This window comes from Diabrotica virgifera, chromosome 10 (genome assembly GCF_917563875.1).
Source record: "Diabrotica virgifera virgifera chromosome 10, PGI_DIABVI_V3a".
Taxonomy (NCBI): Eukaryota; Metazoa; Arthropoda; class Insecta; order Coleoptera; family Chrysomelidae; genus Diabrotica; species Diabrotica virgifera.
The window spans coordinates 95,314,473-95,458,651 of NC_065452.1; the positions used below are offsets into that span (position 1 = coordinate 95,314,473).

The window sequence follows — 144,179 nt, forward strand, 5'->3', positions numbered from 1 at the left end:
TTTTTCGGAATGATATAAATGACTTTTTAATTATTTTTTTAAATACATTGAAAACACAACTACTCTTCTTTCACGTAGTTTCCACAGAATTGCTATATCGTTATTATTTTCTGAACAATAACATGGCAAAAAAAGTTCTTTGTGATAAACAAATTAAATAAAATTCAAACTAATCAACGAATCGTCTTAAAATTTCTTGTGCATTATATGGATTATTTGACTCAACTTTTCATGCAATATGAAAGTCTTATGATCATTTTTGCAAAAGTTATAGCAAATTTTTTATTTTCGAAATTTTAGTTTTATTTTGAAATTTCCGAAGCAACAAATGATCGGACTAAAATTCAAAAACTGCCATTTTAAACCTTTGCTCATCTACTAAAAGAAGGATACTATAAATAAGATATTACACTTATTTGTTAATAACTAAAATTCTCGTTCGAACTGTGACGAATATTTTTGTATTTATAATGTATTAGATATATAGGACCCAAAAAATCCATTTGCATCCTGGCTGCTCAAGTGTCCCGAACATGGTATATTTTTTCCTTATTTCTCTGGCGTATTAGCCGGTTGTCTCCAATAGACGCTGCAGGCTGCGTACAGCGTGCATTGGAGACCATCGATTAACTCCAATTTCTATTAATGCGATAACTTAAGCGGCTTTCTATTACCTTCATTAAATTTACGCACACTTAAACATTAATCAATTATGAAGAACAAACAATATGCAATTTTTAGTTGCAATTTCAATACGTAATAACACATTTTGACAAATTTCTTTTTATCGTTATAAACATCAAATAAACACTTTTCTATGTTCATCGGTTACTACGAATATAATAGACGAGGGCATTTAGCACAAAATAAATAAATTTTTAAATACAGCACATAGAGACTTGCAGTTTTTTGCATTATGTTCAGGCTGACGTCAGCAAAAAAGTCTACTATTCAAAAATGGGTGGAAATGCATAATTGCACTGTAAATTGCATAAAATGCATCCAAAATTGCATAAATATAAAAATAAAGTCAAAATCAGTATACTAAGGAACAAAATTTATTATTTGGGGAGTTTTTAGAATCACTGAATACGATTACGCAATCATGACTGACACCCGGATCACCTGGTGCACAAAGTCAGTGCAAGAGACGTCATCTTCTGGAGTTTCGATGGTTTTAGGCATTAAATAGATGCAAACGGATTAGTCACAGGTTTTAGGTGTCACTAAGTACTAATATGCCATCAGAATTGACCTTCGGAGTACCTGGTGCCCAGGGTCGCTACTAAGGCACGTCATTTTCTGGAGTTTCGAGGAATTTCGGCACTAAATTGATGCAACTGGATTATTAGGGGGTCTTTGAGGTGGTTAAACACGAATATGCAGTCAGAACAGACCTCTGGATAACCTGGTGTCCAAGGTCACTGCAAGGGACAGCATTTTCTGGACTTTCGAGGGCTTTCGGTATTAAATTGGTGCAAACGGATTACTCGGGGGTATTTGAGGTCGCCAAACACGAATATGCCATCAGAATAAACCACCGGATTACCTGGTGCCCAAGGTCACAGCAAGGGACGTCATCTTCTGGAGTTTCGAGTGCTTTCGGTATTAAATTGAAGTAAATGGATTACTTACGGGTTTCTGGGGTCGCTAAACACGAACATGCCATCAGAATTAAATTACGGAGAACCTGGTGCCCAGGATCGCTACTAAGGCATGTAATCTTCTGGAGATTCGAATATTTTCGGCATTAAATTGATGTAAACGGATTACTCACCGGTTTTTTGGGGTCGGTAAACAAGAATATGATATCAGAACTGAACTCCGGGGTACCTGGTACCCAGGGCCGCTACTAGGGCACGTCATCTTCTGGGGTTTCGAGGGTTTTCGGCAATTAATTGATACAAATGGATTACTGAAGAGTTTTTGAGGTCGCTAAACACTAATATGCCATCACAAACAACCCTGTGCACCTGGTGCCCAAGGTGACTACAAGGGACGTCATCCTCTGAAGTTTTAAGGAATTTCGGCATTCAATGGATGAAAATAAATTACTCGGGGTTTTTGAGGTCGGTAAACACTAACATGCCATTAAACCAGACCATCGTAGAACCTGGTGCCCAGGGTCACTGCAAGGGGCGTCATCCGCTAGGCGAGGTTTTCGGTACTATATCGATGCAAACAGATTACTTATAGGTTTTTGGGGATGATGAACACGAATACCCCATCAGAACAAACACCGGAGGACTTGGTGCCTAAGGCACGTCATCTTCTGGAGTTTCGAATTTTTAGGTACTTAATTGATACAAACAGATTACTCACGGGTGTTCGGGGTTGCTAAACACAAATACGCCATCAGAAGAGACACCAGAGCATCTGGGCCTAAGGCACGTTATCCTCTAGAGTTTCGAGGGTTTTCGGCATTAAATAGATTCAAACGGATTACTCATGGGTTTTTTGGAGTTGCTGAAGACAAATACGAAGATACGTCAGAACAAACACCGGAGCACCTGGTGCTTAAGGTATATCATCTTATGGAGTTTAGAAAAATTTTGGTACTAAATTAATGTAAACGAATTGCTCATGGGTATTTGGGTTTACGGAACACGAATTCTACTATGTTGAACCCATGAGTAATCCGTTTTCATCAATTTAGTAGGTACCGAAAACACTCTAAATTCCAGAAGATGACCTGCCTTAAGCACCAGATGCTGCGTGGGTTGGGCCTGATGGCATATTCATATTCAGCAACCCCAAAAACTCAAGAGTAATCCGTTTGCACTAATTTAGTACCGAAAACTATCGAAACTACAGAAGATACAGAAGATTTATGTTCAGAAACCCCAAAAACCCATGACTAATCCACTTGCATCAATTAAGTACCATAAATCCTCGAAACTCCAGAAGATGACGTGCCTAGGTACCAGGTGCTCTGGTGTCTGTTCTAATGACGCAATCGTGTTCAACAACGCCAAAATCCGATTAGTAAGTAATCCGTTTGCATCAATTGAATGCCGAAAATCCTCGGAACTACAGAAGATGACCTGCATTAGGCACCAGGTGCTCCGAGGGTGAGATCTGATGAATCAATCTAGTACCGACTCTCGAAGCTCCAGAAGATGACGCCCCTAGCAATAACCTTGGACACCAGGTTCTCTGGGATTCGGTTCTAATGGCATATTCGTATTTAATGACCTCAAGAACCCCTTAGTAATCCATTTGCATCAATTTAATGCCGAAATTTCTCGAAACTCCAGAAGATGACGTCCCTTGCAGTGACCCTGGGCACCAGGTGCTCGGTGGGTCTGTTCTAATGACATATTCGTGTTTAGCGACCTCAAAAACTCACCGAGTAATCCTTTGGATCCATTTTATGCCGAAAACCCTCGAAACTCCAGAAGATGACGTGCCCTAGTAGCGATCCTGGTCACCAGATACTCCGAAGTTCAATTCTGATGTCATATTCGTGTTTAGCAACCCCAAAAATACGTAAGTAATCCATTCGCATCAATTTAATACTGAAAGCCCTCGAAACTCCAGAAGATGACGTCCCTTGCAGTGACCTTGAGCACCAGGTGATCGAGAGGTCTGTTCTGATAGCATATTCGTGTTTAGCGACTCAAAAACCCCCGAGTAATCCATTTTTATCAAATTAATGCCGAAATCCCTCGAAACTCCAGAGGACGACGTGTCTTAGTAGCGACCCTGGGCACCAGGTACTCCGGAGGTCAATTCTGATATCATATTCGTATTTATCGACCCCTAAAATCCCCGAGTAATCCGTTTGCATCGATTTAATGCTGAAAACCATCGAAACTCCAGAAGATGACGTCTTTTGCCGTGACCTTGGCCACCAGGTGATCCGGGGATCAGTTCTGATGGCGTAATCGTATTCAGTGACCACCAAATAATAAATTTTGTTCCTTAGTATACTGATTTTGACTTTATTTTTATATTTATGCAATTTTGGATGCATTTTATGCACTTTACAGTGCAATTATGCATTTCCACCCATTTTTGAATAGTAGACTTTTTCCCTGAAGTCATCGTGAACATAATGCAAAAAAATTGCAAGTCTCTAGGTGCTGTATTTAAAAATTTATTTATTCGGGTGTTTTTAGTGCTAAACGCCCTGGTCTATAAATGATAAACAAACGATGACAAATTTATACTCATATTAAAGAGTTTTAAATTATCTGTAAAACAGGATGCCAATGGAGACAGCAAAGATAACAATATTTAGAGTGTCAAATTCAAGGAAAAAGGAGGAGTTAGAGTTTAAACTTATTTATTGTTTTTTTTTTGTAACTTCATAAGTTATGTTCTGGTTCTTCTTCTTCTAGTGCCGACTCCACTAATGAAGGTTGGCTATAACCATTGCAAATTCGTCTCCGTCTTCAGATTTTCTTAAAAGCGTCTGTGTGTTTAACCCGGTCCAGTCGCGAATGTTTTTCAGACAGGATATTTGTCGTCTACCAGGACCACTTTTTCCTTCGATTTTACCCTTGATATTGAGCTACAACAACTAGTACTTACGATTTCTAAGTGGGTGCCCAAAATATTCTGTATTTCGCCTTTTAATGGTGGTCAAAATTTCTCTGTCCTTTCCCATTTTATGCAATACCATTTCGTTCGTAATATGATCGGTCAATGGTATTTTCAAAAGTCTCTTAAAAAGCCACATCTCAAAAGCTTCTCCTCCTCCTCTTCTCATTTTTGATTAAATTTAATGAAATTTCTGTGGTATTATTTAAACATTCTGGTATCCTATTTCAATATTTTTTTACTACCTGATATTTACTTACACTATTTATTTAAATTATGCTTTCGTTTCATTTCCTTTTTTTTTACATATTGTCTTCATTTTTCCTTGTCCTCAGCATTTCTTTACATAATGGTTTCCCAATGTTTGGTATTCACACCTTTCTTTTTTAAACACTTGCTTTTTATATATCACTTTCCTTATAGACGGGGAGCTAGAGGCGAGAAATCATCGTCATAAGTAATATGGAGTTTGGCATGTGAAATATGTCTATTGTATATTGATAACTATGACCCCTTTCAGGCTGACACCTCAGTGGATACAGGAAGTAGCAATAAGGGATGAAAGGGGAAAGTTGGTGCAGTCATTAAATGTTTTCACCTTCTATTTTGTTAAACCTCCATCGATTTGCATGAAAATTGGTGAGTAGTTAGAGCATAACTCAAGAAACAAAACTGATATGGTGCCAACGTGCGCTTTTACCCTGGGGGTGGATGCCACGCCTTCTCGGTGGTGAAAACTATTTTATTAAAAATAACCCCACTAATTGATAGAGGAACAAATTTTAAGCAAAATTTGTTACTTCTAATTATTAAAATAAATCAATACTTTTTGAGTTATTAAAGATCAAAGATTTGAATTTTTCGTGAAATAAATGCATGATGTAAAGAGGTTTTTCGTGAATAATTCAAAAACTGTAAGTTTTATCAAAATAGTTATGATTACCAAAATTGAAGATAATAAAAAATAAAAGAGATTTGTTATTCGAAAAACCTTTGAGAATCAATAAAAAGTGAGTTATAGGTGATGGAATGTATATTTTTTTCGGCTAGTACCCAAATCTAAGTATTCAAGCTCAAATAACGGGAAAACGGTGCATTTTATAAAATATATTTACTGAACACTTGTCAAAGTACTCAAGGATACCTATCAAGTGAGCTCCAGATGAAAGTTTATAACATCAAAGCTAAGCAAGTGATGATGAAAATAAGAGAACCCTTTCCGAGTTTTTAGGAAAAAGTGAAAATTAAAACATACGCTATTTATATATTTATTTTGAAATTTGTTAACAGAATAATTTTTAAAGGAATTTCGGGAATGAAGTTAGGATTATAATTTATTATCAAGTTCGTTTTATTACAATTTAAATATAACAAGTTAAAAATGCGAGCATTATTATAACGAAAACTTTGTTTTTTATGTATTTAAATTCCTAATATGGAAAATTGCTACTATGAAAAGTTGTTTAGAATTAAAAATTATGTTTAATGTGCAATTATATCCTACTATTTAAATATTGTTAGCTATAAAGGCACTTTACTGAGCGAATTTCTTGAGCGAAATTCATATTTTATACACATCGACTAAAATCGATACAATTTTATATAATCTTATGTTTATGATTGCATCTTGGATTTTAGACCGTGCAGATCTTTTTATGAAGAATAATTTTTGTTCGTAAAATTAATAATAAAAGAGTTATAAATGAAAATGATGATTGGTAGGTATCTCTAATTTGAGAAAAAAATTAAATATTTTCTTTTTATTAAAAGAATGTAGATAATAGTTACATTATTATAATAATTATTAATTATTTAATTATAATAATAACAACTATTGCATATATTCACAGTTTTTAGTTCCAAACAATTTTTCGTAGTAACAATAATTTACAACAGTGTGAAAAAAAGGTACTTTAATCTTGAGCGAAATTCATATTTTTTAAAATACCTCCTATAATATAGACAAAATTTGCTATCTGATCATTTGATCGTAGGTTTTAGACGATGCAGAACTTTTTATGAATTATAACTTTATTTCGTAAAATTAAAAATAAAAAAGTGTCCCATAATATATGTGTCCAGCTTAAGTAGACACACTGTATATTATACAATATAATATACATAATACATAAATCATTGGGTAGACAGCACCAAAAATTTGTAACCTGCCATTTAACATTACTTACGTTAAAGTTAATAAGTAATATTTATTTATTTGATATTTCAATTCTTTTACATTTTATATGAAGTAATATATTTTTGAAATAATATGAAATTTTCATTAACATTTTTTACGTACAGTGTCTCCATTGTACAATTATCTCGCTATTTAAAATTGCTAAAAATCATAAATTGCTGTCCCGAGATGCAACTTGTCTTTGAGGTCGGTTATCTCGAAGATGGTTTGATATATCGAAATGCCGTTTAAATATTTGGATTCAGGAGACAAAACTACATTGAAATCGGTACATAAACTCCAGATATTGCAGGGGTGGCAACGCAGGAACGAACGAACGGACTTTGCGAATTTATAAACGAAATCAAAATTTTCGTTGAAAATACTATTTATTTTTCACTTTCGCTGTCACATTCACTAAAATCGCTATCATAATTATTTTCATCACTTTCGCTATTATGAATGTCATCATCAGCTTGCTCATCATCCATCTCATCGTCTGTTTCATTCTCAAAAATAATATCTCTAACAATCTCTGGTATTTAAGACCCTTCAAACCATTTGAATTTATATGTGTTATCTTCAGCAAGTTCCCAACGATTTGGTTCAATAACCAGATCTGTTGGATTTTCTTTATAGGCGTTCAACCAAATACTTGTAATGTATCGTGCTCCTAAAAGATGTTGATATAGCTCAGATTGAGATGGATATATTCAATACAAACGCCGACTCCGAAATGACAGTAACAAGTACCTATATAATAGCGTCAATTTAAGAGCACATGCGTAAAGTTACGAATGATAAAAAGAACATATTATTAATTAAATGTATGTTACTAAAATATTATTTTTATATTATTTCGATATTTAATTGAATTTTTTCTATCGATATTAACTTAGTGGCGGTTCTAGCCAGGGGCAGGGGGCAGCTTCCCCCCTTCAGTTTTTACAGTACTTTTGTACTACAATTTTCGTTAAAAAGGCACGTTATCTTGTTTATTCAGCGGTTGTGTTCCCTTGCCCCCCACTTTTTTTGGTCTAGAACCGCCCCTGTATAAACTGAATATGTACAGAAACTGAGGGTGTCCAATAATGGGCACATTTGACAAAATATTCAAATACATTTTTGCTATATTTTAAAAAAATGTCTTAAAACCATTTTAAAAATTTATATAAATAATATAATAATTAAGCTCCAAATTTTTGGAGCCTAAATTTTGAAAAATGTTTGTAACATAATGTTTAATGGTATCAACTTTTCCGGGAGCTCATTGATACATATTTCTAAGTACTTTGACAAGTGTTCAGTAAATATATTTTATAAAATGCACCGTTTTCCCGTTATTTGAGCTTGAATACATAGATTTGGGTACTAGCCGAAAAAAAATATACATTCCATCACCTATAACTCACTTTTTATTAATTCTCAAAGGTTTTTCGAATAAGAAATATCTTTTATTTTTTATTATCTTCAATTTTGGTAATCATCACTATTTGGTAAAACTTACAGTTTTTGAATTATTTACGAAAAACCGCTTTAGATCATGCATTTATTTCACGAAAAATTCAAATCTTTGATCTTTAATAACTCAAAAAGTATTGATTTATTTTAATAATTAGAGGTAATAAATTGTGCTTAAAATTTGTCCCTCTATCGATTAGTGGGGTTATTTTTAATAAAATAGTTTTCACCTCTGAGAAGGGGTGGCATCCACCCCCAGGGTAAAAGCGCACGTTGGCACCATATCAGTTTTATTTCTTGAGGTATGCTCTAACTACTCACCAATTTTCATGTAAATCGATGGAGGTTTAACAAAATAGGAGGTGAAAACCTTTAATGACTGCGTTAACTTTCCCCTTTCATCCCTTATTGCTACTCCCTGTATCCACTGAGGTGTCAGCCTGAAAGGGGTCATAATTATCAACATACAATAGACACATTTCACATGCCAAACTCCATATTACTTATGACGATGATTTTTCGGCTCTAGCTCTTAGACTATTACATTGCAATTGGACACTACCTAATAGTAGTTACATTTTTTTACACAGGTTTGCCAATGGCATGATTGTCTTATGTCATATGTCATGACATGTAATCTGTAGTTGTACTTTGACCTTGTAGAGCAATAAACACGATGATTTCTCGCCTGTAGCTCTTAGACTATTAGAGCAGGGGGTCACCAATTAGCGGACCGCGGTCCGCATCCGGACCGTGAGCTACTTTTGTGCGGACGGTCATTAAATTCAGAATATAGCGTTTGGCAATTTTGAAAATGTTTGGCCATAAAGTTGTATATTATATTTGACTCAACTTATGTGTGCGAAGCCGCTTTATTAAGAATAAACTTTATTAAAAATCGGTACAGATCTCAGCTAACAGATGTACATAATAAAAAATGTCATTTGTCTCACTGATAATTTAATTTTGTAAACAATGGCAAATTTTCTGATTAGGTTTTTTTTTTGTGGATTCTTGTTCAAAAATGTCCCCTTAAACAAATCAGACGGGGCCCGGGATCCCGGGCAAATCAATCTTTTTATACAAAATCAAAATTACCTTTTAGCCCCAAAAATTTTATTTAAAAAAAAAGGTCTCTTGTCATTTTTTCTAAAGTTGATGGTTTTCGAGTTCTAAGCGATTTAAAATCTGAAAATGTGAAAATACCTAGGTACGTATTTTCGAGGTTTGAAAACTCATATGTAAATTATTAGTTTTCAGGTTGCCAAGTGCCTAAATTGAAGTTTATAAATTCAAGTTCAAGATTCTAACGAGTAATCGGGACTTACTTCAATATAGACCGTTATTTTTAATTGTTAATTATGTGAGTCCACTCGACTTTTAAGTCGCCGCACATCGCAATTTATGGTGCGTCTCTGTCGCTCTTATTATACATATTATACATATTTATGCAAAAAATGCCCAACAAATACATTTATTAAAATTTATTATTAACATATTTTTTTCTTAATGATTTTTAAGTATTCAATTAATTATTGCCAATGTGCTAATTAAATGCGCCAATAAAAACAAACGGTCGAAATTGAAAAAGACCCCAATACCAATAACTCATCAGAATCTTGAAATTGAATGTTTATGTAGGTACATATGAATTTTCAAGCTTCGAAAATGCTTATTTTCGCATTTTCCACTTTATAAATCGCTTTAAACTTGAAATCTATCAAGTTTTGAGAAAAATGCCAGAAAATCTTTTTTGTTTAAGATAACCCAAAAATGCTAAAGATATATTTTCGGGAGCAAAAAAGGTGATGTTTTTGATTTATTAAAAAACTTTTAGAAACAATTTCTGCCTAAAACTTTCGCACTGCTCCCTTCTGATTTGTTTACCGAATTGGAACAACCAGACAGGTAGTGTTAACTCCGGACCCCGGAAGTGTCATAGGTTTTCGAAACGGACCCTCAGGAAATATAATTGGTGACCCCTGCCTTAGAGCACTGCCCATTGCTTTTCCTAAGACAATAAATAGGCTTCGTATAACTCAGTGCTTGAGTTTCATGCATTTTGTATTAATTTTTTGATAGTAAAAATGTGGTCTTGGATATTTGTGTTTTCTGAATCCACTCTTGTGATTGTTCCATTTTAGAATCAACTTCTTGTAAAAGATGTTTCTCTAATATTCTTTCGTATACTTTGGGTGGGCTGCTCATTAGTATTATACGTTTGTAGTTGCTATATTATCGCCTATCTCCCCTTTTGAAAATGGGTAGAATAACCCCCACTTCCCAGACTTTTGGTATTCTGCTCTCACTCCATATCGTATTACAAACTTTAGTTTGCAATTTAATGCTCTTATCGCCCATGTTTTTAGCATTTCCGCTGTGATTTTATCAAATCCAGCCGCGTTACCTTTCTTAAGTTTTTGTATAATTTCTTTTATTTCTGCTATAGCTATTTTGCCTGGACTTTGGTCTTTTTGTTCTGCCTCTTCTAGTTCTTCTTGTTTGCTATCTGCATCGATTTAAGTGTTCAGTAGATCCTCGAAATATTGCTTCCATCTATCTATGATGTGATCATTGTCATGCAGTAGGTGCCGTTTGTCTCTTATAGACTTTGGTGTTTGTGGACACTTTTCGGTACTTAGATTCTTTAGGGTTTTGAAGAATTACTTTAAGTTAAGGAGATAATCTTCTTCCATCTTGTTTCGAAATTCGTCCCAACTTTTCCGTTTCGATACTAGTACCATATCTTTCACTTTGGTTCTCCGTTGTTTGTATTTTTGGTGGTTGTCTGTGGCTTCCTTTCTTAGATAATTATTCCAAACTATGTTCTTGAACATTACTTCTTTGTTTATTTCGTTGTTTCACCAGTTCTTGTTAATGCGCATCCTTGTTTACCATTGTTTAGGAGTGCTTCTTTCACTTTTTGCCAAGCTTGGTGTAAATCAGTCATATTCAGCGTGCTCTGTTATTAGGTAGTAATCCACTTAGTTTTCAAACTTATTTGCTGTATTCTAGTCTGCTGGCTGACACTACTTAATGACTTCTATAGTGGGTTTAGTTCTATAGGTCACTTATTTATCCTTTTATTCTCTCTTTTTAATAATAACAGCACTTCTTTCATGTGTTACTAGTAATATGATCTATCGGGAATATAAGTTTATGGTCAAAGACTATAAAACTAAAAGATTGGGCATTAAATTAAGAAGTAAAACATAGAAAAAAATTGTAACATTTTTTTATTACGAACAAAATTATTAACATTAACATCAAAATAATTAATAAATACCATGTATTTGTAATTTTAAATATATACAATTTTACACATATTATACAACAATAATTTTACAAATATACTTACACTAATGTATTATAGTATTTTTACTACAAAAACGTTATTACGTAGGTCAAAATTTTTTACGTAAGAGAACTGTCAAAACATTAGAATGTGACTTTTCATTATTACCATATATATAATAAACATGGCAATAATGAAAAGTCACATTCTAATGTTTTGACAGTTCTCTTACGTCAAAAATTTTGACCTACGTAATAACGTTTTTGTAGTAAAAATACTATATATACAGATACAATCAAATTAATATTTAAATATTAAAGTTTCTATGAAACAGTATACAGTGTGTCAATTTTGAAAAGTTGCCACCCTCTATAATTTGGTCCCTATTTATAGAGAATCATAAAAATATGCAAAAACACGTCAAATTTATTTGTGAGGGGGACAATTTGTAGACCAGTTTTCAACTAAATTACATCAAACCTCTAGCTGGGGCGGACACAACCCCCAAAATCTTTAATAGAAGGAGAGTTAAGTGATACCTCATTTTAAAGATCGTTCAACTGTCTTGTCAACAATACCACATATTATGTTATATTTCTTTTCAGTACTTCTGAAAAAATCTTATACTCAATACTCCAAAAAAATTTTGGAGTTCTGAACTCTATACTTAGAATCTTTACAGTTTTAATTGATTATTCCAAATGTACTGAACTGAATGTACTGTATTTGAACGACCTTTAAAAGGGGTATCACTTTCCCCCTTTCCATTAAAGATTTTGGTGGTTGTGTCCGCCCCCGCTAGAGGTTTGATGTAATTTAGTTAAAAGCTGGTCTACAAAATTCCCCCCTACAAATAAATTTGAAGTGTTTTTGCATATTTTTATGATTCTCTATAGGGACCAAATTATAGAGGGTGGCGCCTTTTCAAAGTGACACTGTCCATTATATAAAAGTTATTCCAGAGCTCATCGAACAACCAATACAAAAGATCCAATTCCAAAGAATTCCAATCCTATAGAATGTTGGATGAGAGGATATACCAGACATATCACATGAGGAAATTCAACATGTTTTCAAAAATATGAAAAATACACTGGGGTGCAAAATTAACCGGACACCTTAAAAATGCGTCATTTTTGAGGTCTGGAATTTCCTAAACCTGTTGTCCGATTTAAGTGATTTTTTAATATAATATAGCCTTATTCTTTAACAATATCGCTGTAATAGTATTGTTGCTAAACAGGTAAATTTTCATTGTATACCGGGTGTATAAATCAAACTATGTTTTTTTTTATAAAATTTGCATCACCCTGTGGAACATTCTAGCATTTATAAAATACTGAAATTAAATTTCAACTATAGCCTCATGTTTTCTCAACATTTTGCTTTTTGATTCATTCGATTACATTGTACCATAAAAAGTTAGGTACTTTAAAAACTAGCCATGTTTTTCATCAATACAGGGTGTTTTAAATGGGTATTGCCAACTTTAAGGGAAAGTTTTGCATAAAAAAATAATGAGAGTTTGCTTTGTAAACGGTATGTCCGAAAATGCTTCGTTTCCGAGATAGGGAGAGTTGAAATTTTTATTACAAAATGACGATTTATTTATTGCTTTAAAACCGGTTGAGATATGCAAATACAATTTGGTCGGTTGTAAGACGTAGTTATTGCACATTTTTTGACATACAATTAAGAATTTAATATTCACTATTGGCGCGCATACGGGTAATATAACCGCTCATATCACCCGTATGCGCGCCAATGGTGAATATTAAATTCTTACTTGTATGTCAAAAATGTACAATAACTACGTCTTAAAACCCACCAAATTTCATTTGCATATCTCAAGCGGTTTTAAAGCAATAAATAAATCGTCATTTTGTAATAAAAATTTCAACTCTCCCTATCTCGGAAACGAAGCATTTTCGGACATAGGTTTATAAAGCAAACTGTCATTATTTTTTCATGTAGAATTACCCCTTGAAGTTTGCCACACTTGTTTAAAAACACCCTGTATTCATGAAAAACATGGGTAATTGTTAAAGTACCTTACTTTTTTATGGTCCAACATAAGCGAATGAATCAAAAAACAGAATGTTGAGAAAACATGAATCTATAGTTGGGTTTTAATTTCAGTATTTTATAAATGCTAGAATATTGCACAGTGTGATGCGAATTTTGAGAAAAAAACACAGTGTCATTGGTACACCCGGTATACAATGAAAATTTATACTTTTAGTAACAATATTATTACAGCGATATTGCTAACGAATAAGGCTATAACATATTAAAAAAAAGAATGTGTGTGTACTTTGTACGCACGTAAGAAGATATTCTTCTATTATATAATAGGTAATTTAAACGAAGTAAATATACTTAACAGGTTATTTGTATTTTATTTAAAAATCAAACTAACTTTATTATCTACCACTTTCAAAAAATTGTATTAAAACAACCAAAAATAAAAAAAAATATGAATCGCCCAGGATTTGAACCCGCGTCATTCCAATCTCAGAGCTAACGCATTACCAACTACTCCAGCGAGGTCCTTGTAATTGACATGTAAGTTTCGGATATAATTAAACAACACGGCGACATATAGTGTAAAAATATTATGCTTATATAATATTTTATTATTTTACTAAAGAGAAACACAAATCCAAAAACACAAGAATTATAATAAATAAAACATTTCCTAAAAACACTAATATATTCTTTTAATGACTTATTTGCACGGTTACAGATACATACATACCTATCTTGAAAGATTAGCAATGAACTACATACTGTCTGTGTACATACTGTCTGCGCAGGCGCGCAGATTTATGTACAATTTTACCCTCAATCGAATCGCGCCTAAAGAAGAATATCTTCAAAAATCACTTAACTCATACAACAGGTTTAGGAAATTCGGGACATCAAAAATGACCCATTTTTAAGGTGTCCGGTTAATTTTGCACCCCAGTGTAATAAAGGGTCCGGGGGAAAATGGTGTAGTCATTGAGAGAATTAAACTATGATGTCCACTTTTGATGTCACGAATCCAAACACTTTTTAATCTCTTCTGCATAATGAAAATATTCCTAATAATGGAAGAATTCGGTTACAATCCTCCTTCATAAAAAAGGAGATAAATTAGATCTTGAAAACTATAGGCCAATTAGCTTGCTAAACCACCTATATAACCCACGGGCGCCCATATAAAAATTTTCAGGGGGGGGCAGACGTCAAGATGTTGCACATTATATTTTGTATACTTTTAATAACCATAATATATAGTTTAGAGCACCCGAAAAACTTGATTTCTATCAGTTAGAAAAACAGGCAGGATTTTGATCGGGACACGGAACAAACGACCATTTGCAATGCCTTAAAACTCTAGTCGAAAGGTCTATCGAATACAATAGACCACTTGCTCTTCTCTTTATCGACTTCGACAAAGCATGTAACAAGTAGAAACGGTTGCTACCTTAAAAGCAGTATCAGAAGGCAGAATAGACCACAAATATGCCAATATTATTCGAATTATAACGAAAATGCGACAACAAATGTTAACCTCCATTACATGACTGAGAAGATGAAAATTGGTAGAGGGATATGAGAGGGAAATACCTTATTTCCAAAGTATTTCTAACAGTCATGGAGTACACAATTAAACGACTAGAGTGGAAATCAATGGGTATTAGCGCCGATAAAAATATCATCTCTGATGTGCCGATGACATTGTTCTCATAACAGATGACTTAGGAGAAGCTAGAGTTATGCTACAGCAAGTAACACAGAGAGATAGTTTAAAGATAAACCATGGAAAAATAGAAATGATGACCAATCTCGTCCCAAATGAGCTAACAGAAATCGAGAAATCGCCAATAGAACTTACTGACTTTATCGCTCATGGGAAAATATATGTATTTGGGTCACGAAATAAGGTTAGCGCGAGACAACCCAATATTTGACCTACTCAGAAGAATAAGTTTAGGGTTGGCTGCATGCGGAAAAATGAGTGATGTATTTAAAACAATTATACCAATCCATTTAAAAAGGAAAGCTTTTAACCAATGTGTTAAATTGCAACAAAAAATTGCTTGAGTGGAGAACACGAGCAAACAAGCTAAGCCTGGAAGACCCCCAACGCGATGGACCGACGACCTCAAAGGGATTCTGACCAACTGGATATCAGAGGCACAGAAGGGAAGAAGATGAAAACATCTGGAGGAGGCCTATGTTCAACAATGGACAAATCAAAACTGATTGATGATGATGATGATTATACAAAAAGTACAAATTCTTGAATTTGTCTTTAAAAAGTTATAAATAGCGTCGCAACGTTCGTGGGTATCCATCCCCGTTCCACTTTTTTAAGTAACAGAAGACAGTACTTATACTGTGGGTCCATTTTTCGAAGTCCTTTAGGTTTTCAGTGGATAATAAATAGTATTTATAGTTGTTAAATTCATCTTTAACACTTATACCCAAGGTTGTGGGATTTGGGCAGATTTCCTCGTCAACATCAGTAAACTCGTATGAAACACAATTTTTTAAATCTATCTCACCTTCTGGAACACAAGTGTTTTCTTCTAGTTTGAAGTTCCAATATTTTAGGATACAGCCTTCCAGCGTACACCACTTTTCTTCCCAAAGGATGTATCCTTGGACTGAAAGACCTAACGCGAGGTACCCTGTCTCTTTAACATTGATATTGAAATCTATAGTAACGGCAGCTCTGAACGTACTAACCATAGGTACGTCCAAAGGAGTATGGAGGAGGTCGTATACATTATAATTTCTTTGAGACGGTTTTACGGTGCGTGTACCCCATAGTTCGAAAAGTGACTTCTTGACAACGTTAGGCAAAGGTAAGAGTTGTCCCTTAACCTTTGGTGGCCATACTGAAGGCTAAAACGTAAAATAAATACATGTTAATATATTTGCCGTATCAAATAAATTAAATTTTAATATTAAATTAATATACAGTATGGCGCAAATGTTTGGAATAAATTCATTATTTCGTAAACCGTCGAAGGAAAAATCCCGAAAAAGGTCGACTTTTATTTTTAAAATCATGTTATATTGGTTTTTAAATCATACGAGTGACGTCATCCATATGAACGTGATGACGTAATCGATGATATTTTTTTAAATAAGACTAAGGGCAAAGTGATGTCTCATTTGAAAGGTTATTCAATTATGTGCTCGTATGATATATATGCCAAAATATCATTATTTAAAAATAAAAAGCAACCTGTTTTGGGATTTTTCCTTAAAGTCTCCGGCTTACGAAATAACTAATTTAATCTAAAAACATTTGCACCATACTGTATGAGGTACATATTTGGCACCTTCTAAAAGCGACACGGAGAGAAAAGAAGAGAAAGAGGATGTCATGATTTAAATAATGCAAGAAATAATGCAAAAATCAATGTATAAAAATGAAAAATTTACTTAGCAACAACATTTTTGTTTATTTTAGTAGTATTTTGTATTTTGACAACGAAACCCTATTTGGGTTTCGAAACGTTAATAAAATCATTTTTTGGTAAAATTGTGGCTTATTTCCCATTAAAAATAGTTGATTAAAAAAATTCCACAAGGAAATAGCTTCAGAACAACATACAAAAGTGAAGTAATGATTAACGAAATAAAATATAAGTAAAGACCAAATGGAGAACAATAAACAACTAAAGGACATAAAGAAAGAAAAAAGAAAATTAAAAACGAAATGAAACAATTACAAGATATAACATAAATATTGATCAGACATCAAAAGAAAAGAAAATGCAGGAAGAAATAGTTAAAATAGTAAAAGAAAAAAACTACCAGAGCAAAATTGCCAAAACAACTAGTAGAAGAAAATCAAAGGATGTGGTATGATATCGAAACTGTAAGGAAAGGGAATACGGCTAAGGAAAATGGAGAAATAAGTACAAGAAAAAGCCAACAATCCGAGACAATAATAAAAATTGGAACATGGAATGTAAGACGTAATTATAAGCAGGGAGCTTTAATAAACTTAAGGTCAAATAATGAAGAAGGAAGATCATGTAACGATGCAGATTTTTGTGAGGGCAAATAGCGAAGAAGTTATTAGAATATAAGAAGCCAATCTTTTTCTGTCTTATAGACCTACAGAAAGCGTTTGATAGAATACAATTAAAATATGTGATAAACCTACTATATGACAAAAATTTACCACTGGATATCATAAAACTGATAGAAAACATATATGTAAAAAATAAAATAGAAATGAAAGTCAATGGAATAATAACAGAACTCATACAAGCAAACAAAGGAATCAGGCAAGGAGATTCACTAAGCCCTCTACTGTTTAACATAATGTTGGATGCAATAATAAAAAGAGTGAAGATAAAAAGAGGGTACAAAATGGGCGATATAGAGAGATAAAAATACTCCGTATGACACGCTGATGACACCGTATTAGTACTGCACTAATTCAACATTAACGCAAAAGAAATGAAAATGAAAATATCAGTTCAAAAAACAATAGCTTAGTAATTGCCAAAAAACCAATAAGATGCAAATTGGAGTTAGACAATCAAATTAAGCAACAAGTAATGACTTCCAAATACCTGGGAATTAATCGATCAGCCGACAACAATATCGAAAGCGAGGTAGAAGAACAAATAATTAAAGCCAGTAGAACGGCCGGATGCCTAAACGACACAATTTGCAAAAACCAAACACCTAAGATTGGAAACAAAGGCCCGAATATATAAGTCAGTTATTAGGCCAGTTATGACTTACAACCATCATCCCAGCGTTAGACTTAAGCCAGCTTAAAAGTGAACACCGACGACAAATAGTGCGAGAAGAAATCAACACCAGCCTCAGTGTAGCAGAAAACCAAATCCGCAGAACAGACAACATAGATGAAAAACTGAAGTATATAAACACTATAATAAGAACTACGGGAAAGAAACACCTAACCAAATCTACAAAAAACATAAGGTGTGTTTGACACCAGACATACTAGATACTAATGGATGAAAGACGCAAATTGAAGAATAATTCAGAAAAATGCAGAGAAGTTGATAAGAACATAAAGCAAATAATAAAGAAGGAAAAATATTCATGGATTAAAGAAAAATGTGTAGAAATGGGAGACAAGGAAAGAAAGTATGACACATTCAATATACATAAAAAAGTAAAAGAACTTACAGGAACCCAAAGAAGACATCAAATAAGTTTGCTTAAGGACAAAGACGGAAATATTATTATAGACTTAACAGAAAACATTAATAGATGGAGTGAATACATAAGAGAATTGTTTGAGTACAACAGAAATTACATTGTCTAGGTAAATGGTGAAACGGAACCGGAAATCCTAAAATGTGAAGTAGAAATGGCACTTAGAAATTCCAAAACTGGAATGGCAAATGGACCCGATGAGGTTCCTACTGAATTACTAAAGCTCTTGAATGATGAATCAATAGGTATAATATTGCACTTATTTAACACAGTATACAATACTGGTATTATACCTTAAAAGTGGCTGCTGTCTGCATTCGTTACACTGCCAAAGAAATCCAATGCAAAAGAATGTTCAGAACATCGAACAATATCTTTAATGAGCCATCTACTAAAGATATTTCTAAAAATCATCCACAACCGAGTTTATCAAAAGTTGGAGTCAGATATTAGTAATACACAGATGGGGTTCAGAAAAGGACTAGGTACTCGAGAAGCTCTCTTCGGTTTGAATGCACACAAAGATGCCTAGACGTTAATCAAGAAGTACATGCATATTTTATCGATTTTGAAAAAGCGTTTGATAGAGTACGCCACGATAGGCTAAGAGACATTCTTGAAAGAAAAAACATAGATAATAAAGATCTGCGAATAATTCTCAACTTACATTAGAATCAGAAAGCTAACATCAAAATAGAAAATGAGATATCAAAAGCAATAGAAATACATAGATGAGTAAGACAGGGATGCATTTTGTCACCACTGCTATTTAATGTATATAGTGAAAGCATCTGTCAGGAAGCCCTTTTGCAAGCAAATGAAGGAATCGTAATCAATGGAGAGGTTGTAAATAATATTCGATACGCGGACGACACTGTACTAGTTGCAAGAACAGTAGAAGAATTACAACGATTACTTACAAACATAAATATTGCTTGCAACAATTATGGCATAAACATTTATATCAAAAAACCAAGTATATGGTCTTCAGAAAAATCATGACACAACCAGCACATATTAGTATAAATGGCATTCAAATTGAAAAAGTATCAAGTTACAAATACTTGGGAACTTTAATAAACGAAACTGGAGACCAAAACAATGAAATAAAGACTTATCGAAATTGCCAGGGCCACCTTCATAAAGATGAGAAAACTCTTCTGCAACAGAGATATAAGCATCCCTCTACGATTAGAATGCTAAGAGGCTACGTATTTAACACGCTATTATACGGTGTAGAGGCCTGGACTCTCAAACAGAACAACATAAAAAATATTGAAAGTTTAGAGATCTGTGCTACCGTCGAATGCTGAAGATAAGTTGGGTTGAAAGAATCACAAATCTTGAAGTAATACGAAGGATAGGAAGAGACCCAGAAATTTTGTTAATGATAAATCGCAGAAAACTCAAGTATTTGGGTCACCTGATGAGAGGTCATAAATACCCATAACTTCAAAATATAATGCAAGGAAAAATAGAAGGAAAACGGAATCCAGGCCGTAGAAGAATGTGTTGGTTGCGGAATTTGAGAGAGTGGTTTGGCTGCACCACTAATGAACTTTTTAGGTCAGCTGTAGACAAAGTCAGGGCAGCCTTTGATGATTTCCAATCTCCGATAGAAGTGGCACAAGAAGAAGAAGAGATGACTTACACGGCCGAAACAAGACCAGATACAAGCAAAACACAAAGATATCTGAGGACCAACGAAATGAAAATCTTAAGGATTGCTTTAAAAGGACTACAGGTCAAGGTAAGAAATGAGGAAATCAGAAGCATATGTGGGGTAAAAAATATAAATACCTAGGTGAAGAACAGAAAAGAACAGTGCAATCAACACATACATAAGCAGGATGTCTGAATCAAGGATTGTATAGATATGATATAGATATGATAGAATCATGAAAAAGATGGAATGACAATTTAGGGACAGAATGAAAGGCACCGTTGAAGAAAACAGGCAATACTGCCTATACAAAAGAAAAAGAAGGAGACCATCTAGTAATGGTAAAATATTCAATCCCAGGCAACCAAGTGACGTCAATAACGTCGAAGGAACGTCAGTGTTTGGTTGAATATATACACGTGTTTGAACATTACGTCGTGTAAACATCTTTTGTAGGTGATTTTAAATACGTAAGATTATATGACGTTAAAATACCTTTAAAAACACGTTTTCATTTCAGATTCAGACAACCTAAGTCTGACGTCACGAAATTGGGAGGAGCTTACTTGTCAAAAGTCAAAAGTTACAAAACAAAGGTTATGTTGTTTGAGTTTGTATTTTTGTATCATCGTTTCATTTCATTGTCGTCTATTTTGGATTCATTTGGATTTTGTTTGCTGTTTTTTTGTGTATTTTTAAAACTTTTGTTTGTCATTTGTGAACTTTATAAACTTACCACAATGCAAAATGATTATTTAATGAAATTATTATTGGAACCTCCAGATGTTGGAGAAAGGTAAGCGAAACAATTTTTATTTACTGTTCAGTTTTCCCTGATATTTATCAATAATGATGAATTTTGCAAGCAATAACATTATTTCTTTTATTGTTGTAGTTATTGATTGAAGCTGAAAATAATTGGACATTTAGATATTCCACCAATTACTATTATAATGCTATTATAGATATCTGGTGGAGTCTCACAGTTACTACTTTAAACAGGAGATGAAAGCATACAAAAGCCTTCAGGCACATATGAGCCTTTACAGCTGGGTTTGTTTTGAAAGTTGGAGTAAAAATTGTTAATTATTTCTATATTATTGCTGGAAAGGTATGCCTTTATTTTATTTATTCACCATTAAGAAATATATGGTATTAGTGTCTTTTGGATAAATTGGTTTTAAATATTAGGTTTATTTACGTTTATATATCTGTTTGAAACCAGACATACAGTCGAAAAAATTAAATAATACCCATGAAACGAACACATCAATCACATATTTTGTATTTGCTGTTTTTTCCATAAATAACAAACGAGAGAGATAGATTATTAATAATCTGAATAATATGTGACTGATGTGATCGTTCATGGGTATTCTTTCATTTTTCCGACTGTATTGTCGTCCTAATTTGTAAACTCCATATTTCTCTGAAAATGAGTTATTACTGCCATTTATTTGAAAAAATCCCTACTCGTTTAAAAAAGGATGCACATATTGCATATTTTTGCCAGAAGAGTAAATAGTGACATCTTCGTATACACCGTATCTCCCTTGCGGCAAATTTAGTACGAAAAATATGTAAACTTCCCAGTTTCTCATACCACACGACTGACCTCACTGTTTAGATAGTGATATTTTCAAGAAAAAGTTGGTGGTAAATAATATTAAATACTCATTAAACATTATACAAATGCTAGTGATATGTGTATCTATAAAATATTCCATTTTAGCATCCTATCTTTTAAAATGGGAGATACGTAGTATTCACATTAGTCATATTTAGAGAAATATTATTTTGTGATTTTTGTAGTTTTTTTGAAAATTTTGATAAATGGAGTTACGCAGTTTACAGATTAGGTTAGGTTAGGTTAGGTTAGGTTAGGTATCCATCCTATCTTTTAAAATGGGAGATACGTAGTATTCACATTAGTCATATTTAGAGAAATATTTTTTTGTGATTTTTGTACTTTTTTGAAAATTTGGATAAATGGAGTTACGCAGTTTACAGATTAGGTCGACGACATGTAATTGCTATGATAGAAAAGAGAATAATAAACAGTCATGATTGTTTATTCTAAAATTATATTATATGAATGTCTGATTTTAAAATATTCTTAATCATTGTAAAGAACGCAAATACTCTAATAAAAATAAATTTTTATAGTTAAAGCATTCCCACAAAGATAAAATATTTTTTAGGTAAAGCATTCCCAAAAAGCTAACGCTAAACCACTAGATGCTTGGGTGATACCCAGTTCCAATGGCATAGCAAATGCACATATGTGTATGGCCGGTAATAGTGAAGTTTGCAGCCATATTGCAGCAATCTTATTTGCAGCTGAGTATGCCCACAGGAAGACAGAAGAAGAAGAACCCAATGCATGTACAGATGTTACAGCTATGTACATGGTTTGGAGATAGCAACATATGCATTCTCTGATGAAAAACTAATGAATTTTGAAACTGTTCGGTCAGAGTGCTTGTTGCAGTCTCTAAACGAACTGAAATATAAGACGGCTTTGGCTTCATGTTGCAACGATATGAAAATGGTTATTCATGTTTAATTATAATGTACTTCTTCATCATGAGTATTTATGTATTAGTCTTTTAAGTGTGTATTATCAGATATCACATGTAAATTGTTTTTATCATTTTAATTTGGTCATTGCAGTTCCTTAATCAAAAAATATATTTTTCAGGTGTCTGTAGATCTTTTTGTATGCAAAAATATGTAATAATTATTTGGAATCAATTTGAGGATTATAAGAGTATGGAAATATATGTGAGAACACAGACTATTATAGTTTTGTCCTATTTTTTATCATACAACCGTTTTCCTTAAAATTTATAAATATAAAGCAGATAGTTTTCATTGAAATTCAATATATTGGGTCTTATTTTTATGTATTCATTTCTGACTAAAGGTACGATTCCGACAACGACTGCAGACGGCAACTGCAAACATCAGTTGCAGTTGTCAGCATTACGGACGTTACTACTTTGCACTATTTATTTATATGAGACTGATTCCGACATCTGCCTGCAACTGCTGTCCGGCAGAACGTCAGTTGCTAATAATTATGCAAATTAGTAGTGCAAAATAATGACGTCTGTCATGGTGACAACTGTAACTGCTGTCTGCAGTCGTTGTCGGAATCGTACCTTTAAAGTGTGTGTTATAATTATAATAATTATATATTATCTAACTTAAATGGTTTAAACTTAAGTTTGTTATTAAATTCTGACTTAATTGTTTAATTTGTTAATAAATGATTTATTAGTTTATACATATGTTGGAGTAGTTTTGACACAGTAAATATAATATACCTAAAAAGTGAAAATTCTATGTATGTTAATATGTTGCATTGAGGATATTGTAATTCTATGCATTTTAACGAGCCTTCCATTTGGTTTTACTTAAATGGAAAAATTGAAATACTAACAATGCCCATACAAATAATTTAATGGGTCTACCGAATAACGTTGTAAGCGCCACATGGTTTGTTTTTGAGAAGTCAAAGAAACAGTTTTAATATTGTGATAATGGTGAGTTTATATATTTTAAGTGTTAGTAATACAGTTTTTAAATACAAAATACATACTGTATTACTAACCTTTAAAATGTATAAACTCACCATTATCACAATATTAAAAGTTTTTCTTTGACTTCTCAAAAACAAACCATGTGGCGCTTACAACGTTATTCGGCGAAACCATTCAATTATTGTGTATTTCTAAAACCATAAAATGAAAAATAAATCTAAAAAACGACGCAAAATCGACGTAAAAACTATGTTTTTCATATCACGTATTTAAAACGTGAATTATGGTGGAACAAATCGACGTAAAAACTACGTTTTTCATACCACGTCTTTAAAACGTGATAAAAATGACGTAAATTATGGTGGGACATATTCACGTGATTTTCGACGTCGAAAAAACGTGATAAACTGACGTCGTTTGGTGATAATTATGACGTTTTTTCAACGTTTTGTAAACGTTATTTGGTTGCCTGGGAGATATCCTTGCCCTGCAAGACATGAATCAACTGAGAAATGAAACAACTGGGAAATGGAATAATAAAAATAGGAATGAGCACCCTGTTTAAGAGTAGGGGGGTTAAGAGTATTTTGAAGTGGGATTTATGACGTCTGAGAAGGTAAACAAAGCAGTTGTAGAGTTTCAAGCAATATCAGATAAAATATGTTACTTGAGAGTAAGAAAAAATATAGAAAGATACGTATCATTAACGTATATACGTCCACTAAAGATAAATATTCACAAACCAAAACAAAGTTATAAGAAAATCTAAGCACCCTAATAGGAAATATACAGAAATACGACATAAAAATAATCATTGGAGATATGAATAAGAAAATCTGAAAACAGGAAATATATTATAGAAGAATAACAAGGGGACGAAGTTTACATAAGAAATCAAATGAAAATGGGAGTAGTTAATCGAATTTGGTACAGAGAACAAACTGATAATAGCTAACACAAGTTTTGATCATACAAACTTTATAAGTTAACATGGACCTCCTCTGATTGAAAAGTAAAATTTCAAATAGATCATGTTTTAACAGAAAGTAAACATCACAAGGCAGTACTCGGTTGCAGGAGGTGCAGTGTGAACAGTGACCATACAATAGTAATAGAAAAATTTAAAACAAGAATTACCAATAATTCCAAAATCTGTTGAGTCAGATTTAATTACCAATTCTGGAGCATTCTCGAGAGATAGATAGTAAATAGGCTAGAGAAAGTACTGAATTAAAGGCTAGAGTGCTAGAGAATCCAATCAAGCAGGAAATAGAAGAATAATGGCAGACCATACAGACAGCCTTGTCCGAAGCAGCGGTAAAGTGTATTGGAACAGTGCATAAAAAGAGACGTCAAGACTGGTTCGATAAAGAATGTAGAAATGGTTTGGCAAGAAGAAACAGGTCAAAAGTACAAAGAGAGAGAGAGAAAGAGAGAGAGAGAAAATACCCAAAATAAATTCGAAAACTACATATATGGCTAGAAGAAAAGTTAAAAGAATTTGCAGAAATAAGAAAATAGAGCAGTTAGAAAAGCACTTTAGAAACATAAAAAACCTACATTACCAAACAGGTAAAAAATGTCTATTGAGAAGTTAAGGTCAGAAGATCAAGAAACTAAAAATAATAATACAAAGTATTACAGAAAAAACGAAAGTTTACCTCTGGGAGAAAAAACAGAAAAATATAACATGAGCAGAATACTATAGAACAATTTTTCCTTGTGGATTTGTAAATGGTAAGATCAAAATATGAGCACAAACAGGACTATTTTCAGTAGCAAGGAACAGGTTGTGCCAGTTTGTACAGTTTCGAATGGCACAAACTTTGGCGAAGAACTATAGTATGAAAATATCAACAGCTAAGACCAAATCCCTGGTAGTGTCAAGGAAACCCATACGATGTAAAATAGTAATTAACAACAAATTAATTATTTATTTATCAACGGGCAATCACCCAATTAAAATACAGTATAAACATTAATCACAGGAGAACAAGTCTCGAGATTCTAATATCTGTGAGTCGAAATATGTAATTATGGAGATGTTAAAGAGAGCGTCCAAAAGCAAACAAATAAAGCCAATTACGTGTCAGGATGTCTGAGGGATGACATCTGGAGAAATAAAGATATGAGGCTGGAAGGGAAAGTACGCATATACAAATCATGTGTAAGACCCATCATGATGTACGCGATAGAAACAAGATGTGCCACAGCAGAAAGCCAGAGGATACTCAGAACATCAAAAATGAGAACTTTGAGGTCAATAACTGGAAAAACACAGAGACAGAATACCGAACGACAGAAATAAAAGATCTCTTTAACATACAAGACTATGGTGGGGAAGACAGAGAAGACGAGAGTGGAATCAGCATTGACGATAATCGACATCGAGAGAATAGCCCGTATAGCCAGAGATTCAAAATAAGAAGAACAAGAAGAAGGAACAGTGCATAGCGTACGCACTATGGATGTGGTGATACTATCAAGAACGAAAAACAGCTGCTAATAAAGTCACGATAGCGAATATGGTAGTCAACATGAAATCCAATGATCCATAACGGTCATGAAACTAGAGATATAGATTATACGAGTAAGTTTTTGGAGGGGTTTAGTAAAAGGACAGATTTGATACAAAGGCCTCGCTGCCTAGCCCCATAGACAAGTATTATTGTCAAAATAATTTTCAAATGAAACTAACGTCACAAAAAAATAGTTCTAGAATCATATTAAAAATATAAATAGATATAACATATGCATGATATAATTTTGAATATCAAACTGTGACTTTCTAGACACAAACCGGGAGATAGACAGGGAGATAGCCTAACGTGCCTTATATTCAACATTACCCTAGAGAAAGCTATTATAGAATCTGGAATAACAACAAGAGGGACCATTATAAATAGGAGTGTACAAATACTAGCGTATGCAGATGACATCGATTTTATAGTAAGAAGAAAAGCGGACCTGGTTCAATCGTTAACGGCATTGGAAGCAGCAGCAAAAAGAATGGCGCTACAAGGTAATATTAATAAAACTAAGTGTATGAAGGTCTCAAATAATAATTGAGTAGCAGAACCTGAAGATCTAACGGTTGGAACATATTCTTTCGAAGGAGTAAGAGAGTTCGTATATCTAGGCTCACAAATCAACCAAAGTAATACAGTAACTGCAGAAATTATCAGACGTATATATCTAGAAAATAGAGCGTACTATAAATTAAAGAAACTTTTAACATCAAACAGTCACAACAAGAACAAAAATATTGATATACAGAACTCTAATCAAGCCCGCACTCACTTACGCGTCAGAAACGCGGACCAACCAGGCAACCAACTGACGTCATATAACGTCGAGGAAACGTCAGTTTTGGTTGAATCTATACACGTTTTTGAAAATTACGTCATATAGACGTCTTTTGTAGGTGATTTTAAATACGTCAGATTAATGACAGTAAAATAACGTTTAAAAAACCTTTTCATTTCAGACAGTTTAAGCCTGACGTCACAAAATTGGGAGGAGCGTGTTTGTATTACTCCAAACACTTTCGTTAAAATTTTCATAAGAAATTTAGCATTTATTGTTTACGTGGTTTGTGTCTTGTGTGATAAAATAAGACTTTTCATTTAGATATTTAGTTGAATAAACGTGTTAATTGAGAGATTTGTATTCGTTTTTGCTCAGTGAGTTAGCTTAATGCAGTAGCTTGACAACTGTTTGAGGTTATGTTTATTTTCTGTTAATCAACTAATTAGGTATGTGTTATCGAGTAATTTGTTAATAAATTATTTATTAGTTTGTATGTTTTTTTAGTTTTGACACAGTAAGTAGGTATACTTATATGAATAGTGAAAATTCTATAATGCGAGTGCTGGTACAATCATGCAGAATCAATGTTGGATAGCTTCTAATGCACAAGCGATCTTAAAAAAATGGTAGTATATCTTCGACACATGGGACGTAGACCTATATGTTTCATGTTACATATTTTTTATACTACCTATTTTGAAACATCTGAAAGAGGTCACTTTTTGAAAGTATTAAAGACGTGATTTTACCGACGTATAAAAGTCGTCACCTTTTAGACGTTTTAAAAGTGTCATAATTATGACGTCAAATCGATGAGACAAATACACGTGATTTTCAACGTCGGTACTACGTCATAGAAACACGTCAATTGGTCATTTTTATGACGTGTTATCTACGTTATAAAAACGTCGTTTGGTTGCCTCGGCTGTTTTGAACGTAAAATCCTCAGATATATCTATAAAGGCATGGATGAAAACGGATTATGGCGTAAACGCTATAATTTTGAACTTTACCACCTTTATAGGGAGCCTAGTATTGGTAGATCTATCAAAATAAATAGGCTGCGGCGGATAGGCCGCTTAGATAACGAATGAGGCGAAGCCGTCCAAACACAATTATAGCCAGAGACCGGATGGAGTGATGAGAAGAGGCAGGAACAGAGCACGATTTAAGGCCCAGGTGGAAGATGACTTGCGAGTGTTAGGAGTGCGAAATTGGAAAACCAAGGCGAAGGATAGTAAGGAACGGAAGCTGATTCTAGAACAGGCCAAGACCCACCATAGGATAGGTTGTAGAGCCAATGATGATGATGATGCAAGATATAATTAAAAAATAATAAAAACTTAACAGAAGAAAATACTTACTCTACTCTCTTGCTGAAGTCCGTAAATACTAACTCTTACTTCGAAATCTGAATTGATATTTTCGAAAGTAAAAATATTTTCAAATCTAATTATGCAATTACCATACTGCCGAACAGTTTTTGTTGAATATACCATTGCTCCATGGTGAACCACGCAAACGTAATAGATCTTACACTGCTGAAAGACTCTAGGATCCACCTTTTTGGTGTAAAGGGATATGTTTTGAATTTTGAATGTACCGGATGTTAAGTTATCTTCATCATTAATTTCTAGTCTTTGTAGTTCCTTCTTTATAGCCTCTTTTCTTATAGCTGGAATTAACAAAATATTACAAATGAGCATTTGGCCTTATTTAGTCTTGTTAATTTTATAAGTCGGTAATTTTATCAGAAAAAATGGTCTGAAACATGAAAGGAAGGCCCGAATACAATTATTTTGGGAAGATGGACAGCACAATTAGAGATACCGCTATTGAAATACTTAGAAAAACGTCAGGAAATATGTTTGAGAATAAAGAGACTTGGTGGTGGTCAAACCATCTAGCCAAATTAGTACTGGGTGGAAGTACAAGAAAAAATAAAAGAGAAGAGGAATTTATATGAAAAGTGACAAAAAAAAGGTCGGACGCAGATCTTATAGGACCACAAGCGTATACAGATCTATACTATCAACTTAATACATATACATAAACATATAAAAGACTGTCATATACAGGGTGAGTCACCACTAACGGGACGGAAGATTACAGCGAAATGGTAAAAGATTTGAAAAAATTTTTAAATTAGTAGTTTGTAAGTTGACAAAATCTACATTTTAAAATTATTTTGAAATATACAGGGTGTCCTAATAAATGGCGGCGTATCAAAGTTATATTTTTTCTTATGTAACACCCTGTATTTTATTACATTTTTTAATTGTCCGTAAAAAATAAGGCATAGTTTTATAAGACTTCCCTATACCTACGTACAGAGTGTTCTGAGTTATGGTGACTTTTCTTAAAATGTAAAGTTTAAAAAAAAGGCTTTTTTTTCAAGTTATTTAAGAAATTATGAAAAAAATACTTTTACATCTAAATAGTTGGATATTGGCTGAATGTATTCCATGATTAATTATTACACAATTATTTACAGGGTGTTCAACATTTACAGTTTCATTATTGGATTATTCAATGTGTCATATGATGCTTATTTTAAATAGAACACCATATATATTAATAAATAATTATACTAAACAATTTTACTTCTTTCGAATGGTATATGGATGTCCTATACCTAGGTCTCATAGTTCTTGCGTAATTTACAATTATTTTAATTCTTAATCTGTATATCGATTTTAAAACAAAATATGTAGTTAATTAATGTCATTGTATGACATGGTCAGGTTATGACAGTACGGTCTGGTAATTATTTTATAATTAATGTATTGCATGATTGATTATTACGCATTTATTTACAGGGTGTTCAAAATTTACAGTTTTATTATTGGATTATTTAATGTGTCATATGATACTTATTTTAAATGGAACACCATGTATATTAATAAATTATTATACTAAACACAGGTTCCTCTTTCGAATAGTATAGGGATGTTCTATAACTAGGAGTCATAGTTTTTGCGTAATTTACAATTTTCTTAAACGGTAAATTGATTTTAAAAATAATATTTATAATCACTCTCGATTTTTAAACAGTACGAAATAAATGTTTGTTTACTCTATCATAATGAAATGAAAATTATGTCTATTTACTAGACCAATATTATGAAAAGTAGGTATATTGGTCTGTATACAATACATTCCAAAAAAATCAGGATCTTCTATAAAGTCTAAAGTCCATAAACGATAAGTTAAATATTTATCATAATCCTGTTTGGTTTAATACTGGTGTAGTTGAGTTTTATACGGATAATAGTGGTTTCTCTTAAGTATTCTAACAGTCGTTTGACTGATTTACAATTTACCCGAAATTTTTTCTTTACTAGTATTTGGGTTTTCCGTAACAGAAAGCAGGACATCAAGCTCTTTGACGTCATCACAAATAACTGGTTTATTTTTATTTAACTTTCCGTGTGCAACATTACCAGTAGCACGGAATCTAATGAAATCTCTCAAAAACGTCCTTTTTTGGATGTCTTCTATCAGGATACTTTTGAGCGTAAACTTACGAAGGTAAGATACAATTTTGCAAACACTCCCCAATGCAAAGTACCATGTCTACTCTTTCGTAGATAACGCGATTATTCATTTTTAGGAACAATTAAATTTGAATATCATACACGGATGTTTATATTTTTGACAATTACCAGACCGTACTGTCATAAAATGACGATGTCATACAATGAGATACATCTTTTGTTTTAAACCAGATTTACAGATTAAGAATTTAAATAATATTGTAAATTACGCAAAAACTATTAGACCTAGGTATAGGGAATCCATATACCATTCGAAAGAGGTGACTCCGTTTAGTATAATGGTGTATTAATATACATGGTGTTCCATTTAAAATAAGCATCATATGACACATTGAATAATCCAATAATGAGACTGTAAATTTGAACACCCTGTAAATAATTGTGTAATAATTAATCATGGAATACATTCAACCAATATCCAACTATTTAGATGTAAAAGTATTTTTTTCATATTTCTTAAATACATTGAGAATAAGCCTTCTTTTAAAACTTTACATTTTAAGAAAAGTCACCATTCTGTACATAGGTATAGGGAAGTCTGATGAAACTATACCTTATTTTTTTGCGAACAATTAAAACTGCAATAAAATACAGGGTGTTCCATAAGAAAAAATATAACTTTGATACGCCGCCATTTATTGGGACACTCTGTATATTTCAAAATAATTTTAAAATGTAGATTTTATCAACTTACAAACTACTAATTTAAAATTTTTTCAAATCTTTTACCATTTCGCTGTAATGTTCCGTCCCGTTAGAGGTGATTCACCCTGTATACACCAGAAACAACTTTTATGTTATGGACATGTATAACAGAATGCCAAAAACCGAATAATAAAACACAAAACCGATGGGAAGAAGGAAAAGGTGCCGCCCTCGTAAAGAGTAACCTGAGAACAAGAGAGAGAGGAGATAGAGAAACTAAAATTGGAAATTAACATCGAGAAAAGTAAAATGCTGGTCATCGGCAAAAAGGAAAAAAATAAAATAAATATTAAATGCAAAAATACTTAACTGAAAATAGTTACCGCATAATATATCTTGGAAGTAAATTGCCAATGATGGCAAATAGAGCTCGAAATAACAAACAGAACAAAAATATGGAACTATACTACGCACTAGCGCCAGTTCTAAAAAAAAAAAGAATTGTCCCAAGAAACAAAAATGAAAACATATAACATTATTGTGATACTGATGATTCTATGAGTGAAAATTTGACTTTGCAGAAAAAGCATAATATAGTACGATAAACGCAATGGAAATATTATGACAATTAGAGGGTAACCAAACAGGAACCAATAATGAACACAATAATAAAGAGACAATTAAACTGGTATGGACATCTGATGAGAATGAGACCCAGTAGACTAACGAGCAAAATTCACGAAACAAGAAATATCACAAAAAAGAAAAAAAGCAGACCGAGGAGAAAATGGATACATCAAAGAGTAGATGCGGGTAGATGCGAAGAGAAATGAAAATAATAGCACAAGACAGAAAAGAATGGAATAGATGAGTGAACTTCCAGTAGCGAGAGTTACTGGAAGGGGAACCTACTAACAATATAGAGCTGGAATACCGAAATGAGGAACTCGTGGAACCCCCCTCTGTAGAAGAAGTGAAAATATCTATAGAAAAACTAAGAAACCACAAATCCCCAGGCAGCGATGGCATCCCAGCAGAGTTATTTAAGCACGGTGGAAAGCAGCCCACCAAGGTGATGCGAGAAATTGTTTGTAAAATTTGGTCTGAGGAGCAAATGCCTGAAGAATGGAGCTTAGGCTTAATATGCCCGTTACACAAAAAGGGAAACCAACTGGAATGAAATAATTACCGCGGAATAACTCTCCTAAATACAGCATACAAGATATTGTCAAACATTTTGCACGAGAAATTGAAGCCTTATACCGAAACGTTTCTAGGAGAATACCAGGCAGGATTCAGGCGTGGACGTTCAACCATTAACCAGATCTTTACACTACGACAGATCCTGGAAAAAGCGCAAGAGTTTAACATAGATATGTACCATATTTTTGTCGATTTTAAAGCTGCTTATGACAGTGTATTAAGACCAAGTCTCTACAACTCTATGAATGAGTTAGGAATTACAAAAAAAACTCATATGTTTGATAAAAGTGACAATGGCGAAGATGATATTAGCAGTAAAAATTCAAAACGACTCGTCAACCCCATTTGAAATACATAGGGGGTTAAGACAGGGAGATGCGCTGGCGTGTCAACTTTTTAATGTAGCATTAGAAAAAGCCGTACGAGACGCTAATATGTATAGATAGCAGGGGAACAATATTCAATAGATCTGTCCAAATTCTAGCATATGCAGACGACGTGGACATTATAACAAGAACCATAGCGAGAACTGCGGAAATCCTAACCGAGCTAGTAGCAGCAGCAGAACGAATGGGGTTACATATAAATCGAAATAAAACAAAATTCATGGCGACTAACACAAACACAAGAGCTGGAAATGTTGACGCACATCTAATCATCAATGACCAAAACTTCGAAGCGGTCAAAGAGTTCATATATCTGGGGACATCGGTTAACCCCAATAATAATACATCAGAGGAAATAAAAAGACGAATAATAATTGCAAACAGGTGTTATCATAGTCTATTAAAGTACTTGGCTAACAAACGTCTGTCTCAAAAAACTCGTATAAGGTTGTATAGAACATTGATAGTCCCCGTTCTCACATATGGATCAGAGGCATGGACGCTAACTAAAACAGATGAATCAGCTCTGTAGATTTTTGAAAGAAAGGTGCTACGTAAGATATTCGGAGCGGTCTGTGAGAACGGAATATGGAGGCGTAGATATAACTTTGAACTGCAGAATATCTACAAGCATACGGCGTTTGGTGGAAAAGATATTATCACTATAATTAAGCGAAACCGCCTGCAGTGGGCAGGACATGTAGCCCGGGTCCCTGAATCAAACATGATAAAAAGATTCTAACAGCGCAACCCGTGGGAATGAGAAGACGGGGTAGACCAAAGCTGAGGTGGATGGACGGGGTAACACAGAATGCCGAGAAGATCGGAGTCGGCAACTAGAAAATGCAAGCAAGGGACAGAACAAAATGGCGTAGAAAGCTTGAGAAGGTCGAGGCCCTCTAAGGGCTGTAGCACCAAGATGATGATGATGAAGATGAGTGAATATGTAGCATAACTAAACCCAAATCCGACACCTGAAAGGGTTTAAGGAAGGGGAGAAAGAGAGAGAGAGCAACTAGATACAAAAAACGAAAATTAGGAACCGGAATACATTAGAAAACCAAGGTATATACGAACGTAAATTATAGAAAAATTTATAATTAAAATAAATAACACGAAATTCTAAAAAGATTGTACCACCAACATAGAGATAACCCACAGAATCGGAAGAGAAAGAGATCGTGAGAACAATAATTATTAAACAAAAAAAAACTTGAATATCTAGGCCACATATTGAGACACGAGAAGTACCGTCTACTGCAATTGATTGTCCAGGGGAAAATAGACATAGGGGGGCCAGGCAGGAGAAGATACTCATGGCTCCAAAATCTACCAAGTGTTTCGGGCTCACATCAGTCGAACTATTCAGAAGTGCCGTAAGTAAGATCAGAATTGCCATGTTAATAGCCAACATTCGCAACTGGCAAGGCACTTGAAAAAGAAGAAAGAGATTATAATTTTTTATGACCAGGATTTTATTATCGTTCATAAAAAGAAGTAACTTCTTAATCAATATTAAACGAGTGATACAATCTTGTGAAATCTTTATGAAATATATCTACGTGAAAATTAGGAATATTTAAAGGCATTATTCTGTACAAAAATATAATTAATGTTTAAAAAAGGCATAAATAACAAATAAGAAGTTAGGCACTTACTTGCTAACAATAAAATTTTTTCCGATTCGATGATGACTTGCGGTTCAAAGAAGTCGGGATACGTCCTGCATACATTAACAGCCTTCGAGCTTTCATTAATAAGCTCATTTTGCAAAGCAAACTTTTTGAGCAGTTGGTGTGTTTTGAGGTTGGTCAAGAGATTTCTATTTTCCTCTCGACGGCGAGCATCATCCTCGCAGTTACCGCTTCTGTTCCTGCGAATGGAAACTAAATGTTTGATTATTCTACCAACTGGCTCAGAACTGTTAGTCTCAGTCTGCAAGAAATTTAAAGTGTCGATAAATAATTTCTACCATCAAGTACCACCAAGTAAAATATAATAGATACAAAATCAATAACAGAAAGCAAATATAAAGAAATTTACTAAACATACATAAAGAGGAAGAACATGTAGGAGGTATTGTGGTGGAACCAAAAATATATAAATCATCGCCACTAATTGACAGATTGAAGCACGCAAAAGCTCCAGGTTCCGACAATATACCGGCAGAATTCCTTGAGTACGGAGAAAAAACTTTGCATTATACAACACCACTTATATAAAACGAGAGGAAAATACTAACAAACGAAAGCACGAAAGTGTAATAATCCACATCCATAAAAAGTAAGACAAAACCAAGTGCTCTAATTATAGAGGCATCTCTCTACTTAATACGGCGTATTTGATGATTCTGCCAACTGGCTCAGAAATGTTAGTCTCAGTCTGCAAAAAATTTAAAGTGTCGATAAATAATTTGTATCATCAAGTACCACCAAGTAAAATATAGTAGATACAAAATCAATAACAGAAAGCAAATATAAAGAAATTTACTAAACATACATAAAGAGGAAGAACATGTAGGAGGTATATATCTTGTGGTGTAACCAAACATATATAAATAATCGCCACTAATTGACAGATTGAAGCACGCAAAAGCTCCAGGTTCCGACAATATACCGGCAGAATTCCTTGAGTACGGAGAAAAAACTTTGCATTATACAACACCACTTATATAGAACGAGAGGAAAATACCAACAAATAAAAGCACGAAAGTGTAATAATCCACATCCATAAAAAGTAAGACAAAACCAAGTGCTCTAATTATAGAGGCATCTCCCTACTTAATACGGCGTATAAAATCTTATCGAACATCCATTAAGAAGGCTATCACCTTTTGTAGAAAATTTCATAGAGGAATACCAAACCGTATTCAGGCAAAAAAGATCTACCATAGATCAAATTTTTACTCATAAGGCAACTGCTTGAAAAAGGATGAGAATTCAACAGAACTATCCATAAACTCTTTACAGATTTCCTACAAGCGTATGACAGTATTAAAAGAGATCAGATGTGGAATACAATGGTAGAGCTTTTAGTTCCAAAAAAGCTTATCCAGCTTCTTAAGATATGTGTAAATGGCTGTAGATTCAGAGTACGGATAAGTAACAAACTTTTAGAATCGTTTGAAATAAGCAGTGGCCTGAAACAAGGAGACACGCTGTCACCCCTCCTTTTTAATATAATCCTGGAAAAAGTAGTAAGAGCGGCAGAAATTAGGACAGAACTGCTGACAGTAAATGGACCAAAATTACTACTAGCATGCGCGGATAGTATTAACATTGTGGGAAACATAGTTTCCAATGTGAAGAATACTTTCAATAAATTGGAAGTAAGGGCTAAAAAACTGGTTTAAGGGTAAATGAAAAGAAAACCAAACATGAAAACAAAAAAATATATGTGCATCAACAGACAAAAGACACGAGATAGAATAGGGCAAAAGATTACAATAGACCCATATAAATCACAAATGAATAACCATTTTCAATTTCGTTGAAACACGAAACTACAGCCGCATTAGTCTTTAGACCCATATAACTTTAGAGTGGAGAGTTTTAAATATTGTGATTAGACCGGAGCTTATGTATGAAAGCTATCCACCGGTGAGACGTGGTCGCTGACAAAAGAAGTTGAAAGAAAACTTAGATGTTTTAAAAGAAAAATCCTAAGAAGAATCTTTGGACCTTATCATAACCAATACCGAATAAGAACAAATGCGTAGGTCAAAAAAACGTATAGTGTTAGCGACGTGGTCCAAGAGATTAAATCCCAACGTCTTAGATAGAGTGGACATGTCCATAGAACCCCTAATAACCGCCTTGGCAAGTTAATCTGTGACTTCCGATAGGCAGAAGGTCCTGAGGACGTTCACAAGATCCTCGATGAAGAGTTAATCTATGGTCAGATTTAAGAACAATGGTTCTACCAACTGACCTTACTTCCATGGACGACCGTTTGAGATGAAAGCGAGTTGTGTAGTCAGCCAATACCCAGTGCTACGAGAATAAGAAGAAGAAATACCATAAAATATAAAACAATAATTTCAGCTACTGCCTTTTGGAATTGTACGAATTATAGAGATTTGTCTCTGGACTATAGATTTTTAATACAATTAGCTATTATTATACGATTCAAAGATACACAGTACACAGTGCTGTCTATTTTCTGTTACCCACATCATATCAGATACTGAGCCAGCAAGTAGTGAGGAAAATTGCAGAATGTAACATGCTGGACGAAGAAGTTTTTATATTTTTTACATTCCAAAAATATATAAAATACAAAATAAATATAAAAACCGACAAAAAATGGGAAGAATCTGATGAGGAGTAAACTGAGTGGAGAATGCAGGAAAAACTTATAGAAACAACAGGGGAGTTGCAAAATACATTAAAACAAGTTGAGGAAAAGTAACTTTAGCAAAAGGGACGGAAGGCAGTACGCTCTGCCAAATTGGTGGAAACAAGAAATAAACAATAACAAAAAAATGCTGGTAAACTTTATGTAAAGCACTAGAACGAGACATCTGGGGAGACGCCCAAAAAATAGTCGTAAAACAATATAGACGGAAATTCCTTATATTTAGGAGGAAAATGGAAGATAGTAGGGAGGCAATACACATGTGTCCTTCTAAAGACAAGGCAGAACTAAAACAAATCACATTATAAGAGACACCAACATATTTCGCATCAATAGAGGAATTGAGATACACTTAAGAAGATTTAAAACATAAAAGGCACTGGGTCTAGATAGGGTCAATATTAATCAAACATAATCCAGAAGTGTTATTGCGTATCAGTAATAATTTGCTAAGCATACAAAAACTTCGAGATGAAGTAAACTAAGCCAACCTGGTCCTATTAATCAAAGCCACACTTTGAAAATATTTCTACGTATCATCCACAGCAGATTCAGAGTTAAATGTGAAGAGGACCAGGATGAAACACAAATCTTCAGAAATGGACTGGGGACCCGGGACGCACTCTTTGCACTAAATGTAAAGGAAAGACATCTTTGCCGTATTTATTGACTAAGAAAAGGCTTTTGATCGAGTACAACATCACAAATTAATTAACATATTAAAGGACAAATGAGTTGATAGTCAAGATGTACGAATCATAGAAAAATTATACTGGCGTCAAACAGCGACAGCTTGCATAAATGGAAAATCAATAGAAATATGCAAAATACAAAGAGGCGTCAGAGTGGGTTGTATACTTTCCCTACTGTTGTTCAATTTATATTCAGATATAATATTTAACGAAGCGCTTTTTTAATTTGGAATTGGGCGTAAAAGTTAGTAGAATTCTGATAAATACAATCAGAGATGCAGACGATACAATTATTTTAAGTGATGACATGAATGGATTACAATGCCTTTTAAATGCCATTGACACAATGGGAAGAGAGTTTGGCCTAAACATAAACTGTTTAAAAACAAAATACGTTGTAAAAGATGGTTTTGCTTGTTTTTGATTCAGAGGGATGCACAATCACTGGATATATGTTTCCACCATTTCAGGCTTTTTCAACAGCACTAGCGTGCACTCCACTGAATCGAAAAACAGCTCAACCATCAATTTAAGGGGAATTTGAAAGATCATTCAAATTTCATTGGGACGTGATCCAGCGACTTCTCTTAACAATTTGAAGAATCTCAGATGCAGAATTCACCATTATAATAAAATTAAAATGGTAAATAGTTATTTAAATCTGAGACTTTTCGTGTTGAAAGTTCTTTCTGGTACATCCTTAATCTGCGACTTTTACAATTTAGAAGACCGCAGACGACGAATATAGAAAACAAAAAGGATTCCTTGCAATCACATTCCGTTTTCATTCGTCTAGGAAAAGGACAGAAGATGAACTTTCTAGCACTCAAATCTGAGTAAAGATAGAGAAGTAAAAGATGGTTTTGCTTGTTTTTGATTCAGAGGAATGCACAATCGCTGGACAGCTGTTTCCACCATTTCAGGCTTTTTCAACAGCGCTAGCGTGCACTCCTCTTAATCGAAAAACAGCTCAACCATCAATTTAAGGGGAATTTGAAAGATCATTCAAATTCCTATTGGGACGCGATCCAGCGACATCTCTTAACAAATTGAAGAGTCTGAGATGCTGAATTCACCATTATAATAAAATTAAAATGGTAAATAATTATTTAAATCTGAGACTTTTCGTGTTGAAATTTCTTTCTGTTTTTTTTTGTTTTCTATATTCTTCGTCTGCGGTCTTATAAATTGTAAAAGTCGCAGATAAAGGATGTACCAGAAAGAACTTCCAACACGAAAAGTCTCCGATTTAAACAACTATGTACCATTTTAATTTTATTATAATGGTGAATTCTGCATCTGAGACTCTTCTCAATTTGTTAAGAGATATCGCTGGATCGCGTCCCAATGGGAATTTGAATGATCTTTCAAATTCCCCTTAAATTGATGGTTGAGTTGTTTTTCGATTCAGAGGAGTGCACGCTAGCGCTGTTGAAAAGCCTGAAATGGTGGAAACAGCTGTCCAGCGATTGTGCATCCCTCTGAATCAAAAACAAGCAAAACAATCTTTTACTTTTCTATCTTTAGATTTGAGTACTAGAAAGTTCCTCTTCTGTCCTTTTCCTAGACGAATGAAAACGGAATGTGATTGCAAGGAATCCTTTTTGTTTTCTATATTCGCCGTCTGCGGTCTTATAAATTGTAATAGTCGCAGATTAAGGATGTGCCAGAAAGAACTTTCAATACGAAAAGTCTCAGATTTAAATAACTATTTACCATTTTAATTTTATTATAATGGTAAATTCTGCATCTGAGACTCTGCAGTTTGAAAATACATTGTGTTTAGCCGTTTGGCACATTAAACTCACGGTTATATGTTGATGGTCATATAATTCAATGAGTACCCAGTTTTAAATATCTTGGTTGCCGTATTACGTGATATTACTAAACATCTATATCCAGATAAAGAGATAAAATGTAGAATCGAGATAGCCCACACAACATTTTTAACAATGAGGTCATTCTGATGTAATGATAACTGGCAACTTCAACTTCGAAAGCGCATGATTAAATGTTACAGTAGTCGTATATGGTGTCGAAGCATGGATATTAAAAATATCCACCATTAATCGTTTAGAGGCCTTTGAAATGTGGCTGCACACACGTACACTAAAAATTCCATGGACGGCTATGGTCACAAATGTGACAGTCCTTAAGAGAGAAAATGCAGCTCGCGAGCTGCTTGATAACATCAAATGTAGAAAGATGGCATATTTTGGACAGGTAGTAAGGGGAGACCGATATAATATTCTTTAACTATTATGATGGGTAAAATCGAAGGACCCAGAAGAATTGGTAGAAAACAATCGTCTTGGTTGAAGAATATCAGGGAATGGACAGGAATAAAGAAAGCGGAGCAACTAATTAGAATAGCTTGAGACAGAGACAGTTTCGCCATGTTAATCGCCAACGTCAAGGGGATAGGGCAAGATAAGAAGGTCTCATTATTAAATCCCGGAAGGTCAATACTCATAAAAACCAGATTAAAAAAGTCGTTGGATGAAGGTAAACAAATATGTACAATCATTTTTCTTGGTTCATGTTTATCAGCATCGCGCTCAGAATGATACTGCAAATGCACTACCAATATGACCAAAGTGCAGTCTTTCATTAGAGCCGCTGACATTTACATGTTATGTAAGCCAGTTTACATCCTTATCTATAATTAATTTAATTCTAATTTATTCAATTATGCCTAACTAAAAAAGAAATATTTACTGTTATTAACTTACCCCATTTTCTGTATTCGTCAAAAGTGTGGATGGAGTAGTATATTCGGATGTACTAGGTCCAGCTGTACTTTCTTGCGTAGAATCAGATGTATTCGATGTTGAAGGAGTTGACCTACGGTACATTCCAGGGCAATGAGGGTTTGTACATTCACCTCCAGATGCATGACAATATTTACTAACGTCGTAAATGTTTTCTGAGGCCCATCTATACTTCTCTTTAATTAATTCGTGGATTCTCGCTAGTTTTTCTTCGTCACTTACGTCTATCTCGCTGTTTTGGAGATTGTCAAAGGTAATGCCAGAAAGGTCTGTTCCATTGTTAATCGATACTTTAATTTGAGTTTTTTTCATTTCATTTAATAGTTCTCTCACGGTTGGCCGACCTGGGTTTGAACCACTTTGACTTGATGATCCACTTTGACTTGATGATCCACTTTGACTTGATGATCCACTTTGACTTGATGATCCACTTTGACTTGATGATCCACTTCGACTTGATCCACTTCGACTTGATCCACTTCGACTTGATCCACTTTGAGTTGACCTATTTTGAGTTGACCTACTTCGACTCGACCCACTTTGACTGGACCCGCTTTGTGACCCACTTTGACTTGAATCATCAGCATTTGAGGAAACAGTAGAGTTTGAATTCAAGGAATTGGTTTCAAAAGTCTGACTGAGGTCGAATTCGCTATCATTTTCCTCATCACTGGTATGTTGCATTTGGTCTTGTGAAGCGGGAAGTGGTTCCAAAATGCCATTAGAAGTACTAGCGGATGCTTCTTCTAAATAAGAAAAAAATTAGGTATTAGATCATTAGAATATACAGAGTGATGCAATATTTTCTATTTTACAGAGAAACATAATAATCAGTCATGCTAATCACAATAACACAATAATAATAAATAATAAATAATATGTATCATGAACAAGAAGCTGCCATAAAAATAAATAATTTAAAAACTAATAAAATAAAGATTAAAAGAGGAGTTAGACAAGGCTGTGTCTTGTCACCATCACTATTTAATGCATACTCAAAGGAAATATTCCAAAAAGCATTAGAAGATGTAGCAGGCATAAAAATAAATGGCCTATCCCTATGTGAAATTAGATATGCTAATGATTCACTAAAATCAGAAAATATTACAGATCTACAAAGAATTTTAGATAAGGTTGTTGCACCGAGAGAAGACTATCACTCAGGGCCTATTTTACCACTAGGCCCATGAGGCCCCTGCCTCAGGCCCGCATTTTAATGGGGCCCGAAAACATCACTAAAAGAAATTTTTTATTGAAAAAAAATAAATTTTCAAAATTATTTCATTTTACGAACAGGAAATGATAAATGATAACAAATATTAGGTTAGAGTGATATTCATACACCATAAGTCCATAAACCATTCTTAAACCATAAACCATCATAAAACTGCAATAAGAGTAGGTATAATAGATTGCCTTTTCGGCACCAATAACAATAAGCAAAATTTATACACCACTCCGAAGGAATAACAAGAGGTAGGATTAAAAAGAGCTATCGTCACGTATTGTCATATTTATTTAAAATGCACTTTTAAATTTAATATTTAGTTTGATGTTTAATGCCGTTTTATGCAAAGATAAGGTATTACTTGCTTGTATGTATTAGTTTTCAGTCCTGTGCTTTTTAAGTTAGTTTAACTAATCTATTTATTAATCATTAGTCGTTATATTAAATTTCTTTATACACTTATTTTTCTTATCTAAGTAATTGTTTCGTTATTATCATGAGTTAAAATCATTTAAGTGACAGTGAAAAACGAAAAAAGCCAAAATTAAGAGAACAGAAACGGCAGGCACAAAAATATGCAATATTATCTTATTTTACACCTCAAAACAGTGCGCAAAAAGGAAGTTCGTCCTCCCATTATGTTATTCTTCTTCTTGTTCTATGGCACTACAACCCAAATTGAGCCTTGGCCTCCTTCATTTTTTGCCTCCACTCTTTTTTTATCTGTGGCTGCTCTTATCCATACATGGACTTCTAAAAATACTTGTGCATCGCTGGTTACTGTGCCTTCCCAACACTTTCTAGGCTTTCCAACCTGTCTCTTTCCCTGCATCCTAGCGTTCATTGCTTTTTTTGGTAGCCTATCCTCTCCTATTCTTATCACATGTCCAGCCCATTGCAATCTTTGTATTCTAATGAAGTCTGACAGGGGTGTTTCCTTATAAAGATGATAAAGCTCGTTGTTGTATCGAATTGTAAAGATTCCGTTTTCCCTCACAGGTCCTAGTATTCTCCTCAGTACTTTCCTTTCTAATGTGTCGAGTTTGTTTTTGGATGTTTCTTTCAGGACCCAGACTTCACTGCTATTAGTCGAATTAAGGTTTTATAGATTTTCATCTTTGTATTTGGGTAGACACTTTTAGACCGAAATATATTGGAGAGGACTAAATAAGCTGTTTGCCTGCGGTACTATTTTCTGTATTTCTCCATCTTCTGATCTGTCGGCATATATTTCTACTCCCAGGTTATGTAAACTTTCCAACCGTTTCAATGTCATATTCAGATATAATGTTTTGTGGGACTTTATTTTTTCTTGTCGTCTGTATCATTATTTTTGTTTTTTTCTATGTTAATTTCCAGACCTAGCCTTTTCGTTTGCTTTTTTAACTCTGCGTATGTTTCCTGTGCTCCTGTTTATGTTCTACTCATAACATTAATATCATCGGCATAAGAGGCCAGTTAAACGGTTCTGTTGGTCAGGAGATTTCTTAGTCCAGTTTGCATTTGCCTAACCGCATACTTCATTGCCAGGTTAAACAATGTTGGGGCCAGCCCATCTCCTTGCTTCAATCCCTGCGAGACTTTGAAAAAGTCTCTCTGGTGGTTTTGTACTCGTACACATGCCTGAGTTTCATACATTGTGGCTTTAATGAGTCTAATTAGCTTGTGTGGTATTGCCAATTCAGCCAATATATGAACAGCTTATTTCAGAAAGGGACCTAAGTCTTTTTTTTGTTATTTTTTGTGTCCCATTATTTGCTCGAGACCTGCTTGACTGTAAATATTTGATCCATTGTCGATCTTCCCCGTCTGCAGCCCGTCTGATACTCTCCAATTAATATTTTTTACTAGTGGTTGGAGCCGCTGGTTTATAATATACTTACGTGAGGACTTTATAATAATATGCTGTACATAGTAGAGAAATTCCACGGTAGTTTTTGCACTTTAAGCAATTCAACAATATTAAATATAAATTTTATTTATTGTTAATAAAAATTTAAATTTCTGGTGCAACTATATTTATATTAAATAATTAATACATTTAAAAAATTATTATTATTATTACTATTAAATTTTTGTTAGGGGCCCGAAAATTATGTAGTGCCTCGGGCCTGATTTGAAGTAAAAGAGGCTCTGCTATCACTAAACATAAAGAAATTAAAATTCATGGTTATATCAAAGAAAAAAAAAAGACGATAGAACGAAATCAGAATTATACCTATTTAGGGATAAACATTAATGTTTATAACAACAAACGATTATACCAAATAAGTCAGAGTTAGAATAGAAAAGACTAGAAGTGCATTCAATAACATGAAACAAATTTATGATGTAGTAGAGACCTCAGTCTAAATCTTAAATAAAAATATATGAAAAAAATATTTTTAAGAAACGATTTTCTTTAGTTACTAAAATGTGACTAAAATTAAACATATAAAAAATCAACAAAAAGCAAAAATAAAAAAAATTGAAAAAAACACATTCGTCAAAGAAAATGTTAGATTTTTTTTATTTTTTGCTTTTTAGTTGATTTTTTTATAATGTTTAATTTTAGTCACATTTTAGTATTAAAGAAAAGCGTTTCTTAAAAATATTTTTTTTAAATTTTTTTATTTTTTACTTTTTAGTCTTACAATTTTCAAACATTAAAATATATCGTCATGTTTATTAAAATATGTATAATACATATGATGTACAAACATTAAAAGTAGTCGGGATCGGCAATAAATGTGAAACTTTATTGTTTATGTATGAAGCATAACGTAAAAAATTAACGTAAAAAGTGAAATTATGTATAGTTCATATAATTAGCTACAATCTGTAAAAGTTTCAAGTTTCTTCATTGTAAAAAACAAGAGAATTTAAGCGTTTTCTGTTAAAATCGTTTTTTCGTTTAAACAATTAATAAACAAAAAAAGTTTTTATTGAGGATTCGTGTATTGTTCCCTCGAATGCATATGTCTGCAAATTTTCATTCATTTGCATTGAAGAAAAGTCAGTCAAATTAACGTCTAAAGATTTGATGCAAACTATTGAAGTAAAGAAAAGCGTTTAAAAACAAGTATTACTAAAGTGTTATGTATTTCCTGTTCTTTGGTAGGTTGTGGAAATATGAACTCTTAATAAACAATGTCTCAATAGATTAGAAGCATTTGAAATGTGGCCATATCGAAGAATGCTGAGAATATCCTAGATAGGCAGAATAACCAATGAAGAAGTACTAAGAAGAATAGAGAACAGCAGGGAGATACTGGATTCCTTCAAAATAAGAAGGACTACAATATCTGGGTCATATAACACGTGGTGACAGATATGAATTCCTAAAATTAATAATGCAGGGAAAGATTCAAGGAAAGCGCAGCATTGGTAAAAGAAAAATGTCCTGACTGAGAAACATCAGAGAATATTTTGGATACAGCTCAACTGAACTCTTTTGAGCTGTAGTGATAAAATTTAGAATAGCAGTGATAATTCCTAACTTCCGTCGCGGAGCTAGCACGTAAAGAAGACGATAATAATCACTAAATTTGTGGGGTGAAAGCTAGTTCGCGTCCGTAGTAGAATACTACACGTGCACCCTGGGTAATGCTAAATGAACTGGCACAATAGGCACCCAGACAATATAGAATCTCTAGATCTCCTGGAAAGAACACATTACAATATAATAAGATATGCCTCCAACCAACAACTTAAAGGGACCTTCTCAGGACCAAGCAACAAAACGACTCGGACCAAGCGTCCGAATATACCATTTAAATATAGAAGGTATTAGTAGAAGTAAATGTGAGTACCTTCAAAAGGTACTCATTGAAAATAATATCGACGTAGTCGCAATTCAGGAAACCCATGTAGAAAACGAGGAACAAATTCTCGCTAGAGGAAGAATTCATGGCTACGATTTACTGGGTGCAACTTACCATCCAGCTTATGGAGTAGCAACCTATGTCCGAAACAAAATAGAAAATGCACACATATGTTCTACATCAGACATAAATAACATTCATACGGTTACCATACAAATTGGCGAAATTACTGTCAGCAATATTTATAAACCCCCGGCAGTCCTGTGGCCTCCGCATGTTATTCACGTCCACCCACACCCCTCAGTGTATGTTGGAGATTTCAACAGCCATCATGAATTCTGGAAGTATAGACAAAGTGATCAAAGCGGCGAGGCGATAAACTGGAGCGAAGGGGTTGGCACGTATTTAGTCTTTGACGCTAAAGATAGGGAAACTTTTCAATCTGCAGCCTGGAGGCGAGAATACAGCCCAGACCTATGCTTTGTCTCCACAAACGAAAACAATCAACCTCTGGCGGCTTCACGTACAGTGCTCCCAGATTTTCCACATAGCCAACATAGACCAGTTGTAATAGAAGTTGGCATCAAAATACCAATAATAACATCTCTACCTCGACCTAGGTGAAACTTTAACAAAGCAGCTTGGGCGACTTTTACTGCGAGATTGGACAAATAACCCCAACACGTACAAACTATATGAGATTTGTTGGCGCGGTTATATCTACAGCGAAGAAAACTATACCCAGAGGATATTGTAGAGATTATGTCCCAGAATGGGATGAAAAATGCGAAAAATTGTATCAAGAATACAACGAAAGCCAAGACCGAGAAATTGCGGACGAACTGCTGTACAGTTTGGATACAGCCAGAGGGCAAAAATGGATGGCAACTTGGAAAAACTAGACTTTAGTAAATCAAGCAGAAAATCGTGGTCCTTACTTAGAAAACTTGGCAGTAGCAGACACTCAACTAGAGACAAAGTACCAATAGTTCCCAACAGAGTGGCCTCTCACACTCTCACATTGTAGCAAACTCAAGGGCACCTAGAGATCGTGACCACACCACCAAAGTAAAACAAGAACTAAAAATAATAAAGTCTACATGCCCGCCTACATCTGAATACTGAATACTCTGACGAGTTTACTCCAGAAGAAATTACCTCAGCAATATCAGAAATTAAGTCTGGAAAGGCACCCGGCTCCGATAAAATACATCCAGAATTTTTACTCCATTGTGGCAAATATGCTATGAAATGGCTGGCTGATTTCTACACAGATATATTAAAATCAGGAGAAATCCCCCATTCCCTTAAAAAGGCCTCCATTATAGCCATATTGAAACCAGGAAAAGCAAATGATCAACCCCAAAACTACCGACCGATTGCACTGCTGAGCTGTGTCTATAAACTGTTGGAACGCTCAATCCACAACAGAATTAGTAACAACATATTTGGGGTGATACCTATTAAGCAAGCAGGGTTCAGACCTAACCGCAGCTGCACAGATCAGATCCTATCCCTAACAACACATATTGAAGCAGGTTTTCAAAGAAAGCAAAAAACATCCGTTGCTTTCATTGACCTATCAGCTGCATACGACACCGTCTGGAGACAAGGACTAATCTGCAAACTGATCCTTGCCATCCCATGCCAAAAGTTAACCAAACTCATTGATAGCATGCTCACCGACAGACCTTTTCACGTCACAATGGGCAACTTAAGAAGTGTCCAAATGAAGCTCAGCAATGGACTGCCACAGGGATCTGTTTTGGCACCCTTACTCTTTAATTTATACATCGCGGACCTACCTAGGACAACTTCGCAGAAAGTTGGCTACGCTGACGATTGGCCCATTGCAGTAAGACATAATAACATGAATGTTACAGAAACAATACTGACGGATGACCTTGCTGTTATGGGTGAATATTTTCGCAAATGGAGGCTACGGCCCAATGCAACGAAAACTGAAGTGTGCTGTTTCCATCTGAATAATGCCCAAGCCAACAAAAAACTCTCCGTTCACTTTGAAAACAGACTACTCACTCATAACTCAACACCAAAATATTTTGGAGTGACTCTTGACAGAACTTTAAGTTTTAAGGAACACCTAAAAAGAACGCCAGAAAAACTGAAGACGCGAAATAATATAATCCAAAAGTTATGTGGCACCACATGGGGGGTCCTCAGCCTCCGTACTCAGATCATCCGCTCTCGGACCCGTATACTCGGCGGCTGAATATGCTTCGCCGGTATGGCTCAATAGCAAACACACGAAGATCATTGACACCCAATTAAACAAGACAATGCGAATGATCTCAGGTACAATTCGATCAACAGCGAACTATTGGCTTCCCATTCTGAGTCACATTCCACCGCCGAAACTAAGAAGAGTCATTCTCTTCTCAGAGAATATCGAAAAATCGAGGCTAACCATCAACTACCCATCCACCATGATAAGCTTGATATCGAAATGAACAGACTGCGCTCCAGATATCTCCCATTGTTACGGGCCACCTCCCTACATCAGGAACACTTCGACCTCACCAACGCTTGGAGAAGACAATGGGAGAGCGACTCACCACAGGAATCACACCAAATGGCCTGTATCGATCAGAAACCGCCAGGTTTTAAACTGCCCCGCAATACATGGACGGCGCTGAACAGAATAAGAACAGGTACCGGTAGATATGCTGACAGCTTGCATTGATGGGGAAAGGCCCTTACCCCTGAGTGTGACTGTGGTGCGCAACGGCAGACCGTCCGCCACATTATTGAGGAATGCACCCGAAAGCGGTACCCTGGAGTTTTAGATGAGTTCCTGAATGCGACCGAAAATGTGTTACATTATATTAATACATTAGATGTTCGTTTGTGATACTTCATCTAATGTTTTATATACTTTTTTTAAATTATGTTTTCTTATTGTATCTATGCCATACGATAAATAAATAAATACTAAATTTGAAATTTGAAAATATTTGGACAATAACAGTAATTTCTAAAACTGGGACCTACAGGCGTGCGGTTTAACCCTAAAAAGATGCTTAAGGAATTGAATACATATACTGACAACTCGATTTATACTGATAACTCGATTCTATAGGTATATTAGTTGTTAGGTTCAAAACAGACTTCAGCGTTACGCTGTGGATCCACAAAGTAGTTTCCGATGATTCGCCGTGGGTTCTTATGTGGAGTGGATGTTCCATCCCAGACGAGCGACTGTGGCTGGCCACTGTCGCTGGTCTGAGATGGTACGTATGATTTGCATGGGAATTTACGGGCTAATCATCAGAAACTACTTTTGTGGATCCACAGAGTAGCGCTGCAGCGTGGTCCGTCTGTTTAAAACCTTGAAGTTTAAATGATTTTTTTATTTTTTCAAGTGGGCCGGAAATTGTTATTAACAAAAATAATTATAACTTATAAAAGACAATTTTCTGAATCACTAAAAATACGTTTTTAAGCGTGTCCCATCGAAATAAATACTTTTTATATGTTGGTAATTTTTCGAAAAATGCTTCCTTTTTGAGTTATTTGCAATTTTTTGATGAGAAGAGGCCTGATAATTGAATTTTTGGAATTTTTTTCTAAATAAGTGAATTGCAATTCTACAAAAAGCTTTATAATCTTTAACTTTCAAGTACCTACAAGTAAGAATATTTTGGCAAGAATGAAACGATAGAAACGATTTATCAAGAAACCTTATCAAAACATTCTTACTTGTACATTGAGATTCAAAGATTATAAAGCTTTTTGTAGAATTATAATTCATTCAGTAATTTTTTCGAAAAAAAATCCAAAATCACTAATTCAGGCATTTTTTTTTCAATTAAAAATTACAAACTCAAAAATCAAGCATTTTTCGAAAAATACTAGGAAAGAAAAAGTGGTTATTTCGATGAGATACGCTTAAAAAAATTCCGATGCGATTTGGTCAAATTGATTTTTTTATATATACGTTTTAGTTGGTAGTAAAACCAACGAATATAAGATACCGATTTTCATCAATTTTGTTAAATTTGAAAAAGCCTTTGACAGTGTTAAGCACTGGGTTGTAAAAAGCTCACTACACGGTAGCAGAATAGACTACTGATACACAGAATTAATAGACAACATCTACAGAAATGCTACAACCAGAATAAATTGCACATAAATTGCATAAAACTGCACGAATATACAAACCCTATAGCGATAAAAATAATAATAAAAAAAGAATGTGTGTGTACTTTGTACGCACGTAAGAAGATATTCTTCTATTATATAATAGGTAATTTAAACGAAGTAAATATACTTAAAAGGTTATTTGTACTTATTTTATTTAAAAATCCAACTAACTTTCTTAAAAAAAGAAGAATATCTTCAAAAATTATATAATAATATACTTACAATCATAAAATCTATAAAAAAATAAAAAAACAATAACTTGCTTGGGGCTTGAACCCACTTCACGTCCACCGCGCCGTACGAAAGTTGACGCCATTTCAAACTGCACCAAACTCTCGTATACGTCATGTGGGAATATACACAAACTAAACGTTTACACCATAAATTTATATGAATTTAATAAAATTATTAGTTTGATTTTTGTCGAAATAAAATACAACAAAATATAGAGTAAGAAAACGATATATGAGATGAAGATTTGTAGAAAGTTTGTTCGTAATCAGATTATGTAAATTAAAGCATTGCAAATAGGTAACTACATTATTTTGTTTACATTTTCCAAATAGATAGGTATTGAAACTATTAGGTATTTCCAACTGAAACATTTAGAATTACGTACCTGCGGCTTTTCAAAACTATTTGAAAAGTCACTATAATTATAAATTTGATTTTATTTCTGTCCACACTTCAATAAAAACTAATATTATACAATATTTTTGTTTACCGATAACCTCCATATTGAACAATTATTGACACATCATTTCAAAATTTCAACACCCAATCAGAGCCTGTATAACAACTAATACCATACTGTCGGTGTGCGCATGCGCGCGGATCAATCAAATTTTACCCTCAATCGATTCGCCGCTAAAGAAGAATATCTTCAAAAAGGGTGACACCATATCACCGGGTGTCATCAGTATCAGTATGTAAGAAATTACAATGGGAAAATAAAAGAATCAAAATACTTGGGCAATGGGCAATACTTGAGTTACCTTATTAGATACGCCGATGATATCGTCCTGATAGCCAACAGTAAAAAAGAACAGTAATAAAAGCCAGCAGAGAAAATCAAACAGATATAAGATTGGCATGGGCGTCATTTGGCAAATTGAGCTACATCTTAAAGAATCAGAAATTTGAGCAACAGCCTAAAGTCCTTAACCAGTGTGTGATACCAGTAATCCCGTATGGAGCGCAAACTTGGACACTAACTAAGATAAATATGGATAAACTTATAAAAATACAGAGAGAAATGGAAAGACAGATATTGCAAATACACTTAAAGGACAAAAAAACATTAGCAGAATCTTAATGGAAATTTGCGGGGCACAACATAAGACACAGATACGATAGATGGAACAAGGAAATACTACACTGAAGATCCTACGAATACAAAAGAAGTAGAGGAAGACCACAGATCAGATGGGTTAGTGACTTGAAGAGGCAAGCTAATTCTAGATGAAATGAGCTTAGCTCAGGACAGACACAAATGGAGACCAGAAGGGGATGCCTACGCCCTTAAATGGATAACTTGGGCTACATAGATAGAGATACTTTTTCGAACTTTGAAAAATATATACCTACAATCGAATAAAAAAGGTTTAGTGTGGTATGAGTGCAAAAAATTAGTCGGTTTAAGCTCTGCTTATGGGGGTAAACCGCTCGCCTATAAGTCTCTCTAGGAAAGCTGATTTAATATAATAAAAGTTTGCTTTAATCTAAATTTTCTAAATCGGGCTAAATTACCTACATTTATTTATTTATTAGGATAAATATATAATATAATATAAGAAATATACAATAGGATGCCTTAATAACACTATATGGCGAAACCGACATATTAACACTGAGATGAAGTCAGGAATTCATAAAGTCAGTGTAAGAACAATAATATATGCATCAGAAAGAAGACCCGATATAGAGACAACACAAAAATTACGGCAGAAATGAGAGTACTGAGAAGAATTACAGGAAATAGGCTTAGAGATCGAAAGAGGGGGAAGACATTAAAAGAAAATGTAACGTACACTGTATAAACGAATGGACACTAAATATAAAAAAGAATATAATAACTACATAACAAGCAGAATGGAGGAGACCCATGTGGTCAAAATAGCAAGAGATAAATCACTAATCGGAAGAAGTATCGGCCGACCGCGCAAAAGATGGACTGACAACCTTCCGTAGGCATCTAAACATTACGTATATGTATTTGGAACCTAGGAGTTTTCTATTGGTTCGTTGCAGCACGCGGTCATATTTTAACCAATAGGCGGCGAGGTTCCAGACGCATATACGGAATGTTATTCGGTGCCAAATTCATATACGAAATGTTAAATATTCGTACACCGAAAAAGATAAGTTTTTATTAGAGTCTGTTAAAAGGAGATTGATTTTAAAATACTTGTTACTATATTATTAAATAAAAATAAAACAATTATAGTATTTGGAATGTTATTTGGTGCGAAATTCATATACGGTATGTTAAATATTCGTAGAACAAAAAGACGATTTTTATTAAAGCCAGTTGAAATGAGACTGGTTTTTAATAGTATATTATGCAACGAGCATTTAATGATGGTCATTATGAAGCGAGTATAAGGGATACTCGCCGCTAGGCGGCTCGTTTCGTATAGAGTACGAGCGTCATAATGATAATTAAATGCAAGTTGTATACACGATTTTTTCTATGATCATTCACAAAAAAAAAAATATATTCATATTTATTAATTTTGTAACGCAAACAACTTAAGTAGTTTGTCAGTCTGACAGTTTGTTTGCATATTGAGAACTGTCAAAGCGTATGTATTTGACTCGCCATTGCATGGTTACTGCGCGTGTCCCACCTTTATCGCGAATGTCATATCGTGATCCTATTGGTTAAAAATATGTATCTTAATGAAAATCTGTATCATAATTAAGTTCATTATGATACAGGTAGTGACATCATAATTGATATAAGTATGAGAATAGAAAAATTATTGTTAAGGCCATCTGTACAGAATTCGCAAATATTTTACGGGTATCCCTACTTTTTCTGTATTTACGCGGCAAATTACGTGTAGTAAAATTCACACTGGTATGGATATGTAAACATTACGAGAATGTGATTCTACTTGAAAATGTCATCATTAATTTAAAGAGATGTCTTTTGAATGTTCTTGGATAACTGTTATTTTTATAATTGCAAATTGTTAATTCAGTTAATAAATGTGATAATATTTTCACTAACTATGTATTCAGTGATTGTAATAATTTATACTATGTACCGGGTGTCCCAATAAGAATAGCTCTCGGCCATATCTCAGGAACCGTTTATAGTACAGCTTTGAAAAAATATTTATAACAAAAGTTGCCTCGGGAAAAGCCTGGAAATTATTTTCACAATTGTAGGTCCACCGGTAGAGGGCGTAATTGAATATCAAAAATTGAAAAATCAAAATTTTTCAAAATTTACCTAATGAAAGGGCACTGGAAATTCAATCATCGAATTCTTCATAAAATTCTGCGCATATTTGATTTCACAAGTTTAGGTCTACCTTTGCAAATAAGAGGTGGAGGTGAGTGGGAACCTTCTTATGAAAAAATGGATGTAAGTCCGGTTCTGCTAAATCGAATTTTGCACACTTGGTCTTGTTGAAAACCACTCTTTTTCGTCAATGTAATTGTTTTATTTTCGAAGCAGCCTAATAAGTAATATGCAAGCTAGGAGGTGTTACTTAATTATTTTCAGAAATCTAATTTTCTTTGGAAAATTTTAAATACAAGTATGCATTTTTATTCCTGTATTACAAAATTAGACTAAATTAGCAACATAACACCGAAAACCGCATGTCGATACCTTTTTTCTATCTCGAGATATCTTAAGAAATGTGTAAATTTTAAACATAACTGTTACTGTCAACGGTAAACGAGGTTAAGGAAAGGGAGTGTGCTATGGAAAAAACAAATAAACATTTTTCAGATGTAAACGTATATAATTAATTAAAACAACAATAAGACAAACAACACTATAAAATAAGTATAACAAAGAAATAAAACCAACCACTTACTTAGTGACGACTTAAATGTTCAAATTGTTGCCCATCATTTTCGATGCAAGCAATTACTCTTTCAAGAGTAGATTGAACAGCAGTCTTAATTTCTGTTTTCGCAATGCTTTGAATGGCGTTTCGTATTCTCTAGATTCTAGATCATGTTTTCTCGCGTAGTGGACCTTGCGGCAAAAAAAAAGGTCTTTATTTATCCTTCCCCATAAATAAAAGTCTAAAACAGTTAAATCTGTTGCTGTTCAATCTACTCTTGAAAGAGTAAATGCTTGCATCGAAAATGATGGGCAATTATTTGAACATTTAGGCAGTCACTAAGACTAAGTAAGTGGTTGCTTTTATTTCTTTGTTATACATATTTTATGGTGTTGTTTGTCTTATTGTTGTCTTAATTAATTATATACGTTTACATCTGGAAAATGTTTATTTGTTTTTTCCATGGCACACTACTTTTCCTTAACCTCGTTTACCGGTGACAGTAACAGTTATGTTTAAAATTTACACATTTTTTAAGATATCTCGAGATAGAATAAAGGTATCGACATGCGGTTTCCGGTATTATGTTGCTAATTTGATCTAATTTTGTAATACAGGATTAAAAATGCATACTTATATTTAATATTTTCCAAAGAAAACTAGATTTCTGAAAATAATTAAATAACGTCTCCTAGCTTGCATATTACTTATTAGGCTATTTCGAAAATAAGACACTTACATTGCCGAAAAACAGCTGTTTTCAACAAGATCAAATATACAAAATTCGATTTAGCAGAACCGGACTTACAGTCATTTTTTCATAAGAAGGTTCCCACTCACCCCCACCTCTTATTTGCAAAGGTAGACTTAAACTTGTAAAATCAAATATGCGCAGAATTTTATGAAGAATATGATGATTGGATTTCCAGTGCCCTTTCATTAGGTAAATTTTGTAAAATTTTGATATTTTTTTATTTTTGATATTCAATTACGCCCTCTAGCGGTGTACCTACAATCATGAATATAATTTCTAGGCTTTTCCCGAGGCAATTTTTGTTATAAATATTTTTTCTCAAAGCTGTGCTATAAACGGTTCCTGAGATATGGCCGAGAGCCATTCTTATTGGGACACCCGGTACAACAAAAACTAATACTCAATCGAGAAAAGAGGAAAAGTGTTAAAGTGATTTTTTAATAATACATATTATATTGATACTATGGAACGCTTACAATTTTGAACATCTTTAACAATTAAATACTTGGATCACAGAATATATTTTCCTGATGTATTCTCTGCTTGGATCTTCCAGAAATAATACACAATAAATAACTTTTTATTAAGTTCACGTCTTAAATCAATTATTTATCAAATACACTATATATCAATATTATTTAATCAACAACTCTAAATATTCCCGATGCAATGTCAAATATTTAAAATTGTCACTGATTGTCACTGTCTGACTGACAGTATGCTGACAATATTCTATTCGACTGAGTGCGTTGTATGACAAAGATAGATTTGGAAATATTACCACAAACGTTGTGTTCATTTTTTTCGAATCCTGAAAAAGCCAATAAATATTTTTGAAAAATTTAAACGCATAATGAAAGACTATATTATTGCCGAGGACCGAAAGTCCCTTAGAATTAATAAAAAGTTTATTTTGAATGAGATATTCTAAATTAAATATCACACTAAATTTTCTCTTAATTTTTCACCCCTGTAACTTATTAAAATAAACATTATAGAATTTCTCAGGGACTTTCGACCCTCGCCAATAACGTAATCTTTGATTCTGCGTTTAAATTTTTCAAAAATACTTATTATTTTTCTCAGGATTCGAAAAAAATGAATCCCCATTTGAATAGCATTGCAGCCGAAAATACGTACCCATCCTCTTAATGTATTATTAAAGATCCACAAGGAAAAAGGTATTCCTGTAGTTGGCTGTATACCATATAATTCAAAAAAAAAAACGAATCCTTTATAAAAGGTCTATATTTAAAATCCCTAAAAAGGCTACATCACAGAACTCGTTTTCAATTGGTTGACCAATCATCATCAGTGCTTTCCTAAAAGAGGAAAGGAAGACAAGAAAACTTTTTCCTTGTGGATTTTTTTTCTTTCCTAAAATGGTACAACCTTATAAAATGGTGCAAAGGTTATAAAATTTTGACTACGGTTAAAAAAAGTTGTAGGTTATACACACGTGACCTTACCATGCTAACCGGCAAAATATTACAAATTTTATTTACATATACTACATAATTACAAATATTTTGGTGGTTAACATGTAAGATCACGTGAGTAAAACCTACAACTTTTTTTAACCGTAGTCAAAATTTTAAAACCTTTGCACCAATTTATAAGGTTATATTCATTTTAGGAAAGCACTGATGATGATTGGTCAACCAATCGAAAACTAGTTCTGTGATGTAGCACTTTTTAGGGATTTTAAATATAGACCTATTATAAAGGATTCGTTTTTGTGTATTATATGGTATACGTATACAGCCAACTACAGAAAAACCTTTTTCCTTGTGGATCTTTAGTAATATATTAACAATAATTTTTATATTCTCATACTATAATATATCAATTATGATGTCACTACCTGTATCATAATGAACTTCATTATGATACAGATTTTCATTAAGATACAGATTTTTAACCAATAGGATCGCGATATGACATTCGCGATAAAAGTGGCACACGCGCAGTAACCAATGGCGAGTCACATACATACGATTTGACAGTTCTCAATATGTAAACCAACTGTCAGACTGAAAAACTACTTAATTTGTTTGAAAAGAAAAAAGAAAAGAATAGAAAAAATCGTGTATACAACTTGCATTTAATTATCATCATGACGCTCGTACTCTCCCTTATACTCCTTTATAATGACCATCATTAAATGCTCGTTGCATAATATACTATTAGTCTCTTTTTGACTGGCTTTAATAAAAATCGTCTTTTTGTTCTACGAATATTTAACATACCGTATATGAATTTCGCACCAAAAAAACATTCCAAATACTATAATTGTTTTATTTTTATTTAATAATACAGTAACAAGCATTTTAAAATCAATCTCCTTTTAACAGACTCTAATAAAAACTTATCTTTTTCGGTGTACGAATATTTAACATTCCGTATATGAATTTGGCACCGAATAACATTCCGTATATGCGTTTGGAACCTCGCCGCCCATTGGTTAAAATATGACCGCGTGCTGTAACGAACCAATAGAAAACTCCTAGGTTCCAAATACATATACGGAATGTTTAGATGCCTTCCCTAGAGGTATCAATCTGCTAATAAACAAGCAGAACTGCTTATAAATAGGAATAAGAAGACAGGATCCTACTACATACATGAAATGAAAGACTGGACGCTCACAATGAATTCGTTACGAAGCCTTTAACTTGATATGTGGGTACTCCGCATCATTCTAAAAATTCAGTGGACTGAACATATGTACTAGAAATAAAGAAATTTTAAGACATATGAACAGATATCGTGAACTTGTAGAAATTGTTAAAAAAACAGAAAACATCTTATCTTGGACATATTATATTCAGACACGATAGATATAACTTCATTCAACTAATAATGGAAGGGAAAATAGAAAGAAAGCGTGATTCTGAAAGACGACAAATGACCTGGCTGAATAACATCCATTATTGAAAAGGACTAGTAGAAGACAAAAGGGACTTACAAATAATAACACACCTTTACTGGAATCAAAGCGGACAAATTGTAATAGATAACGAACCCAGTCCAAAAATTGAAATTAGGAGAGGAGTTCGGCAGGGATGTATTATGTCTCCATTACTCTTTAATGTATTATGAGTGAAGCCATTTTTAAAGAAGCATTACTGTCTCAAAGTAAAGGAACAATAATTAACGGAAGAACTATTAACAACATCAGATATGCAGATGACACCGTGATTATGGTAAGCTCTGTTGAACAACTCCAATTACTATTAAACAAAACAGTTTCTGTGAAGAATATGGACTAAAAATGAGTATAAAAAGAACCAAATACATGATAATAACAAAAGAATGCAAACAAGCATACATTTGAGAAATATACCGATAGAAGGGGTTGATATATACAAATACCTAGGAACCTGGATTTCAGAGAAAAATGATCAAACAACAGAAATAAAGACCACGATATAAATAGCAAGAAATGCGTTTGTAAAAATTAAAGCAATTATCTGCAAAGACCTTAGATTAGAACTGAGAGTAAGAGCTTTGAGATGCTACGTGCTCTCGATACTGCAATATGAACTTGAAAGCTGGACGTTGAAGCAAGAACACACAAATAAGCTAGTCATTTGAAATGTGGGGTTAGAGAAGGATGCTTAGAATAGCATGGACACGGAAGAAAATGAACTCAAGAAGTATTGCGAGAAATGGGCAACGAATACGAAATAATAAACACAAAAAAATAAGAAAGGTACAATATCTGGGACACGTAATGAGGGGACAGAGATATGAAGTGCTAAAGACTGATAATACGGGGAAATATAAGAGGCGGACGGAGTATAGGAAGAATGAGAGTATCATGGTTGAAGAATTTAAGGGACTAGTTTAAATGCAGTTATATAGAACTCTTCAGAGCAGCGGTAGATAGAGTAAAGATAGTGATGATGATATCCAACCTCCGATTGGGAAAAAGCACTTAAAGAAGAAGAATGTTAAGTATAATATTTCTGAATTGAGTAGTCCTGAATAAATACCGTTGTAATATTCTGTCATACAAAATAACCAATCATGTATTTATAATCCAAATCAAGTATAAATATTTCTGTAAACTTGTAAAATATACAGTATAAGCTATAACTTTCACCATCTTCACACGATCGTTCACATACACGATAAGTGCTAAATAGGTAAAACCTTAAACTTAATTCTTACCTCTCTCTTTCCTATTCTTCAGTAACGCTGCTAAATCTAGCTTCACTGGTTTTTGGTTTAAAGATAGCCTGGTAGCCTAAAATATTATTGTATTAAGACTTGTATAATGTAATGCAACGGTAATATAACACAAAGTATAAAAGAATTAAAGTTACAAGCAAAATAATGATGAAACTTATTAAAAAGCATTAGCAATGTACACTATCACACTTAATTATTTTTCTCTTATTTTTCTGTGATATAAAGCCCATCATCACGAATTGGATGTAAGAAGCGTAGTATATAAATAAGTGGAAAATTTTACGGGAGATCTACGTTGAGCAGCGGACAAATATATGCTAATTGATGAGCATGACATAAGAATAGTACGGGGCAAGCCAAATTGAATAATGTATTTGTACACTAGCGGCAGGTAACTAAAAGTTAAAATAATTAACGCAGAAACAGAATCACTTGGAAAGAAGAAAGTATATAACCAACACATAACATCTCAAAAAAGAAAACTTCATGGTTTAGAGAGGAAATGAAGATAAAATGTGAAGAAAAGAAGCCTTTTTACAATACAGAACAAAACACACACAACAAGCATACAACCACTATAAACGAATTAGGAATGAAATACTTTAGACAGACAAATATAAAGAGAACACTTGGAGAGCTTCTCAAAACAGATGGAAAACAACTGCTATACGAAACACAAAAGGAAATATGGAGAATGATCAGAGGACAAAGAAAAGAGATGGACAAACCAATAAAAACGAAACACATTCAGAAGGAAACGTGGGCAGACTATTATCGATACCTATTTGCTGAAGGTGACAATAATGAACCAACACCTGAAGTGATGATAGACGAAGAAATAAACATTGAAGAAGAAGCAGAGGTAAAGGAAGCATTAAGGAAATTAAAAAATAGAAAAACACCAGGAGATGACAAAATATCAATTGAACTTTGAAAGTACGGACGAAGACATCTGATTAAACAATAAGAACTAATCCAAAAAATTGAGCAAAACAGAATACCACAAGAATGGAGATCAAGCATACTAATTGTCTCTCTTCAAAAAGGGAGACAAATCGGACCCGAAGAACTACAGAGGAATTAATTTATTAAACACAACATTAAAATTAACAACCAAAGTGATAACAAACATACTAAATAAAATTATAAGATTCGCATAAGAACCAGAAGGTTTTAGGTAGGAAAGATCATGCACCGACGTTATACAGGGTGTTTGGTAAAGAATGGGCCATAGCTTAGATTCCTGAGCTTAAAATAGGTTGATTTAAGCTAACTTACCTTAGTACAAAAGTTGATAATAACGAAAATACAGGGTGTCAAAGTTAAACTTTTATTTTATTTATTCTTGAATGTTTCCTGACAGGCATTAGCTAACAACACGAAATTTGATAAGCGGGGGTTTTTTGGGACGAGAAATTTAAATTCGCCACCAAAAATAAAGTATTACCCAGAGGGTGCCATATACGTCTTTCAGCGCTCATTTAATACGTTTAATTTTTTTTATCCCCCACGCTACAAACTTTTTGAATAAAAATTTTTATTCTCATAATATTTTTACTTAAAACAGTTATACTACATTCATCTCGCTAAACTCGACCGTTTTCGAAATAATCGCATTTTAAATCTGCGATGCAACATAATTTTTTGCATAATATCATTGTAGTTACACCGGAAAAATAAACTTAAAACCATAATAATTGTGTAAGTTCTCCTATTTATGTTATTGCATAGCAAATTCTATTAGAAGAAATGTGTGGAAATTATTATGCCTTTAAGTTTATTTTTCGGGTATAACCTCTAGGATATTACGCAAACAATTATGTTGCATCGCAGATTAAAATGCGATTATTTCGAAAACGGTCGAGTTTAGCGAGATGAATGTAGTATATCTTTTTTAAGTAAGAATATTAAGAGAATAAAAATTTTTATTCAAACAGTTTGTAGAGTGGGCGATAAAAAAAATTGAATGTATTAAATGAGCGTTGAAAGACCTATGTAGCGCCCTCTGGGTAATACATCATTTTTGGTAGCGAATTTAAATTTCTGCTCCCAAAAAATCCCCGCTTACCAACTTTCGTGTCGTTAGGTCATGCCTGCCAGGAAATATTCAAGAATAAATAAAATAAAAGCTTAATTTTGACACCCTGTATTTCAGTTATTATCAACTGTCGGACTAAGGTATTTAAGTTAGCTTAAATCGACCTATTTTAAGCTCAGCAACCTAAGGTTAAGCTATGGCCCATTCTTTACCAAACACCCTGTATATTTATAATGAGGCAGGCTCAAGAGAAGCATTAGAATGCAACAAACCGGTATATTTATGTTTCGTGAACCTTAAGACGGCATTTGACAGGGTCAAAATAAAGGACGTTATTCATTTATTGTACGCAACTGACCCAATTGAAGATGACAATGGGATAAGACAGGGAAATTTCCTTAGTCCTAGTTCAACCTGATCATGGATGAAATAATAGCTACAGTTGAGTCCCTGAATCTTTATCCGTGTGTCATCATTTAACCCTTATCCGGGCAAGGTGGGTCCAACAGGCCCGAGACGCCAATTCTTTTATCATAAACTGATAAAAAAATTTTATTGAATTTTATGCATCACTGAATTTGTTTAAAAGTATGTTTCCTTCAACATAGTCATGAGCTATTCAAAATATTCATTACCATTTTTGAAATTATTGTGTCGAAAGAATTTTGTCACGTAAAGGGGCAACACGGGCCCGTTGGACCCTATTTGTATTTATACCTAAAGTCTAAATCTTTGTTACAGAAGTTAATCTGGCAGTCAGGTAATGTTTTCGTGGATTATCTAAACGACTTTTGTGATTCCGGAAATCCAATAATAAAGTATAAACCTGTAACAAACAATGTAAACATCTCTTTGGTGTGAACATCAAAGATATGTTTACAATAGGTGTTATATCTATTCTAAATGAATTTTAAAAACTGATAATCATTGTTGGAATGCAATAATATTGTTAGGTAGGTACCTATATATATTTTGAAATAAATAATGCATCTGCTATCAATCGTTTGATATCGATGTTAGTGTCGACAACTAAGCTCCTAAAGTTATATTGAATTACAGTGAAAGTAGATAGTGCGAATAAAATGTCTCGAAAACCATTATCAGCTGCAGAACTACAAGATATTGCTAATAATTTATGGGATTTCAATGATGAAAAATCTCCTGAAGTAGGTGGCATTGAAAGTGACTCTGAAATTCAAGATCATTTTTCGGAAGCAAGTGAAAAGGATGATCAGCAAGTAGTATTGAGTGATAATGATGAAGAATGTGTAGCTACAAGTTCTCAGATTTCAGAGTGTGTAATTTTTGAAACTAAGGATGGAATTAACTGGAAGAGTCAACCACAACCGACAGGAAGTATGCGATCTTGCGACATAATAAAAAGCAAAACGCACAAAGTAATGTTAGGCCCTGGTCAAAGTGTAGATGCTCCTGTTGATTCCTTTTGTTTGTTTGTGGACGAAAAAATTGTGAACGAAGTAGTGAAGTGTACAAATGAAGAAGCCGAAAAAGTCCTGGGGATAGAGAACTGTAAATATTGAGACTCTACAGAGCTATATGCCTTTATTGGACTACTACTAACTGCAGGGCACCTGAGTGCCAACATCCATTAAACAATTCAAAAATTTGCTAAGATTTGTTCCATTTGACCATAAAGACACGAGGTCTGAACGAAGAAGGAACGACAAATTAGCAGCAATACGCGATGTGTGGAATCAAGTCAAACAAGACTTTCAGAAATACATTTACCAGGAAAAAACAACGGTAGATGAGCAACTTATAACGTATCGACGTAGGTCTCCTTTCAAGCAGTATATATGCCTTCAAAGCCAGACAAGTATGGCATGAAAATATGGCAAATCCTTCAGGTAGATCGCACCCTCAAGGTAGACCGCATACTATAGTAGCACTTTTTATTAATCTAGACAATTTAAATATAACTTTAGTAAAAAATGAAAAAATTATATTAGAAATATATGGGTAAATATTAATAGTACATTCACGAACAGTGGTGGGCCCAACGGACCCGAGTTGCCCGGTTACGTAAGTAAAATGTGTTGCCCGGATAAGAGTTAAAGCATACGAAATAAGTCGATGGTAAGTCGTAAATTGAAATTTACTAAACGCAACAGCAAGTCACTTACTGTCACTTGCTGTTGCGTTTAGTAAATTTCAGTTTCCGACTTATCATCGACTTATTTCGTATGCTTTCAATGATGACGCACGGGTGAAGATTCAGGGACTCAACTGTAAGAAGGGTACCAAATAGGAGAAAAATAACTTAAATAATCGGTTAAACAGACGATGCAATACTAATATCTTAAAGTCAAGATAATTTACAACGAATTCTGCATTATTTTAATATAACCGCCAGAAAATTTAACCGTGTTAATTTCACCAAAAAATACAAAATGCATGGTTATAGCAGCAAACCACAGATGTAAATAAGGGCTAGAGGGTCAGATAATAGAACAAGTGATGGAGTTTATATCTAGGCATTATACCATTTAGCTACGGAAAGCCCGAAACAGAAGTGGAAGATCAAGTGAATAGAGCAAAAAAAGCCGTATGTTGCCTGAATGAAAAACAATATTATGGAGAAAGAAAAAAATCAAATTTACAAAACATTCATCAGACCATTAATGACATAAGCGGCAGAAACATAACACAGAGGACAAAAAGATCGCTAGAATCAGCAGAGATGAACACCATTAGAAAAATGATGATAAGGCAGTATGGAGCACAGCTAGAAGTACAGAGTCGAAATGAGCAGAGTCTAAAAATATAACTATCTGAGAACTATCAGTGAATGAAACAAAAGCATTGGACAATGAAAATCAAAATAAGAATTGAGAAAGTTAGAAGTGCTTTTATGAATATGAAAAGATTACTAACTAGTTGAGACTTGAGAATACTAACTAAAAATTTGTCTTGTAAAATGTTCATTATATCCTTCTATATGGTGGATTATGATAAGTGCCGTTGAAATAAAATATGAGCATTCGAACTACAGATTTATATAAGAGTATTTAAAACACCCTGAAATGGAATAATGGGAAAGGAAAGAGTTCCGCTTGACCATCAAAAGTCAAAAACTTTACTACAAAAAAATGTCCTACGAAGTTGAAAAGGTCATGGATTGGTTGTAACTCCAACCAACTATTCCATGCAGCTATAACTAAGACCTAAATGGTAATGACAATAGCCAAACTTCGAAACGGGGAGGCACGTGAAGAACAAGAAAGAGTTTTACAATAAGCGTAAGAGATTTGAAATATCTTACAGAGTATCTGGTGAGAGATTGAGAAACATTATTACCTGACATGGGTGACGCAAATTACAAAAAAATGTAGTGCATTGTATCCACAGAATTTGTGTCTTAAATTGCAAGAAAGTTATGAACACGGCTATAAGTTTTATGTGACCTGCTGATATTAAGAAACGAAAACATGAAGAAGAATAAGGTATATTTTAAAATATACACGAAAATAGTAGAGAGGAGCCTAAGGCAAGAGGTAGAAAAAGAACTGGGAGAAGAACAAGCAGCGTTTAGACCAGAAAGACAGACAAACGATAACTTTTGTATCAGTAGAAATATAATAGAAAGATGTGAAGTATTCACTCGGGGGGGGGGGGGGGGAAGCTAATTCTGGCATTCATAGAACTAAGAAGAGCAGCGTTGGACTTAATAGAAAGAAAAACTATATGGCAATGCTTGCAGAAAATGAAAGTACCAATTACACTTATAAATCGAAAGTATTTACAGGGTAGTAAAAGAACGAGTGCAGATAACAGGAGAAAGATGTGAAGAATTCAAGATTAATTGGGAAAGGGGTATCAAACAAGGAGACAGTCTTAGCCTACTACTACTCATAATAGTAACGAACGAACTGATTAAAAATTCTGAAGAAAGAACCAACCAAATACATAATAGGATACAAAAGATTACAGCCGTAAAAATGGAAGCGTTATTTTACGCGGATAAAATTGTCCTTATAGCAGAGTCCGTGACCAAAATGCAAAAAATTGTAAACATATGGACAGAGGAAATAGAGAAACTAAAAATGGAAATTAACATCGAGAAAAATAAAATAATGGTCATCAGCGAAAAGGAAGAAAATGAAATATAAAATGCAAAAATACTCAAATGGAAATAGTTACCGCGTATGATTATCTTGTAAGTATAAAATTGCCAGTAATGAAAAAATAGCCCTTGAAGAAAGTACCAGTTCTGAGAAAAAAAAATTGTCCCAAGAAACAAAAATGAAAATGTATCATATTATGATTGTGATACCAACGATACTATATACGAGTAAAAATTTTATTTTGCAGAAAATTGCATAGATACTAGGATAAACGCAATGGAGATGAGAGATCTACGAGCTATAGTCGAAAAGACCAAATGTGATAGAATAAGAAATGAGACAATAAGAGAGATATCCAAACAGGAACCAATATTGAACAAAATAATAAAAACTCAATTAAAGTGGTATGGACATCTGATAAGAATGACATCCAGTAGACTATCGAGAAAAATTCACGAAACAAGAAATTTCACAAAAAATAAAAAAGGCAGACCGAGGAAAAATGGATACATCAAATAGTAGGTAGATGCGGGAAAGATTAAACAGAAAACGCTTGAAGAAATGAATATAATAGAACAATACAGAAGACTATCGAAGAGGTGGGTGAATATGCAGCATAACTAAACCCAAATCTCACACCTGAAAGTGTATAAGGAAGGGGAGAATGAAAGAATGAATACGTACTCATAACAGAAAAAAATATAACCAAACGGAAGGAATTAGATTAGTATAACAAGATATACTTTTACACCAGGGAAATAAGGCAAAAATATACCATGTTCGGGATACTTGAGCAGCCAGCTTGCAAATGAGTTTTTTGGGTACTATACAGCTAATATATTATAAATACAAAAATGCCCGTCACAGTTTGGACGAGAAATTTAGTTATTAACAAATAAGGGTCAAAAATTAAAAATTTTTTCGTTTAAATCGCTACAGGTAAAAATAGGGTAATTAGATGTCTTATTTATAATATTTTTCTTTTAGTAGATGAGCCAAGGTTTAAAATAGCGTCTTTGAATTTTGGTCCGATTATTTGTTGCTTCGGATATTGCAAAATAAAACTAAAATTTCGAAAATAAAAAATTTGCTCTAACTTTTGCGAAAATGAATTTAGGACTTTCATATTGCATGAAAAGTTGAGTTAAACAGTCCATACAATGCACAAAAAATTTTAAGACGATGCGTCAATTAGTTGAAACTTTATTAAATTTGTTTATCTCAAAGAGCTTTTTTCGAAATGTAATTGTTCAGAAAATAATAATGATACAGCAATTCTGTGAAAACAACATAAAAGAAGAATAGTCATTTTATCAAAGCATTTAAAAAAATATTACAAAGTCATTTTTATCACTCAGAAAACATTTTACTAAAATAGAGTCATTTTTGGCTTATAATCAATTTGAATAACTTTGTTAATATTAACTGTAGGCTAAAACTACAATGGAATTTGAAAAGCTGGTATTTTTATACGAATTTTACAAGAAAAACTTTTCACCTAGGTTAATTACGGTCAAAGTTAGCCACTTTTTTTATTTAATTGACGGCTACTTTGTTTATAACAATTAAGCAACCTAACTAGAGCCATTTTGAAGTTGAAGATATATAGGTTATGTGTAAAAGTTTGAGTAAACTTTGAACTTCAACAGAGTGGTTAATAAAGCTTTAAAAATGGCTTCCGAACGGAATTAATTCGTGGTCGGCGGAGGGGAATTACTAAAATACGTGCGCTCAAAAAATGAAACTGATTCTGCAAACATATGCTGCGAATAATATCGCTGGAACTTGTTGATGGATTTCGATCACAATTTTTTTAATTTGTATGTACTCGTAGTCTTATAGAGTACGTTATGTACACACAACCCCACCTAACATTACAAAATGTTAAGGGGAACTCCCCTTATCACTCAGGAACCAGGCGCGGATGCAGAGGAGGTCAGCGGGTCCATAGACCCCCTATTGTATTTAGTCTATAAGCATTTTTTTATTATTTATTATTTTTTTTCTGTCAACTCTTATTTTCAAACGATCAGTAAGTAAGTCTGGACCCCCATATTATGAATTTCTAGATCCGTGCCTGCTCAGGGATATGAAAAATAGATTACGACCGATTCTAAGACCTACCGAATATACATAATATATAATTTCATAAAAATCGGTCAAGCGGTCTCGGAGGAGTATGGAAACTAACACTGTGATAGGAGAATTTTATAGATGTAAATATATTATTAACAAATAGGGGTTGGTGATAGAAGAGTTAAAATTAAGGGTTGTATGTATTTTTTAATTCTACATCATATAAAATTAAGGTAGATAATTTTGTCCAAAAAAATAAAAAAAAATGTCAGGGGGGCAACCCCCCTTATAACTTATGTGTATAAAAAATAGATTAGAATCTCTTCAACGTCCTACAAGATAAACGTGTAAAATTTTATAAAAATCGGCCAAGCCGTTTCGTAGTAGTATGGAAACTAACACTGCTACAGGAGAATTTGATGTATATAGAAGTTACTGCGAATTAAATCATAAAAGTGGCTAACTTTGAACCTAATTAACCTAGGCAAAAAGTTTTTTTCTGAAAATTCGTATAAAAATACCAGCTTTTGAAATCCTAAAGTAAATTTACACTATAGTCAATATTAACAAAGTGATTCAAATTGTTTGGAAGCCAAAAATGACTCTATTTTACTAAACTTTTTTCGGAGTGATAAAAAAGACTTTATAATGATTTTTTTCAACACTTTAAAAATATAACTATTATTGTTGAATGTGGTTTCCACAGAATTGCTATGTCATTATTATTTTCTGAACAATAACATTGCGAAAGAAAAGCTCTTTGCGATAAACAAATTGAATAAAATTTAAACTAATTGACAAACCGTCTTAAAATTTTTTGTGCATTATATCAAATGTTTGGCTCAACTTTTCGTGCAATATGAAAGTCTTAAGGCCATTTTTGCAAAAGTTATAGCACATTTTTAATTTTTGAAATTTTAGTCTTATTTTGCACTTTCCGAAACAAAAAAGGATTGGACCAAAATTCAGAAAGTTCCATTTAAAACCTTGGCTCATCTACAAAAAGAAGAATATTATAACTAGGATATTAAATTACCCTATTTTTACCTGGAGCGATTTAAACGAAAAAACAGCCATTTTTGACCCTTATTTGTTAATAACTAAGTTTCTCGTCCGAACTGTGACGGGCATTTTTGTATTTATAATGTATTAGGTATATAGTACCCAAAAAATCTATTTGTAACCTGGCTGCTCAAGTGTCCCGAGAAACAGTAAAAGAAATGAATTACAAGCATAAAATTAAAATGCACCAAACACTAAGTAATCTGCCGCTCATAAACGACTTCCGTTAATGAATGAAATTAAAATAAAAAACAAAAATAGTGATAAACAAATCTTTTTTTTTTTTAATTGAACAATGCGTATTAGACCGGGCAGTATCGTCGCCCACGCTAGCGAAATTATTCCGATTCGATTTTTTTGCACAAACTTACTCAAAAAGAGGTCCTTATTATAACATATCCACAGGGTGCCGGGGTGTGCCGTGGTCGAAAAATTGTTTAAACAGTTTTTTTTTTAACAAATTCACAAAAATAATTTTTTCATTTCGACCAATTTTTTTTAGATAATTTGGCTTATTCTGAGCAAAAAAGGTCGCCTACCATTTTTTTGTAAAATTGATTGTTGTCGAGTTATATGCGATTAAAAATTTGAAAAATGCGAAAATTGCCATTTTCAAGGCTTAATGCAGTGCCGGATTAACCATTAAGCAAAGTAGGCAGTTGCCTAGGGGCCTCGGACCCAAAGGGGGCCTCGCGGGGACCAAAACGAAAAAATGTTGAAAGATCCAAATATTGCGCAATACCATAAAAGTTATGGTGGACGTATAAAGCTACATTACAATGCATACTTTTGTTCACATATAAAGTATATGCTGTGGGAATACATCGCTAATGAATGCCCTTTGGTAGAAGGACCAGTACTACAGATGGAAACAAGAATCGAAAGTGAGTAAAAAAACACAAGAAAAATCAGGAGAACGAAAAGATCCTTAATCAAAATCCAAAACAGAAGCAAACCTTATAGTCGAGGCATTGGAGCACAAAAATAGGCCTTACTGTCGATTTTTGGCGCAGTAAGACGGATTTTAATGCAGTTTGGTGCGTTGGATTCGTGAGAATGTCAGGAAACTTTGTGAACTAATGTAATGAATAAGAAACCTCAAATTGCATTTGTGCATAAGAAAAGTGCATTTCAAAAATGCATTTCGGTAAATAGTGGGAAAAATTTACTCAATTTTCTTACTCGGGGGTTTTGGGGTCGCTGAAAACGAATATGAGGTCGGCGAGAGTGTGAAAACTACCTGGTGCCTGCAGCAGGAGTAATAAACGTCTTCTTCTGGAGTATTGTGGTAATTTGTGCCATTTTTGTTATGCTATGTGCCATTTTTGACAATCAAAAACACAAACTTTACGTAGAGTCCTAGTTTTTTTTTGTTTGTTTTCCCATTAATTACTTGTTTCTGTTTATTTATTATTTTAAAAATAAATGTACAGTTCTACAAATTTAAATATTATGCCTCTACCTATTAGTGCGATATAATTATTATTCTCATATTAAATTAGATATAAATAAATTCTTCTTTTTATATTATGATTACTTTTGGTCATATTAATGTAAGATCACTGACTGCACATTTTATTGAATTCAAAAACTGTGTTCTCTTAAAAAAAATTGATGTACTAGCAGTTAGTGAAACTTGGCTTACAAATTTCATTACCGACAAGGATATAGGTATAGATGGGTATAATGTGATAAGAAGGGATAGAAATGGAAATGGGGGAGGTGTGGCATTCTATGTTAGATCTCAAATTAAATATAAAGTTCTACAAACAAATAATAACAGTATTGAACACCTTTGCTTGGAATTGTTCGTAAGTAATAAATCGTATGGATTCTGTGTTGTATACAAACCACCTAAATTTAATGTCCGACATTTTTTTGACGAGTTTGAGAATATTCTATCTGATGTTTTGCCGTTGATTGAAACATTTTATTGTACTGGTGACTTCAATGTTAATTTGTTAAATACTGATTGTCCTGATACTAGAGTTGTCTGTGATTTTTTTGAAACAATGGGGTTACATCAAGTCATAGATCAGCCGACTAGAATTACATCTAGTACGGCAACCCTAATTGATTATATTTTAACTACAAAACGAAGAACAATTCTTGATGTTGTCGTGGAATGTGTTGATTTTAGTGACCACGAGTTGTTGATATCTAATATAAATATAGAGATTAAAAAGAAAGAAATTGTTTATAAGACTGTAAGAAACTTTAAGGCGATAAATCAAACGGTATTCTATGAGGAATTACAATCTCTACCGTGGCGAAATATTTTTGATATTGAGGGTCTTGATGATAAAGTCGAGTTTCTTACCAATAACATAATATGCTTACTGGATCGTCATGCTCCCTATGTAACCTACAAAATTTCGAAAAATTATGCACCATGGATGACTGATACTTTACGTATTATGAAAAAAGAAAGGGACAAAGTATTGAGTTTATACAAGAAATACAAAAACATCCAAACTTGGGAGGAATACAAATCAATTAGAAATATGTTTACTTTAGCTGTCAGAAGAGAAAAAAAGGCTTTCTATTCAAAAAAATTGGATAATAAAAACGGGAAGGATCTTTGGAAATCCTTAAAAGTTATAGGTCTTGGTAGGGAAACTCAAAACAATACGCAACTGTCAGAAAATTTAAGTGATATTTCGGCAATGAATGACTACTTTATAAATTGTGTTCCCAATATGAATCCTAATTTAACACTTAAAAACTTTTATAGTCATAATTGTCGTGTGGACGTGGAAGCAAATTTTTCATGTGTTGAAGAAAGTGACGTTTTAAATGTCATCAAAAGTATAAAGAGTGCTGCTACCGGATATGATAAAATAAATATACTAACAATTAATATGTGCCTTCCCTTTTTATTGCCTTATTTGACACACATTATTAATGCTTGCATTCTAAGAGCCGAGTTCCCGTCAATGTGGAAAGTTGCAAAAATTATACCGGTACCGAAAACAACTAATCCGACAGGATATAACGAAATCCGACCAATTAGTATACTGCCCACTTTCTCAAAGATACTAGAGAAAATTCTAAATCAGCAACTACAGGTTCACTTGAGTCAACATAAAATTCTACCAGAAAATCAGTCTGGTTTCAGAACGGATCACAGCTGTACTAGTGCCTTGTTAAAGATAACTGATGACATATTTGATGCCTGCGATAATGGTTTAATCACAGTGCTGATACTTCTGGATTACTCGAAAGCATTTGATACGCTTGATCATTCGCTATTAACTTCAATGTTTAAGTATATTGGTATGTCTCAGCGGGCATCGGATATGATATCTAGTTATCTCAGTAATAGAAGTCAAGCTGTTCATTACAACGGTAGGACATCAAACTATCTTAATACAAATAAAGGGGTACCACAGGGCTCTATTTTGGGTCCCAAATTGTTTAGTATTTACACTTCAAACTTTCCTGCAAACTTTCTCTCTTGTAACCAGCACTATTTTGCTGATGATACGCAAATATATTTATCTTTTAAGCCTGATGAGTCTGAACAGGCAGTGGCAGCAATAAACTATGATTTAGAAAGAGTTTCTCAGTTTTCGACTAGCCATTGTCTTCGACTTAATAACAACAAGTCGGTAGGCATAGTGTTTGGTTCAGCGGCGCGGAGAGAAATCTTTCTGAGAGACTTTGCTCACATGATCACCATCGATAATTCTTCAATAGAGTTTAAGGAAACTGTGAAAAACTTAGGTTTACATATAGATCAAAACCTAAGATTTGGTGGTCATGTGGCCAAGTGTTTGCAGAAAAGTTATTTGAACCTGAAGTTTTTATTCCAATCTCGTCATATATTTACTAAAAAATTAAAAAAATTGCTCTGTGATACTTTGGTGTTATCACACTTTAATTACTGTGATACCATTTATAATTCCTGTATCACAGAACGTGACAGTTATCGGATACAAAAAATGCAAAATTCTTGTCTGCGTTTGATACATGGTATCCGTAGATATCAAGCAATTAGTTACAAACTTAAAGAAACAGGGTGGTTAAGTATGAAACATAGAAGACATGTACATTCAGCTTGTCAATTCCAAAAAATTATTATTTTCAAAACCCCCCCGTATCTCTATAATAAAATAAAATTCCGTACTGATGTACACAATATTAACATAAGACATAAAAACACCATTTCTATTCCTTATCATCGTACACAGCAATACAAGCGGTCTTTTACATATCAAATAGCCCAAGTTATGAATAGATATACTACTGGTACTAATTTTACTCAAAACAAATTTAGAAGGTTCGTTATTGAAAAATTAGGAAATATTGCATAGGTAGAGTTGGCTGACATGGTATGAGTAGAGCTTACATTCAAAGCGCATATTGGTAAACTAAAGTTAATTAATGTTACATTTTGATTTATTTTTATTTAAATGTTAGTAGGTAACCTATTATACATAATCCTAGATATTTTTTTTATTATTTGTTTTGCCCAGGTTAGCTGAACAGACAGGACATGTATTCTGCCCCGCATTATACATCTCCTGAACTGAAACTCGCCTGGAGCTTTTTCTAAACTAATATTCATTATGTGAATAATATTATAGAATGAATAAAGGCCTTTATTATTATTATTATTATTATATTATTATTTATCATATAATTGGCTTAAACTTATTACTCGGGGTTTTTGGGGTCGCTGAAAACGAATATGAGGTCAGCGAGAGTGTACAAACTACCTGGTGCCTACAGCGGGTGTAATAAACGTCTTCCTCTTGAGTATTGTGGTAATTTATCATATAATTGGCTTAAACTCATTACTCGGTGGTTTTTGGGGTCGCTGAAAATGAATATGAGGTCGCCGAGAGTGTGCAAACTCATTGAGTGTCATTGAAAAAATTCTTTCATCTGTTGATGCATTTACCCAGCATTTAAAAAAGGGTATATTTACAAACACAAATTTGGCTGCATGGAGAGGACAGTAACATGAACCCAACCGATTGGGGATGGGAATTACAAAATAATGTACTAATTCCAGTTAGAATGACTCAGCCACCTGGTCCTCCATACATTTTAAATTTAATATTTTGTAGTTGTAAGTCAGACTGCGGCAACTTATGCGGGTGCAGGAAGCATGGGTTAGTTTGTAATTTAGCCTGCAAAAATTATGCAGGCTCTGATTGCACAAATATTGCATTGGACTCGGGAGAGGAAGGCAATTATGAAGAAGAAGATGATAATGATGAAGAAAATGAATTTTAAAGATAAATTACGATAAATTTTGTATAATGAACTTTTTTAACCATAAATATATTATAATAATAAAAATTTATGTTTATTTATAATAAAAATACCACCCTTTTCGATCACTATAGTTACATCGAAGAAAATAGATTAACCGAAAAACCCCCGAGTAACGAGTTTAAACTAATTATATGATAAATTACCATAATACTCCAGAGGAAGACGTTTATTACACCCGCTGCAGGCACCAGGTAGGTTGCACACTCTCGCCGACCTCATATTCGTTTTCAGCGACCCCAAAAACCCCCGAGTGATGAGTTTAAGCCAATTATATGATAAATTACCATAATACTCCAGAGGATTACGTTTATTACACCCGCTGCAGCCACCAGGTACTTTGCACACTCTCGCCGACCTCATATTCATTTTTAGCGACCCCAAAAACCCCCCGAGTAATGAGTTTAAGCCAGTTATATGATAAATTACCACAATACTCCAGAGGAAGACGTTTATTACACCCGCTGCAGGCACCAGGTAGTTTGCACACTATCGCCGACCTCATATTCGTTTTCAGCGACCCCAAAAACCTTCGAGTAAGAAAATTGAGTAAATTTTTCCCACTGCTTACCGAAATGCATTTTTCTCATGCACAAATGCAATTTGAGATTTCTTATTCATTAAATTAGTTCACAAAATTTCCTGACATTCTCACGAATCCAACGCACCAATCCGCATTAAAATCCGTCTTACTGCAAAAAAATCGACACTTCAATCCTTCAAGGCCTCGATTATTATATAAACTCAGTTTCACACGGAAATCCATAGCTAGTGAAGAAGCAACCAATGATAATGCAAGTGATGGAATGCAGGTGAGGGAAACATAGCTTCCCTAACTGAAGAAGATGAAAAAACATGTAACGACAGCTCTATTCCAGTTCAAGAACCAGAAACTGAAACTGTTAAAAATTTAAGTTAAAGATAAATTGGGTCCTAAATTCGGAAAACGGCGTAGGATTACGGAATACAGTAACTAAAGAAGTAAGGACATTTTGGATTGGGAAAGCTCTTCAGAATGTAAAAACCTTGATGGAAGTGTTTCAGCGTCAAAAAGAAATTTTGAAGGCATTACAAGATTTTTATACGATCTATGGTTTTTCGAAAACAAATCAGTTGAACAAAAATTAAAAGAGATTGGCTGACGTATTTTCCCTCAAACAGAATATCGTATTTTGTGTTTGTTCAGTCTGTGTACGACTTTTTTTCATCCTCTACCCACCGTTGGGAAGTTATGATCAGATGCAAATGAAACTCCACTAAGCGATCTCATTCGCCACGATCCAGTCCATATAAGAACAAGCAGCACATGCCATAAGACCTTTGCCTAAAGGTTAAAACGCTTTCAAATCTGCTCTTTATACTCTTGCTGAAGACACTATTCAGCAAGCTGAAACAGTTCATGAGGCTAAGTATTTGTTGTAAAAAATGTCAAAAAAAGAAACATTCATAATGAATGAGTTTTGGGTAACAAATTTAGAACGCATCAACGCTGTCAGTAAATCATTGCAGAGAGAAGAGATTGAACTTCAAACTGGAGTTCAGCTTCTAAATTTACTTTTGAAGTTCTTAAAATTCCAAAAAGATAATTTTGCTTATTACGAGTAGAGGTCCTGCGACCTAAAATACTCTGAGTATTCTCTACTATACTCTAATTACTGAGTTGAGTCGTCGGTTGACAGTATACGGGTTAATGAACTCAGTATTTGGTCTTTTGTTTTTTTCCAAAATTGAGTGATACTCAAATAAAGGCGTCTGCTTCAAAACTACATGAAAACTATCCTGATGATATTGAATCTGAACTTGAAAATGAACTAGCACAGTTCAAATATTTTATAGCCCAGCTTCAGACTTGCAGGGAAAACAATTTATTCCTGCTTCACAGTCATTTTGGGTTATTTCGCAAGAGGCGAACGGACATTTTCAATAATAAAAATTATTAAAAACGGAGAAACCTAGGTTTCTTAAGGGGCCTCATAGCTTGGGTTGCCTAGTGGCCTCACGATTCTTAATCCGGCACTGGCTTAATGACTCGATTAAACATTATTATTATGAAATTCAAAAAGTGACCAAATCAAGTTTCAAACCCCTTCTTTAAGGTCCTGAAGAGTTTTCTGTCAATATTTTATTACAAAGCAGTTATTTTTAATTATTAACAATTAGCGCTATAGTCCAGGATGTATCGCCGCCCCCGTTAGTGAAATTATTCCGATTCCATTTTTTTGCAGAAACTTACTCAAAACGAGGTTCTTATAACATATCCACAAGGTGCTGGGGGGTGCCGTGGTCGAAAAATTGTTTAAACAATATTTTTTAAACAAATTCACAAAAATAATTTTTTCACTTCGAACAATTTTTTTTTAGATAACTTTGGACATTCTGAGCAAAAAAGGTATTTTGTGATTTTTTTCTAAAATTGATTGTTGTCGAGTTATAGTGCAGTCATTGAAGCGTAAAATAGGTTTTTACCTCCGAAATTTTTTACTATGAACCGATTTACATGAGATTTTGGAATTAGGCTTATCTTACCCTTAACTTCAAAAGTGATATTGACCCGAACTCCGTTTTTTATTTTTAAATGGTGAAAACAACCCCTTAATGGAAAAATTGACATTGAGCTATTTTATCGCCAGAAAACGTGATTAATAATAAAAAGTGACATTATAAAGTGTTTTCTAACACAATAACCTTATGAAAAACTCATTTTCATCACCTTGTAAATCGTACAACCTTTGCAAACAACCCCTAAATCGAAAAAATTTACAAAAAATTAATTTGGTTTGACAACAAGACTTAAATATAGAGTATATTTTACGTTTTCTATCTTAATTATTTAATTGTTAACCCCTTTCAACCCTTAAAATCAACCCCTCGATTAAAAATTATATAAAAAATTTCTTTTGATAAACTAAAAAGGATTTAAATATCGTTCCACGTTCTCGACAAAGCTATGCTGGAAAAGCATATGCTCAAGTTCTTTAACCCTTAAAACTACCACTAAATTAAAACATTGCATACCTATGTATGATTATACATTTAAAAATGTTTAGTTTACTAATTAGAAAAAAATACGATTAGTTTTTGGGCCATTACTACTTCAATTTTGAAACTATCACAACTTATAAAAAAAAAACTATTTTGAAGGTAATTAAAAGAGCTACAACTTTTTCATTATAATATGTAGCGAAAAACCTTTTATTTTGAAACGGTGAAGGGTCAAAAGGCTCGAGAGACTGTGGTTGCGCTACCGCGCGCTCTTTAATCAATCATATCTTCGTCAATTTTTGTGCGATAGGAAAAACAAATAAAACAAAATGTTTGTTAAAAAAAACTTACTTTTTTATTATTACACTTTTTTACGCATCTTTCATTATTTTTGAGATATTATGAAAAGAAGGTGGTTTTTTTAAAAATTCTAAAAATTTTTTTTTCTTAAAATCGTGCTTTCTTTAAAAAATATGTATTCTAAAGCAACGAAACTGCTGGACTCCATCAAACTGTTTATATTAAAGTTGATTCTAGACGGAATATGATTAATTTTAATTTTGGTGGAAATGGCACTTATGAAATTCATTGATTTAAATGATAAACCATTAGATGTTCCTCTTTTTTTCATTACAGCTCATCTCATTTTACCTACAAAAGAATTTTAACAGTACTTATTTTAAAGTTTATTTTAAGCACTATAAAATCCTATCTCACTAGCATGCATAAAATTTATTCGCTCTCCGCTAGATGGCATTGAATACATCGATTAAATTTCACACAAAATAAAAAACGGATTTGATCTTCAATATCTCGCTTAATATTGCACTTAGGACACTTTTTAAAAAATCAATTTATTCATTTTTTTACCTGCTACAATTTTGTTCAGTATATTACCGTTAAAATGCATATTTTTGGCGATATTTACAAAATACTGTTGAAAATCGTGAGAAAATTACAATTTCTCAATTGCCAATAACTTGAAAAGTATTGGGTTTTTGAAAAAACTTTATACAACATTTTTTGCTTAAAATTAGGTCTTCCATCGATATCTGAGGTTATTTTGAAAAAAAAACTTCCACCAACGAAAAAGGGTGCAACCACCCCCAGGGTGAAAACGGAGTTAGGGTCAATATCACTTTTGAAGTTAAGGGTAGAATAAGCCTAATTCCAAGATTTCATCTAAATCGGTTCATAGTAAAAAATTTTTGAGCTAAACAGCTTCAATGATTGCATTATTATACGCGATTTAAAATTTGAAAAATGCGAAAATGGCCATATAACTCGACAACAATCAATTTTAGAGAAAAATTACAAGAGACCTTTTTTGTTCAGAATAACCCAAACTATGTAAAAAAAATCGTTCGCAATAAAAAAAAATTGTGAATAAAAAAAAATTGTTTAAACCATTTTTCGACCACGGCACCACCCGGCACCCTGTGGATATGTTATAAGGACCTTGTTTTGAGTAAGTTTCTGCAAAAAAATGGAATCAGAATAATTTCACTAACGGGGGCGACGATATAGATCCTGGAGTATAACGCTAATTGTTAATAATTAAAAATAACAGCTTTGTAATAAAATAATGACAAAAAACTCTTCAGGACCTTAAAGAATGGGTTTGAAACTTGATTTGGTCGCTTTTTGAATTTCATAATAATAATGTTTAATCGAGTCATTAAGCCTTGAAAATGGCCATTTTCGCATTTTTCAAATTTTTAATCGCATATAACTCAACAACAATCAATTTTAGAAAAAATGGTAAACGACTTTTTTGCTCGGAATAAGCCAAATTATCTAAAAAAAATTGTCCGAAATGAAAAAATTATTTTTGTGAATTTGTTTAAAAAAAATTGTTTAAACAATTTTTCGACCACGGTACTGCCCGGCACCCTGTGGATATATTATAAGGACCTCTTTTTGAGTAACTTTGTGCAAAAAAATCGAATCGGAATAATTTCGCTAGCGGGGGCGACGATACTGCCCGGTCTATATGCAGAATATCCATTTATAACACAGCAGAATTAGAAAGGAAATACAAAATTTTATTACGCATGAAAAACTAACTAAAAAAAGGCAGTATGAAAATGTAGGAATACTATACAGTAAGAAATGAGTAAAACGATATCTACTTTCTTTTAAAAACATCTATGCGGAATACTGACGGATTTATAAACAGCAAAATTACAAATTCTGTAGCAGGGGTATTACAAAATTTCTTTAAAGATAAGACTTCTGGGATGCTATACGTGTTTTCCGTATTGTTTTATGGGTTGGAAACTTGGACATTTAAGAAAGATGTTTCGGACAGATTAGAAGCCTTCGGGTTTTGGGCTTGGAGAAAAAAAAGCCTGGAGAAAGAATGAGAAAAGAAAGGGAGGTTTTTAATTCAATTAAAGTTAGAAAACTGCAATATCTGGGACATGTCATGAGGGGTGAGCGTTATAATAAGTTGTTGCAATTAATAATACGAGGAAGAATACAAAGTAGAATGAGCCGTGGAAGAAGACGCTTCTCATGGTTAAATAATTTGAGAGCTTGGTTTAACTGCATTTCTGCTGACCTCTTTAGAGCAGCGGTATCGAAAGTGCGAATTGCCATGATGATTGCCGACCTTCTTAGAGGAAATATCACATGAAGAAGAAGAAGAATTAGAAACAAAATTATAAAATTTCATTGCGCGTGAAAAATTAAGTAATCACAAAAAAAGGGCAGTATGGAAATGTAAAAATACTGTAAGTCATACCTAAAACGATATCTACTTTCTTTGCTTTGAATTACAAAATAGGTATGCAGAATATTGTCGTATTTATAACACACCATAATTATAAAGAAAATTATAAAATTTTATTACGTGTGAAATATTAAGAAATCGCAAAGAAAAAGGGCAGTATGAGAATGTAAGGATAGAGTAAGACATTCATAAGTAAAACGATATCTACTATGATTCTCTGTAGCTTCATCTAAAAAAATTATTTTTCTAATTTTTAACAAACATGTGAATGACGATGAGCTTATTCAAAATGAATATTTTTTAAAAGGATGTGCATGCAATTCAGTATCAGAAAAATTAGGGTACGACAAAAAAACAGCTATTTATTTATAACAATTTTTAAACAAATTATAATAAAAATTTCACTTCAAATCTTGTAGCATTAACTAATATAGAAATATGTTTAAACTATAAATAACTCGTCAAATAATAAGTTTAAATGTATCGAGAAAATTTTCTAAACTTAAAATAAATACAAAATATCTTACTTTTTCCATCGTTAATAAAGATGAAGACACAAACACTTTTTGTATAAACACTGGATACTGGATACTGTCTCAACGCAGTAATGACACAATTTGTAATTTCATTTCAAATGAAAAGTGTATTTAATAGAAAGTTTACTAGTAGTGGGGGTTAAAACATTTCTATTGTTTTCTAAATACCTCTCAATTGTTTACTACCTGTACCTGGATGAAAGAAATTAATAAACAGAACTTTTTCATTTTCCTAAGAAAAGAACAATTGATATAAATTTAAATATATTTTTGGAATTTCTAATTAGGGAATAAAAACATTCAAGATATACTGGGTGGTGTAACATCATTACAGGCATGTGTTTCTTACAAGATGTTATAATAAACATATATTCATTTATAGTGCATTTTTTATAATTTCGCTTCACAACCAATTTTTTTTTATATAATTTGGGTTATTTTAAGATAAAACTTATTCTTGTGACATTAATATTAATATAGAAATACATTTAAACTATAAGTAACTATTCTACTTCTCAACAACTTCTAGCAACAAACAGCACAGAATATAAAGAATTAAACAAAACCTTATAAGAAAGGTAAGGAAAGACATCAGAGAATATAATGAAACAGAAGTAGAGAAAGTAATAGAGCGGGATCGCGGAGTAAAATGTCTAAACCCATCACTAGGAAGAAACGTCATAATATCACTTAAAAACAAAAATGGTGCATGAGAAGCAAAACGACTCAAGGAAAATAACAAAAATATAGTAGAATCCTTCTATGGCGAATAGGACACAAAACAAGAGCCTGATAATAACGCAAAAGAAAATCTAAAAGGGAAAATTAAAAATATCAACTCTGAAATTCTACCAGATATACCTATAGACGTACATATTTACATGAAATCGAAACCGCCCTATCTCAAATGAAAAATAACAAAGCTGTCGGTCCAGATGATATCCTTGATGAAATGCTTAAGGAATGTAACCAAGCTATTATAGAGGAGCTAAAACTCCTATTTAATCGATGTCTGCACAAGGCAGAAATACCTCACGACTGGAATGAGGGTATTACAATTACAATACTGTTATTCAAAAAAGGAGACAAAAAGACTTAAACAATTACAAATATATCTCATTACTCTCACAACTGTACAAACTCTTTATTAGAACTATATCCAACAGACTAACAAATAAAATGGACAGATCAGCCAGTTGAACAAGCAGGCTTCAGAAAAGTATTTAGTACCATAGATCATCTCCTTGCTATGAAAATATTGCTCTAAAAAATTGCTGAAAAAGCTCTAAATAACAGCAGAATAGACTCCAGGTACAGGCAACTCTTACATAACATCTATAAAACAGCAACTATGACACTCGAATGGGAAAATAAAGCAAACAAAACTAATCCCATAGCAATCCGTAGAGGCATAAGACAAGGAGATGTAATATCCCCAAAACTCTTCACCTTAGCTCTGGAAGACGTCGTTAAAGAACTGGAATGGGAAGACATGGGTATCAACATAAACGAAAAGAAACTTAATCACCTCAGATATTGCGATGATGTTGTTCTTATTACAGCCAACCAAGAAGAACTAGCTACAATTCTGACTCAACTAACACAAGCATCAGAGAAGATAGGATTAAAAATGAACATGAGTAAAACAAAAATCATGACAAATACAAATGACAGAATGAAAATAAATATAAATAACGTAAATATTGAGGTTTTTGATATACGTGGGTCATTGAAGTACAAAGAAGAATCAGATTGACGTGGGCAGCGTTTGGAAAGTTAAGATGGATACTAAAAAGCACAAAAATACAACAGTACCTAAAAAACCGTGTATTTGATCAGTGCATCCTTCCTGTCCTGAAGTATGCGTCAGAAACATGGACATTAAGAAAGGCCAATATAAACAAAATAGAAATAACTCAAAGAAAAATGTAAATATCCATGTTGGGAATAAAACTGCAAGCCAGAAAATCAAACAAATGAATAAGAGAGAGAACAAAAGTAAATAAAAAATGTAACAGAACATTATAACAAGCTTAAAGTTGAGATTTGCGGGCCACAATGCGAGACAGGAAGATAAAAGATGTAATGCTGAAATACAAAAATGGAGACCGTGGACAGGAAGAAGAGGAAGAGGAAGACCTCCGATGCGATGGAAGAACGATATTGTAAAAGCTGCAGAAACTCACAAAAAATGACAGAGAGGTATGGAAAGATCTGGGGAAGGCCTATGTGTAAAGTTGTATAGAAATGGGCTAAAGAAGAAGAAAGAAGAAGATGATGGACAAGTACAGTAATATAGAAACACACGCTCATATGGTACTCATTTATCTTGAAAAATCATATGATGGAGTTCCTCAAGAGATTCTGTGGTGGGAACTCAACAAGGAAATGAGTCCTCGTTGAATATGTAAACATTATGGGAGATATGTATGAGGGAGTAACAACTAGTGTTAGGAGAGAGGTGGGTGAAACTTATCAATTTCATGTGAAATTATGCATGCACGGCTTGGTGCTTAGTCGTTATTTTATTTTCACTTGAGTTTTGAATTTGATAACAGGAAGACTACTGGGTAAGATTCCCTGATACCTAATGTATGCTGATGATATAGTGTTAGTAGGAAATAATGAAAGCGATTTAGAACTGACCCTGGAACACTATAAACAAGCTTTTGAGGAAAAAGGTTGAAAACTTAGTAGGCCAAAATAGAGTAGTTCGGTGTGTTGTCGAATGCCCCCTTTATATCCAAAAAGGCTCCCGGCATCACCTCTTTATTTTCAGTTGTGATCTCCACTTTTTCGACGAGTCTGTGGAGTGCTGTCTCTGTTGAATTCCTTGCTCTATAGGCATGTTGTTATTTAAGTTTTTAAGTGTATGAAAAAAATTGTACCAATTATCATCCCTGGTATACCTGTCAAGCATTTTCTCTAATGTTTTCTGTAGGTATGACATTAGGCATATTGGTCTTAGAGACTTTGCCTTTTTCCGTCCTCCTTTTCCCGGTTTAGGCATAAAAGTTACTCTAATTTCTCTTCATGTTTTAGGCCTGTACCCGAAGGCTACACTGCTAGCCTTCCGAGTACATTGCATATTCTGCAATATATACTTTAGTGGTATCTTTAATATGTGCTAAATCGGTTTATATGAGTCGATAGGAAAAGAAAAATAAGAAATTCAAGATATTTATACATTAATTATTTAATATAAACTTTTTAAAACTCGCTAAACTATACAAAATATTTAAATTTGAATATTGAAACAGTTCGTCTGCAAATTAGCTTTCAAGAAAGTAAATGTTGATTATTTTTCTTGTAAGCTTAGAGAACGTTCACATGACAAGCGCTTAACGCGCGTTTTGATAACGCGCGATTACATACAACTACATACATTTTACTTGAGACACTTTTCAGTCATTAAAACGCGTTAGCCTCAAATAAAATGTATGTAGTTGTAATCGTGCATTATCAAAACCCGAGTTAAGCTCGTCATGTGAACGGGTTCTAATTGAAAGGATACATGAACTCAGATTATTATTTCTCTTACGAATTTTAGTGCCTTGTTGTTTAGCAATATATTAACAGGAGGTTATTATGTGCTTTTAATAGGCTTTCCAAAAATGACTAAAATTCTATTAATCGCTCCTTTGTTTTTAAAAGTGAAAGGTCAAGATGGACCTTGACCTTACCCGATACAGGTAGATTGTATTTAAGCGGAAAGTATGAATGTTCTTCTGTTCTCGGAAATTATTAACGTTCTGAACGTGAAGAAGACTTTTTAAAAAATCAGAAACACTCAAAAAACTTTACACCACACCACTAGTAAGGATTCTAACTACAAATTAAAAAATATATAATCAGGCTAAAAATATGTCAGACTGAAAAAATGTGGTTTTGCTATGCTTTTTTACAATAAATAGTAATGCTCAAAAATTATAGGGAAAATCTAGCGCAACCTAACCTCTTCTAAGGCGCATTAAAGCAACTCAGACAAAAGAAAGAGCATACGATGCCGAATATAAAAGACAAGAATGGAAACGTACTAACAGAAGAGAAACAAATAATGGAAAGATAGAAAGAACATTTCAAAGAGCTAACACATACAGACATGGACAACATAGTGGAGATACAAGAAATGAACGAAGAACACCAAGTGGCATCCATAACAAGAAAGGAATTAGAGAAAGCAATAGAAAGAGTAAAATTAGGCAAAGCACCAGGCAAGGATCATATCATTCCGGAAATGATAAAATTCAAGGGAGTAGAGGAAACGGACAGCATGAAATAACTAATGAATGATATCATAAATAGAGCAGAAATACCAAAGGACTGGAAGAAAGACATCAAGATTATAATGGGTGATATGAATGCTAAAATAGGCAAGGAGCCGCAGTTCTATGGCACCATAGGGAAACACTCAGTGCACAATGAAACAAACGAGAATGGGGAGTTTTTGATAAATTTTGCCACCAGTAAAAATATGGTTATAAGTTCCTCATGCTTCCCACATAAAGACATACAAAAAATGACATGGATTTCACCAGATGGAACCACAACCAATCAAATCGACCATGTGCTGATAGACAAAAGAGCAGCTTGTAGTATCTCCGATGTAAGAACACGACGAGGAGCATGCTGTGGATCAGACCATCATTTACTACAAACCAAATTTAGATGCAGAGTTAACAGGGAAGGAAACGGAAGACAACAAAGAACAAACAAACTGGACCTGAAAACACTGAAGATTCAGGAATGTAAAGAGAAGTTCGAACAAGAAGTCGCAAATGAGTTAAGGACGCTGGAACTGCACTCCATAGAGGGCAACTGGAGTAATATCAAAACAGCAGTACTGACAGCAGCAGCCTCCACCCTGGGAAACAAGAAAAAGGAGAGAAGAGGAGCATGGTTTGATAACGAGTGCAAACAAGCAATAGAGGAAAGAAATGAAGCACACAAAATGTACATAACAAGAAGAACACGAGAAAGACGAACATTATTTGAAGTCGCAAGACGGAAAGCAGACAAGATAGGTAGAAATAAAAAGAGAGCCTATGAGAATGGACAAATAGAAAAATGGAAGAAAATTTCAAAAACAACGAAATTAGAGGAGCTTACGAATACATAAAAAAGATAAAAAGTGAGTATAAACCTCAAACAAGTCTATGTAAAGATGAAAGTGGGCAAATAATCAGTGACCAACAGAAAGTCACAGAAACCTGGAAGCATAATTTTCAGACCCTAGTTGGAACACAAGTAGACATGGAAGATGAAATGGGTATGAATTACGTAGAAGAGAATGAAGTAGAGAATGGAGTAGAAGCTCCAACCATAGATGAAGTTCTCGAAGCTATTATTAAGGCCCAGAAAAACAATAAAGCTCCGGGAGTTGACGAAATACCAGCAGAACTGTATAAGGTAGGTGGCGACCACCTAGCAAGTCACATCCACTCGCTCATCAAAGACATATGACAAGAAGAGAAAATACCCGACGACTGGAAGAAAAGTATAGTATGCCCAATCTATAAAAAAGGAGACAAACTCCAGTGCAAATACTACCGTGGAATCTTTTTACTATGTACAGCATATAAAGTCCTTACGTATATTATAAACCAGCGGCTCCAACCACTAGCAGAAAATATTATTGGAGAGTATCAGACGGGCTTCTGACGGGGAAGATCGACACTGGATCAAATATTTACAGTCAAATAGATCTTGTGCAAATCATGGGAATACGATATTGATGTTCACAACGTGTTTGTAGACTTCAAACAGGCATACGACTTAGTCAAAAGGAACAAACTATAGGCTGAATTGGCAATACCACACAAGCTAATAAGACTCATTAAGGCTACAATGGACGAAACTCAGGCATGTGTACGAATACAAAACTACCGGACAGACTTTTTCAAAATTTCGCAGGGGCTAAAGCAGTGAAATGGGCTGGCCCCAACATTGTTTAACCTGGCACTGGAGTATGCGGTTAGGCAAATGCAAATTGGACGAGGAAACCTACTCACCAACCGAACGTTTCAATTGGCCGCTTATGCCGATGATATTAATATTATGAGTAGAACATCAACAGGAGCACGGGAAACATACGCAGAGTTAAAAACGCAAACAAAAATGCTACGTCTGGAAACTAACACAGAAAAAACAAAAATAATTACTCAGACGAGAAGAAATATAGCCCCACAAAACAATATACATGAAGATGACATTGAAACGGTTGGAAAGTTTACATACCTGGGATTAGAAATATATGCCGACGGATCAGAAGATGGAGAAATACGGAAGAGAATAACGCAGGCAAACAGAGCTTATTTTGCCCTCTCCCATATATTTTGGTCTAAAAGTGTCCACCGAAATACAAAGATGAGAATCTATAAAACCTTAATTCGACCAATAATATGCTATGCTTCGAAAGGAAAGTATTGAGGAGACTACTAGGACCTGTGAGGGAAAACGGAATCTTCAGAAGTCGATACAACAAAGAGCTTTATCAACTCTATAAGGAACGGAATACCAACGACGAAAGAGATGCTCTAGGTACCTCTTTTTGTCTAGAGGAGAAAAGAGGCGCGATCCTCCAAATGAAAGATAATAAAGCGGCTGGCCTGGACGACATACGAACAGAACAAATAAAGAACTTTGGACTAAAAACCATAGAGTGGCTTGTAAAAATGATGAATTGCTGCATCCGTACATTACAAATCCCCAAAATCTGGAGAAAAGCTAGAGTGGTATCCCTCTTAAAACCAGGGAAGGATCCGGCGGATACAAAAAGTTTTAGACCTGTGTCTCTCTTGTGCCATCTTTTCAAAGCCTTTAAAAGAATGATACTGAACCGGATCGCAGAATATGTGGAGACTAAAATTATTCCAGAACAAGCAGGATTCAGACCCGGAAAGTGCTGCTGCAGTCAAATTCTTAATATCACCCAACATATTAAAGATGGTTTTGAACGGAAGGAAATAACAGGAGTAGCGTTCATAGACCTAACTGCCGCCTATGACACAGTTAACCATCAACAGCTACTCGCAAAACTCTATGAAACTACAAAGGACTAACAAGGTTAGTGAAATGTCTCCTCCAGAATAGACGCTTCTACGTAACGCTCCAGTCCAAGAACAGTCGGTGGAGGGACCAAAAAAATGGGCTACCACAGAGAAGTGTCCTCGCACCGATACTATACAACATATACACCAACGACCAACCCATACACCAACAAACAAGGCAATTTATTTACGCTAATGATACAGCTGTGGCAGCTCAGGGAAGAACCTTCAATGAAGTCGAAGTGAAACCGACAGATGCCCTGGGAGACTTAGCTCTATACTACGATAAAAACCATCTGAAACCCAATCCCACAAAACCCAGGTATGTGCTTTCCACCTGAGAAACAAGCATGCTCGAAGGCCGCTGGAGGTGGAATGGCGTGGTCAGATGCTGGAACACAACGAGACGCCAAAATACCTTGGCGTCCGTCTGGATAGAACTCTGTCTTACCGATACCACTGTCAAGATGTCAAGAAGAAAGTAAGTGCCAGAAATAATATCATCTGCAAGCTAACTAATACAAAATGGGGAGCACAACCACATATTCTTCGCACTTCTGCCTTGGCATTATGTTTTTCGGCCGCGGAGTTTGGACCACCAGTATGGGCAAACTCTGCTCACGCAAAGAGCGTCGACGTGGCTCTAACTGAAACGGTTCGTATAATATCGGGTTGCCTGAAACCGACACCTATCGAAGAGGTATACCCCATAGCTGGAATTGCTCCACCACTTATCAGGAGGAAGGTCACGTCCGAGGTAGAACGAAAAAAGCAGGAGATGGACCGAAGACACCCCTTTTATGACCACCAAACCCAGCCAAGCAGACTAAGATCTCGGAAAAGCTTCCTGAAAACATCAAGATCCATCCCTGAAGCGCCAGAGACGCGCCGAATACACCTATGGCAAGCGTCAGCTACCGCGACACATTTTCCTCCCTCAGAGGAAATGGCTGCTGGACACAACTTACCGTATCCAACTTGGAAAGCGCTAAACAGATTAAGAAACGGCAATTCACGTTGTGCTAGTAACCTGAAAAAATGGGGATACCAGGAGGACGATACCTGCGACTGTGGCGCGGTTCAAACCAGCCGGCATCTACTATCATGCACAGAGATGGGAGAGACCTGCACAGAAGAAGACCTAATTATAGCAAATGACAGGGCCATCTATGTGGCCAACCATTGGAAATACAGAATTTAAAGTTGTTGGTGTTCCGGACATGGAAAGTAAGTAAGTAACTCTATAAGGAAACACCCCTGTCAGACTTCATTAGAATACAAAAATTGCAATGGGCAGGGCATGTGATAAGAATGGGAGAGGATAGGCTACCAAAAAGAGCACTTAATGCTAGAATGCAGGGAAAGAGACCGGTTGGAAAGCCAAGAAAACGCTGGGAAGACACAGTAAACAGCGACGCACATGCCCTTTTAGGAGTCCGTGTATGGAGAAGAGCAGCCACAGACAAGCAAGGGTGGAGGCAAAAAATAAAGGAGGCCAAGGCTCAATTTGGGCTGAAGTACCGTAGAAGAAGAAGAAGAAGAAGGAAGAAAGACATTATATTACCGATACTCAAAAAGGGAGACAAGAGAGACTGTAATAATTGCCGAGGTATTACCATATCAAGTATCCCTGGGAAGGTATTCGCAAGAATAATAGAGACAGGAATAAAAACCCAAATAGGAACAACTGTGGAAGATACACATTGTGGATTCAGAAAGGACAGAAGCCCCCAAGACCTAATATTAACAATAAGACTAGTAAGTGAGAAAGTAATCAATAAAAATAGAGAGATGCATAATATGCTTTATCGACCTGGAAAAGGCGTTTGATAGAATCCGAAGAAAAGACGTATAGAAGACACTAAAAGAAAGGGAAGTCGACAGACACATAATAGAAGTAATCAAGGATATGTACAAAAATAATACAAATACAGTAAGAACCAATAACGAGGAATCCACAGAATTTACTACAAATCAAGGCATCAAACAGGGATTCGTGTTGAGTCTACTGCTATTCTCAGTGGTACTAGATGAAGCAATAAAGAAAGCCAAGAGAAGAATGAGAAAATTGATATTAGAATACTGGCAAATGAAACACACTTGACTATCGGAGCTACTATTTCCAGAAGACATGTATTGATAGCAAAAAACATAGAAGACTTACAGAACAATCTTGAAATCCTAAAAGAAGAACTATCAAATATAAATACAGTAGACTCGCGATTATCCAAGTCTTGGTTATCCGAGTCCCTCGGTTAACCGAGGCAAAAGTCATAACTGGTGAGTTACAACTTTCAACTTTGGCGCAACATCGCCGCCTCAAAAAGAGGAATGAAGCTTACGCAAAAATCAATCAAATACTTTTTAAAACAAAAATGATAAGGTAAATAATCATACAGAAGTAAAAACTTCGTTTGTATAATGGTATAAAAAAGTTTTATTAAAAAACATTAAAAGTCATCCAAAACGATTTGCAAAACGTTTTTAATCTGGATCAGATCATCCTCAGTGCGTTCTGCTTAGTACATGAAACTAGCAACTTTTTGAAATAGGTTACATCGAGAATTATGGTTTACTTTGTTGGTCTGTGTCCATTGAACTGGCAAGAACCACAAGTTCTTATCGAGCAGGGAACCATGTTGCCCTTTGAGCACTCCTAACACATTTAATCTTTTAACATCGACTTGGAGTCGCTATAAATATCATACAACTACTATGTAATCCATAATTCTCGATGTAACCTATTTCAAAAAGTTGCTAGTTTCATGTACTAAGCAGAACGCACTGAGGATGATCTGATCCAGATTGAAAACGTTTTGCAAATCCTTTTGGATGACTTTTAATGTTTTTTAATAAAACTTTTTATACCATTATACAAACGAAGTTTTTACTTCTGTGTGATTTTTTAATTATGGTATACAGCCAGCTACTGGGATTTTCCCATTGATTTTCATAAGGTAAATGTTTTTATCTTTTATAGACAGTACTGTATTAGTTTTGTCATTAAATTATCCACATTTATAGATCCGAATTAAAGGTAGAAAGGCTTAGGCCTAAGTAAGTAAGTAATGCTGAATTTGCTATTCCAGTAGGTACGTCGCAATTCTTCTTCTTCTTCTTGGCCCTATGTGTGGTACAAACGGTACAAACTAAAAAGTAAAGAAAGCACTTGAAGAAGAAGAGCATAATGTTACGTCTGTTAAAATTCTTGTTAAGTGATTAAAAATTGTGAACTAACTATTCCTATATAAATGACTTACTATTATATTATGTAAAATTTAATGCTGTATCAATATCTGATCTTTTCTGTTATTTTAATATTTGATAACTTCATTAACTAATATCAGCACCGATAGTTAATATGAAATATAGTTTCAAACTACTTTGATTTACATTATAAAATAATTTTCTTTTTCTGATGTAAGCTTATGTAGGTGAGCTTAATATAATTATTACCTAATTAAAAGATATTTTAGTTAAAACACAAATCATTATGATATGTTTTGTTGTTGTAAAAGAAAATAGTTTTCGGTTTCTTTTGGGAAATATCGGTCCAATAAACGTTAGAACTTTCTTCTTTTTGTGTAGACACTGTGTCTCCCTTAGACAAGGAAAGAGAGTCTCTTTTTTCCTTGTCTAAGGTGTCTCCAGTAGATTGTCGTCCCTTCGTTTTCGAGGTCTTCCTATTTGGGAACCGTCTCTCGCCGTCTTTACTACTATATTCGTTGTCAATCGGCTTAGACGATCGTTCCATTCTACTATTCTCTTTTTTTATCCATTGCTTGACGTTCCCCAATTTAGATCTCAGTCTCAGTCGTATATTTGTACTTAACTCTGTCCTATAGTGTTTTACCATCGATTTTTCTTAGGGTTTTCACCTCTGGGGTTTCTAGCATTATTTTTTGTTCTCTCTGTGTCAGGTCTTGTTTCTTCTGCGTATGGCATGATTGGTCTGATGACTGTTCTGTAAATTCTGCCTTTTATTTCTTTTCGCATATTCTTAATTCCCCATACTGTTTCGTTCAGGCAACCTGAATACTCTATACTCTATTCAGTTGATTCACTTCTCTTTTGAGCTTTCCGTAGCTACATAGTGTGATGCCTAGATATTTAAACTCCATCACTCAACGGCGGATCTAGCAACCTTGCAAGGTGGGGGCAATGAAATAAATAAAATTCTCGTCACTGGCGTACGCAGAATTCTTTTTAGGGATGGGCTGTTATTTTCTTCTTCCTGTACCATATCCTTTCAGAGAGGTGGTTACGGTCATAGCTATCTCAATTTTATTCATTGCCACCCTAACCAACCATGAAGTTCTTCTTCGTCTGGACTGCGTTTGCCTGCTATTTTCCAATGTTAATATTTTGTAGAAACGTATAATTAGGACCTCTCACTACATGTCCGAAATACTCCAACTTTCTCTTCTTGACGCTTTTTATAATCGCAGTAGTCTTGCTGAGAGGTTCTAGTATTGTGGATTTTTGAATCTTCTCCTCCCATCGTCATCATCATCTTGGTGCTACAGCCCTCAGGGTGTACCGTCAAAAGGACGCGGAAAAAAGGACGCGCGACAAAAGGACGCGTGACAAAAAGACGCCTAGGAAATAAGGACGCGCGACAAAAGGACGCGTACCAAAAATGGACGTAACGACAAAATCACACATAAAAAATAAAAAACATACTTATAAAAAGATTTTTTATTCGTGAGTCTAGTCACTTCGTCGGCGTTTTTTTGTGCTTTCATATTTTGAATTTTTATAACTTCTATTACAATTATATTATTCTATACAATACAATACAATACAATGCGTGTTATAAAATCTATAGGGAAAAATTCTAAACCTGTAATTGAAAGTTGTGGGCAATTCCTCGCAAATATTCCAAAACGGGTCTGTTGCCATATTCAGCAACAATCGTCTTAATTCTTGTAGCAGTGTCCCTGTATTTTCTCTTATGGGGTACCACATTTCCCGCGATATATTGTTCAATTTTCAGTTTGTTTAGGCTGTCTTCTTTCTTGAGAGCTTTAATAAAATTCCATATGTTTGGATGTACAGCTGTAAGTATAGAAGAGAAGCTGTTGTGCCATCCTTCCACCGCGTTATTTGTACGAGGCAAATCTTCTTCCACAGCATCATAAGAAACCCATAATTGTCTCGTAAAAAGTGGTTCTCTTCTACGTCCTCTTCTGTCTAATCTTCCTATCCAAGTGTCTTCAAAGTAGTTTAGTAATGGTTGAAGTGAATTTTCATGTTCCATATAAAAACCACTCTCTAAAAGTTCTTCATATGCGTCCTTTTGTCGCGCGTCCTTATTTCATAGGCGTCTTTTTCGCGCGTCCTTTTTTCCGCGACCTTTTGTCGCGCGTCCTTTTTTCCGCGTCCTTTTGACGTAGATTAGAGGGCCACGACCTTCTCAAGCTTTCTACGCCATTCTGTTCTTCTCCTATCAAGAAACTCTTAAAATTCTTCTATAGCACCACATCTCGTGAGCCTCAAGGCGATTTAGATCGATTTTATTCACAGTCCAAGACTCGACACCACACAGTAAGCCCGAGAAACGTAGGTAGATCCTTAATGGCCAATTTTAAGTCTCTGTTACGTGATACTTTGGACATCCTTCTAAAAGCGGCTCTTATTAGGGCTCTTTGTTTTAGAAATACAATTTTAGAAAATAAGATAGTTTTTGTCCTTCAAAGTTTATTAAAAGTAACGAAAATTAATAATTTTCCTACGGCATGATGCTGTACGCAGCCTACAGCGTCTATTGGAGACCACCGGCTTACTTTATTGCAGTCAACAATACAAACCTTTCTAGAAAACAAATTACCATAGCATAGCAGCGGCAATTACTATTTTTATCTGGTCTCTGGCATTGAATAGATGGTAGTAAACAGATTTATTGTGGAAATTTTTCATTTGTTGTGTTCCAAAGACTTTTAATAATTTTCGATTTCAAGGCATTCTGCCATATTTAAGTATGTTTCAGTTATCAACATGACACAAAACTCACTATTTTTTTTTCAACGTTAATCTCTTTCTTAAAAAAAGTGTCAGTAGACACCAGGCGAGGTCTCAAAGAGGGGGCAATTGACTCCATTGACCCCCCTTGGATCCGCGCCTGCCATCACTTGTTCTATTATCTTGTTCTCTAATTTATATCTTATTGGACTTGCTGTTCTAACCATGCATTTTGTCTTTTTTGAGGAAATTAACATGTTAAATTTTCAGCCGGTTATACTAAAATGATGCAGCATATATTGTAAATCATCTGCACAAGAGATTATTGTTGCATCGTCTGCATAGCAGATTATTTTAAGTCTTTTTTTCCCATTTTGTATCCTTATTCTTCTTTAAGTTCTATCTTCTATCAAAGGTTGGAAATCATCTTGGCAATGCGGACCCTGTTGACTGCCGCTCTAAACAGCTCTGCACTACTACATTCGAACCATTCCCTTAAGTTCTTAAGCCAGGATGTTCTTCGTCTTCCCACATTTCGCTTTCCTCGGATTTTGACTTGCATAATAAGTTGTAATAATGAGTATTTTTGCCCACTCATCACATGTCACTAGTACTCAAGTTTGCGTCTTTTTATCGTTAGTATTATTTCCGGTTTATTTCTTATCCTTCTAGTTACTTCCATATTTGCCATTCTTTGAATCCATTATATTCGTAGGATTCTTTTGTAACACGCCATAAAGAAGAGAACACGTAACACCGAAGCATCTTTAGGCGTAGTTCTAACCTTATATCCCGACAACAAAGAAACTTCTTAATTTTAATGAATGATGTACGTGCTATTTCAACACGTGTCTTAATTTCTTTGGTTTGGTCTACATTTGATGTTATCCATGTTCTTAAGTATTTGTAGTTATCAACACTTTCAATTACAGTATCTTGAATAGTCAATTGGATGTTTGCGTGTGCTGATTTAGTCATGATCATGCATTTAGTTTTCTTTAAATTCATCTTCAGTCCGTACTCAGGACAGCGTTCATTAAGGCGTTGCATTACATTCTGTAAATCACTGTTGTTATCCGTTATTACTACTGTATCGTCTGCAAAACGAAAGTTGTTCAGCAAGCAAGCAAGCAATTTGATTTAACCCGACCTGTGGGAATGTCCACCCTCTCGAAAGAGTACATTCGGGTGTAACAATTCATTGGGGCGAGGTGTTTTGACCCGAGTATATACAGGGATCACCCCACCTCGCTCCAATGCCCCAAGCCATCCCTTTCCCCCCCCATAGCACGCTGATGCGCGATGGGGGCACAACTATCGTAGCCAAATGCTCTTCACAATGGAATCCTGGGTAATAAGATTCCATTGTGGTACCCTAATCGAATGCAAAAAACTAGGCCAGCGTGATGCGCTCTATGCCTTTATCTTCTTTCTTACTTATCCGCGGAACTAAAAATTGCTTGCTTGGGCCCCGAGTCATCGTGCTGAGCCCTAGTGGGCTCCGCCCGATGATTCGTTGCTCGAGTTTGTATGTGTTTTATGGTTTTTTATAATTTTTTTGGGGGCTTTCGCCATTTTTTTATTTTATTTATATTTTTTTGGGGGCTTATGCCCTTCTGTTATTTTCTAAAATTCACTTACCTTAGAGGCGATCGTGGTACTTGATCTTCGTATGTAACGCTGTCTTCGGCACTTGTTTTCGAGCTACGAACTCACTACTATCACTTATCACTTTTATACTCTTATCCCACTATTTGTTGCTTCGGACGTCTGTGCTTCCATCGGTGGAACTCATCATACCTTAGCGTCTCTCGCAGTATGTAATTTGGGTGGTGCTCCAGTTCCGCGAATTTGGTCCTTGCCTTATCTGTCATGATTTCGGTGACTCTCACCTGTTGGAGTTCTCTGAACAGGAATCTTTCAGCTACATATCTTGGGACTCTGGCGGCCTCCCTCAAGCTGTTGTTGTGGGCTGCTTGGATCTTCTTCTTGTGTGTGTTACTTATATGTCCCCATGCGAGAGACGCGTATGTTAATACCGGTAGGATTATACTATTGATCAGTCTTAACCTTGTTTTCAGTCTTAGTTTGCTTTTCCTGCCTGTGAGTCCTCTTAGTGTTGCTTTTGCTATGTTGGCCTTCCGGACTGTGGCTTCTACTTGTTTTTGGAAGGTTAATCCTTTGTCCATGATGACTCCTAGGTATTTAGCTTCGTTTTTCCACTCGATGGGTCTGTTCTACACCGTCAGCTGTTCCTCTGGCTGTTGTCTTCCTTTCTTGTATAGAACCGCTTGCGTTTTATCTGAGTTGATGGCTATCTTCCATTTTATACTCCATTCTTCTATTTCTTCTAACGCTGTTTGCAGGTTGGTCACTGCTATATCTACATTTCTATGTTTGGCCGCTATCGCTGTGTCGTCGGCGTAGAGGCTCATGAGGGTACCTGGTGTTCTAGGTACATCAGCGGTGTATATCGTGTACAGCAGGGGTGACAGGACCGCTCCCTGGGGTACTCCAGCTTCCGGGTTTCCGAGCTCGGACAGGACTTGTCCTATCCGAATCCTGAAAGTCCGGCCGCCCAAGTACGACGAGATTAGTCTCGTCATCGCCCCGCTGTACCCGTAATCACGCATTTTGTATAAGAGCCCCTTGTGCCAGACTCTGTCGAACGCTTTACTTACGTCCAGGAACGCTGCTCCAGTGTACTGCTTGTCGTTGAAACCAGCTGCTATGTACTCGGTTAGTCTGAGTACTTGTAGCTCGCTGGAGTGCTCTGCTCTGAATCCGAATTGAGCTTCTGGGATGATATTTAGCCTGTTCGTTTCCGCTTGCAGTCTGCTTAGAATGATTCTTTCCACTATCTTGCTGATCGCTGGAAGTAAGCTGATTGGCCTGTAGTTCTGCGGGAATGTGTGGTTCTTGCCAGGTTTTGGGATCATGATGACATGGGCCTCTTTCCATCTGTTTGGGAATATCTTGTATCTTAGTATCGCGTTCACTATGTTTGTGAAGTACACTATAGCTTTTCTGGGCAAATATTTTAGGGCTCTGTTTGTTATTTCGTCTAAGCCAGGCGCTTTTCTCGGCGAACTGTTTTTGATGTGTTCGTTGATTTCTTCCGGTGATGTTGGGGGAATGAAGTCCTCTGGGTCTTCTGGTCCTTCTTCTTGTTCTTCAACTTCTTCCAGGAAGTCGTCGTCTTCGTCTTGGTGGTAGTTTAGGTCGCATTCCCTTTCGAGTGTAGCCCTCATCGCTTCTGCTTTATCCTCTATGGTGTATACCATACCGTGTCTTCCATGTAGTGGGGGGATGGGTTTTCTGTCGCTTCTCAACATTTTCTGGAGTTTCCACACATTTTTCATGTTTGAGTCTTGTTCTTCCGTCTCTTGTACAAAGTTGTCCCATTTTTTACTACGGTGGAGTTGTAGGGCCGTTTTGACCTCTCTGTTTAAAATATTTGCCCAGGATTTGTCTACTCGATTTCTTGTTCTTCTTGCTGTTTGTTTTGCTCTATTTTTTTCCCTTATCAAATCTTGTGTTTCTTGTGGAATATCTTTGAACCTTCCCATGTAGATCTCGACTTCTTCCTCTGTTGTGCTGCTTCTGATTGCCTCTTGTATGATGTTTTCGAGCTCTAGGACTTTTCCTTCTATTTCTTCTGGATTGTTTATCACTGGCACTATATTTATTCCTTCACTTACTAGTCTTTTGTAGTTTGTCCACTTTATTTTCTTTTTTGTTCTTTTTGGTGGGTTTGTCTCTTCCCATGTTCCGATCTCTAGTAGGATGGGGTGGTGGTCAGTTGATCCTTCGTTCAGCGTAATTAATTCTGATTGCAGTCCTAGGTTTTTGGCCACAACTATGTCGATATGGGTTGGAAGTCCATTTCCTGGGTAGTGGGTAGGTTCTTCTGGGCCCATTGCTATTGTGTCTTCATTGTTTTCTATGTATCTATTTAGTAGTCGTCCGTTTCGGTTCGTAGCTCTGTCGTTCCAGATGGGGGATCTTGCATTCAGGTCTCCTATTATGATGGATGGTTCGGCGATGTTTAGGAACGCATCTAGGTCATCGTCCATTAAAGGGTCTTGTGGTCTTACGTAAGCTGATGTGATTCTTACTGCTCCTTGCCTCATTTTCACTTCTACTGTTGTAGCCTCCATGTTGACCAGTGGTGGAGTCGTGAAACTGGTGTGTCTGATTCCCTTTTTTACTAAGATGGCCGTTCCTCCTGATCTTCTGGTGTGGTCGTTCCTGTAAACATCGTATCCAGGGAATTTTAAGTTAAAGTTGTTAGTTAACTTGGTTTCCTGGATTGCTACGATGTCCATCTCGTATCTACTTGCGATTTCATCCATGATGTTCTGGTTTGTTGATATTCCTCCTGGATTCCAGGAGCCTATCCTCAAGTATCCCCTGTCTGTCAGCATTACTTCTGTGCCTCCCTGGTGCTTAATATGACCTCTTTGACTACCCTAGTCACTATTCTGACTAAGTAGTCCTCGTCAGGGATCGCTGTTTGTTGTTGTTGTGCGTTCTGCGCGGCCTGGGCGTAGGATATCCCGGTGGCTTGCGGTCTTCTTGCTTGTGGCTGTTGTTGTGGCCTCCTTGGTGGGGGTCTTCCCCATGTAGGGCATCTGGGGCATCCTCTGTAGCTGGCCGGGTGGCTTCCTTGACAATTGGCACAAGTGGCTTTGACTTCTCTGGCCCTCTTGCATTGTTTCGTGGGGTGGTCCTCACCGCATTTGACGCACCTAGGGTCCTTGTGGCACGCGTTCTGGGCGTGGTGGTATCCCTGGCAGTTGAAGCACTGCGTTGGTCCTGTCGATTTTCGAAGGTCTTCTACCACGACCTTCATATGGCACAAGTTGGTGATGCGCCTCGCCGCCTCGACGTCCTCCTTGTTCAGGGTTATGACTAACATTGGAAGTTGTCGTCTTGGACCTGATCTCGTCGACATGTTTTTTGCAGCTTGGCAGTCGATGTTGTACTGCGCTGCTATGTCGATTTTGATCTCCTCTTCTGTCGTGTTGGTGGGTAGCCCTCTTATTACCATTTTTGGTTTGACTTCCTCTTCGAATGGGAAGGCTATCCACTGGAGACGAAAGTTGTTCAAAACTTCTCCATTTATAGATATACCTTCTATTGAATCTGAGAGCTCTTCTTGAAATATCGCTTCACTGTAGACATTGAAGAGTAGTGGGGACAGCACGCAACCCTGACGGACTCCTCTCTGTATTTTGATATCTTGGGTGTCCTGGTTGTCAACTCTTACGTTGGCAGTTTAATTCCAATATATATTAGATATAATTTTCATATCACGACTGTCAATATTTTTGCTTTTTAATATATCTACAAGCTTTTCATGTTGAACTTTATCAAATGCCTTTTCAAAGTCTACAAAACACAAGAACATATCCTGATTCATGTCCATGCATCTCTGGGCCAGCACCACATTCGAGCCGAACAAATCATCTCTTGTGCTCATACCATTTCTAAAGCCAAATTGTGTGTCACTAATTTCACATTCAAGAATTTTAACAATTCTTATGTGTATTATTTTCAAAAAGGTTTTAAGCGTGTGACTAAAGATATTGTTCTGTGATCTGAGCAGGTTGTTGCACTTGGCTTTTTGGGAATTGCTACAAAAGTCGATTGCAGCCATTGCCTATGGATTGTGACAGTCTGATATATTAGATTAAAGAGTTCAACCATTACATCAATAACATCTTCTTGAATCAGTTTTAATAATTCGATGGGCACATCATCTGACCCAGTAGCTTTACTCTCTTTTGTATTTTTAATGGCATAGATGACATCTTCTCTTAATATTGATGGTCCGGTATCCTCTGTGATTTCTAATGACAGTTCTTCTCTTTCATCATTAATAGTAATTGGTCCAGTGACACAACCTCTCCTTCACATCAGTAATAATATTCTCCTTATTATTTTTAAGGATATTTGTTCTTGTGCTTTTTCTAGAACCTGACATTTCTTTGATTTTTTTGTCTTCTTCTTCTTCTTCTTGTAATAGGACTATGTCCTGTTTCTTCTGTTACAGTCTTTGCTGCGATCCGGAGCTTTAACTCTCGTACCATCGTTTTTTGGGTCTTCCTATGGGTCGCTTGGTGTTGGGCTTCTGTGTTTTCGCCCAATGCGCCATACGCTCAGGGTCCATCCGATCTACGTGGTCTCTCCACATGCGTCGTCGCGCTCTTGTCCATCTCACTACGTCTTGAACGCCTAGCTATCTCAATGTGTCTTCGTTTCGTATTCTATCTCTGAGTGTGATACCTCTTATGGATTTTAGGGTTTTCATCTCTGTTGTTCTCATTATTTGTTTGGTCTTTGTTGTCTCGGCCCTTGTCTCAGCTGCGTATGTCAGTACGGGTCTAACACATGTCTTATAAATGCGGACTTTGCTTTCGGTGCTCATATATTTATTCCGCCAGATTATATCCCTCAGGAAACCAGATATTCTCGCTGCTTTCGTTGCCTGCTGTTTTGATTCGTGCCACAGATGCCTATCGCTAGATATTTCCACACCTAAGTATCTGCAATCCATTACCTGTTCGATTATATGGTCGTCCACTACTAATTTACATCTAATTGGGTTCCTGGATATTACCATCGATTGGGTTTTCTCTTTGGATAGTGTCAGGTTATACTTTTCGGCGGTTATTTTGAATTTTTGTAGTAGGCGTTGTAAGTCATCTTCGTTTTCGGCTATTAAGATTGCATCATCTGCGTAGCAAAGTATTCTCATGGTTCGGTTACCCATTTTGTATCCCTGATTCATTATGTTAACACTACCTATAACTTCATCCATTATTAAATTAAATAGGCATGGACTGAGGCTGTCCCCTTGTCTAATGCCTGCATTGATTTTGATTTCTTCCGTGAGCCCGTGTGTGGTTTTAATTCGTGTTTTGTTGGATCTATTGAGCTCTTTGATTATGTTTCTATACCCCTGACCTATGTTTTTCTTTTCAAGGATAGTGAGCACGTCCTTTAATCGTACTCTGTCGAATGCTTGTTTCAGATCTACAAAGCATGTGAACATGGGCTTGTCGAATTCTATTGATTTCTCAACTAATTGTCGCATTATGAAAATAGCGTCTATTGTAGATCTGTTTGGGCGAAAACCCTGTTGTTCTTCCGATACACCGGCTTTCTTATATATTTCTTGGGATAGAATTTTTGTCAATAGTTTTGATGTAGAATTGAGTAGTGTAATTCCTCGGTAGTTGGTAGGATCTGTCTTTACGCCTTTCTTGTAGATTGGTATTGTTATACTCCATTATTGTTATACTCCATTATTGTTCTCTCTCTCCATTCCTCTGGTACTGTTATGTTGTTTACAATTTTTTGGAATAATGTTGTTATCTCTTCTATTATTTTTGTACCTCCGTATTTAATTAATTCATTTGGTATATTATCCGGACCTGGTGATTTTCTATTTTTTGATCTTTTGATTGCTTCGTTTACTTCTTCTTGGGTGATGATGTCATTCTCTGTTTCTTCTTGGTGAATGTTTTGTAGGTCATTTCTTTGTACTTCATTATTATCGTCGTTATCGTCTTTGTATAGATTCTCGAAATGAGTTACCCATTCTTCTGGTTTTATTGCGTTCATTTGTAATTCTTCGGTAACCGGCTTCTTCCTGTTCCTCAACATGTTCCATACCTTCCTTTGACCTCCTCGTAAATCATGTTCCATGTCATTTGAGAATTTTTCCCAATATATTTGTTTTAGATCTTTGATTCTGTTAGTTGTTCTATTTCTTTCTGATTTATATCTTTGATACTCTTCTGGGGTCCTATTGTTAATATATCTTACGTATGCATCTTTCTTCTCTTTTGCTAAATCTTTGACTTCCTGTGTGAACCATGGTTTTTGGTTTCTGCCGCTGTTTAAGTCAATTGTTCTTTCTCCAATGGCTTCTTTTGCACTACTAGTTATATGATTTTTTATTTTTTCCCATGCTTCGTTTATATTGTCTGTGATTTCAATAGGGCTAAGATTCATCTTTTCCTCAAGTCTTTTTTGGTAGAGATCCTTAGTACTTTCGTCTTGTAGGGATTCTATGTTGAACTTGGTGATGTAGTTAGTTGGTTTTTTTCTCTCTATTATGTACGCGTGACGGTACTTACATATAACCATTCCGTGTTGCGTTCCCACATTCGCAAACGTCATTGTGCGTACGTCAAGTACTTCCCGTGGGTGAACTTTTGTGTTGGTTATCACATAGTAAATCATCGATCTGTGGCCCCTTGTGTTAGTGAATGTATATTTATGTTGTTCTTTGTGGTCAAAGTATGTATTGTTGATACGCAACTCGTTGTGTGCACATATCTCTATTAGTGAATCTCCGTTATCATTTGTTGGTGCTTCGTTGAACTTGTGCATTATTCCTTGGATGGGTGTATTTTCTATTCTTGAGTTGAAATCTCCCAACAAGAATATTTTTTCTATTTGTGGCAATCTATCTAGGGTCTCTTGAAGTTTTTCGAAAAATTCGTCTCTCTCGTTCTTTGGTTTGTTTACATCTGGTGCATAAATGCTAACAATATGGATTTTTTCATTAGCTAACTTCATTGAAATATCCATTATATGCTGGTTGGTGTAATTAACCTCTTCGATGTTATTTTCAAATTTCCTGTTTACTAATATGCCAACACCTGCTTGTGCTCTGATGTTCTTGTCTACTCCGCAGTAGAAGAATATATGATTTCTATATACTGTGTTACCTTTACCCTTTTTCTTTGTCTCTGAGACTGTACATATGTCTATTTTGTGCTTTTCTACTTCTAATATAATTTCTTGGTCTTTAGCGTTCCACGATGTGGTGTTCCAGCATGCGAGTCGTAGAATATTTCTCTTCAGGTTTTTTTTCCACATTCGTTTTTTCCGTTTTCTCGCTAGGTCGTCATCGTTATTCCATCCAGTATCCGAGGCTACTGTTCCAGTTCTTTGAGCATTGTTTTTTTTTTACGAAGGGTAGGTTGCTAGCCTTGCTCTTCAACCCTCCTCCTTTACCCGGACTTGGGACCGGCAGTGATGGTGACTTCTGAGCTACTCGATTCACGCAGCATCACCACCCCAGGCGGAGTTGATTTTTTTGTGTAAATTATTAAAGCTATCACACTTTTTATCCAGATCTTCTATTTCTTTGCATCTGTCGGAGAGCCACCTCTCTTTTGCCTCTCGAATGTTCTTTCTGATGCTTCTCTGAATATTTTTGTATTTATTCGGGTCTTTGTATCCTTATCTCGTTCTTATTTTTTTATAATTTCATCTCTGATCAGGTGAACAATAACGGCTCAGGGGGACCCTTGTTGTATCCCATTGCCAGCTACCATTGGGTCAGTTAGTTCTTCTACTTTTACTTTTATTATGTTGTACTGAGAGATATCTTCGATCGTTTTGACTATTCCTATAAAAAAGGAGGTGTCTCCTATGTAAAAAACGATAAAGGGTAAGAGAGGTCTAGGACGTAAAAAGATGTCATCGCTGCGTAATATTCACCAAAGGACAATAATTCATAGCTATGAAATGCTTCGAAATGCTGACAAAACGGAGTAATTTAATCCTGACTATCTAACATCTCACCTGACAAGACAATGTACAATGAACGCCTACGCAGAAATGCACGTCACCTTAAGAAGAAGAAGAGGTGTCTCTCTTGCGTTCAATAAGCAGATCAGGTCGTTTAATTGGACCCTGTCAAATGCCTTGTTAAGGTCCACAGAAATGGGCTCCTGCATACCATACGCTCCTCCATAGCGAAAATCTAGCTTGTAAATGGTTCCAAATTATAGTTTCCAGTTGACTCAGATTGCTGTATTGCTTGTTACTTATCTATTCTTGTTCCACAAAAAACTATAGAATTGATGGTTATCCCCTCCAGAACCCCGTATTATGGAAGAACGTTAATGAAACCTAGCTCTCGTCTGATACCTAGAGCTACTCCACATATTCCTTCACCATGATAAGGTCTTAAATATGTCTCTAATAAAAAATGCATATTTTTTTCTAGTGCACTTCGAACAGTTGTAATAAAAAAAACTGGTATCAATACTCAATACAAATATAGATCTTCCATCACATATTCTAGGAAATTTCCATAAACTCGTCCTTGTATATCCTGTCACAAGCGTTCTTGTAATCGGTAAAAGAATTATAAACATTAAATAAACAGTTTTATGCTCTAGTACAGCGGTTCTCAATATGTGGTACTAGTACCACTGGTGGTACATATCATTATTTGCGGTGGTACACAAAACGCAAAAACAGGCAAAATCAGCACCACTATTATAGTTAATTACATTACCTAGCTAAATAAGTATTTCAGATAGGTGGTACCCAAAATAATAAAAAGTATTTTGCTGTACATGACTCAAAAAGATTGAAAACCACTACTCTAGTAGTACACATCTTTTAAATGTTTTCCCTGGTTGTCTAAGTAATATATTTTAATTTCATAATTTTTTTGCAAAAATAGTAGCTTTAATAATAGATGATCAAAGATGTGTTAATTAATTATTAATTACAATATTTATTTATTAAAAAATTTATTTATTGAAAATAGTAAATATTTTCATAAACATTTAAGTATCCACATATTATGTAATACCTAATATTATAATGTTTAGTTTCATTTGAGTTTCATATCGTTCTTAGAATTAATTATTATACATTCATTAAATTGTTTCAATACTGTAAATATGTAATCTATAAGCTTTTAACCTTCAGATCGCTCATATTTTTTCTTTTGTTAAATTTTCTATATATTTTTATTGCGGGAAAAGCACTGCTATAAAATTTTTAATTTAATAAAACAGAATGAGTGTCGTGTTTTTTGGAGTTGGTAATTCATTTTATCTTTATTGGGAAATTCGGGATGTAGGTGGGTCTGTATAGTGTTGACGTGTGCAGTGTCACATTTCCCCCTACAAGTGTGGGAACACAGAAAGTTACCGAAGACAGCAAAACGAACGGCTTGTTTACAGTTTGCCCCGGGTCAAACGATTTACCGCAAGCCATTGTTCCTGTCTTTGTCCTAGAGACTATCCTGCCTGGGATGTCGATGTTCGTCCGAAGGGACTATTCGGATGTCTTTGCCATGGGTGGTACGTGATGGTTATTAAAATTTAATATTAAAAATATATATAGATAAATAATAATCGTTGAACATTGGTTAAAGGGAACGAGTTAAAACAAAATAATTCAAATTACATATACTAAAGATTTCCACAGTTTTCACTATATTTCTTCACTCAACCGTTCTCTCCAGTTCTTTCTGTTTTGCCAGTCCCCTTCCTGCAGATTTCTTCTTTCCATTACTTCATCCACTTCATCTCTGAAAGATCTTCGGGTCTGCCTCTCTTCATTCTTCCATTCGGACTCCACTTTGTTATTCCGTTTATCCAACGTTTTTTGTCTGCTCTTCTGACATGTCCGTACCAAGTTAATCTCTTCTGTTCTATGTAGTTTATTAGATCTGAGTTAATTCCCATTCTGTGTTTAATCCCTGTTATTTATTCTATCTCTTTTAACTCTGCAGCTTCGTCTTAAGAATTGCATCACTGTTGCTCTTATTTTATTTTATTTTTCTTGTTTATTATCCAGTTTTTACACCCATAAGTCAGGATACTTCTTGTCATGGTGTTATATTCTTCTGTTTATTTTTATACTGATGTTCTCATTCCACAGTTCCGGGTTCAGTTTTCGTATGCAGTCTCTTGTTTGTCATAGACTATTTTTTATATCTTCTTCAGTTGTTCCTTTGTTTGATATTATGAAAACCTAACTACTTGTTCTTGTCGGTTCCTTTGATTTGATTACCTTCGTCTATTTTCAATTGTTTTATTTTTGTGTTCTCCGTTGTTAGGTATTCAGTTTTCTTTAGGTTTATTTCCCTTCCATTCTTTGTATATTCCTGTTCTAGTTTTCTCATCGTAAAGGTGAGGTTATCTTCATCTTGTGCGATCACTATTTGGTCGTCAGCAAAACTTGGGTATATATGATATATACTAAGTTTTTTAATAAGCCAAAAAGATCATGTACATGAAAAGATGATAACAATAAACTGAAATAATTTAGGGATATAATGAAAACTGTTCCTCCAAAATAAAAATTTTTAGTCTATACTAAATTTAAAATCAAGATGCAGTAGAAATAAACAAACCAAGACACGTTAAATGCTACTAGGAGCAGGAGCACTCCCGAATCATAGTTTACAATGTATTATTGTGTATCAATTTGGCAATCAAAGATAGAATAAAAATTTAATTTTTTTAATATAACGCGGGCACATAAATTTGATACACCCTGTATATTGATTTGTAAATATTTATTAGAAGTTAGCTATCACGCAAGGTGGTTTCTCCTTAGTGAATCTTTCCATGAAGAATATTAAAAACATTTGTAAATAAAAGTGAAGTGAAAGTTATTTAGGATTATTATTTTAAACAGATTGTTTACGGGAAATGTAAAACCACAGGTAGATGTAATTATTAGTTCTTAGAAAATTAAGGTAAAGAAAGTTTGGAATTTTAATCTCTTTTTGTTTAACCCGAGTAAATTTTGTAGAATTTCCCGAAAGTAATTTATTATGATGGTAGGAATATTTTTGAAAGTATGAGTGGGCGTTTCGAATGAAAAAAAAAAAGAATGGCGAAGAAGAAATGTCTCTGATTGGTCTGGTAATTTGGAATGGGAAGGAGAGAAGGTTGAATTTTCAGACAGTTTTGGAAAGAGGGATTATTGTGTTACTGGCAGCTGAGAGGAGCAGTCAAAAGTTTTCGTGAGTAGTTCAGAAGCAAGTACTAGTGGTTGTGTTTGATAAGTGAGAGTAGCTGAAAAGTGGAACGAGAGACAAATCAAATCGAGAAGAAATACCTCTTTGATTCTGTAAAGTCCAAGAGAGTAAGTTACAAGAATTATCGTTATTAAAATTATTTGTGACACCAAGTAAAAAACATACTTGGGTCTCAGGAGATTATTGTTGAGAGAAAGAGAGGAGAGATATTTGGAGTTTATTGAACGAGTCCTGGTCAAAAGAAGCCTGGCTTGTGTTTTGGAGAAATAGTTGCTGGTATCCTGCTGGATGGTTTGCTGAGAACGGAGAGGGCTTTGATTGGTAGCCTAACATAATCAACAAGGAAGAGCTGTTTGGGTCAAGAGGAGACATCATTGTGTGTGAATCAAAAAGGTCAGTTAATAACCTATGTGATAGATTTTTTTTATAATCAGAAGTTAATTTTTTTACGTAAAGGCATATGAATTTAAGATTCCAACATTTCAAAAATTTAATGGGAAGTATAAGTAATTTTGCGAATACAAAATTTGTTTGTTTAGCTGGGTTTATTAATGGTATCAAGAACAAAGCGATAAATATTTGTTTGAATTAGATTAATTTATATGGTAAAAGTTTCTTTTGGACAGTTATGCCCACAGAATTTAATTGATAAATTTACAGAACATCGTTTTTGATAATAAATGTAATTGTATGTTTTTATTTATGATTTTTCTATTTATTTCCTTTTCCTATTTTATCCCGATAAGGATCAACTAAAAGATACTGAAACCACGAGAGAAGATAAGTATAACATAAGATAATTTAGACATTTTTTTTTATATTATAAAAAGGCACCCTGAGATTCTTTCTTAATTTTTATGTATGATTTGCGTTAATTAAATAATTGATCAAGTAAATAATAATTAATATAAAAGTAATAGAAAGCAGATCATAACAGTATATACATTGTAAATCTTAAATCGTGTTTTCCAAAGTTTATACATTGTAAATTATGATTCGGCAGTGCTCTTACTAGCATTTAACCTCTCTTGGTTTGATTGTTTCTACTCCATCTACCATGTATCCTAAAGATGCCATGGACGGCGAAAGTCACAAATGTATATGTTCTTAAAAGAATCAACCAAGAGCGTCAACTTTTCGAAAACATCAAGTATTTGGGTCACAGCATGCGAAACGAAAAATACCAGTTCCTTCAACTTATAATCCAGGGTAAAATTGAAGGCAAGAGAGGAATAGGACGCAAGAAAATGTCCTGGCTCCGAAACATAAGGCAATGGACAGGGATTAACGACATATAATATCTGATACACACAGAGCCTATTTTACTTCAAATCAGGCCCGAGCCACTACAAAATTTTCGGGCCCCTAAATATAATTTAATAATGATAAACACTTTTTTAAATGTATTAATTATTTAATAGAAATATAGTTAAACCAGAAATTTAAATTTTTATTAACAATAAAAGAAATTTATATTTAAACCATTAAACATTGTTTAATGATTATAACTTTTATTCTTATCATTTATCATTTTCTGTTCGTGTGAAAATGAAAGAATTTTGAAAATTAATTTTATTAGTAATAATTTTTTTTTGGTGGTCTTTGCGGGTCCCATTAAAATGCGGGCCCGAGGCAGGTGCCTCACGGGCCTAATGGTAAAATAGGCCCTGGATACACATTGCAAAAAACAGGGAGTTAATGGAAAATGTGATCGCTAACATCCATTAGTGGATATGCATCTGAAGAAGAAGACTGCATCTTGAATTTAAATTTAGTATAGTTGGTTCTACTTTTTGTGTAATGGACATATTAAGTCTTAGCTCCATTTCTCAGACAATTTGCTCGTCAAACTAAATTTTACAAACTATTTGCCGGGGATTTGTGTTTTTATAGTTTCTTTATCAATATTTTCAGTTCTACTACCGAGGGGGTTTCCCTTGGGATATTCTTATGATTAAAACATGTGCTTCCTACAATTATGTCTTTGGCAGCTGCCATACTAATAAGTATTAACCCATTGTCATTAGTCACATGTTTAACAATATAATCTTGGTAACATATACCTCTTTTCCTACCTGGGCGTTCATGTCCCCAATGATTATTATAATTTATTCATAATTGATTAGTTCTTTCTTAGAGTCTTACAGAGAACGACTCAGGGAAGGATTCAAGGAAAAAGAAGCATAGGGAGACGCAGAATACCTCGGCTGCGCAACCTGAGACAATAGTACGGATGTACATCAATTGAACTTTTCAGAGCAGCCGTCTCTAAAGTCCGAATAGCTATGATGATTGCCGACTTCTGTCGCGGAGATGGTACTTGAAGAAGAAGATTAAAATTTAAATCGAATTTACCAACTAAGTGAAAAACAGAAAGTCATAATGAATAAAAGGAAATTGCAGAATATCCAAGAAAATGTATTTCTTATTAAGGGAGTAGACGGAAAATATTGGTCCAATGCTATTTAAATGCATTCATTTTTTTCGAATCCTGAGAAAACTAATAAATATTTTGAAAAATTAAAACGCATAATGAAAGATTACATTATTACCGACGGCCTTAGAATAAACAGAAAGTTTCTTTTGAATGAAATATTTGAAATTAAAAATCACACTAAATTTGTTTGTAACCCCTGTAACTTACTTAATAAACATTATACAAGTTTTCAGCGAATTTCGCCCTCAGTAATAATGTAATCTTTCATTCTCCGTTTAAATTTTTCAAAATACTTATTAGTTTTCTCAGGATTCGAAAAAAATAATGCATTTAAATAACATTGGACCAAGATTTTGCGCCTATCCCCTTAACGTTGATTTAAGGAAAAGCTATAGAATACAGTAGGGTAACATAAGAATAAACATCCAAGAACAAAAACAAAAAGGTCTATCTATTGATGTTTGGTTTTAAAGCTAATAGTAAACAATAAGGTTTGGAAATGGGACGTATATGAAATGCCTCCCGAAGAAGGGTTTCTTACCTGTCGCTAAAATGGTCACATACGAATTGCCTCCCAAGTAAATTACATGCTTCTAATCTTTATGTGAAGGTGAGACGTTGCCACATCTTCGTCCCTTTGTACATTTTTGGTAAAATTGCTATTTTGTTATTTAATTTATTTATTTTCAACCTTTATGTATTAAAAATTATTGACATTAGGCAGTATTTATAAATTTCAACTAACTTATACATATATAATTAGTTTTATAACTATTATAATATAATAACCATTATTTTTTGTTATTAATAATTTGACAAAAAATACAAAAACATAAAAAGTATTTATAGATTTATTAAAAATAACATCACAAAAAACTTATTTGGAAAATATTACAAAATGTGTATAGAAATATAAAGTTACAAAATATTTTTCCTAAATTTACTACTACTTTGACAAATTCTAAACAATTTATTTTACATTCTCTTAATTCTAAAATTTTTTCATTTAGAAAATTTATTTTTGCTGTACTTTCCGCATTTTTTTTCGCGTCGAAACAGAATTCATTTTTATGTAGGTATTTATTTGAAATTGTAAATTTATATCAATAAAATTATTAATGTTACGATGAGGGCAGTAGAAAGAAGAATTATACTTGGAATGAAAACTTTCGCATGGGTTTGTGGTTCTTTGTAAGGATGAAGAGTGCTCAGCCCAAAGATGTGGAGGAAATGTCGAATTTTCAGATATGTGATTATCAACAACATTAATCAACAAGATAAGAACAAAACTGGCTGACTCTTTCATCGACTGGTTTAATTTCTGCCAAATCTATAGCAAAAAAATCGCTCACATCTATGATGTGACATCTTCAGGATGTAAGAATGAAAGACAAAAAATATAAATAAAAAAATTAATCCCAGAGCTTTAACCTTTCTATACCATGCCTGACCCAAATTAAAACGACATCCATGAAGATCTTCTTCAGGAAATGCCATACGGATACTATTATGAATGGAAATTTCAAAGTCTGAAGGTATTACTTTAGGGTTAGGGGATACAGGTCAATTAATTTTAAAACATTCTTCTATGATATATTTAAAAGCTAGATAATATATTATGAAGATGACTTTTTATCTTGAAGTAAACAGAAGACAAGACGAATATAATGTCCATTTTTTATAAATCAAAATAGATAGATAGTACCTATTTAAATTATGATTTGGCAACCTTGTCTCATTATACAGATATTGAATAGACAAAATATCAGCCTAAATGATTAACGAAACGGAGGCATTTCGATTGTACCTGGGAGGCATTTCATGTATGAAAATATTTACCTGAAAAAGTGGGAGGCATTTCGATAACGCCGTGGAAATGACGATACAGAAAATTTCGAAATACGAAAATACAGAAAAATCCCGTCTAGTCCGAACTGCGTTCCGTTTCTTGGGCCTTGTCGAATTGCGTCCTAAATATTTTGCTTACCTGGCCACCGATAACGTCTAGTTTCATTTAGCCAACCCAATTGCGGACAGAGGATAGCTTAATAAATATTAGATAAGCAGGGAAGTATAATAAACGTAATATCAACTAACAGTTTATTTTTATATAATATATTATATTAAAAAGCACCGAATTTATAACTAACACATTTAACGAAATTGTATCTTGAAATTTCACCCCTGTTATACTGGTTAATTTTCTCTTGGAGAAAAATATATTTGCTGGAGGTAGTAGCTTTATCTACATTTCTAGAAATATTTTGTTTAACAGAATTTATTTTTATATAAGAATCGGTTTGAATGCGCTTTAATGTTTCAACAAACAAAAAAATATTAGGATGTGGAGACAAACAATAATTTTTAAATTTTGAATGAAATCCCTCACAAGAATTAGTTGTTCTATATATAGATGGGCTATTCTTTGCCCAAATTTGTGGAGAAAATGTGGAGTCCTCTTCGATATACGTTTCAACTAGATAGTTTGCAAATGCGTCAACTCGATGATCATCTGGTTTTTCAGGCATAAAATCTTCCACAAAACAATCTCCAACTTGGCTCGGAGGAAGACATTAGGCCAAAAATATGCTTCATCCATTTACCTATTTCTGAGTTCTCGTTCTTATACTCAGAACTCAACCCCACATTTTGTACTTTACGCCACCTGTAACAAGATTATAGAGTAAATTCTTTATTTCAGAAAGTAATGGCATTCAAGAAAAAGTTTGAAACAGGTCAAATTTTATAAAAAAAATACATCTTTAAAAAATAATGAGAATATTTAGGAGCCAGTTATTAAATATTTCAATTTGTTTCAAAAATTCTTGAACATCCTTGGCTAATTTTTGCAATTTTGGAACCGTTTTCAATCGCGTGCGATTAATGTTCTTTTTATGTATTGGACATCTTTTGTTGACAGAGAGGTAAGTACTTTGCTTTGCTTTTCGATTTCCTTGTGTAACAACTTCGCAGGTCGTTCCGCAATATCTTCTGTTGCTTTTCTTTTAAGAGAATTGTTAACTTTCTGGCGAATTAATACTTCTTCAACAAGCTCATGATTGTGTTCACCACTAACTTTTGAAAACACATTATTTAATGTATATAGTTTTGCTTTACACTTTTTATTTGTACAATACCACATAGTTTCACCAAACTTTTTTAATTCACAAAACTTTCTAAATTTGAATTTTTGAAAAACTGTAAGTGGTTTTCCCCGTTCACTTAACATCATTTCAAAATCCATTGCGCGGTGCGATTGTCTAAGTTCACTCTTTACTGTTTGGAAATAAACTGCAATTTTAAAAATTCCACCCTATCAAGTTAACCTCCACTTTCTCTTTTTTTTTTACTAAGAAACTAATTAGGTAAACCCAGGTAATACAGTGTAGGATTAAATTTTATTGTTAGAAACGGAACGCAATTGACCATACAAAACACATTAGCGATATTACCTGAAAATCCCTCAAAATTTTGGCCGCAATTCGGATACCTCCAAAAATCCTTCAAAGAACTAGTTTTAAATAAAGATCAGGTAAAAGATAAGATATTAACAAGACTCACTAGAGGATTACAAATTAAAAACATAAAATAAAATGTTCCCAGAAAAAATGATATAATAATCTTGCATCTGGCAACGGTTTAAAAACTTGTTGACAACATTTGAAAATTACTTACGTTTGTGTTTATGTGTACTTAAGCAACGTTGCCAAGTTGCCAAATAAACTATTTTCTGTGTAGCTTAAAAGCAACATTGCTCTTTGACCCCTATTTTTGTAAAAAATACTTCTACAATATTGTTAATTTATTTTGTTTAAAAAACGTCATTACAAAGTAATACATTAACACAACTCGTACTTCGACAATATTGTTAATTCATTTTGTTTAAAAAACGTAATTACAAAGTAATACATTAACACAACACAAAAAGAAAACATTTATTTTTTTACGGAAAATGTTGAAACAATCTTTATTTGGGATAAAATTAATAGGCCTAAATCCCGCGTACCAAAAAAAAGTTTATTAATAGCAAGCTGAAAATTTGGTAATAGCTTAACGGTGCCTAGTCGGACAAACTTTGATATAAGGGAACACTGGAACAGGGGAAGTTTTAATTGTGGAACAGGTTACAGGTTTCGAACGTCAGACTACGAAAACGTCCCATGTATTTTGTCGGACAGAACTTCCAATTGATTTGTTACCCTGTCATTAAACTCTCATGCAAAAACCAGACTGCTATTTACCACCAATATAATTCCTGTCATTTGACATGTTCTATGTGTCGGACTTATTAAAATGCCCAACATATTTGTCGGACAAACATTTTTTCATATATTATATAAAGTTTGCTATTGCATAAACTTAAAAACAACCTGCTAGTTTACACAATCATAAACTTGTCAGGATGACACGTTCCACAATTAAAATAATGTTCCGCAATTAAAACTTCCCCTGTTCCAGTGTTTCCATTCATCAAAGTTTGTCCGACTAGACACCGTTAAGCTGTTAACATTAACATTAACATAAACTTTCAATGTTTCCAGTTTCTTAATTGTCGCCACCTTCAGGGTCCACACCTTCATTCCAAATATAGTAGTCTCGAGAAAATGTGACACCTTGTACATTACATTATAATAGATCCCTTATACAAAGCACACCTTCCTTAGTTTGTTAAAACGACATCGCACACATATTATGGAAAATATAATGTCACTCAAATTCAATAAAATTTACACGAATAGATTCGTTTTAAATCAACGGTCAAATCTTATCATTGCGCCGACTCTATATTTTCAATAATAAGAGCAGAAATTGATATAAATAAATCTGAAATCAAATGGATACGTACATAAGTTAGAGAGAGAAAAATATTTTAAAACACCCAAATTGTCGGTACTCCATAAATCAGAGGATTAGTTTCACTAATTCGCTTAGGCCCAGCGGGGGTTTAAGCTCTTTTGAATAGCACCCAGAGCAATAATGATGGTAACTGACACTTTTACTGACTCAAAAAATGTCATTTCGATAAACTTTAATTGCAATTTGCGCCGTAATTAATCATAATTAAGAGTTGGCGCAATGATAAGATTTGACCGTTAATTTAAAATGAATCTATTCGTATAAATTTTATTGAATTTGAGTGACATTATATTTTCCATAAGATGTGTGCGATGTCCATGTACATGCGAATTTCTTTGGAGTTATCATTCCTGAAACAAAAAAAATCCAAGAGATAGATGAAACACCAGCGGAAACTCTAAAAGCAATGGGCGAGATTAGCATAGATGTAATAGTGGAAAGCTGTAACATGATATGGATCACAGTATCGCCCATAAAAAATTATCACTAAAAAAGGATATGCAGCAATTACAGAACCATTGTCCTTACTCATCATACCAGCAAAATTCTGCTACATACAAATAATGAACAGTAGAAAGATCTTTCTACTTCCAGAGACAGCTGAAGAACAATTCGGATTCATACCAGGAAAAATAATGCATGAGCAGATATTGAACACCAGATAGACAATAGAAAAAGCGGGAACACAATATACCAATGCTGCTCCGTTTTGTAGATTACATAAATGCTTTGGATTCACTAAAATGGAATGCCCTCTGGAGTATTATAATGGAAAATATGAAAGTGCCTATCACCTAGTTAACCTATTAAAAATCTGTATGATAAAAACTCAGCCAAAGTTAAATTACACGAAATATATTCAGATGCGTTTAAAACAAAAAAGGAATTTGACAAGACTTCATTCTGTCATCATAATTATACAGCATATATTCTAAAGGAAGCAGGAAAAATCAGCAACCTGAGGTAGGCAGATGACACATTTGCATTAATAGCGAATAAGGCCGAAATTACTACCATCACTGAACGGCTAAGCCGGATAAGTAAAAATTTCGCAGTTCACATCAAAAATAAAAATAATGATCGTAGACAGGAAAAATAATAATCTGCCCACATATATTAGATGGCAAATTTTTAAGTATATAGTAGGCACATTTGTATACTTGGGCTCCCTGTTAACCAACAATGGCAATTGCTCCTTAGAAAGCAAGCTTCTCAACATCTAAATTAATTAAACTATGAAAAGACCGAACAATAGCAAGAAATACTAAGCAAGGAATACCTGCTAAATATGCAGATAAGGAAAGGTAGAAGGCGGAAGACTAAGAGGAAGATCTCAAACACATTCGGCAGACCAAATGAAGACTCTGGTAGGAAAATCCCTGCATAAAGCAGTCCATCTGGCACGGAATCGAAGCCAATGGATACAGCAATATTTAGTTTCAACATTCACTGACATCGGCTCAACGAATGAAGAGGAGGGAATTATTCCTGTGATTAATTTATGTTGGTGAAATAGATGTAATTCTCTACTTGTTCACGAGTTTTCCCGTTATCTGCTTGTTGATATTTATTGAAAGGTCATATTCTTCTGCATTATCAACTATTTTTTGCCAAAATATCACATAACCTATCCCTAACCTAGCTTAACCCCTTCGTGCCGGATCGTCATTCGGCAAGTCGGCTCCTATATACAGATTCGAGCGCTTACCGGGCGTCTTCGCGCGGTCGCTTAAAATACAGTATTACACTACAGCTAATTAAAGTTAATGGAATAATAACACTAATTTTAGAAATAAAACTATTTTTATTAAATTTATTATTCTACATAGTATGTGAGTTAAATTAAATTTTATCCATAAAATGCCATTTTAAACAAAAATTATTAAAAAAGATAAATAAGATAATTCGGATGGAATTCCTCAGATTATTTTGTGCTTGATATCGCCCCAGTCTCCTAATCTGGGAAATTCTATCCGAATTATCTTGCAAGGGATAGTAAGGTAAGTTGTAAACAGCAGCACAGTAACTTCACCTCCCACACAATCCCATCAGTCAAACATCCAAACAACCTTATCACTTTATCACCAATCAAATTAACTAAATCTAATCTCCTTCTGGACATCACCCACTTTTGGTCGTGGTTTCCCCACTTTTAGATTTGGATAAGGTAATTCGGACGGCACAAAAATACCTGAAATATGATTCAGATGGTGGCCCGCCGCATATGGCGAACGAAAACTCATGATGCACCCGTGTGCATCACCGTACTGAGCGGACAGTCAAGCATGATGCACACGGGTGCATCACCGTACCGAAGGGGTTAACAGTGATAATTGGTGTTCCATTGATTTTGATTCCAGCAGTTTCTCACTCAAAAGTCCTTTTGACAATTTCTGAAGTATCCATGGAAGAGAAGTCCTGGCAGCACACAGCTCTGTATCACCCCTCTTTTCTTTTTAATTTCTTCTTATGCGTTTTCATTAATGCGTACCATTGCTCGTTGTTTATAATTTAATAAACACACGTACTGGCCTATCCCAATTATTTTTGCAAAAGTAAATTTAATATTATGTGAGAATAATATTAAATAATATTAATATATCTCTCACATAATAGTTCCACATGTCAGGGTATATATAGATATAGGATTAACTTGTGATAGCGATCACCATTTCCTTGGCATAAAACTTCTCGTACAAATATGAAAACCAGACAGAAGAAGTGAAGCAATATAAAGAGGAAATTACACCAATAACATACAACCTAAATAGTTTAGAACAAGAAAGTGAGAAAATTTTATACCAAAGAAGACTCGACCAAAAATTAAAAGATCTACAACACGCATCTACAGAGCTTTTCATCGATTGTCATTTGTTTCGAGCTTCTGTCATGTGTCACATAATATTCATATATCTACGTCATACGTCTTTGGTTTGTATCATTGGTATATATAATAACGTATGACGTGGATATATTAATATTATGTGGCACATGACAGAAGCTCGAAACAAATGACTGTGAATGAAAAGCCCCATAGAAGAACAATATACCAACTTGAAAGGATGTATACACTCGGCCGCAGAGACAGAAAAGAACACAAAAACAAACTATATTGGTGGGACGAAGAAGTCGAATCATAAATAGAAGAAAAGCGAAGGAAATATCAGAGATGCATGAGTACAAGAGATGTAGTAGACCAACTCTGACCAACTAGCTTATAAGGAAGTGCAAGCAAACGTACGCAGTATGATTAGGCAGAGCAAGAACGAAAAATGGGATAAGCAGTGTACACGAATCAATACATACATCGGAGGTAGATAATCCACTGAGAGCTGGAGAATTCTTAGAAATCTACGTAAAGAGGAAGGAAAAGAACTTATAACGGCAATATCACCGAAAGATTGGAAGGAGTATTTCAGCTACCTACTGACAGAAAACAGAAAGGAGTTCGAAACATCCGAACCAACCCAGGACACAGTAGGAGTAACAGGATCTCCAATAAGGCTATCCACCAATAAAATAAAGAAAGTATGTACCTACCGAAATAGAAAACGGTAAAGCACCAGGACCTGGGGGGATTCCTACCGAGTTGATAAAAGACAGAACTCCCAAGACTTTCCGAGCACATAAGGAAACTACTACAAAAATGCATCAACAACAAAGAAGTCGCACAAGAATGGAAATTATTGTATATGTCAGCAATATTCAAAAAAAGGAGATCGAAAACAATGTGATAACTACGGGGGTATTTCCGTTATACCAACAATCAGCAAAATATATGGAAGGATCTTAAAAAACCAAATAGAAAACAAATACAAGGAAATGGAGGCAGAAGGACAAGCAGGATTTAGAGTCAGAAGATCTACAATTGATCATCTTTTTGCAATCACACAAGTCATGGAAAAGAAAACAGCGGTGAACCAAGAGATTCATTTCGTATATATTGATTTGAAAAAGGTATACGGTATTGTGCCGTTAGTAAAGATATGGGAGGCAATGGAGAATACAAATATAAACATAGAAATTATAAAAATAATAAAACAAATTTATAACAATACGACTACGAGAATTAATCAAGGAAACAAACTCACCGAAGGGTATTTGATAAATAAAGGGCTCAAACAAGGATGCTGCCTCTCTTCAACACTTTTTAAAATATATTTGGAACAAGCTCTGAAAAATTGGAAATGGAAATGCAAGAACATGGGACCCCCATTGAATAACCATACACTATATACTCTTTGTTTCGCAGACGACCAAATACTCATAGCACAAGACTACGATGATATCTGTTACATGACAAGAAAGCTAATAGAGGAATACAGGAAATGGGGACTAGAGATCAACATGGAAAAACCAAATATGTGAATATCGGTGAAACGCAGCAGAACTTGATACTAGAAGGAGGAGAAACAATCAGTAAATGTAACGAATATAAATACCTGGGTATAAAAATCACGAATGATGTAACACTCGGCGGAGCTATTAAAGAACGAAATATTCAGGGCAGGAAAGGAATTACGCTTCTAAACTCAGTACTCTGGGACAAGCAGATAAACAATCAAAAAAAGAAAAAGAACTATAACGCCTTAGTGAAAAGCATTATAATATACAGCTGCGAAGTATGGCATATGAAGGAAAAATCAAAACGAATCTTAGAAGTCACCGAAATGGATTTCTGGAGAAGAGCTGCAGGAAGATCAAGAAGAAAGCATGTCACCAATTAACGGATACTAGAAATAATGAAGTTCTCACATACCATAAACGACGAAATCAACGAAATACAACTAAGATGGGTTTGGTCACGTAGAATGCATGAGGACAAAATCCCAAAACAAGTACAAAACTGGAAACCGCAAGGTAGAAGAAGAAGAGGTAGACCGAGGAAAAGTTGGTAGGCAGGAATAAGCAAAGCCATGGATGAAACGGGTCTGCAAGTAGATCAATGTGCGGACAGAGAGGAATGGCGAACGGGTATCGGAAAACGGAGAACGTTGTAAACCGATATTATAAATATATAAATTTAATATTAAACTATTATATGAAAAATTCAAAAACAATGTACTCAAGTTTTTCTGATTCCTTTGATTTCAACTTGTTTTTCAATTTGTCATTCACAACTCTTTGAATAGTTTTTTATAATTATTGGTCAACAAGTCAACATACTGGTTTTATATGTACAATATTTATAGATTAGTATATAGTTTATTTGAAAACATAAAGTACTTCTCAAACTTATTTTTAAATGCCGATATAGGCTTTGGTAAATATTTTTTTTAAATTTTTTTGGTACGCTACTGGTTTCAGTTGTGAGTTTTATCAGAATCACTGAACACTTCGCTGACCATGCAAGCATTACGTATAATACCTAATTGCCAAAGGAAAGGCAAAACATAATACGACCCCTTGATACTTAATTGCATTTTATGTCCTCTTCCTAATACCCACATGCAGGACATGCAAAAAAGAAAGTCTTTATTGTTATAGCCAATTTAAAGTCTGAAAATCAAATGTGGAAAACGAAAGCCCTATCATTAATTAAGCGAACTAGTTAAGAAACGAATAAAAATAGAATAAATAGGTGAAAGAGAGTATAAAAATTACATCTCGATGTCCAACGAAGCAGCAAAGCAATTTCGTTCGTTAAAACGTTTCTTACGAAAAACATAGAAAAAAGGAAAGGAAGAAAACATGAAATGAAATAATTTAAAAAAGAAGGTTAAACATTAAAGGAGAAGGAAATATTAAAGCACACAGGTTAATGGTTAATAAGACAAAGTCTTTTGGATGGTATAATAAAGTATACATTGTTGTACATTTAAAAAAGCGACAAAATTTTTGTTAAATTTAGTTTTTTCTTTACGTTAAGTTGCTACAAATATAGTGTAACATTTAAGGGAAGTTAAGGGAAGTAACATTTTGTACAAAAGTTATGTATACCCGATTCCACGGATATACGACTGTTTTGGATTATCTTGACAACGAATATTTTACTGTGCAAAATATGAAGGAAGAAAGTAAATCGCAAATTACATTGTCGTTTATTGGAATAATTATTAGAGCCATTAACTTTCGTACTTCTTATGTTGCACACTAAAATATTCGTTGTCGCGATAATCCAAAACAGTCGTATATTTGTGGAATCGTCCATATAATATTACAAACTACATATATAGCTTAAGGGCGCGTCTATAGGGTGTGCTGGTATTGGAGTCAGAAAGTTGAGTTCGCGTGCAAATAATCCTAATATGTAACAGCGCGCAGGTGCACCTTGGACAGCCCCATTTAAACATCATCATTCTCTTTGCCTTATCCCTATGCGGGGTCGGCTTCCCTAATTGCATTTCTCCATACAATTCTATCTTGAGTAATATCAATATTAATCCCCTTTACCAACATGTCCTGCCTAATCGTCTCTCCCCACGTCTTCTTTGGTCTTCCTCTCGTACTCCTTCCAGGAATCTGCACTTCAGCAGTTCTTCTTATTGGGTGATTAGCGTCTCGACGTTGAACATGACCAAACCATCTCAACCTACGCTCTCTCATTTTGGCATCAATTGGTGCCACACCTAGACTTCCCCTAATATACTCATTTTTAATTTTATCCTTTTTTGTCACTCCACTCACTCATCTAAGCATTCTCATTTCCGCCACATGCATTCGTTGATCCTCTTTCTTTTTCACTGCCCAACATTCAGTTCCGTACATCATAGCCGGTCTTATGGCTATTTTATAGAATTTTCCCTTTCTGGAGATCTGGAAATTCAAATACGAAGACAATGGAGAATGCAAGGTACCCAGACGATACCTATTATTATGTCTACCACTGGAATCGTTCCGAAGAACCTGCTCGAAAGCATAAAATAGCTGGGTCTAAATGAACATATTTACAAGACCATGCAGAAAGCTGTACTACTTGCAACGGCCAGATGTGTACGAAAAGTTTTTGGAGATACACTTGCATACAAAGTCACCTAAGGCTCGATAAAACGGAAAGAGTCCCAACATAACTCAATCCTTTTGATACCGTAGGTATCTGGGATGAGTCAATTTTCCCCTTAGAGGGAGTATGAACCGTATGGCTAAATCTAGATATAGTCCAATAATATATGTATAATCAAATCCTGAATTCAAGTTTACTTTCATATAATAGATATTATCATCTCACTTAGGTACAACCTTCCATTTCAGTAAGTATAGCTTTTATTATTATAAAATGAAGTGTTTAAATAATTTTTTCTTTTAAAATACATACTGTTAAGATATGTAAAATTTGAATTAATATGGTTTCAATCTTAATATTTTAGAAAAGTTAAAACATATAATAAAAATATACCAAAATTCATTTCGAAGAAATGAAAGTCAATTATCTTTGGATGGCCGTAGGTAAACAAAATTTAAATAGGGATTAAGTATTTTCTTTGTACAGTTAGTATGATAAGAAAGTGGTTATGTGTTTGGACAATGAGACCGGGTTTCCCAAATGGACTTTTGCGGCGAGGGAATAATTTTATTTAGAAATTTAAATGAATGTAATCTTTGTTTAGATATTAAGAAAGGAAAAAAAACCGATTGGCATGTAATTAGTTTTAGGAAATTTCTAATGGTAGGGAAAATTGGTGTTTGTTATCTGAAAGGTAGATGGGGATAAAATTGAGGAACTCGGATTGGTGAAGAAGGAAAAAGGAGGGGCTAGGTATGAAGAATGGGAGTTTAGCGAAATGTTAGAGGGTGGAAGAAGAGTCAGTTGTTAAATGATCGTTAAGTCGACTAGTGGTGATCTCTAAGAGTCTCCTGAAGTAGTAAGGCAGATAAGTGAATAGTTGTGAGTTTGTTGAAATAAGTGTCCTGACGGAAGCTCATCACGTAAAGCATTGTAAGTTATATTGTTCTACTTATATTCCAAGAGTCACCGTTGCATGCCGGAACGAGAAATAGATTCAGTTTATCGAGAGGAGAAAAGGCTAGCATTGTTTTTTGAAAGATACGTGCATCTGTAGGGGGTCATTAATGACAATAGGCTTGCAATAATTTGTTGCGAGATTGCTGACTACATAGGGGGCTGCTAAGAGTAAATTGTAGGCGACCAGAGACAAGAATTTGGACAACTCATCATCCGAGAGACAGTTTTATTTTTTTTGTAGAATTATTCATAACGCAAATTTCAATAAGTACTTTAGATAGTGGTAGGGTTATTTCAATAATCAGAATAGGAGATATTATTTTTAGAGGATATTTTGAGGGTGAATTTATTTCAATGGATGCTTTTGTACCATATATGTGTTTTATTCCGTTAATCTTTGACCTTATTTATCATATGTAAAGCAAAGGAGATATTGAAGCACGAGAATATAAAACCCTGAGATTAGAGCATTAAATAGTGTGATTAAATCATAAGTGCATCATTAAAATTAAATTTAATTAATTAGTTAATTATCTAATCAAGTGCTTTGAGCACACCGATCTTTGAATATCACATTAACTGGAGCCCAGAACGTGGTGGCTTAAAAATATCGCAGCTTTGCATTTGATGGTAGGGAAAGAGATAAGGAATAACTACAGGTGATCCAGAGATAATTTGACAATTTTTCCAGGTGTAAAAATAATTTTGATTTATGGATTGATCGTAGGTGTTGGATATTTACTGCCATTGAATTATTTGATTTTTTTTTACCAATCGTACATTTGATATTTATTTTGAAATTTACTGATTGCATATTTGATATTTGTGGCGAAAATTTATTAAATTTGGGGAGAAATATTTGTCGTGTTCTGCAACTTATAGAGTGTTGTAAAATTTCACATTTGGCGGGGACAAAGAAAACAGTAACGAAAAGAAACAACATGTCGACCACAAGGAGGCAAAGCAAAATGCAAGAAAACAGAGAAGAGGAAAAAATTGTTGAAGAAGGATTGGATAATGAAGGAGATACAACGATTATGGAGAGAAAAGAACAGGAATTAACAGGAATAGAGAAACTATTGCAACTGATGCAACTCCAGTCACAACAAATGGATAGAAATCAACAGGAAACAAAAAGAACAATGCAAGAAAATCAACAGGAATCAAAACGAGCCATGGAAGAAACACAAAGAGAAATATCACAGAGAATAGAACAGAAATTGGAAGAGAATGATGGCAAATTGAAAAAGCGTTTGGAAAAATATGAAAATGAAATGAAAGCCTGTTTAGAAAAAGTTAGAGAAGAAACAGAAAGGAAACTGGAGATGCAACGAGAAGAAATAGAAACTAAAATGAAGGATATTAAGAATGTGCAGAAGATTGAATTAGAACAGTTAGAAAGCAAATTTGAAAATGCAATACAAGAAGACAGGCGAGAAATAGAAGAAAAATTTAAGCAAAACGAAAAACAAATTGCGGAACTCAAGAATCAACAGAATTGTGGAGAAAGAAGGGAAATGATTATCCATGGTACAAGCGACGCGAAAATACAATTTGGCGGGGATATTAGAAAAACACACCCAGTACCATTTGTTAAAAATTTGAGAACCAAATTGCAACATATTAGATATTTTGACGACTGCAAAGAAACAATTAGAAACCATCTGAAAGAAGGAGCAGCGTTATGGTATGAAAGTAAAGAAGATGAGTTTGAAAATTGGACAGATTTCGAAAATAAATTTCTCAACTATTTCTGGGGGAAAGTTAAACAGAGGGAAATCAACCAAGAGCTACAGAATGGAAGATATCACGAGAAAATGGGAATATCGGAGGAAAGATATGCTTTGCAGATATATAACAATTCCAAATATCTAGACTACAAATACTCTACTGAACAACTGGTAGAAATGATAAGCAGACATTTCGAAGAAACGCTGGAGGACCACGTGATTTTGAGAAACTATCAAGATATTGATAGTTTGTGCCAATTCCTTCAAGTAAGGGAAGCAAAACGAAGAGAAATGCGAAACAGAAGACAACATGAACAATATAATGGACCGGCAAGAAGGTATCAATCAAATTATGACCAGAGAAACCGACATGCCCAATCAACAAACGAAGATAGGCCGAGAGAATACCAAAATTACAATAGACAACAAAATTATGATAACAGGAATCACGCAAAAAATAGAACATATGAAAATCACAACAGAAACAGAGATGCACAAAATCCTCCGACTAGGAATACGAACGAACAAAGGGACGGTAGAAACAATCAGAATTTCCAACGACAAAATAGAAGGGAGATGAATCATGTAACAATAGAAAACGAGGAAGAAGATATATGCAATGAATCCAGACAGGATTTTCAATAAAGCATCCACTGAACAAACATAAACAACTCTCCGGTATATTTTGTCATCCGAGAGAGTTTATACAGTTGGCGGGAAATGAAAGACAAAGTTCTAATTCCAATTTAATATTCTTAGATGCATTTATAAAACATAAAGCGATTAAAATTTTGATTGATTCTGGATCGGAGATATCGTTAATCAATAAGAAACTAGTAAAAGAATTAAATTTGGACAGATTTGTGTACAAAATTCCTAGGGTTGTTTTAGTGGGTGCAAACAACAAAAAATTGACGACAGTAAATGAAGGTTTGGGAGTGCGGATCAGAGTGGGAGACAAATACTATATTATGCAATGTGTGGTGATCGAAGATTTAAACCATGATATGATAGCGGGAATTGATGAATTGAGTGAAAAACACATCACCATAAATTTTTCGGAGAATAAACTGGAAATCAGAGCAGAACCAGACAACATAGAAGAAGAAACGGAAATAGAGAGGAAAATAATTGTTGAAAAGATAAATGAACAGGAAAAACATAAAGAAATCAATATGACTGTAGAGGAAAAACCGAAAGTACAAGAAAAAAATCAACCAGAAAAAAAAAAGAAGGAAGAAAAAGAAGAAGAATTCAAAAAGAAAGAAGGAAAACACGGTGGATACAAGAGAAAGACAGGAAATCGAAGATACGGAAGAATTGTCGGCAATCGACGATAAAACAGAAAGGAAGCAGGAAGAAAAGGAAGTTCTCATAAGAGAAATGAAAGCAGTAGAAACATGGTGCTCGGGATACCAAATGGAAATTGAAGATAAAAAAAAACAGAAGAAGAAATAAAGGATGAGGACAGAGAAGAAATGGCAATAATGGACGAGAATCCAGAATTTTATGAAGAAATATTATGGACAGTGAACACATGCGAACAAAATGAGGATGAAAGAAAATTAAAATGTGGAGAAAACATGGAAAAGGAAGTAGAGAAGATTCTAGAAAATTATGGAGATTTGATTAATGAAGAAAGCCGAGTGGCTAAAAATTATGAACATTCTTTTAAAGTTAAAAAACTTAGAAAATTTTAAATCCAAGACATATCCAATCCCGTATAAATACAGGCAAAGCGTCGGACAGGAAATTGAAAAAATGATCGAAGACAAGGTGATAGAAAGATGTGACTCTCCATATATCAACCCGATAGTATGCGTTAAAAAATCGAGTGGTGATTTGCGATTATGTTTAGATGCAAGAAACATTAATTCACACACAATCGCGCAATACGAAGCGCCTTTGAACATCGAAGCCATATTTGGACGAATCACAGGGTCACACATTTTTTCCAAAATCGATTTGAAACATAGTTTTTGGTTAATACCTTTGGCAGAGAAATGTCGAAATTATACCGCTTTTTCGATCGACGGAGTGGTATACCGATTTAGGGTGGTACCATTTGGCCTACAGAGTGCATGCGCTGCTTTGGTTCGCGCATTGAACACAATCTTAAATAGGCACGAAGAATTTGTTGTACATTACATAGATGATTTATTAATTTTCTCACCGGATATAACAAGCCATCTACGACATATTCACACTGTGCTAGAAGAACTGGATCAAGCGGGATTGAAATTAAATATTCAAAAGTGTCAGTTTTTCCAAAAGGAAATACTGTATTTAGGATTCAAATTAGACACAAAAGGGATTAGTCTTGCAGAAGATAGAATCGAAATTATAAATAACTACGCTAGGCCAACCAATTTAAAAACATTGCGGGGATTTTTGGGAATGGTAAACTATTTCAAAAAACTAATACCAGACATCAGCACAAAAGAAATACCGTTGATAGCATTACTTAAGAAAAATGTTAGGTGGAAATGGGGAACGGAACAGGAAATGGCTTTCAAAAATTTAAAAGGAGCTTTCTCCACAGCTGTAAGAGTACACCACCCAAGATATGATCAACCTTTCATTCTCCGGACCGATGCTTCCATAACAAAATTCGCAGGGGTGTTATCACAGATCCAAGACGATGTAGAGGTGCCAATCTGTTTTGTCTCCCGTGTAACCAAAACATATGAGAGAAAGTACAGCGTTACTGAATTAGAGTTCGCCAGTGTGTTATTTTGTGTAAATAAATTACGGTTTTACCTACTAGGGGCAAAATTCACCGTTGAAACAGACCATGCAGCTTTGGTACATATAATGAAAAATAGGCTGGTAAATAATAGAATTCATAGGGGCATTCTTTTACTTCAAGAGTATGATTTTGAATTTAAATATATCAAAGGAACTGACAATATCTTGGCTGATGCGTTGACGAGAGATGAACAATTCCGCAAAGAGGACCACAAAACTCTCCACGTTGGCATGAACATAATGAGAGAAGAAGCAGGCTTATTTTCTTTGGCTCAGATCAGGGAAAATCAGGAACAACTGGATGAAAGAGAAAAGCAAAGGGCCGAACAAGAAGATAACTTATATTTTAAGAGGGTCGATGGTAAAGAACTATATGTAATCACGGAACAGATGGCAAAAGAAGTTTTAGCAAAATTACACTGTGACAACGGACATATTGGAAGCAGGAAGGTGTGGCTTATGTTCAGGGAGAACTACATTTGTCGACAGGACTATACAATAGCCAAAGAGATGACTCGAAATTGCGAGACATGCCAAAAGTGTAAAAGTAAGAATTTCAAAAACGAAAACATCACAAAAAACGTCATAGCTCGGAAGAAACTGGATATTGTCGCCATTGATATGTTGAGCGATTTAATAACAACAACACAGAGGAATAAACACATATTAGTTATGGTGGATGTTTTCTCAAAGTATTTAAAACTGTACCCATGTAGAACCACGAAAGGAGCTGAAATACTTCGGAAGATAGACGATTTTATCGAAACAGTGGGAAGACCAGACAATATTTTGTTGGACAATGCGACATACTTTAGGAATGACCGTTTTAAAGGGGAATTAAGAGAGAGAGGCATAAATACAAAATTTGTAAGCATCCGACATCCACAGAGCAACCCATCAGAGCGTTCTATACAAGAAGTCACAAAATTTCTAAGAATTGCTGCGGAAGAACATCATCGACATTGGGACAGAAAAGTGTTTGAAATAGAGACGTATTTGAACTGTGCACCAAATACGGTTACCAAGGAGACGCCTTTATATGTAATGAAAGGAACAATGCCTACGAGACCGTGGGAAGACACCGCCCCCAGACAATACGAAGAAGTGATCGAGGTGGTTCAACGAAGATTGAGACGAAGTGGAGAGAAATATCTCCAAAGGCAAGAGAGGACCCGAAGAAGAAGGCCGGTTACATTCCAGAAAGGGGATAAAGTTTTAGTGAGGGCACTGAGGGTGTCCAATTTACAAAATGGTATTTGTGCTAAATTGATGCCGGTATTTGAAGGTCCATATAGGGTCAATACGGAAAATGGGGTAAATAGTTATGAATTAGCGCATATAGAGACAGGCAAGATACGGGGTATTTTTAACATTCACGACATTTATAAGTATCATGAGTAGAGTTTGGTAACATAATGGAATAATTTGATCCTAAAAAAAAACTTGTGTCATTTAAATAAATAACAGAATTTTTTCGGCAAATCAAATGGCGGGGAGTTGTTAAGATATGTAAAATTTGAATTAATATGGTTTCAATCTTAATATTTTAGAAAAGTTAAAACATATAATAAAAATATACCAAAATTCATTTCGAAGAAATGAAAGTCAATTATCTTTGGATGGCCGTAGGTAAACAAAATTTAAATAGGGATTAAGTATTTTCTTTGTACAGTTAGTATGATAAGAAAGTGGTTATGTGTTTGGACAATGAGACCGGGTTTCCCAAATGGACTTTTGCGGCGAGGGAATAATTGTATTTAGAAATTTAAATGAATGTAATCTTTGTTTAGATATTAAGAAAGGAAAAAAAAAACCGATTGGCATGTAATTAGTTTTAGGAAATTTCTAATGGTAGGGAAAATTGGTGTTTGTTATTTGAAAGGTAGATGGGGATAAAATTGAGGAACTCGGATTGGTGAAGAAGGAAAAAGGAGGGGCTAGGTATGAAGAATGGGAGTTTAGCGAAATGTTAGAGGGTGGAAGAAGAGTCAGTTGTTAAATGATCGTTAAGTCGACTAGTGGTGATCTCTAAGAGTCTCCTGAAGTAGTAAGGCAGATAAGTGAATAGTTGTGAGTTTGTTGAAATAAGTGTCCTGACGGAAGCTCATCACGTAAAGCATTGTAAGTTTTATTGTTCTACTTATATTCCAAGAGTCACCGTTGCATGCCGGAACGAGAAATAGATTCAGTTTATCGAGAGGAGAAAAGGCTAGCATTGTTTTTTGAAAGATACGTGCATCTGTAGGGGGTCATTAATGACAATAGGCTTGCAATAATTTGTTGCGAGATTGCTGACTACATAGGGGGCTGCTAAGAGTAAATTGTAGGCGACCAGAGACAAGAATTTGGACAACTCATCATCCGAGAGACAGTTTTATTTTTTTTGTAGAATTATTCATAACGCAAATTTCAATAAGTACTTTAGATAGTGGTAGGGTTATTTCAATAATCAGAATAGGAGATATTATTTTTAGAGGATATTTTGAGGGTGAATTTATTTCAATAGATGCTTTTGTACCATATATGTGTTTTATTCCGTTAATCTTTGACCTTATTTATCATATGTAAAGCAAAGGAGATATTGAAGCACGAGAATATAAAACCCTGAGATTAGAGCATTAAATAGTGTGATTAAATCATAAGTGCATCATTAAAATTAAATTTAATTAATTAGTTAATTATCTAATCAAGTGCTTTGAGCGCAACGATCTTTGAATATCACATTAATACATAAGAATTAGTACCCGTACTTATTAGTAAGTTAATAATTTTTCAATTTCAATACTCTATAATAATATGATTTGGTATTGCATTTTAAAAGGAAACAATAAATATTCAAAATGTAGTGTTTTTTAAATACCGTAAAATACTGTTTTTTAGGTGGTTTTGGGGGGTTTCCCTATTTTATAGTTTTCAAAATAGATCAAATCAATGTTTTTTTATAGGTAATTTGTAAATTGTAGTAATTGAGTTCTTTAGAATATTTAAAAATGGGAGAAACAGGTTCACACCCCCAAAAACCACTTAAAGCAACAGTTTTTTTTGGATTTTTGAAGGTGGCGAACTTTAAAAAATATAAAATATAAGTTATAAAATACATAAAATAGAAAGAAAAATAAAACTTGAAGCCATCTCCAAAAAAAGATATACGCTTTTGCCAACCAAAAAATTTTTTGAAGCTATGTACACTCAACCTACGGATCAATAAAAAATAGACATGTTTTGTAATAGCCTCAACTATGCCTGTGAATTCTTTGAAATTTTAAAATTGATTGCATCCCACATAAAAAAAATAGGGAAATTAGTATCCCAGTGGAAATATTTATGCAATCTTGCATTGTGCCAAAGAAATAAACATGAGGTATTGTGAACTGAAGCAAATCAATATATGCATAGATATCAAGCAGCAAGTTGGGATCTTAGCCTTACGGTTAACTCTAGGCTGTGTGGAAATTTTAAACAATCTCAACAGACTGACAAAACATAATAGTGTCACACTAGTATGAGTTCTAGGTAACCGGAGAATATACCGCAATAAAAGAACCGATGAACTTGCCTTGAGCCGGCCATGAGAATGTCAAAAAGCACCACTTGCGACCTGAGCTTTTTCTGAACACAACCTAAGTCGTACTGAGAAAGTGTACCCTGTAAAGCACATGGCAAAATTTATATTGGCTCTTGAAAAGCTTCCTTACTAGATATGAGCCAGTCAGGGAAACCTGTATACAATGGACTGTTTCATGGAGACTTGCTGCAGCTTCTGTATTGGAGAACCTGAACCTGAATAGTCAACCACGTCTTGTATAACTGCAAGGCATTAGATCGCATGAGGTAAACACTTTATGGAGACTACCAAGTGAAAATTTGGAATACCTTTATTGGTTGTAACATGGCAAAATTTATATTGGCTTGTAATAAGCTTCCTTACTAGACATGCGCCAGTCACGGGAACCTGTATATATAGTCCGTCTAGAAATTATCCGGAATTTTATATTTTTCCTAATTTTAATAGATTTCCTTTTTGTAACATTTTAAGACAAAAGTAATGCATCAAGTAGGTTGTGCCGATAGTAGGTTATGGAAAAAATCGCATGACAACACCATCTGTCAAATATTGTTGTTTGTAAACAGACTTAAGATTTGTGAAATAATGTTGCAAGTAGAAAAAAGAAAACTGGTAGAATATTTGTATAGAAAGGGTGTCCGAAACGTTAAAAAATTAGTGCAATTGACTGAACTCGGAAAAAGTGCAGTGTATGAGACAATAAAGAGGATAAAAAATGGCATAGATATGAAACATAGACCAGTTTCGGGTAGACCGCGTAAGATTCCCGGAAACAATATAAGTGCTTTAGTGGCTTTAGGACGAGAAAATCCGCGCCTAGGGTTTCAAAAATTAGCGAACAGATTTGGAAATCAACGAAGAATAAAAGTGTGCCCAGAAACTGTGTGCATGTCACTGAAAAAGCAAGGCTACATATCAAGGAATAAGGCATAAAAAAATCCCTACAATGACACCTCTGGAAAGGCAACGAAAAATACATTTTTGTCAACGTTTTCGAGAAGATAATTTTAATAGTGTCCTTATGTCTGCTGAAAGTTGTTTCCAGCTTGGTGCAAATCATCTAAAAGTCCTATCAAGAGAAAATGTTACCGTTCAAATTTCCAAATTTCCCACTAAAATAATGGTTTGGGGAGCAATATCTCAGCGTGGTGCTACACCTCTGTGTATAGTTAATGGTACTGTTGATAGTGCGAAATATTGTGACATCCTAAACGGTTTTCTTCTTGAAACGGCTCATGTTTTATATCCAGTGGGGTGGCGTTTTCAGCAAGATAATGCAAGATGCCATACTTCTGCTTATACTCAAGCTTTGATGCAAGAACACGAATTGGCAACAATTCCGTGGCCAGCAGCATCTCCAGATCTTAGCCCCATTGAAAGCATATGGGCACTGATAAAGATTGAAGTGGAACGATCAGCGCCACGAGATAAAGAAGGTTCGATTTGGTCAGTTTTACAGTCCTAGAACACCATTACCGAAAATTATGGCCTTGGCCTAGTTTAGTGTTTAGATTTAAATGGAGGTTGTATAAGTAAATGAGATGAATTATCTGTTGAAATTTTATATTTCAAGTGATAGAAATAAATACCGTAAAATTATAATTCTGCTTTCTTTTTTCCGGATACTTTCTAGACGGACTATACAATAGGACTGTTTTATGGAGACTTGAGCTGCCGATTCTGTATTGGAGAGCCTGAGATAGTCCACCATGTCTTGCATAACTGCCAAGCATTAGATCGCATTCGGTGCACACTAAGAACACTTATACACCAGTGAAATAAGGCAAAAATATACCATGTTCGGGACACTTGAGCAGCCAGGTTGTAAATGGGTTTTTTGTGTACTATATACCTAATATATTATAAATACAAAACTGCCCGTCACAGTTTGGACGAGAAATTTAGTTATTAACAAATAAGGGTCAAAAATGGGAGTTTTTTCGTTTAAATCGCTACAGGTAAAAATAGTGTAATTAAATATCTTATTTATAATATTTTCCTTTTAGTAGATGATCCAAGGTTTAAAATAGCGCTTTTTTAATTTTGATCCGATTATTTGCTGCTTCGGATATTGCAAAATAAAACTAAAATTTCGAAAATAAAAAATTTGCTATAACTTTTGCGAAAATGAATTTAAGACTTTCATATTGCACGAAAAGTTGAGTCAAACAGTCCGCACAATGCACAAAAAATTTTAAGACGATTCGTCAATTAGTTTAAATGTTATTCAATTTGTTTATCCCAAAGAGCTTTTTTTCCGTAATGTTATTGTTCAGAAAATAAAAACGATACAGCAATTCTGTGAAAACAACATGAAAGAAGAATAGTCATATTTTCAACGCATTTAAAAAAATCATTAAAAAGTCATTTTTGTCACTCAGAAAACATTTTACTAAAATAGAGTCATTTTTAGCTTCTAAACAATTTGAATAACTTTGTTAATATTGACTGTAGGCTAAAACTACAATGGAATTTGAAAAACTGGTATTTTTATACGAATTTTCAAAGAAAAACTTTTCGCCTAGGTTATATTACGGTTAAAGTTAGCTACTTTTTTTTATTTAATTGACGGCTATTTTGTTTATACCAATTAAGCAACCTAACGTATTGATTACGGCTGTCGCCGCTTCTCCGCCCCCAATTTCCATCTTTTTCTGTCATATGCAGTTGCCTCTTCTAAGTCTCTTGCCGTCATTGCTTCATCAATATCGTTGCGCCAACTTCTCCGTGGTCGTCCTCTCTTTCTACTTTCAGGAGGGATCCATTCCAGTACTCTTCTAGGCCATCTGTACTCTGGCATTCTTTTAACATGTCCGAACCAGATTAATTGTTTTCTTTCTATGTCATCATTGATATTTCGCTCCATTCTCATTCCGTTTCTTATCTGTTCGTTTCTAACTCTCTCCAGTTTCGATCTACGGCAGCTTCGTCTCAGATAATCCATTTCTGTCGTCACAAGTTTGTTTCTATTAGTTTTGGTGACGTCCCATACTTCCGAACCGTAAAGTGTAATATTTTGGACTATACTTCCGTAAATGTGTTTTTTGGTTTCTCGTCGAATTGTTTTTTGCCAGAGAAGAGAGTTTAAGGCACGGGTCGCTGCTCTGCCCTTGTTTATTTTTTCCCTGATTTCATCTGTGCTATTGCCCTTCTTGTTGAAAATGACCCCCAAATATTTGCAGGATTGCACGCCTTTGATTTTGCCGTCTTCCAAGACTTGGTCACATATTTCATCTGTTCCCACTGAGAGATATTCACATTTTGTCATATTCATGTTTAGACCTGCCACCTCATATTCTTCTTGCAGTTTTCTTACCATATAGCTAAGATCGTCGCTGTCTTCGGAAATTACTACCTGGTCATCCGCAAAGAAAAGTGTATATAGCGTGTTTTCTCCCACCGTTATTCCCATGTTTTTACATTTTTTTACCCATTTCACTAAGGATCTGTCCAAATAGATTTTAAATAAGGTGGGTGACAGACAGCAGCCTTGTCTTAGTCCCTTTGTTGTTTGAAAAGGAGAGGTGATTTCTTGTCCCATTTTAATTCTTGCAAAGTTTTGTTCGTAGTATTTTTGAGTGGCGTTAATAAGAATTGGGTTTATTTTCAAGTTAGCCATTTCTATCCACAGTTGGGAGATCGGTACACTGTCATTCTCTATTTCTCTGCACTCGTTTTTCCATTGCAATTTTTAATGTGAATATATTATCCATAGTGGAGCGTCCGGCCCTAAATCCCGCTTGTTCTTCGGGTTGTTTGTCTTTAATATCATTTTTTATCAGGTTTCGTAGTACTTTTGAGTATAGTCGGCCTATAGTCGACTTAGTATTAAGCAACCTAACTTGAGCTATTTTGAAGTTGAAGATAATATCTTATAGCTATAGTTTATGTGTAAAAGTTTGAGTAAACTTTGAACCTCAACAGAGTGGTAAATAAGGTTTTAAAAATGGCGTCCGAACGGAATTAATTCGTGGTCGGTGCGCGGTGGAGGGGAATTAATAAAATCCGTGCACTCAAAAAATGAAACTGATTCTGCAAAAACATGCTGCGATTAATATCGCCGCAGCTTGTTGATGGATTTTGATCATAATTTTTTAAATTGGTATGTACTCGTAGTCTTATAGAGTATAGAGTACGTTATGTACACACATCCCCACCTAATATTACAAAATGTTAGGGGGAACTCCCCTTGTCACTCAGTGATATGAAAAATAGATTACGACCGATTCTAAGACCTACCGAATATACATATATAATTTCATAAAAATCCGTTAAGCGGTCTCGGAGGAGTATGGAAACTAACACTGTGACAGGAGAATTTTATAGATGTAAATATGTAGATGGCTATTAACAAATAGGGGTTGGTGATAAAAGAGTGAAAATTAAGGGTTGTATGTATTCTTTAATTCTACATCATATAAAATTAATTTTGTCCAAAAAAATAAAAAAAAATGTCAGGGGGGCCTTTTTTGCTCTTATAATTTATGGGTATAAAAAGTATATTAGAACCTCTTCTCCGTCCTATAGGATATACGCGTAAAATTTCATAAACATCGGCAAAGCCGTTTCGGAGTAGTATGGTAACTAACACTGTTAGAGAAGAATTTGATGTATATAGAAGTAACTTCGAATTAAATAATAAAAGTAGCTAACTTTGAGCCTAATTAACCTAGGCAACATTTTTTTCTGAAAATCCATGTAGAAATACCAGCTTTTGAAATCCTAAAGTAGATTTACTCTATAGTCAATATTAACAAAGCTATTCAAATTGTTTTTAATCCAAAAATAACTCTATTTTTCTAAACTTTTTTCGGAAGGATCAAAACGACTTTTTAATGATTTTTTTCAAAACTTTGAAAACATAACTATTTTTCTTGCATGTGGTTTTCACAGAATTTTTATGTCATTATTTTTTTCTGAACAATAACATTGCGAAAAAAAAAGCACTTTGCGGTAAACAAATTGAATAAAATTTAAGCTAATTGACGAACCGTCTTAAAAATTTTCGTGTATTATATATGGAATGTTTCACTCAACTTTTCGTGTAATATGAAAGTTTTAAGGCCATTTTCGCAAAAGTTATAGCACATTTTTTATTTGTGAAATTTTAGTTTTATATTGCAATTTCCGAAGCAAAAAATGATCGGACCAAAATTCAAGGAGTGCCATTTTAAACCTTGGCTGATCTACTAAAATACGAATACTCTAAATAATTTATATAATTACCCTATTTTTACCTGTAGCGATTTAAACGAAAAAACTGCCATTTTTGACCCTTATTTGTTAATAACTAAATTTCTCGTCAAACCTGTGACGGGCATTTTTGTATTTATGACGTATTAGGTATATAGTACCCAAAAAACCCATTTGCAACCTGGCTGTTCAAGTGTCCCGACAAAAACCTTATTTCTCTGGACTATTATGGAGACTACCAAGTGAAAATTTGGAATATAGTTTTACAGTTCGCGTTTTGTTGCAATTCTTCTTGAAACCTCTTCGTTCATTACGTAATTAATACATAAGGTACACAGTAGTTTACGCAAAGTCCACATCTATATGTGCTTAATTACGGATCATATATATTATAACATTTTACAGCGCGGAGTCTTAAGCTTAGAGTAATCTCCCTCCGGCATGCTTATTTTTCAACCTAGTCATTGCTAATCTTGCCATCATTTTTTTATTTTTAATTCTATATCATTATTTAGTTTGCTATTTATATTGCATTTAAGGTATTTGAACTTAGAGATGGCGGTTTTTGACAAAACACCGGTTTTTATACCGGTTTTTTTGCTTAAGGTTTAACCTGGCGGTTATAACCGGCCAAAAAAAAACGGTTTTCGGAAAAACCGGTTTTCGGTTTTTTTAATCCAATAGGTTACAATGTTACATTTACAATACACTTTAGTTTACGATACTCCACTCGACTCGATACTCGATATCAATATTATCAAAATTAGTACTATCGAAAGAACGTCAATATCAATATAAATAAAACACAATTTTTAATGAAACCATTTTATTTTATTAATCATTATATTTATTTATTATTTTATTTTTATTATATATTTATTGACTTTTATATATAATATAGCGTAAAATTAATATATACATATTGCAATAATATACAGTTTAATCCAACCATTTCAACTTATAAAAAATTTCCCAGACTCTTTCAAATGGGATTTAAAAAAAATAATATCAACATAAATATTTTACTTAAAAATAAATTCGATAATGCAATTTCTCTTTTATTTTTACTACCATCAAAAAAATTTATCATGTATTTCTTTTAACACGTTTGTATATTTGTATAATAGGTACATTTTAACTCATTTAATACTTCCTGTATGGGTGTATCGTTTTGAAAACCTAGGGAAATCCTTGGAGATTCATATTCGTAATCAATAATTCGATATTCGTAGTCAGAACATTATTTTTGGTAATCAGAAAAAGTCATTCACCCACTTTCAATGTCAAGAGTCAAGTGTGCAAAATAGAAGATGTTTGCGTCTACTTCAACCAGATCACTTCTTATCTAAATATTATGATTACAAATACATTTTCAACGAAATATTATAATAAAACTTAATTTTTTCTGGGTGATGTGAGTTTACATTATCAGTTTGCTTCTGTATTTATAAAATAAAATTTGAATTATGGTTTTGTTTGGAATAATTACTTGAAAATAATAATTATAATTGGGATCCAAAATAATACCTAACCTAATCCTAATCACCGTAAAAACCTAATAACCGGTTTTTAGTGTAAAAAGAAAAAACCGGTTATAACCGGGACAAAAACAACCGGTAAAACCGGTTATTGCTAAGTAAAAAAACCGGTTTTAGGTTAAAATCGGTAGGTTTTTCCCATTCCTAATTGAACTTTTCAACTTTTTCCAACTACGTATTTCCGTAGGTTAGAACATTTTTGGGTGATGAATTTTATACATTTTATACAGGAATATATAAATATATTCCTGAGAAAAAATTTTATTTCACGTAATTTACAGACCCGTCCTGATCACCTCAAAAGACAATAAGAAACTCCCATGAAAAGGCCATAAAAATCCTCCATAAACTGACCGATCCGCCGAAAGAAGCAAGCAAGGCAAGGCAAGTAAATAAGGAAAGAGGCCCTAAGGGCGGCAACGAATACCACAGAGAAAACACAAACGTCCTCGTTAAAGAAATTGCCCTATTGATGACCGCTGATTTTATCAGTACGTTTTTCTTTTCGCACTCTCCTACGATACCATCACACTAAATACATAACATAGAGTTTGCTGCAGGAAATCAATGCTTGGCAAGAAAATGGACTTATCTCTCGTATAGGGTAAAAACGGGAGGGGTTGTGTGATGTGACCTCAATAAATCAAGATCTTATCAACTAAATAATATCTACAAATATTTTTACAGATATAGAACTATTTTATTATCAGAATAAGAAAATATAGTAATCAGAACAGAAATAAACTTTATTTAATTATATTTGTTGGGACCTTTTTTTTAAGAAAATTATTGATGTCTTGTTTAGAATCCCGCCTTTCAGCTTTTGATGTTGCCTGCAGACAAAGAGTGTCTGTAGTTATAAAGTTAATCTTTTAAGTACGAAGTAATGTATACAGCGTGTCTACTTAAGTTGGAAACATATGGGAAACTTTTTTATTATTAATTTTACGAAAAAAAAGTTATTCTTCATAAATAAAAAGTTCTGCATGCTCTAAAACCTAAGATTCAATCATCATATATCAAATTTTGCCAATATTATACGAGGTCTGTCAAAAAATATGAATTTCTTTCAAGGGTAAAGTACCTTTATTTCTCTGAATATCGAAAATTTTTATTATGAAAAGTTGTTTTGGATTTAAAACCAAGATCAAATATCCAATTAAATGCTTCCAATTGAAAAAAAAAATTCCAAATTTTTCTCAAATTTATGGATACTTAACTTCGTTTTTATTTATTACCCATATTATAACTCTTTAATTATTAATTTTTTTCGTAAAATGAATAATAAAAGAGTTATCATATTAATTTATAATAAATAAAAATGACGTTGGGTATTCATAAAGAGAAAAATTTGTAAAATGTTTTTTTCTCAATTAGAAGCATGTGATTACATATTTGATCTTGGTTTTTAATTCTAAACAACTTTTCATAATAAGAATTTTCGATATTCAGAGAAATAAAGGTACTTTACCCTTGAACGAAATTCATATTTTTTTACATACCTCGTATAATATTGATAAAATTTGATATATGATGGTGACGATTGAATCTTAGGTTTTAGAGCATGAAGAACTTTTTATGAAGAATAAATTTTTTAGATAAAGGCATTATTTTCATTTTCAATTCAGAGATCATTACCCTCTTTCTATGGCCATTTCGAACCCCTTAGTTCTCATCAGGAAAGCTACCGTAAAGATGCTCTGAAAAGAAAATAAAAATCTTTGCCATTTCTGTCAATTATAAAATATAATTAACATTCAGACGCTATAGCGATATCTATTAACAACTTGTCGAAACCCAAAGACTCCATTTTCAAACAAATAAATGTTTAAAAATAATAAAATCTTTGGATTTCTTAGTTCGGAAACAGATTCTCTCTTATACCTATTCTCTAAATGGCCATAGAAAGAGGGTAATGATCTCTGAATTGAAAATGAAAATAATGCCTTTATATACCTACGTTCTTACTCACGTATTGAGTACAAGGAGACAGTTTCGTTGATCTTTGCCTCGATGAAAAGATGTGTTGTGGAGTGCAACTATATAGACCCCCACGTCTCTGCATTCATCACCCTTTATTCCTTGCAAATGTTAGAAGGATGGGGAATAGGTATAAGAGAGAATCTGTTTCCGAACTAAGAAATCCAAAGATTTTATTATTTTTAAACATTTATTTGTTTGAAAATGGAGTCTTTTGATTTCGACAAGTTGTTAATAGATGTCGCTATAGCGTCTGAATGTTAATTATATTTTATAATTGACAGAAATGGCAAAGATTTTTTATTTTCTTTTCAGAGCATCATTACGGTAGCTTTCCTGATGAGAACTAAGGGGTTCGAAATGGCCATAGAAAGAGGGTAATGATCTCTGAATTGAAAATGAAAATAATGCCTTTATCTACCTACGTTCTTACTCACGTATTGAGTACAAGGAGACAGTTTCGTTGATCTTTGCCTCGATGAAAAGATGTGTTGTGGAGTGCAACTATATAGACCCCCACGTCTCTGCATTCATCACCCTTTATTCCTTGCAAATTTTAGAAGGATGGGGAATAGGTATAAGAGAGAATCTGTTTCCGAACTAAGAAATCCAAAGATTTTATTATTTTTAAACATTTATTTGTTTGAAAATGGAGTCTTTTGGTTTCGACAAGTTAATAAATTTTTGTTCGTAAAATTAATAATAAAAAAGTTTTGTATATGTTTCCAACTTAAGTAGACACGCTGTATATATAAAAAAAACAAGAGTAAAAAAATACAAAACTTTGGTACCGTAAAATGGGGTGAGATTGATCTCCCGGGGTGACATTGATCATTTGTCGTTGTATCACATATATGTAGATACAACCGGCCACAATGTAAAATTGTTTCTGGTTGTGGCACTATTCATTTCTTGGATATTGACTATGATCAGTTCACGTCGTTGTTAGTTTGCAATTGCCATTGGGAAGAAGTTTTGTGGCTTTGAAATTAACCATAATTTTTGGCCTATTTTTATACTTTGTGTACTTTTGATGGTAGAGAAAGAACAGAGGTAAGTTTGCTATTTCTAGTGTTATAAAATTATTTTGTATGGTTCTGTAATAATAATTTTAAGTATCTAGCATTTTAACTAACGCCAGCTTTTTTAAGATGGCGGATAATATTGAATGGGGTGACATTGATCAAGTAATCAATCTAACCCCACGTTACGTAAGTTCCAGAAATTAATTTATAATTTTTGTCACAGATTTAAGAATATCAATCACAATGGGAAGAACGTACAAAAGACAATTAGGCACTAGAACGTATGGCAATTTTAATGAAGAACAAGTTAATCAGGCGCTGCACGATGTATTGGAAAATGGATTATCGCTAAGAAAAGCCGCAAAAAAATTCAAATTGTCCTACGGAACTTTAAATAACAAGTACCATGGAAGGAAGATTAAGAAAAGAGGTGGACAATCTGTATTCACATAATATGAAGAAGAAGTAGCCATTCTAGCCATTATAGAAGTAGCCATTTTAACGTGTGCAGATTAGGGATATCCTCTAAGTGCAATGGATTTGAGAATGTGCGTTAAAAGTTTTTTGGACAAAACTGGTAGAAGTGTATCTAGTTTAAGGAGAATATTCCTGGAATTGACTGGGTAAATAGCTTGTTGAAGAGACACGGAGGTATTGCTGGTAAAAGATTAGCAACTAATATTAAAAAAAGCCGAGCAGAAGTATCTCCGGACCTGATTAAAAAATACTTTGACAATTTAGAACAAACGATTGAAAATGTTCCAGTTGAAAACATTTTTAATTACAACGAGTCCAACATCTCAGATGACACCGGAAAAAAATTGTGCATCTACCGAAGAGTATCTACCTATGTCTGTCAGGTAAAAGGAGTTTTAGAAGAAGAAGAAATCGAAGTTCAAGGCCTTAAATCAGCAGGATCGAGGAAGATTTTCAAAATAATTAAAAATGACATATCCACTGTTCCCTTCAAGGAAGTAGTTGCCTTACTACCAGATCCAACACTTGAGACGATTTCTGATAGGATACAAAAATATCATTTTCGCGGAGAAATTAATATAAAAGAATGTTAAATCAAATTTTTTTTTATATATAAATTGTTCTGAATTACATTTTTAGTTGTTAAAATATGTTTTTTTTTGTATAAATAAAGAATAGTACAATAAAAATAGTGTGATCATTCTCACCCCGCATGATCAATCTCACCCCTTTGTAAAAATTCGAAAAACTGTCTGACCGAATTAGTCAGGGTTAAGATTGATCATATTCTATTTAAAAGCACTACTGTTTCATGCTATAAAATCATCATGATCAATCTCACCCCAGTCACGGGTCTAAGATTGATCACCCTTTTTTATGAGATAAGTGGATTTTTTTAATAATTAAAACAAAACTAGTGTTAAATCACTACTCTTTAGATATTATTATAACACGTGAAGTGTTTAAATATAGAACAGTAACAAAAACGTTTAAAATATAAATAAAATAAAGGTAAAATTGATCAATCTCACCCCATTTCACGGTAGTCAATAAGGGCGAATTTAATATCAATGGTAATAGACCACGGCGGATCAGTTTTGAGGTGGATGTGAGAGGTGTGACGACAGTGTGCGAGGTGAGCATTCGGATTTTTGCAGAAAAAGTGATAACTTCAATAATAATAATTGACTTATGCTCCTTCTCAAACATGCCCGGAACATTAATAAAAAAATTAAAATATTTAAAAATTACTAAAAATATTGATTTTTTTTATTCTCTTTGGGACAATGTCGTACAAAAATAAAATAGAGATAATTAAATTTTCTATGATATACGGTTGGTTAAAAATGTCTTAATTTATTACCCGTTCTGCGAACTAGCAATAAATACAAAAAAAAAGGGCACAACCTCCACAAAGGAGATTTCACTTCAAAAATTTATTTCGTCGAAGCAATGACGGTCGCTAATTTAATACTTTTTCCCCATAGAAAAAGTGCAAAACGTCCCTAAAGAAGTTTTCACTTCAAAAATTTATTTCGCCGAAGCGATGACGGTCGCTAATTCAACACTTTTTCCCCATCTAAAAAGTGCACAACGTCGTTAAAGAAGTGTTCACTTCAAAAATGTATTTCGTCGAAGCAATGACGGTCGCGATGACGGTCGCTAATTCAATACTTTTTCCCCATCTAAAAAGACCAAAACGTCCCTAAAGAAGTTTTCACTTCACAACATTATTTCTTCGAAACATTGACGGTCGCGATGACGGTCGGTAATTCAATATTTTTGCCTATCTAAAAAGTGCACAACGTCGCTAAAAAAGTTTTCACTTCAAAAATTTATTTCGTCGAATAAATACCGGTCGCTAATTTAATACTTTTTCCCCATCTAAAAACTGCGCAACGTCCCTAAAGAACTTTTCACTTCAAAAATTTATTTCGCAGAAGCAATGGCGGTCGCTAATTAAACACTTTTTCCCCATCTAAAAAGTGAACGACGTTCCTAAAGAAGTTTTCACTTCAATATTATTAGTATTATTATACGTACATTATAATAATACACGTACAAAATTTATTTCGTCGAAGCGATGACGGTCGTGAAATCAATCTTTTTTCCGCATCCCAAAATAGATTTCACATTTATTTTAAATTTAAATACTTTTATACAATTTATGTATACATACTCATAATATAGATACGTACAAAATTTATTTCACCGAAGAGATGACGGTCGCGAAATAAATAATTTTTCCCCATTCTAAAATAGGTTTTACATTTATTTTAAATTTAAATACTTCTATACAATTTATATATATATATATATATACAGGGTGGTGAATTGGAAAACGGGCCATAGGAAGCTCAATGTAAAATTCTAAACTGTTGAATTCCTGCTTCCCTAATTATTCTACATTAAAAGACATGAGAAACTATTTGTAGAGGATTGAAATCTTTATTGAAAACAATTGTTAAAATTGTTCTACGAATTAAACACATTCCAAAATTTTGTAAAATATAATAAATTGTATTAAAGTATTTGCCAAATTTAGGCCACACACAGTGCAAGAATGTGTACAAGGTTGCCTTCGGTCACAATGAAATTATTATATTAACAATATTTTGAACTGTCAGTATTTTTATTTTATCGTTTTTATTGTTAAAAAAACACTAAAGTCGAAAAGATGTCCTCAGTTGAGGAGAAAGTAGTAATAATAAAGATGTTTTATTCGGTCAATTGTTTGCGTACTGTCAGAAATAGTAACGTGTGGCCTTACTTTTACGCACTTACTTAGGTATGGCAAATGTATTCTATTTTTCAAAATTTTGGACTCTGTTTAAATCGTAGAACAATTTTAACTTTTGTTCTTAATAGAGATTTTAATCCTCTACAAATAGTTTCTCATGACTTTTGATGTAAAATAATTAGGGAAGCAGGAATTCAACAATTTAGAATTTTACATTGAGTTTCCTATGACCCGTTTTCCAATTCACCACCCGGTATATATATATATATATATATATATATATATATATATATATATATATATATATATATATATATATATATGTTACACTTGAAGTTTCCGCGGGAGCTATATGTGCTTTCTGTTGTTTTCCGGGTTTGACTCCGCGTTGAATAATTTTGGTTTTGAGAAAAACCATTATTTTGACGACGTTACGGCAAGATCTCACTTGCCATTGTCAAGTCAGGTAGTGCCGCTTCTCGCTGTTGCTTGAAGTAGACTGAATAAATGTATCATTGCGTCCTATAAATAACCATAATATTTGTAAAAAAAAATTCCCTATAGTACCAATAAGGTAATCAAAATAGAATAGGTAGATAAAAATAGGTAAAACTTAGATTATGTGCATCTTAAATTACGATTATATTACTTTATTATATGATTATACGAATCAGGACTAATATCCTGGAAATACCATAAGAACAGATAATATGGACTTACCACTTTTACACGTCTGTGTTCGTATCACCAAAAGTCCTCGCTGCACGTCCCATACCATTGTCCATTTTCCATTGTCCACACGAAGTTCCATCTCCATACCATTCCATCCTCAGCTCCGCGTCGGCCTGATGTCTCCATTCTTTTTATATAGGTACCACACTGTTATCTAGGGTGGTCGAGGTGCCAGAACATTGAGTTTTTCTTCATACTCGTCCTGTTTACCAGTCCTGTGTTCTTCCCTGGTCTTAGATCGCCATATGGTGGTTCCTGCCTTCTGAACCACCTCAGATAATTAAGGGGTGGTTAGCCCCTACCATAAGGGTTGAAGAAGTAACACTACTCACTGTAAATTCATTTATTTGTACGAATGAGTAATAACGGTAAAGAGCTGGTGGTATAATATTTCGTAGCCGTGATGTTTTCCCGTTCGGATCTCAAATACCAATGACTAATCTTTTCGCCATGAAAGTAGAACTAAAAGTGGATTCCCCTGTTTACTGTTTTGCTATAAATAAAAGTGAGAGTGTCTTTTATTAAAAGTGCTGAATCGACTAGATTCTAAATAACGAATACTAATTGTTATTTCAAACTGACCTTGTATCGAAAACCGATACATTGATGTGGTAATATAGGTCAATCGTATTTATTATAAACAAACGTATTGGTTTTACCAAAGACATTTAATTATTAAAAGAATTTGTCTTAATAAGATGATTACTGAGATGCAGTATATTCCAATACAACGGAATCCAGGCCGTAGAAGAATGTCATGGTTGCGGAATTTGAGAGAGTGGTTTGGCTGCACCACTAATGAACTTTTTAGGTCAGCTGTAAACAAAGTCAGGGTAGCCTTGATGATTTCCAATCTCCAATAGGAGTGGCACAAGAAGAAGAAGATAATCTAGATAGGTCTAGAGTCTACAACTCAAAGATTTGACATTCTCATTGATACGTCCCAGTTTGACCGGGACAGTCCCGGTTTGAGATCCCTGTCCCGGCGTCCCGACCGGTTTGCATTAGCGTCCCGGTCAAACTCGAACAACGCCTACACCCCGGCCATTGATCAAGGACCATCTAAGGTGCTCGAAACACAAAGCGAGCGCAAGTGCTATTGCAAGCTCATCTACCATATTGTCGTTTTTCAAAAATGACGAAACCGCAGAAAATGAAATTTCCATTGCTGATAAAGAAGCTACTTTTGCATTCCATATAACAATTCACGATGTAAGTTTTAAAACATCTGATTTCTCCTCAAAATTAATATCGAAGCTGTTTGAGCCTAAATTCGTGTCAAATGGAGAAGCGATCATCACGGGAGTGATCGCACCGATGGAAAGAGATCACAACGAAAGAATTATACGAGCTAAAAGTATGCAATTTTTTGAGCATTTCAACCGATACATCAAACAGACCTGATGTTAAATTGGCACCGATACTTGTTAGGTACTTTGTACCTGAGGGAGGTACATATATCTGTAAATTTACTCGATGAAAAAAATATGGTCTGACGATCGGGAGAGGAAGGAAGAATCCGTTGTGGAAGCCTTGCTTACGTGCAAATTCAACTTGAACATGTCATGTAGTGAGTTTTGTGAGAAAATTAAGCACAACAAAAATATTCTGAAGAAAGTGCACTCTGGTGAAAAATATTAA

General features: G+C 34.3%; 1 protein-coding gene across 1 annotated transcript; it reads right to left on the reverse strand.

Annotated features, from left to right (window-relative positions):
- Positions 1-7,263: 7,263 nt before the first annotated feature.
- On the reverse strand, positions 7,264-110,064 carry LOC126893121 (anillin-like). Its single transcript, XM_050663067.1, has 7 exons — positions 110,038-110,064; positions 58,967-59,042; positions 40,775-41,559; positions 34,653-34,929; positions 28,568-28,878; positions 15,866-16,376; positions 7,264-7,394 (listed from the first exon to the last, which is right to left on the reverse strand). Exons 1-7 carry the CDS (start codon positions 110,062-110,064, stop codon positions 7,264-7,266), a joined length of 2,118 nt encoding a protein of 705 aa, XP_050519024.1.
- Between the last annotated feature and the right edge of the window lie 34,115 nt (positions 110,065-144,179).

Excerpts from the sequence above, each read along its gene's own strand:
- LOC126893121 (XM_050663067.1), bottom strand. The coding sequence starts at position 110,064 with ATGAAACTAGACGTTATCGGTGGCCAG. Across the intron at positions 59,043-110,037 it reads TAGACGTTATCGGTGGCCAG|GCTACCAGGCTATCTTTAAA; the intron begins GTAAGCAAAATA and ends ATAATATTTTAG. Across the intron at positions 16,377-28,567 it reads GACTTCAGCAAGAGAGTAGA|CCTTCAGTATGGCCACCAAA; the intron begins GTAAGTATTTTC and ends TTTACGTTTTAG.